This window comes from Cuculus canorus, chromosome 9, assembly GCF_017976375.1.
Source record: "Cuculus canorus isolate bCucCan1 chromosome 9, bCucCan1.pri, whole genome shotgun sequence".
NCBI classification, from domain to species: domain Eukaryota; kingdom Metazoa; phylum Chordata; class Aves; order Cuculiformes; family Cuculidae; genus Cuculus; species Cuculus canorus.
In genome coordinates this window covers 24,734,756-24,859,075 of record NC_071409.1, presented here as the reverse complement: position 1 = coordinate 24,859,075, position 124,320 = coordinate 24,734,756, and the positions used below count along the sequence as shown (strand labels likewise).

The window sequence follows — 124,320 nt, the reverse complement described above, 5'->3', positions numbered from 1 at the left end:
AAGGAAAGGTCACTGAGAACAGTTTCACCCCATGCATGTTGATTACTGAACCTCAAAATTTTCAAAGAGTTTGTCTGGATTCAGTCAGTAATTCTGCTGATTATTTAAAGTCAGTGCAAGTTATGCACACATATGGGAGCTGAAAAATAATGCCAGAGTCAATCTACATCTCTTGTGACATGTCTGATATTTTCTGTGTTCAGTTTTGGAACAGGGAAAGAAAAATGTTCTCCTTTTTTTACCCCTGATATGAATATTGCATGTCAGCAGGGAGGGAAAAAAATTAAATCTTCATGAACCTCAAAATAATTTCAACGAAATTATGACCAATTTAACACAATACTGACAATAGATGGATAGAGACTCAGGTCCTTTATACAGTCAGCTTTCTGCAGGGCTATAAAGCAAAATCCAGCAATTACAATGGACCTTGAAGACTTTCAATCTCATGGTTTTGATGGGCAACCTTCCACCCCACTGTGGGAGCTGCTCAACTGTATCAACAAATCCTACTGGTGGGTGCTGAAAAGGCATCACGTTACGGAGCTGAATTCACGCCTGCTGTTAAAAGCTCTGGCATGGTATCTCCCCACGGATCTCCAGCAAATGCACTGTGAATTCTATAAAATGAACCAGACCGGTGCAATGGAACTGGAGTTGCTGAAGTAATGCCCACTGTCACTCAGGGAAGGCAGCTCTAAGAAAAGCAAAGAGTCACAGCACAAGAAGAGGAGCTGTAAAACAGGCAGCAGAACCCTTGCACATACAATGTCTCTGCACATATTGTGCTCTATAGAATATAGATCAATGTTGGTCTTACAAACTGAGCAGACCCTGGCGGTCAAGTCTTCTCAGAGGCACAGTGCTGCTAACTCACGGATTGCCTCAGCCCTAGGAACCACAGAGAGATGTTTTCACTTGCATGAACAAAGCCTAAAGGGTTGTACTTTAACAGCAACCCTCACAAGAAGTATTTTATTCTCTTTGATCAATCTGTCATGCTGTGCTCTTCACCCTCCCAACATGAAAAGCTGCTTGATGTAGACTCTCCTAACATTCGATGAGAGAAAAGTGCACTATTGAAAAGTCATAACCTGACATGGCACAAAATGGAACAGTTAAAACAATTGGAATTATTTTTTCCAATTCTGGATGCAAACTAGACGGGTGAGTCAATATATCGTTGTCTTCCCAGTCTTGCTTCAAGGAGAAAAAGGTTTTTTACTGTGAGGGTGGACAATTAGTGCTCTAGGTTGCCCAGAAAGGCTGTGGATCTCCATCCTTGGAGAGACACACCTCCCAAGGAGACAGGGACCCGGGCAGCCTGCGGTTGCTGATTCTGCTTGAGCAGGGGTGGGATGGGGGAGCTCCGAAGCTGCCTGTCAGCCTCAAGTCTCCTGGGATTCTGTGCCTTAATAAAACACCTTGGTACAGCCAGTGTCACCACTCTCCACAGTGAAGTCTAACTCCCATGTGTTGTCTGAGGAAGAGATCCTCATGGTGTGAAACAACACAATAGGTTCTTTGAAGGTTTTCTGATTTACAAACATAAGACAGAACTCTGTCCTGGTGTGCTGTACCGCATGAAGCTGAACTCTAAGTCACCTAGCTGTTTGCTCAGCCTTGTAAATACCTATTCTGGCTGAGGCTGTGATTTAGGTAGAAGCAGTCCCAGAGTACTTCCATACTTTTTTTGACAAAGAAATTAATCTTTCATTTTAAAAGCAGTGACACTGAACAATTTATGGGTATAAACTGGAGAGGGGCAGATTTAGACTAGGCATAAGGAGGAATTTCTTCACCATGAGAGTGGTGAGGCCCTGGCCCAGGTTGCCCAGGGAAGCTGTGGCTGCCCCATCCCTGGAGGTGTTCCAGGCCAGGTTGGATGGGCCTTGGGCAGCCTGAGCCAGTGGGAGGTGTCCCCGCCCATGGAAGGGGGTGGAACTGGATGGGCTTTAAGGTCCCTTCAAACTCAAACTATTCTATGATTTTATGATAATTTAAATCAACTGATTGTCATCAAAGAAACTAAACGTATTATGCATTATGCAAACCAGACGGGACTGTCTAAACAAGAGAATTCTCAGTGTGGATTCCTATATGATCTGGGCAGGTTCCAGTGGCACAAAACACTTATAGTGGTGAGTCTGCAGCAGACCTGACCTCATGCAAATGTTTAACCGGCCTGACAGGAGTTGCAGGTGATAAGCGGAGGTGGGCTGAAGGCTTGTTCTTGCCCCACTAGAACCAGTGCAAGTTATGCATGTCCTTGTTCTCGGACATTACTTCTCTTCATTGAGAACTCATCACAGGTTCCACCTAAATTTCCATTGCTATGGATAAAACTTGTGTTTCTTCCTTTTTACTGTTTGGGAGTTTATATTTTGTAGCATGATTTAAAAGTCCTAGCTCAATACATCACAAATATTTCTATTTCTTTTCTTGCTTGGAAAATGTTTTAACCACCAACACTAAAATAAACACTTAAATAGTTACCTATGATACCTCCAGTGAAGTTTCTAAAGTCAAGCCAGAACTGAATTTAGAGTCATGTACCACTTCATATGTGAGGGAGAGTGTGGCCAACACCTGTTGGATTCAGTAATCTTTGGATGAAGGTCTGTCAGGCATTTGCCAGCAGCTGGAGTTTGTAGAAAGAGAGAACTTTCTCTCATATCACATTTTTCAGAGCACTTGAATCACAGAGTCACAGAATCATTTTGGTTGGAAAAGATTTTTAAGATCATCAAGTCCAACCGTAAACCTCACATTGCCAAGCCTACCACCAAACCACGTCCCTAAGCACCACATCTCCACGCCTTTTAAATCCCTCCAGGGATGGGGAATCCACCACTTCCCTAAGCAGCCGGTTCCTATGCTTTACAACCCTTTCTTTCTGTGAAGTAAAATTCCATAATAACCAGTCTAAACCTCCCATGGCGCAGCTTGAGGCCATTTCCTCTCATCCTGGCACTAAAAGCATTACGTTGCTTTTTATAGTCTATTTGACAATTTGTTCTCTCAGCTTTAACAATGCTGTCCACTCCTCAAGCCAGCCCTCCTACAAAATTTTCAACAACGGATGCGCTTATGAAAAAATAAGTTTGTAGGGATGTCTAAAAAAGCAAAATACCCCGACTGAGAAAACTCTACGTAAAGTGTGAGCGTCAGGGAGCTCTCTTACTTTGGAGAGCTATGTAGAGGGGAAAGTAGTTACAATGGATGAATGCAGCCTCCATTAAAGTATCTGTGGATGCAAGGAATTGAGGTTTTTTTCTATTGGCATCATCAACAAAGCAGCTCAAGGTTAGTCTCTTGATGTTGGGAAAACACTGAGTCATGAAATTACCAGCCTTTTCTCTTTTCCAGCCTTGCCCTTGCAGCTGTATGATAGACACTTTAAAGGCCCAATGTTTCCCTCAGAATTAAATCTTCAAAAAAATCACATCATCCCAGATTTTCACCTACATCATCTCCTTTACCACTTAACAGCACAATTTAAGTCCTTTCAGCTTGCATAAACTTGCTAGTGTATGTTTTTCTTTAAGGAGAGATATAAGGAAAAGAGACTGAGGATAAGAAGCTTTAATATCTTTACTCAGCAAGGTAAAATACCATGATTAACAGCAAACTTAAATACTCACCTGTCCTTTCCAACTGGATAAACTATAGCAGTTGTTGGCAAATTCATAGTGGAGGTTCAGAACAGCATTCTGGGAAAGTGACTTTTACATTAATTGTATTAATTTAATGGTGTCTAAATGGCAAGCACTTACTGTTAACATGTACAAAGCAATCCAAGCCAGTGAAACAGCCCTCGAGACAGGCCACGATATCTCGATATCTCAGCTACTCAACCTGCTTCAGTAAGAAAACTAACAAACAAGACCCTACCTTGCTTATACACTTTTGAAAATAGGAACCTTATATCGGAATCCCCAGCACAGCAATAAGCCCAAGTAATGAATGGTTGTACTGTAAATAACCCACAAATCTGGATGTAACCACTGAACAATAGGTACAAGATAAAGAATACTGAAGGAGCTTCAGAGGCTTTGAAATAGTCTGACTAAACTAACAGGATACTTTTAGTCCAAGTTCACAAAACCAGAGGTTAAATGGGTGTTTTAATTCAGCATTGAAATCTATTTTAATATTTAAAATTTTCAGTAATTGAAACAAATCTTAGCAGTCCGTGTAGAAGTCAACAAGATACCGTATAGGCAATAAAACCATACCCTAAATCCATATCCTTATTAAATGAGCTCTTTCGCATTATCAAAGGAGGAGCAGGTATTGCCAAATGTATGTTCCAAGTTATAGGCTGATTCATGCTGCAGAATTCCTGCACACAAACCCTGGGAGGTTCATTGTGCAGATTTTCAGTACCTGTTACAGTAAGAAATCACCTCCTCACTTGAATGTTTGCAATTTACTCGCGTAGCTAAAACCACAGAGAGCAGAATGTGAACCAGCATCTTTCCATGGTGTCCTCCAGGAGATGGCACTAGAGAGGAGCCGCTTTTAGGGCTCTGTCTTGCTTAAAAGTGAAATACTTTTGTTCTATATACTAAAGAGCTAACAAATAAAAAGCAATTAATCTTAGGTTTGGAAAGTCCATCTTTTTTGTCGTAATTCCTTTTTTGGCTCGATTCTGCACACGCTGAAGCAGGGAGGATTTTTTCTTATTGGCTTTGGGGAAATATGAGCCAGGAAAGCCCAGCAGGCTTTTAAGGCTTCATGTTTACTACCAAATTATAGATGTAGTTCCAAGAAAAATTAAAACAAAGGTATAAATATTTCCTAGAATTTTCAGCACATTTAAAACGCAGCTTTCTTCTTTGACAGTGCAGTTTCATCTTTCCCAGGAATGGCATTTAAAACTGTTGATTTACAGAAATAAAAAATTATTACATTAGGAAAATGTAGACTAATAAAAGATCCAGGAAGGAGGGGAGCGGCTATGCCACTGGGCATCAAGCATTTTATTAATGAATCTTTTCAAGAGAAAGAACTCATGACTATTTTAATGAGATTGCAAATGAAAACCTCCCAAACAGATAAAATCATATTTAGAAAACAGTCTTTCAAACACTGAAACAGGTCCAGCCTCTCTGATCCACAACTTCCAAGCCTCAAATTGTGATAAAGAGCCTGCAGAATCCAGGCTTTACTCCAACATAAACTGGACACTTTTGTGTCAGCAAGATACTAAGACGCCAGAGAAAGCCCTGCCATAAACCTTTTACTTTATCAGGCTAGATGGAAACCATGTGTCACTCCTCTACGAGATTAAGGTTTTGGAGAAAGAGAAAAGCAAGAATGCTTGGGAAGAACATTAGATTATGTTCAAACACTGGATCTTTTCAATTCATATACCTGTAGGGCTGATGAGAAATTTAGATATGCATTTACAAGGCATGGCTGAGGGTTCATTGATGTTAGCAACAGCCATGTATAACAATCCTAACCGGGAACCCGACGCTCTCGGGGTCAGCACAGCGTACTTCAGTGTGGCCAGTCGGAAGGAAAGACACTACAGTAGGCTGACCTGAGGAGGACAGGCATAAACCAAGCCGAGAGGTCCCAGCTGGGCGATTCTGAACTGCATCAGAAGTCTGCAATCACAGAATCACAGAATCACAGAATCACAGAATCACCAGGTTGGAAAGGACCCACTGGATCATCGAGTCCAACCATTCCTAACACTCCCTAAACCATGTCCCTCAGCACTTCATCCACCCGTTCCTTAAACCCCTCCAGGGAAGGCGACTCGACCCCCTCCCTGGGCAGCTGTTCCAGTGCCCAATGACTCTTCTGTGAAGAATTTTTTTCTGATATCCAACCTGAACCTCCCCTGGCGGAGCTTCAGGCCATTCCCTCTTGTCCTGTCCCCTGTCACTGGGGAGAAGAGCCCAGCTCCCTCCTCTCCACAACCTCCTTTCAGGTAGCTGTAGAGAGCAATAAGGTCTCAATATCACCCACTAAGTGACTGCCGAGCCTGGGCAGGGTGTTCTGCTAGGCTGGCTCCTGGGGAAGCCTCAGGCACGAGGGGTTGACAAACCCAAAGGCTGCATTTGTACACCAGAAGTGACCAAATTCTTTCTTCTTGGCACCTTATCTGGCAACTGGCCACCACAGGAACTTAAATGCAGGCCTCCCATGCAGATGCTCCAATCCCCTTGCCGAGGTGCCAGGGCACAGCAGGAGCACGCAGATCCCATTTGCAGCTTTATGCTATTGTCAATATTTTTTCTACCATATGACACTCACAGAGCCAGGAAACAAACACTGATCACGCACGGAAAGCCATGTGTTTTTCTAGTGAACACATTTGCGAGTAGCTTGAAAAATCAAATTTCAGTATAAATGAGTCATCCTCTGAAAACCTCATGAAACAGGGGTGCTTCAGTAACCGCACCTTGTCACACTGTGTGGCGGATTAATAAGGTGCAAAGTGAGCAGATTTCTGCTTGACTTATTTAATAATAACAGAGGAATAAATTATCTTGATTCCCTCCACACTACACCTTGCATTCCCAGCAGTTTTTAAACTATCAGTGGGTAATTTTAATGGAAAAATTAATCACATTCTTGATTGCAATCACAAGCTGATATATTTCCCTCTGCTAAAATACTTCCCTCTGCTATGCTCTACATTCCTGTGTGTGTTTCAGAGGTACAGATGAACAGGAATGTTGCACATCCCAGTGACACACATGGGGGATTTGCTCAGTGAAGCCAATAAAATAACTGACTTTATTTATCATTATCTAGTAAAACACAGATCACAGAAAGCATGGATCAGGTTCTTAGGTTCTGGTAACTCCATCAAATCCAATTTCTGCGAGAATGTCTACCTGTGTTCTGAGGAGAAAAAGCACTACAACCCTTCCTATTAGTATGAAAGGAAATAGGAAATAAATAGGAAAGCAATGCCTTTCAAGGTGTGCAGTAGACCTTTTCCCTGCTTTCCACCTCAGAAGTATTCATGACTTGCGTCCATTCCTGGCACCTTACAGAAAACAATATCTCCCTCCTGAGGCACGGGAGAAGCTGCTATTTTGTTGAGCACCTACACGATGCTGAGGGTGTGCAATCACTAAAAATCAGAGCAGACTCATTAGCGCATGAGCAGTTATCCATCAGGGAGCAACCCTCATTCACAGCCCAGCTGCCACTGGGCTCCATCTTTCCAAAGTACTTGAGCCTAAGGTTCCTCTGCTTTTAAGCCATCATTGTGATCCCAAGGATACCAGACTGGCTCTTCTGGCCATAGGCATTTTTGGCATTCCGAGTGCATCGCAGAGTGGTGGCAGCCCACAATAACAGCACGGGAGTTTCTGTAGTTCATGACAGACAATTACTGTGCTATGGAAACCATTGTAATTTGCTACTCTTCCAAAGGCAGAAGAAAGCTCAACTTTTACTTTCCTGACCCTACACAGCGATGGAAGATCTCATTTCTGATGCGATAAGGAGAGGGCCCTGGTGGAGGGTCAGTCGTTAGCATTTACCTGTGGTTTTTCTCACGAAGCCACCATCATTACTGACAGTGCTTTTCAGCACAGCAATATCGAGCTATCTTCCAGGTGTTAAACTAAGTCATTTCCCACTAAATTGTATAGAGGTAACGAACCATGCACCAGAAGATAATGGTGTGTCTGTATCATCAGGACGAGTCAGTATCACTTTCAACCTAAGAGACCTTCAAACCGTCGAGACTCAGAAGACTGATTTTCACTTAACCACGCCATACATTACCTGATATTACAGAAAAAGGGTTTTTAATGCATTCAGCAACCTAAACTGTTGCACTGCCTCATTTCTTCCTTTGTATTAAACAATCATCAAGAGTTTTTGGGTGCCAAATCTAATCCCTGGCGAATCATCTATTTCTTATTAAAGTGGTTTTAGTCCCTTGTTTGCTCATGTAGTGCGATTCCTGTCAAGAATTCTCAGATTAACATCCTGTTCTATGGCAGATGTCTTGAATTCAGTATGCTTCTGGAATGTATCTGTCACATATCCATCTAAAGGTCCTGTTGCTCCCTTTCGTATCTGACACAAAGTGCGGTAAGTTTCTTACATATTATTTCTAGGTGCAAGAGAGAGAACATTTAATCCTCCAAGCAAGCTCACTGCCCAGCATCGTCTCATGTGATCATCGTCTGGTTGACAGCTCTGTAAACACCAGAAAAGCACCACCCAGCAGCCACTCTCTGAAGGGAATGGTTCTTTATTTCTCACTACTGGATGTTTGCTATGTTTTTACCTAAGAATATCAAGTAAAGAAATGCTTCCCAGACCATCAGTGAGCCTCCACGTGGCACATGTAGCACGCTCACTGCTTAAAAGTGCTTTAACCACCATGGAAACAAAAACTGATTAAACTCTCAATCCACACATGCATAATCTTGAACTATTTGACTACCACATTCTGATTAGAAGAAGGAAGCACAATTTTGATGACAGATATTCAGATGACTGCTGAAAGCCCAGTGTCATTCAGTAAACTCTAAGTAGTCACATTCTCATGGTGTGTAGCCCACGGCTTTGTAGCAGTTACCTTACTTTATAATTTTTGAGAACTCCAATTTTTGAGATGAGAGAAATCAAAGAGTGCAATTTTTCCCCCCCTTTTGTAAATATACAGCACAGCATCAAACCATCAGGGATTCAGCACAGCATTATTGTAACATTGCAGTGCTGACGAATACAAAGAATTCTCTCAAGAGTTAATTCCATAAATAATTTTATTTCTCTAAAATGATTTAGTGAAATCATTTACCAGAAGCCTAAGAGTTAGATCAGCACAAATATGTAGAAACTGGAATAATAGGGGAAAAAGTCTGTTTGTTCAAAACCATAGGCATTGCTATGCAATTATTTATTCAGAACACATTATATTTATGTTACCCAAATTAATTTCTCTTAAGTAAGAAAAGATTCAAGATAAAATCATAATGTTTACTATAAGGCGGTAGCAACCTGCAATACCTCTCCTATGAATACCTGGAATTTAAAAGGCATATGTCCATCTAAAATGTCCCTTGGGCCATGCAGTTTCCCACAGATTGATTTCCAGTCAATTATGCCTTAAATGTTGAGGTTTGGTTGATATAAATATCCAGACAGAGGGGTAGTGCTGTGCAAGAAATTGCTTAATGACTCCTCTTACATATTGACAGCAGTTTGCTTTCCCCATATGCATTTTACTGTTCATTTCTGTTTGCTAAAATAATTCTGCAGGAATAATGAAAAATTCCTCCAATTCAGCCTTCCGTCTGCAAACACCCATTCAGATCTAATGAGGAAAAACAGTGACTTTCGCTGTCTTTTCATTGTGTGCCTCTTCAGAGAGTACCCAACAGGGTTTTTTGGATTGAAACAGGAACAAAATGTGCTGTAATTAACATATGAACTGACTCAAGGTCAGGCTCATCATCTGTTTCTTAATTAAGTTTTAATCTGGATAATGAGTAAAATATTTAACACCGTAAAGCCACAGCAGATGACACCTTCATCCCCAGCAATCACAAACAGGTTGAGGTTGGAAGAGACCTCTGGGGTCCATCTGGTCCAACCCAGAGCTGGATGCCCAGGGCCACATCCTGATGGCTTCTGAAAATCTCCAAGAATGGAGACTCTGCCACCTCCCTGGGCAGCCTATGCCAGTGTTTGATCACCACCACAGTGACAGGTGTTTCCTGACATGCAGAAGGATGCTCTTGAGCGTCAGTGTGTCCATCACCTTTTGTCCTGTCATTGAGCACCCCTGGAAAGACCCTCACTCCATCTTCTTGGAACCTTCCCTGCAAGTGTTTACACACATGGTAGGATCTCCCCGAGCCCACTCTGCTCCACTCTGACCAGTCCCAGCCCTCTGCTGGACTCTCCCCAGTATGTCCATGTCCCTCTTGTACTGGGGAGCCCAGCACTGGACACAGAGCTCCAGGCACAGCCTCAGCCGTACTGAGCAGAGGAGCAGGGTCAATTCCCTCAAGGGGTGTGACTCTCCTCACCCATGCCAGGGAAAGTGGGATGGTTGGGAAACACAGTTGCCTTTTCCAGGGTGTTTTTAGCTGTTTGGCTTTTTTTGTTTTTTCTTTCAAGCCTTAAAACTAGAGCATTCTCAAAATTTCACAAAGCCTTTCAGAAGTCGGATAGCACATTCCCTACTACCATGTAATTCTTCTAGTCTAGAAGGCAGTAGATCAGGTCTCGCTGGTAAAGTAACACTTGTAACATCATACCGATAGTCACTGGGATTAGTAAGAACCTAAAGCAAGCACTACGTTTCCCAAGGAAGCCAGCCAGGCCATATCAATTCCTCTTAATTTTTGATTAAAAACTTCTGTTTTAAGTCAAAGCATGCAACACAAAGAGTAAAATGCACATTAATATTTTTCCAGTGAAAAAAACCCTAAGGATTCTATTGCTTCATGATTTGACTGACAGCCAACATGAGCTGCTCCTACTTCTGTTAGGAATGGAAACAGTCTTCGAACTGCAATAAAAAAGATTAAAAAATCAGCTGTTTTCCCAACTCAAGTGTGCAGTGCAAAAGCTGCTACCAGCTACCCCCCTTGTTCAAACACAGCTTTGAGCGCTCTTTGAAGACAGCATAGAAGGAGGATAGAGAGAAAGGAAGCAGAAGGCATCATAATAGAGTAGAGGAACCTTTAGAAGATAGGGATGAAAACAGGAAAGGAAGCAGAAAGAAGAAGATATCGTGTTCTCAGTCACATATTAACAGATTTTTTTTCCTTCCACTTTCTCAGTTTCATGTTTTCACAGAACCACAGGAATGTCATTTAATTCATTGGAGTCAAAATGTGCAGTCAGGTATTGTGAGAGCTGGTCAATGCTAGCCCAAGGGTTTGGCTGGTGCGTGACTGCCAGCCGCATATTTTACACTGCTTCTCTCGATCTCATCTTCTCTGCTCTGCAATAAATATGGAAGACAAAGCTTATTCTTGTACCTTGGTAGAAAAGCAAGGTTTGCTCTAATCTAAAGAACTGTGGGATTTGGCCTTCTGTCAATTCAATTACAGAAGGTATTTGATTTGCCTTATTTCAAGTCGCCCTCATTGATCACACACTATTTCAGATGCCATAGTGTATAGGAGGCTCATCAGTCTATCAGACACTTATTAGAACCTACTAAAGTAAATTAGGAAAGAGGCAACAACTGCAAGTTTGACCTTGTTCTTACTGTGTTTTGTAGCCCACTCTGCTAGTCTTACCGAGTATTTGGGAAATGGGCATCTTCTTCTCTCTGATGGCTAATTTAGCAAGAAATAATGTTCCAAGGAAACTGAACTTGTAACTGTGCATTTCAGGACACCAAGAACAGAACACAGTGCTGCCTTTTGTAGGTGGCAAAATATTATCAGACATGCAGTGAAAAAGAAATTTTTAAAATAACTTCCTTGGGAAAATAACAACTAAATCAGAATCAGCTCAAATTTTTCAGCTACTCTGTTCGTTTGGTGAAGTTTTCCCATATAGTTATTATAATTTAAAGGACAAAATTCAGCTATATAGGGTAGCATGGGCTTTGTTCTTTTACCAGACAATAATTGTTGCACCAAAAGGGATTTAGGTAAATAAATATGCATTTTCTACAGGTATCATTAATAACTCTTTGCTTCTCTTTTCCATTTTTAAGTCCGTCATGACTCTTGCAGTGCTGATGCAATAGGCTGGTACCTTGCAGGGGTCCTGGCAGCAAAGCCACAGCACAGATTATAATGGGGGACCACAAATTCCCCCCAAGTTGATTTTACAAGAGCCCCTATCCTCAAGTACTAAATGGTGTTTTAGAGAGCGGTAGAATAGAGGTGCCCACTTTCCCAGGTGAGTGCCTGAATCACGAGGGTGTAAAGCTAATAGACAGAGGAAAAATAATTAATTTCTCTTCTTTTCAACACTAAATAAGCACCTACTCATAGCAAACTTTTTAAGAAGGTTTCAGGCAGGAAAAAAAGTACCTATGGCTAAGTTTTAGTTGGAAAGAGCAGACAAATAACAGATGTTAAGAGATTGGTAGAAAGCGCATCCATTTCTTAGAAAATTGGTTGCTGCCTGTAAGATGTTACTTAGAAGGAAAGTCACTGGAGGTGTGTGTATTTCAAACATGCCTGTGCCGGGGGGAGCCGGATTTTCTCCAAGACATATCTTAGAACCAGGCATTCCAGCCTATCCCCATTTCCTTATAGGAAGCAAGGAAAATGTGAAAGAGCAGATGGTAAGACTGACACCTGCCTGTAAAGGATCAGAAGCTGTGGGAGGTCATGCATGGGCTACCTGCAGTTGGTCAGCAGACAGGGTAAGGCAAGACAGACCGTATCACATAGTTTGAGTGCATTCACTGGCCAGGATTTTCCAGAGTGTTTTGGAATGTCTCTGACAATTGTTCCTTTCTGCCTGTTAAGGTTTCCCACTATAGCCTGTCAAATGTTAGCTTCAGATCAGTCCTGCCCTCAGCACATGTGCAGCTACCGCGTAGTTCAGTGGAGAGTCTATGTCAAAGCAAGACTTGTCTTCTCTAATTATCATGTGTAACACGAGAGATGCAAAGCTTTGTTTTCTCTCATTTCTCCTTTTATTTATTGCATAGTGCAACATCCTGAGAAATCAGTGTGTCTTTAGTAACTCAAAGTACAAATGAGGACTGGCTTCAAAGGGACAGCACTAAACTGAACAGAAAAGAATCGATCCATCTGTTGAAAAATGGCAAGGGAAAATAATACCAAAACCACAAAATAGTTTATTTTACTAGACTATTTTTCACATAAATTAAAAGCTATGGATCACACTGTCATCAGTGTAGGCAGTGAGAGCCTGATTTGCCATGAAAAAGCAAGGGAGATCAGAACCAATGGAACAGCAATGTCTTACACCGGGTGCGCTTTGCAGAAAATGTACTTATGAAATATGCATGTGGTGAGATGTGATTAGGATGCAGTTCTTCGTTTTGATTAACATGCTGCTTCCTTTATTTTTACTGAGCTTCAAAATAACCCTGATTTGTATGCTTATATAGCATTTTCTGTCTTTTTTATTTAAAGCAGGACTAAATTTAACTTCACTGCCATACATGCAAAAATGCATGCAAGTATGAAACTTAAGCTTACAATTGTTAATGTGAGAGATAGGCTAGAACTATCAGCTCAAAGACCAAGATGATGACCACTTCTAATATCAATAACTCCAGTAGCCTGAAATGGGGTGTGGGATCCACTGCAGGGAGCACTGGGCAAATCACAAGAGACACATCACTTCCCCAGAGAGCACGAAGCTAAAGAGGCCTGATGAAGAATGAGAAACTGAAACACGGACCCCGAAGAGCTTCACTTTTCTGTCAGCAGAAAAGCATTTTCTCTCTTGTATTTACTTATTTGCGAGAGTTGTTTAGCACTTTTTGCTCATTTTACCTCATGCTGTGGGCAGTTTCCCCGTTTGATATCCAGAATGTCTATTCAAAATATGAGTCCTGTTCTTTATCATCAAGGATTCTCAGTCTTTATCATCAAGTTATTCTCAGTCAAAGATTCTCAGTCTCAGTCTCCAATGATGCACTGTGTGACATTATTTCAATTCCCATACCGAATGACTGCAGCTCCATGAATCAATAATGCTTTGTTTCTGTACTATGGAAACAGAACTTGACTTTTTTGGGGAGTGGTGGTGTTATTTCTAATGACTTGGAACATTTTTTGCCCAGAACAACATGCACAGATGCTGCCAGATGCACTGGTCCTGGAAAATTAGGTTACTGTCAGACATACTTGCTGGATGTAGAGTCTTCATCTTCGGTTCATCTTACTGCATTCTTACCAAGTGATTCTGCGGGTGTGCAGCGTGCTGCGAAGGAAAGGAAAGGCAATGGAAAACAGGGGCCAAAGGGCACAGCAGACAGGATATCCTTGAGCTGTATTTGTAGATCTACCAGGGCTACAGCAGGCTGAGCCCGAGAGAGCAGTCCTGCTGTCCAGTCAAGATGAAGCACAAGCTTCATCACTGCTTGGAAAAACAAGGAAAAACTTATCACCATGGCTGTTTTGCGGCCTTTCATTAGATAACACTATATCCTGTCAAAAGCCTTTTCTCCTAGAATTTCTGAAGTTGTCAGGATCTGTAAAAAAATATAAAATTCATAGTCTAGCGAAAATGAAACCTTATTTGGTGCAAGCTGCATCAGGTGGCAAAGTGGGCCTTTCTTTCTCATAAATGACATGAAACAAGCCTTAGAGGACAGAAAAGAGATTTTTTTTTCTAGGGAAAGGAGTAATGATTTTGTTTTCCTGGCAGTTTTATGAGTACTGTTATTACAGCTTGTGTATTATTCAATTCTGTGACTGCACTCAACCAGGCGACTGACAAACACTCAGTCAGCTCAGTGTTCTGAAACTGAGCTGCCTTCTGCGAGCTCTGCCACCAGCCTTTTGAACAGCAAAGATATCGCTTGTCTTAGAGCCCCAAGCAGTGACTATCTGCTTTCACAAGTACTTCAAAGAGACAGCATCCAAACTCATACTTCTTCCACAATGCTTAGTTTCCCTTCTGTCTTCCACTTTAATTAAAACAGAACACAAAACAAAAGGCAGCAGTTTGGTACTGCTCACTGTCCTTCAGGAACGGGCACCCGGGGAAACTGGTAGCTGCTCAAATTTGGCACATTTCCTCCTTCAATTAAAACAAGTCTCGTTTTAAAAAAAGCTGTTCAAACAGAAGTTATTATCTAATCCTTTCTTACAATCCTTTTCCCTGGTCAGCCTCAGGATCCATCCCAAACTCCCATTTTTCTCAATCATTCACTTTTCAGGTGACCTAGAGGAAAGCTTTGTCAGATCTGGGACAAACCTCTGCCCGTCACCTCTAGTCCTACCACTGGACACCACTGACAAGGGCCGGGGTCCTGCTTTGTTCCTTCTCACCAGGCATTTATACGTACTGACAAGATTCAGCTGAGCTTTTCTTACACTGAATAGTACCTCCCCAAAGCCCTTCTTTCTTTAGCTTTAGTGAATCTTCCTGCTATTTCTGTCACCAGCACAAAATCTTCAGACGAGGACGCCAATCAAACTGCTGCAGCAACGTGCCGGCAGCAGGAGGGAGCACCACGCGCCTGTGTTTGGAGATGGGGCCGCTGGGTCTCCAGCTACATGGTAAAATTTAAAGCTCCTTCAAACTTTTTCAAATAAGTGCAAAGTCAGTTATTGTAGTTTTTAATAATATTATAAGAATTCTGCTTTACTGTTAACTTCAGGATCATACAGACTCTGTAGCAAAGCTCTGCTGCTGATTACTTTAAGTTTTGCTTCCGCTGGGACCAGGCTTTTAATGCCCCTCTCTAATTGTGCATATAAAGTAAAATGACTGCAGTTTCTACATTATTAAAATGAACCAGTGCAGTAATTTTTATGGCACAAGCAATGAAAAGATGAACATGCTCCTCTAAGAATTCAGTGGTGCCTGACACATTTTGAATACTGATAAGAGAATTCATGAGAGTAACCATGGGATTTCATTTCACCACTCTTCACTTTTTTGTATTCTCAGATTCTTAGAATGGTTACACCCTCCATCTACCTCTGGATTTGAATAAGGAAGGCAGTAAAGGTCAACATGACAATGGTAACTGCAAACTATTATTCACAGAATATATTTTAGCACTGAGCATTGAGAAGCTCACTCTCAGATGCGGTATGAATTCTAAACACCTCTTTGTTTATCTGCCATTTAAAATAAAGATGACACTAAATATATATAATTTCTAGAATGTGGATTTTAATAAAAACCCTGCAGATCTCACTAGCACACAAATTATACTTCATCTTGCATAAAGTATTTGCACACAAATGTGAAGTGGCTCCATATGTCCTAAAAATACCCAACAAATATACACAAACAAACTAATATGCTATACACAAAAATACTTGTTGTGGGGCACTGTCAACCACATCCTCCTGAGTTAGCACACTTCTGCTCCATACAATGCATAGGTAACAATAAATAGCTAAAGCTTTCACCTCAGGAAGTTAGTTGCTTACCATCCAGCAGGTAAAAAACACATTTGTTTACTAAGTACTCATAATATCGTCACTAGATCAGCCTGATGTACCATTTAATCACAGCCCAGCAAAGGGACACAAAATGCCCGGGTAGATGCAGCAAACAGTAAGTATGGAGATAAGCAAGTCAGTGCTAGAGAAAGGCTAAAGGATGCCAATCTCTTCCACGGGGAAGGAGAAATCTGAAGAGAGCGCTGCAACATTTAAAAGACTAATACTGAAGCACCAAAGGTTAGTTGGCTCTTTAAAATACAGCATGCAAGTCAATAACCCCCCCCATCATTTTTCTCATGCAGCCGTGGTTATTCCCTTATCCATTAACTTCATATCTGGATCCAAGAACATCAGCATCAGGAATGCTGGTAAATGAAATAAAACCCAATACAAAAGAAAAAAAAAACTGTGTAAATTAACATAACTGAAATTATGAGTTTTGTGTCAGGTTCATGTGTGTCAGCGGAGAGGGAGCGATACAAGACTTCTCCCATTTACCTTGACAGAAAGGATCAGAAGTGAACTGTGAATCTTAGGTAAGGTCTGATGCAGGATACACTTGGCACAGGGTTCTCTCCATTTGTCCCTGCATGGACATGATAGAAAAGTCACAGAAGAAAATGAGAAGACGCTTTGTATCAAAAAAGGCTTTATACTTTTCACTTCAATATCAGCTCCAGTTATTGTCCATCAACCTTGGGAATCTAGTGAGGAGGGGTAATGTTTAACTTTATTTTCACGCTTTGTTAGATGGAGTTTCCCAAATACTCCTACTCCATCTGAAAACACTTCACTTTCAGCTCAGTAAAACAGAGCATTTCGTTATAGTGCTTTGCAAAGCACTGAAGGGTTGAAGCCAAATTTGCCGCTGGGAGTTTAATTTGCAGGGAAAATGCATTAAAGAATAAATCAAGAGTCTTTCTTATGGGATAGCTGCAGTACAAAATATTTTACATTATGTCCTGGAGGTAAACAAATTCCAGTTAAAATTTTCTACCCTCTAACATAAAGACCATCACTTGTTTCATCTTCATCCTCCCTGCAAAGTGACAATAATCACCAAACAACAATGAAGATCAACCTCCTTTGTGACACGCAGGTATAGCTGCCAATACAAAAGTCTAGTGATGTCTCTAATGAATGATGAAGACAAGACAGTTTGCATGTTATTTTTTCTTAAGAAAATTAACACAATGTCAGCCGGTAACGTTAACACGTAATGTAGCACAGCACTGACATCATCATCAAAGTGGAAATCCCTTCTGTTAAAATATAAATGCCAGAGGCAGGTGTGTTGAGTTCGGGCTGCATTGTGTGGAGAGGAGAAGAGAGGAGAGATCCATAAATTATAATTATCTTGGATATCTGACTGAGTACTGAGAAAGCTTTTCCAAAGCGACAGATATTTAAGTGAATATTAAAGCAACAGCTTTGCTCCACTGGCCAGCGTGATCCTTGGGGATGCATGGAGCTCCTACTAAGACAATGCGAAACCAACTAACGATAACTCAGGAGTGGAGAAGCATATGAGTTTGCTACTGAATATGGCCTGGTGGCTGCTTTATCAATTCGCTGTTTCAGTCTGAGGGGCAAATGTTATGGAAAAGCCTGTACATGTACAGTCGATGCATTAGCCTACAGGTCTGGCACCAACCAGTATAAAACCCCTCTCCTCTTCTACCTGCACCTCTCCTGCTCAAATAGTGCACTGTGCTGCCCCAGAGAGTCACGACACCCGATTGGCAATGACAGGGGCAAGTTAGCTGCTTGTGGTCACAGACTCAGTCTGTATGCATACATTCACACTCACATGATGAGAGACCACAGATTCACCCCAGCACATTATTTTCTGTGTAGCGGTCAGCACCAAAACACGTCAGCAAATGCCACACACCTGTGTAAAACTGCACATGTACTTTGTGACTCAGCGGCTCTGAGTTCAGTTCAGGTAGGGACAACGACTGTTGGAAGACAATCAAGCCAAGAAATCATGCCAAGAAATCTTTATATTGCCAAACGCAATTGAACTCCATAACCAAAACCGAAGTCAAGCTCCTCACAGGCTCTTGGCAGAGAAGGATGTGCTCCCCACCTGTTGTGAGACTCCAGCTCGAGCCAACTGCAGCACAAGGGAGCAGCAGCGCTCCTGGGGGGGCACAGGAGGGGTGCAGCAGGCAGCAGGATGAGCCTCAAGCCAAGCTGTTCATGTTGCGCTGCTCTGTGGACCGCAGCCGTTAACGAAGCAGCCTATGTGCCAAACATTTACAGCTATACCTGTGAATTTTGGCAGGAATACATATGAGGACAGCGAGTTCTCAGCATAATTATCTCTGCAAGGTCCCAGAGCTCCTCTGTTAGTCATACACCGAGGATGACAACGTGCTCCAAATGCCTGTCGGAGCATACAAAGACTCATATCTAGCAAATCACAGTCACTACAGAGGGTACTTCTTCCACAGAACTGGAGCAAAATACACATTCCCAATTTTACCACACGTTATTTAGAAACATTGCTCTTGCAGAGCCTCACTCCTCATTTCAATAATCATAATTAAATGACACAAGCAGCGTGCCAGCACGCCAGGGGAGAGCTGACAGGTATGAGGAGAGAGGAAAGCCTTACTGACAGCTGTGGGACTCGTCTGCTCCAGGATGCCATTATGTATTCCAGCCTAAGTGCATAGTGAAGACCCATGGATAAGGTTATGGGTTAAGATCACTGTGATGCGTAAACGAAATTTCTGCTGGGAATTGATTATTTATTTCCAGTGCAATGCACTTCGCCAGCAGGGAATGTGCCCATTGTGAATCCATTGAATACACTGCTTTATCAAAGTAATTCATACATTTGCCTAGGAAACTTGTATTCGTGCTCCTCACAAAACACTCTTTCTATGGAAACAGTGGGCTCAGAAGTCTTTTGTGATTCATATGCAGATTTTCACCATGAAACAAAAATGATAATGGATTCAATTCTATTACCACTACCCTGCATGGTTTGTGCCAGGAAAGTCAAATTGGCATAAATATTCTGACAAAAAATCACAAAGTCATTGGTACATTTAATCTCACATAAATATGCAGAGACTAATAAAACGGTAGTAAGGATGTACTACCAAATAGCAGTTTTTAAAACCAATTTGAGATAATTTGTAATGCTGATTTCTGTAAATTAATTCCACAAAAATGTGGCATTAAAGAAAAAAGAATTAAAAGTTAGACCTTGAGCTGACTATAGTGGAGCCACCGTGACACATCATTGCTGTGTGCTACAGGCAAGATTACGTTAATATTCAGCAGAAGGCAATATAATTTCATACACAGTATTGCAGTAGTTGCTGAATTGATTTTGGCGAGGTTTCCATCAATGTGGAATGTTAACTGCAAAGTGGAGAAGCTGCATTTTGTAAAACTTCGGCTAAAGAGAGATGGGCCTCAAAAAGAACCTCGTGTGTCTTGGGAGGAATGAAATGGTGCTAGAGCTACGGCATTAGCAGTACGTGCCAATGACATGGGGTGGAAATGAGGAAGAGTCTGAAATGCCCCTTGTATCAGGCTTCAAATAAGCACTTTCCACCCTTAATCTGAAAAATGCTGCCATTTTCATAGAATTTGCCCAAATTTACCTCATCTAATGAACAGAAAACCAAGGTACGGCTGAGCACGTTCATCAGAGGCAGTAGTTTAGGTGGCAGGCAATTCAGGCTCAGCACTGGTAAATGCTTCTAAATTTCAATTGAACTATTGTGTGATCGGGACTGGTAGTGACAGCAAAGCATCTGGCTCGGTACGCTACATTATTCTTAAAGCTGATGGCACAAGTTCTGGACAAAGCCCTTGAAGTTAGATTTATAACAGGTTATAGCCTACTACCAAAAGGGTCCTCACCAATGCTGTATCACTAAATTTCATTCCTTTTCTACCGTTCTCCTGTCCCTACATTCAGCCTTACTGAAAGCATTCAGTGAGTGGCCTCCAGTATCTGCTGGGGCTGTGGCCTCACTTATTCCACCATACTCTTTCCATTTACATGACCATAGACTCCCATAGAAATCACAGAATCATTAAGGTCGGAAAAGTCCTCTAAGCTCATCACATTTATCCAACACTTGCATAGACGGTGCCACTTCCCCGTTCCAGTGCTTCACCACTCTTTCAGAAAAGTTTTTCCTAATATCCAATCTAAACTTCCCCTGGCACAACTTGAGGCCATTTCTCTCATGCAGTTCTCTTAATTTCCTTTGCCAGCTCCAACCCAGTTTGAGTTTTGCAATTATCTTCCATCCCTACCTTCCTGGATTCCAGAATCTAGTTCTTTCTTGTAATTAATCCCTTTTCCCATTCCTCCTAAACTCTTTGTTTACTCCTAAGATCCTTTCATCTTGAAATGGACTGACAAAAGTCAAAGCCCACGAGTGATTAGTAGGACATGAGGTGATGCAGTTACAAGCACTGTAAAGGAACATCAAATCCATCTTCATGCTGAAAGTATCAGCATTCACACAGGGGAAAAGCACTTAGAAAAATGTGCCCTTAAGCACAAAAAGATAATGGATGATAATAGCCTTTTCATTCCCTTGGATCAAGTACTGTGCTGTCCAGAATTTCTGTCAAAAGTAAATGCATTTACTTTGTACTTTTTTGTGTAGGCACAGTTTTAAGGATCCAATTATTTTTCTTGGAGTGTGTTGCCTTATCCTGAATATAAAATTTACAGCAAGTGCAAAACATAGTGGCAAGAGCTGCTGCATGAGGCACAGAATTATTTTATGTCTCAATTTCTTACAGTAAAAGAGAAGCTAATTATACTGCAACAAGGATGAGACCTGGCCCGAAACAAAAATAAAGATGTCCCATTTATTGATCTACAACAACCTTCTCAGAGACTTCAGGCAATCTGCTTCTCCTTCCATATCTACTGTAATTTGCCACCAGTCTCTGAAGCTTTACAGTGATTTGTGGAATAGTGTTCTCATCACCGAGGGATTTACTGAATTCGTTGCGAACATTCACGTCTTTCATTTCTCGCTGTGGCAACACAGAGGGAGTCTTCAGAGAAATCGACGCCTTGACTTCCCTTTGAGGATCAGTGTTAGGAAGTGGTGGGGCAGCACCCCAGCTGCTCCGAGATCTCCAGATAAGCCATGCATGCTTTGGGGAAAGCTCCCCTTGTGCTGTTCTCATGGTTCCAAGTGCAGGGCTGGGGCGGCCAAGCACTCCCTGCCTACACCTGCCAGCTTTGAGTGATCAACTCATCGTTCCGATACCACCCCACTCTCCAATGCTGACAGAAGTCACATGCATAGAATTTCTAAATGGTTGTTACAGGTTTTCACAAAGCCTAAGATTTCAGGAGTAGCATCCTGGACAACACTCGTTAACCTGAAGATAAGAGTGGATATGAGCCACGGCCGCTTCTGGTCCCGTCATACCAGAGAAGAGGCTAAGCCATTTGATCCGAATGAAATGTTGCTTCCATGAGTAACTAACAATCTCAATCACATCATTCAAGCTTCACTAGGACTTCATGGAGTGAGGACAGAGTAGCTGTATTAACAACACAGCTTTCTTGGAGCTCTGCTATCCAAAGCAATAGATCACACTGCTTTTTCACTTGTTTTGGTTCACTTTATGAATTTTTAATCTTTCCAAACCACTTGAAAATGCAGAGAGAAAATGTTCAAATTCAACATTTAGCAATTAGTCTTCCTTGCAAATTGCTGCTTTTAAATATTTTAGATCATTCGTATCCAATTATTATTATGGAAGAAAAAGAACCCCACAAAACAACCACTCTGAGATCTATAAAGAGGGAATGCATCTGTTAGGAGTTTCTGTTGCTGTGTAGCAAACATAATCTTCCTTATCATCAGAGAAGGCAATATTGAGTCTTGTCCTTCACCTCAGCCCCTTGGAAGGTGACAGATAAAATCTTCCTAAAAAACATTTTGAAACAGGACAAGAAGGTGACTGGGAGGAGGCTCCATGGATTTCCAAAGGGGAAAATCTGACCAACCTGCTCACCCTCTACTGTGAGGTGACTGGTGTGGAAGATAAGGGAAGAGTGATGGGTGTTGCTTGCCTGTTTAAGAGACACTCCGCTAATCACACATTGGAATGGGGATTTTGTCGGGCATTTTCAAGGCATTCTTGAATTTCACATTTAATAAAAAACGTAAAACTTTCCAATTATCTCTGTCACTGTAAACCCTTATCTATAGCCCCGCGTAACACAGCCATCACTGAGCTATTTTAACTGATATCAAAACAGGAGATGTTCTTATTTTAAGGTCTAAGACCGGTAACAGTGAAAGTTCTGTTGATGGCTACGAAGTTTACCCTCACACCCTCAGCACCAGAGCTGTCTCCTCTGGAAGCGTCTTGCGTGCGCAGTGGTTTTGATTACAGCTGCATTATAACAGGAAGAGGATTTCATGAAGGATTTTAAAATTTCCCAAGTCTGCATTTTTAATTCAGATAGGACAGAAGTATTCTGAAATTCTTCACAAAATAAGAGCGCTTGTGCTCTTGTCGGGGAAACTTGAAACTTGCTGCTCTGCCCAGCATGAGCAAGACACAAGTGCTGAGGAAATGCCGCTGCCAGATCCCCTCAATTTTGGTTCTTCATCAGCCAGCTGGACAGGATGCTAAGGGAAAGTATCATACCAGGAAATAACAGGTTTCAATGCAAGTATGCCTGAAACACAGGCTTTCAGTGAAATCTTGTTGCAGGCAAGTGATCTTTCACAATAATTTGTACAGTTCCATCAAATGTTTAAATTTTGGTGAACTGCCAAATTTCAGTTATAAACGATTTGACTGATGTTTTTCCAAACAGCTAATGCAACCAAACTGCTTATTCTTGGGGATGCACACAGCGCATACAGGCTTGAAAAGTCTGTAAATGAGAGAGAGAGAAGGGGGCATACATCTATATAGACAGGAACATATAGCGATGCAAATCTTGGCTGTTCTTTCTACATAAAAGGTCTCTTCAGACAGCCAAACCAGTTGGCAAAGTGCCCCATGAAGTGTTGTAAGCGGCAAGAGTAGGCAAGGAATGCAGCCAGTTTCCTCCACACAGCAGATGCTGAGCAGGATTTGCACAGCTGCCTTCGAGTTATTCTTCAGAGCATGCTGCAAAGTCACTAAAGATTCAAGAGGATGAGGAAGTAAAGCCAACTTCTGATACCACACTGCCAACTGATGCCCGCCAAAACCAGAGCACAAGATCTGTAGAAAAATCTGCAGCCTCATCATGTTCTGTGAGTAACAGTGTTAGTGCTGCTGGAATATTTTAAACTTAACTCTGGACAAGCTTCAGCTACAGCAATAATCCCATCCACACCAATAACCTGCCCATGGAGTACAATCACATCAGCAAATGTAATTCACCTGTGCTAAAATGTGCATGCAATTAAAAACATCACTCATGATGTCTCCAAGATCACAGAATCACAGAATCACACAGAATCACAAGGTTGGAAAGGACCCATTGGATCATCGAGTCCAACCATTCCTAACACTCCCTAAACCATGTCCCTAAGCACTTCATCCACCCGTTCTTTAAACCCCTCCAGGGAAGGCGACTCGACCCCCTCCCTGGGCAGCTGTTCCAGTACCCAATGACTCTTACTGTGAAGAATTTTTTTCTGATATCCAACCTGAACCTCCCCTGACGGAGCTTCAGGCCATTCCCCCTTGTCCTGTCCCCTGTCACTTGGGAGAAGAGCCCAGCTCCCTCCTCTCCACAACCTCCTTTCAGGCAGTTGTAGAGAGTAATAAGGTCTCCCCTCAGCCTCCTCTTCTCCAGGCTGTCCACATTAGGCACACTTAGATATCTTTGGAGCAAAAAAGCAGCAAGAACCCATTCCTATTTGGTGGTGGCAGGTTGGTAAAGCAAACCTTTAAGCACTGCAATCATCCAATCTGTGAACAGAATTTTGCACATGCATGAGCCGATAGCTGAGCCCATAACTGACCGCAGCTGTTCATCAAATTCTGCCCATCCTGCTCCTCAGCTTAGTAAGAAGAAACCACAAAGCATTTAACTTAGTGTAAACGTAATTCCCCAAAGCATTTCTAGTTCAACACAAGTAAACTTACACCCATCAACATGTGATCTAAAAAACAGAAGCAAGGAATGATACATAAGTCACCAGGGAGGTGACCTCTCAGTCAGAAGCACTTTGGCAATTTGCATACACATGAAATCATCAACCGATAACCCGACAGCTGAGAACGAGCTTTCCTTTGAAAAGGGAAATTAGGAAAGCCCACTTTCAGAACATTTGTTAGAAGCAATTCAATTCTATTTGCTTTAGTATTCTGTTTCTTTTTTTGATTGAGGCATTATCACAATACTGCTAATTCTTAAAAAGGGATGGTACTAACTGTACTATACAGGACTTTCTGCAATTTGAGAGGCTGTTCTAGGATCTCACAAATGACCTGAATTATTCAGGAAAATATCACACTTTGAATATTTGGGGAATTGTGGAGATACTATTTAAAAGACTGTTTTAAATTCGTTCAAATTTATTATTAAATTGATATTAAACAAACAATAGTTTATTGTCTAGAATGAGCAGTGAAGCCTTTTAATTAAATTCCGAGATTTACAAGGATAAGCTTGAGATGTATAAGAACAAGGTTATTACTGACAAAACCAGATAGCTGCTAATTTTGCAATTCTTTCACCGTGGCACTGTATACTCACATTAACATGCCCTATTTGTCAGCAGACTCGAATCTCATTAGGAAGGGAGTCTAATTAATGCTTCATAAATAAAACATATTCTGTCAGATGAGCAGAGATCATCGTGAGACAAAAACTCCCAAGAAAAAGGGGTCTGCCCCAGCTGTCATTGGTTGAGTTTCAAAAAGAAAACACTTTTGGCCTCCAGTATTCTAAAAAGTCTTCTGTGTTCACTTTTCTGTGCTCACTTTTCATGGGAACTGCCCCACTCACTGACTGGGGTGCTGCAGCTCAGCACGTGCTTCCGACACTGGTGGGGACATCCTATGAGCAATTTAGCAACACCTTGCTCTAGAGACTCAATCTGGAACAAACATCACTTTGAGACTACGGAGAATTCTGACCAAATAACAATTCTGTGATTCAGCTCTGAGAATGTGCAAAAATGTTGACGGAATTCCTCTGCTGGGAATGCAAAACCATATCTAGCCAGGCACTCAATAGCCAGAGGACACGAGCGATGACAAGGAGAGTGCTAAGAACTGAATAAATGAAAACTGGATTTGTGCTAAATTCTGAAACCAATACTGCAGGGAGTGCAGCAACAGTGTGAACTACTGAGGCAATGCAGCAGACACAAAGGGATGTGAATCCTTTGGAAGAGACAAAGAGAAGTGGGAGGTGACAGGTTTACTCTCCATTTTAATGATGAGATCTACTGTCAAGAAATGGCACATGATTTCCAGAGTCAGGTTAAATCCAAGTAACTTAGAGGGTGGATGGGAAAAGAGGTTTTGCTGCAATGTGGCAACTGTCTCTCTGCAGTGCTCAGATCACCCACATTCAAGAACTGCTGACTCCATGGGAACACACGCAGGGGAGCCGACAGGATGGCCAGGTGAATGGAAAACCTGCTTTATGAATGATGGCTGGAGAAGCTTGACTTACTAACCCTACCAAGACTAAGGACGAAAGGAGGAATGACAGCTAAAATGCACATTAGAGAAAGATGGTGCAGAATACTTCTCTAGAAGAGAAAAAAGATGGAAGCACATTGACAGAGTGAAGGAAACTGTGTATAAATTTATGTCAGAAAGAAGAAGGATTGTAACTATTAAAGCAACTGGACAGCCTCTGGTTCTTGGAAGCTCTGCAACAGTCTTCCATTTACCATTAGAAAGTATAGGAATCAAAAAAAAAGCATTACAGGTTTTAGAGAAGGCTGGGTATTTTATGAAAGATGTGACAGGGTGCCATAAAAGTAGAGCACTGACCCCTGTTTGCACTTCTATAACCTGTAGAACCTGGATGGTTTTGATTTATTTCGATACCCAGGACTGGATGGTCTTAATTCCACCAGAACCCTATGAAAAAGGTGTTAAGGAAACATAACATACTCTGCACATAAGCAGACAGTGGAAAAGCAGGACTGTGCTTTGTATGCTAAAGCCATCAGTTGGCCTGATCTCACATCTTTTATTCATCTAAGGGGCTTCAAGGCAGTTCCACTTCTCTTACCTGGCAGAATACCAAGTCCTCAGTCAGATTTCCAATGTCCTAAAAAAAACCCTGTGATGGAAAAATCCTGATTTAATTCAGGAAAAGTGACTTTTCTTCCGTCTGATCACAAACGAGATTATTTTGAAAGCCTAGTGCTTTGCTAGCACCGTATTCACTGTTCACTTTTTTACTGATTTCAGAGGCAGAAGTACGAGGTGGTTGTTTTTCACTTTGTTTTTATTCATGCTTCACTATTAAGCATAAAGTCCTCTTTTATAAAAGCACGAATTTCACGACAACAAAACCCAGAAAATCTTATTATTATAATTATATAATTATTAAATATATAATTATTAAAATATTATTGCTCTTCTGCCTTATGGAAAAGAACAGTTTAGAGAATGCACATCTGCCTGGAAGTTCAGTAAGCAGTAGATAATGCAGATACATCTGTGTGAATGGCAGGTCCAGTAGGGCAACATTAGATATAATCTTAAAAAGTTTATTAAAACTTTAAAGTTTTAATAAACTTTAAGTTTTAAAAACTTAAAGTTTATTAAAAATCCTATTCTCTGGGCAGCTCTGGTTGGTTACATTTATTCATTAAAAGCTCTACAGCCTTCAGAGGATCCCCTGTGAGAAGCCTCTTCAGGCTCAAGCAGAAAAGCAGGGATAGATTCTACCTCAAGCACATCCCCAGAGTAACCTGTTGGAGGGGTTTCAGAATAACGCCACAGCAAAGCCCAACTACATTCTGTCTGATCTGCAGCGCAATGGGGTATAAATACAGCATCCGGCCCTCTTTGTAAAATATCTGGTTCCTTCCAGACAGAACAATCTAATGGAGCACAAAATTAATGGATGGCAGTAGCTCGAGTCCAGCCACTGCAGTTTGTGCTGCCCACAGATTATTCAACATAATTACACCTTCAAGAATCAGTTTATTTTCTGCTGTAAAAAATTTGCAGTAAACATATCCGTAAGGGAGCGAAGCAGTCCTGAAGTAGACGCTGATAACATCTGACAGGGTGATGAAGCGCCTTTTCCAACCCAAATTAATTGGCATTCTTTTATCTGTTATTTCTTTTTGATCTCAGTGCTGAGAAACTGTCTGCTATCCAAGCCAGAGCACAGCACAGCTTAATTCCCTGGCGCACTTTATTTTCTCACTCAAATATCACTGAAATTGTTCCGATCATCAAACACATTCCTGGTATCAAAATAATACATTTTGCTTTAACGAGTACTCTGCTTTTATGATTTAATACTTGTATTTAGGCAACAATTCAAGGCCAAACCGTCAATAAAAAGTTGTGCTTTGTGCTGCACTAACACAGTCAGGGGATGGGCTGGGCTGCAGTCTGGACTCCAACATCATGGACAAAAAACTTTATCACTAGCTTTAGGTGACTGTAGTGCTATCCCTGGGAATTAGCTGCACCTTCCTCTTGCATCCCTGTGTCTAGGTATACGGCTGCTAAATTCAGTTATTCCAATAGTGTTTCCTACAGGAAGCTAAGTGCCGGCTTCTCATCAGCATCACTGCAACATTATTTAATGTGAGCCACTAATTTTCTTAAGAACAATAAACTAAAATCATATTGTGCAGAACTCTATCTCCTTTTAATTCACTTTTAGAAGTTGTAGAGGAATAAAAACTGAATTCAGGTCTGAATTCATCTGGAGGAATAAAACATGAATTCAGGTCCTTGAGTTTAAGCGAAACAATATGCCTAGTGTGTTTAATAGCGTAGCTAGAGAGAGGCAAGCGAGCAGTGTCCCCCAGTGTTCAGGAATGCAAAAACAAGGTGCAGAACAGCCACGGCTGCTCAAGCAACAGTCTCAAAGTGAGGATACTCCATTCTTACAGTCTTGTTACAGCAGAGGGGAAACAAGGCTTGGGATGGCAAGGACAGTACATGGCACATTCCAGAGCCACTTGGAATGGATAAGATAAATGGTAGAGCTGTCATGGGCTCATGTAGGACTGCTGCCAGGGAAGACAGACACAGAAGAATATACTGTGTGTGAGAGGAGGTTCTGGTATGACAAAAAGAAGAAAATAAAAGCTTTACAGTGTCTCTTATGATGCCATTTAAGAATTGTAACTTCATTTCTCGACATATGCACCTCATTTGTTGCTTTTTATAAGGGGTTCATAGCCCTCTTCTTGGTTTACCTTGCATAAAATTTCACTGACTTTACACAGCAAGGTCGGTTTCATGTACTGAAAAAGGCCCAGTGTGTTTGTAAGTAAAGGTTAAAACAGAGCAATTGAAGAGACATTAATCTTCATTGCATACATTTACCTCCCTGCCAAAAAGCAGTCGCTCATGTCCGGGTTAGTGAGACATAAGCATATTTTACTGCTGCTCTGTTCAGTCATGATACATTGAGTTCGGTTTTTCTTGAAAATACTGAGCAGGTTTTTTCTATTTTTATCTTCTCAAGCACAGGATAATGTCCCTAAAAGCTGAGTGGGAACCAACTTTTGTAGCCAAAGTTCAGCCATTAGAATCAAGGAACCCAATCTTTGTAAAAAGCTCCTCACTACACACAGTAATGCCATAAAATGGCTTTCAGACCTGCTATCTTGCAGTACTAAAGCACGACACAATCAATTAGGAACCTGCATCCTGTCAAGAGATATAATGCTGTTAAAAGAGTTCAGAGAAGTGGAGCCAAGATGCCTGAAGCCAAAGCAAGGTTTCCTCTCAGGAAACAGTTTGAGGTAGTCTTGCAGTTATTATAAAAGAGTTTGGAAGAGGCAATGACATTTTTTAAAATAGGGAATTCCTTTCTCCTTAAATTAACTTTATTTATTTAGGAAATAAAAAAAAAAGAGGCAAAAATTAAGGTTGAAGGGAAGCATTTGGTAATTTTTATTGGGAATACTAAAGGATTTTCCTTTACAAAGTGTAACCTCGAAGTACTCTGGACTTGCTATTAAGCTATCGCTTGTCTACAAGTTTTGGCACTACCAAGCTCTCTCTTTTCCAGCACAAAGAGAAGGGGTATAGATGAATGCTGCATATCCAGAACGGTGGTTAAGGGGTGAGAAGATGAACAACAGGCCATTTTTCTGTTTCTTTTAACTTCTTTCTTAGTTTGGTAGCTGATGAGCATCAGGTGATTGCAACGTTTGTCCTTTCTTTCCTCATTGCCAGGACTACTTGCACAGAATACGAGCTCATTTTCTAACTTTTCTGGTTTTATTTCATCTCTCTTACTCACCTATAAATTTATACTGTTGATATAACTTTTCCACTCTAAATGTCTCTGAGTTCTGACTTAGCTGCTTTCAGCTGAAAGCCTGGCACCAGAAGTTATGTTCGATAACTGCATGTACACAGAAAAATAAATAGATATGACTCACAAAACAAAACAGACCTGCACTAAAAAAGCCAAGTTCTGCTCTTAGTCACCCCTTCACAGGGGTGACAGAAACCTCAACCAAGGTCTTATACCACCACTGGTTTCAATGGAGTTCACGTTCATCTTCATGATTAAACAGTAACATTGAGCTGAGCTGATCTGGCTGGGTCGAGAAGAGAAGAAGAGAAGAGAAGAGAAGAGAAGAGAAGAGAAGAGAAGAGAAGAGAAGAGAAGAGAAGAGAAGAGAAGAGAAAGTTGGGTGTATTTCTTCACTAGAGACAACTTTTTCTTAAACGAAATCCTCAGTCATGACTAAGGTCTGAAGCAGATAACAACCCTGGAAAACAAACACTGCTAATAGTCGCGTTAACAGAACGTTCCTAATTGAGATATATTAATTTTCTAAGTGCAGACTTCCAGTCGACCATGGTCATCTGGCATCCTGAACGTGATTTAACCTCTTCAGCTAGAAAATCCTTTCACATGATGCAGCCAAGACAAATGGAACAACTGTCTGTGAAGTCATGTGAATGCCATAGAGCCAAGATGTACATTCAAAGAAGACGCTTTACTTCAAAGGGCTGGAAAGTAGGAAAGACTTTGAAAAATGACAAGTGGCAATTAAGCCAAAAAAGTTGCTCAGCTCAGCTGGTTGGCCTAAACGCAGTGCTATTTCCACACAATCAAATAAAGGGACATGAATACAAGTGATTTCTACATAGCACCATCTAAGTTGTCGATGGGAAAATATAGAAAATACTCTCTCAACAGCAGTGTAAAAAACAGCATGTGTGATGGATTAGTACAAGCTGGATGGAGAAATGGTGGAAGTGATGTCAGTAGAGCCATAGGTACAATCTCTCTCCAGCTTAGTTCAGTAACTAATTATCTAATACACTCATTAGACAGACATAGCAACTAGATTTTTCCAGTTGTTGCTTAACAAATCATGTTCCTGTAATGAATCAGGCATGTTCATTTTGAGACTAAGCTACAGTCACTGTTAATTTTCATCCTGTTAAATTAAATGGAATTACCGAAGTTCTTCTGAAATTAGGACTCGTTATCAGTATAGCTAACATCAAGTGGTTTGAGTGATTTTACCACAGGCTTTATACGTTTGGCTTTATATAATGGAATAAAATTGACATTTTGACACTGCATGAAGCAAAATACCTTCCTTCTCAGTTTCCACTCAGTTTAAGTATTTCCTCTCTGTATTTTCCAGAGCTGGTATTTGATCGTGTTTTTCCTGCAGATTTTCCTGCTGTTTAACAGTGAATAATCAACTGGCATGCCATAGAAGTGAAGCAGCAACCACAGCAAAGACTAACGATGCTTTAAAAGACTGCTAATAAAGACATTCAGTATGAAAAATCTGCTTTGAATTGGAAGAAACTGTGCTAAGTACCAATCAGCTCCTGTAGATCTCAGGCAGCTTTTTTTTTTAGATATAAGGGCACCAGAATTCATGACAGGACTCAGAGAAAGGGCCTGACAGCAGGATATTTTTTCTTGTGTACCACCAGCAGCCATAATTCTTGTTATGCTGGTGATAAAAACAAGATAAAAAGCATTATCTTCATGATACAGAACAAGTATACAAGTATGTCTCACAAAATCATACCAGCATATGAATCTATGCACGTGAAAGAGAAGATATTTAAAAGTTAATGTAGACAGAGTATAACTTCTATGAAAAAACAAGTTCATACTCTCACTTAGAGCAGAAAAACATAAGCAAATAGGAAAAAAAAGCTACAATAAACCAAAAAATGTTTCAGGCATAAACTTAGATATTCCTTACAAGTGGTATTGACTTGAGCTTAAAAAGTTCAAGGTTGAAACTTATCGGGTATATTGTTTTTGAAGCCTCAGAGAGGTTTAAATGAATGCCCCTCATCAATGCTAAGGGGCATTTTAAGAATAACTAGGATTTTCTGCCTAACGGGAAAATGATCCCAGAAAAAAAGATCCCCACTCTGTCCATGATTACTATTATTAATCACATCCAGATTCGTTATGTGCTTAAAGACAAGCACAGGATAAAATCAAGCAGCCTCAAGCTGCTTTGTTGGAACCAAACAAAATGTCCAACACCTTTCAGCATGAAGTCCTCAAAGGTTTTACGGCTCTCCTAAGGGCACAGATTAAGCTTCCTGCTCTGTGAAAAAGGAGGAATGATAATTACAGGCAATTTTAACCTCAGCAACACACTGAGTGACTGAAGGGGCAAAACTTCACTGGGTTAATTCTGCAGTATGAGGGAGTAAAATGAGGGAAGTGACTGCACGCAAACACAAGAAAATAGAAAATATTAAAAGTGTTAAAAGTTTCTTGTCTTAATACAATTAAAATCCCATTTTAGGTTATTTTTTAAATTCCATTAGCACTGTAGTAATTAACAGCAAGTCATGTAAACAACCTTATGAAAGCAACCTACATAACTCATTGGATCTTGGAACAACCTATATGTGAAACCAATGTCTCAGCTTCCAAGCTTTGTTATTCAACAGCCTCTGCGTTGGGTAGATGGGAATTGCGGATGTTTCTTATCGCTAGAGGGAGCTATGTTCCCATATTAGTACACTAATAGCCAAATGCAAACACCTGATAGAAGAAATTGGGTGAAGTTTGCTCAAGCTGCAAGTTGCACTGTCTGGTTCACACAGCCCTCCAGAGCTGGAGTTAACTCGCAAGTCCGGGTGTAAAGTTCATGTTCACTGACTTCGAAAAGAAGCTTTAGGAAGGTATAAGCTGTGGGATTTTTTCCATCTCTCACGTCTTTCCTGTTTGGTTTAGTTTAGCAATGAGCAATGTGCCATGTCTGTCTGTCCTTACGTGTTACAGATCATCATGCCCTGTGCCTGGGTATCACAGGGAACAGCATAAAATGACAGAACATACAGAAACCAGGCAGTTATTTATTCCTGAACGTATAAACCGGTATCTTCCTAAGTATTCTCTTTTTTTTTTGTAGCTTACTTTGGGGTCCAATCTCTCCTTTCCTTCTTGCACACAAAAAATATACTTAAACCCTCTCCATCTCTATTGCAGCAAGAAGTCAAAGCAGCTAAGGGTGAATCATTGTTTTTCTGCAGGAAACAATGAAATACATTGGGGTTTCCATCACAGCAAACAGGGCAAGAAGTAAAACAAACAAACAAGTTAAATTCAGCAAGACTGCCAGCTGCTGCTTTATTAAAGAAGCTTTAACAGGGTGTAATTTCTTCGCCCAGTAAGATGCTTCTGTGACCTCCAAACGTATAATTAAAAGGAGTGGCAATAGAAAGAACTTCTATACTTATTTCTCAACCTGCAGCCTAAGGCCTGACTCCAGCTGCTCTGATGTGGGTTTTCCCTGAAGTCGGAATCAGTTTGTCATCACCATATGGGTTTTACTCCACATTGTGTGCACACAGTAACTTCAGTGAATGTCAATGACATTAAGACAGGCTGAACTTTACCCCCAACTCTCACTTCTGCACTTCGATTTTCAAAGCAACAAAAATCAAGCTTATGCAAGGTTGGTATGGAATGAACAACTGATCTAATACCCCAGGGCCTCTTTGTACCATGTTAGGTAGCAGGCGAAACCACTCAACATGGCATGGGAAGATTAGGGATGACATATAATGCTTTTTTTGCATGCCGAGGAGTCTAACCCCAGCCGTCTTGTTATCTCATTGTAACAAGGATAACTAACTGGAAGATGCAACTTCTATACATTCCCTTTTGGTCACTTTGTTGGTAAAAATATGACAGTCGACATGTTTCCTGTATCCCCAGAGAAGCAGATCATTTATACACATTCCAACACACCCAAGGAAGCTGAGAGGAAAAGATGAGCTACTTCCTATCCTCTGCATCTCATGGGTGATATTATGGTATACTTATTGCAATATATTTACTGAGATGGCAAGTTACCCATTGAGAAATGGATCTCATGATGTTATTTTTCACCTTCCTTATGAACCAGACCAGCAGCCCTGTCTGTGGTTGCATGACACCGCGGTGAACTGCTGGGGAACCTCCTGACCCAGGGTGTGTTGGCATTGCAGCATGTAACTTCTAGAACTGCAGCAAGACTAGGTCTGGCACTTGGCCCCTATAAGCCTACTGAAATAAGGCCACCAAGAGACACACCAAGAGAAACAAACAAAAAATACACAGAAAATGCTGATTTTTCAATAAATTTCTTGTAATATCGAGACTTATTTCAGTGAACCACTTTCTGTCTCCCTAATCCTGCCAGCAGTACAGATATATACACTTCAGGGATCCACAGAGTTAAAATGATTGTTTTTTTCTCAGCTCTGCTGCTGGTACTGAGCTGGCTTCAGTGCGTTTGCAGGGCTGAGAGAGAAGAATTTGGCTGAAGGCATATTTTCTTTTGTGTCATTGTGGTATTCATGCTGCTCACCCCATAGCAAGAGCAAAACAAAACCAGTTTGTGAAGTCAATTCTTAAAAAATCATCTCTGCCAAATCGGAGAAGCCTGCATTGTGCAAGTTCTGAAAGCAGTTGAGGGAGTTTAGAGTCATAAAAAAGTATTTGTTTTAAATGCCCTCCCCTTTGTTTCAAGAGAACAATTTCAATAAGGACCTCTTTCCCCAAAGGCTCTGACAAGGGAAAGGAGCTTCTCATCCCTTTGGAGCTCAGCAGGAGACCAGAGATGCCCAGGGGTTGTAATTCTCAAAGCAAGGTGTCCCAGAGATGTCTGAGACCTCTTACATCTTTCAGTTCCTAAAGTACAGCCACCAGAACTCCTAAATGGACTCCCTGCTCTTGGGAACCCAGAACAGAGGTGTTTTGTGGCAAAATAAAGTATAAACAAAAACTGAAATAAGTCTAGATAGTACAAGAAATTCATTGAAAAATCAGCATTTTCTGTGTAATTTTTGTTTGTTTCTCTTGGTGTGTTTTCTTTTGTCTGGATAAGCAGATGGGAAGGGTCTCTTTCATGTTATGGCACGATATCCACTATTCACTACTATGGATTTTTCTCATCTTTTTAAGAGAAGCTTCACATACTACAGGCATAAAGCTTAAGCCTGAGCTGAACCTCTCCTGTGAATGGGAAGGAGAATGGAGAACGATAGCTTTTAAACCTGGATTTGTGTATTTCCTGGCATCTCACAGAGCTTTCTCTTGCTGCTTTTGTGCTCTTCTGAGTGCGGAGGAGGAAGAAACACAACACCCTGGACATACCTCCTCCCATCTCCTGTCATGGCACTATAAAGAAACCTCTCTATATAGTGGGATTAACACATGGGATACATAAAATGCTTGGATTCAGGCTGGATGTGGGGTTTCAAATCTTATTCTTAGAAGCCTAAATTTTTTTAGCTAAGTGAGTTGTTGATGGCAGCAGATAATGAGTGTTAAGTATAAAATCATAACAGCAAGGAAACGGTGCCTAAAAGCAGAAGGTTTTTGACTTGCATGCCCTCAGGCTTTCATCCAGAGATTTAGTCTTGTCTGACAGGTTAAATCTACTGACGTGATCTCTATGAAAATATTTTCAGCAGCTGTTCATCTCACATCAGCTTTCCCTCACCAAAAGAGGGCACGCTGCCACATTAACGTTCTCCTAAACCAAAACATCAGTTGCAAATTGCAGAAGTTATAAGGCACATCTGCAGCACAAAAGTTAAAGGCAGATCAAATATCTGGCCTCTCACCACCACCGTGGATACAGCAGAGAGTTCCTGCCTCTTCTTTGATTACACAGCTAATTACTGATAATCCTGCGCATGTCTTCATGTTCATTACTGAGCATCAGCTGCAATTAATGCTATAAGTCTGCAGGACAGGCTGGTGTCTCTGCACCCATGGAGTTTTCCATGTGACCACCAGCACTGACTTTTTCTTATAAGAAGTGAACTTTGTGAATTTAGCAGTGTTAGGTTAAGGGTTAGACTTGATGGTCTTAAAGACCTTTCCCAACCTCAGTGATTCTGTGAAATCTGGGTGTTCTTACGCTTTACCAGTCATGCAGGTAAAGACTGATAACCTCTATGAGGCCTCACATTCCAAATCATACAGTAGTTTCTTATTGCATGAAAGGAACTGAATGCTGTCAGAAAGGACTCAGTATAAGCAGCAACACAGAGACAATGGTCTTATTAAGGAGGAAAATACATTCTTTTTAAAATATTCCCTCGCCTTTGGAGAAATAATGTACTTGCCACTGCGATTCAGTCAGCATTTTTCTTGTCTAATCTCAACATTATGAGCTTACAAAGGCTTTCATAATGATTCAGTGTGTTTATTATTTTTAACAAGGAATTTTATGGTCTCTCATCTACATTTAGGCTACTGTGCTACTTATTTTACAGTTCGCTGTGGAAATAGACAATTGTTTCTGATAAAACCCTGGAAATATCTGCATGTGCTCTAACCTAGAGATTCAAAAGGATGATAAAAGAGTCAAAGGCTCTGTACCTTTGATCTCAGTTTACATTCTAAGCCACGTTATTAAATTAAGTCTAACTTAAATGGCAAATATATGAAATGCTTTTATTGGATCAAATTTAATAAATGTGAAAAACGCCGCCTAGAATCTTTTTTTTTAAACTGTGTGTTCTATCAGATATAAACACAGACTCTAACTTAATAATTCCTCCTTGTCTGCAGTAATCAATAAACACTCATTAAAGTGAACAAAATTCTTTATAGACCATCAGTACTTCACAGGCAATTCCAGATGGTCTGTGAAGTCGTTCTTGTAAAGTATTTGTCAGCCTTCAGCTGGTGTTTGCTGTAAAAAGGGCAATCTCTAGAAGCTTTCAGGAGCTTTTTGGAACACTCAAGATCTCCTGGATCGTTTGCTCGGAGTCTTTCTCTCTTGTGCATTTCTCACCTGGGAATTTAATTACAGTAAAATCTGCTGTTGCAGAAGAAGTTACACCGCACAGAACGGGATCACTGTGTACAGGTGCGAGCAGCTGGAGCTGAGAACAGCATCCCCAGGACTCGGGGCTAATAAGCATAAATTCTGAAAGAAGAAGAAATAAATAGCACAGACAGAATGTGTGGGAGAGAATGCTGCATGCTTATAATTTCAGGCAGGAGCCAACTTATTTTACTCCTCCTTAAGGTCATGATCCATTGCAACTTAATACTGTATTGTCACCAGAAAGAGGAAGAGGTAAAAAGCAGGCAAGTGCCACCTGAAAAGAGAAATACATATCCCAAACCCTCTCCCACTCTTGTCAGAATAGGAGGGACTGGAGTACAAAGGTTGCAGATAGCATATGATCAGCATGATCATAGCATTTCAGTGACTTTTCCCTGGAGGGGCAGCCTTGCACAAAGAAATCTTGGATGGATTTTTATGTGGAAATTGATTCAGACATAAGGAGGTATGCAGAAGAGTGGCTGCTCCCCACTTCCCTCTTCACCTCACAATGTGCAATAAATATATCCTTGCTCTTTCCTGCATGCTCCTCAGTTATGTGCACACTCACCTCTGCTGAATACAGCCAAAAGCAAAAATGCAAGCAGTTTTCAAAGCTGCTAAACTGAACTACGTTATCGTGAAATCTAAACATAAAGCAAATCCAGTAAGAATGAGTTTTCACTATAATGCTAGTTCAGTGATAGCCCTCATATGTTTTCCAGTACTTCATCCACACACAGGTCACTGCCACCAGCTGCCTCGGGAAAGAAGAAAATACTGTTAGCCTGTCAGAGGGATAAGGACCAGCCCCTCAGGCTCTCCAACAGCCCCAGTTACTCCCGGACTGCACAATCATATCCTTCAAATTAACCACACCTTTCCTAATGGGAAGTGAGATAAAACAAGCAGAGAGAAAGAGTAATCAGGTTTATACGCTGTTGGAAGTGTATTCACCTCTGTATTTACACAGAGATCTGCAATGGCATGTAAAGGCAGAACGTAAATGGAAAGGAGAACGGAGCAAGAAGGACCAAGCATGTGGGAGTCAGGAAGTGGGAGAAAGATGAACACAGATGAGTGACACTGCTGGAGAGGCTGCCCTGGGAAATGGAGAAGGAAAACAGACCAATGGCAGGACAGGAGGTCAGCGATGACTGTGGTAACTAGTGAAGGGACAATAGCAACATCCCATCCCAAACATCCTAAGTTAGAACAGACACCTTGTGTTATGATCTGTGGAACCCTCCAGGATGAAATCCTACCTTTGTTGAGAGATGAGATAGGAAGCAGAGAAGGCTGCTGATCGATGCATCTCTGCTACTGAGCGGTAATGTGTCTGCCGCTGGGGGATCTTTGATGCTCCAGCTGGATGGTTTCATTCACTTCTTGCATTAATTATTGCAACCTTTACAGGCACCTACAGGAGGTCCCAATGACTCAGTGACACAATTATAATCCCTCTCTTCTACAGACATTCTCTGTACCAGCCAGAAAGTAAGATTTAGTTCTGGTTTTGACCTCTCCAAAGCCAGATTGTACCATCTTTTATCTGAGTTTCAAGCCTTATTGTGTGAGGAATAAAAGTAATATTATCTGAGCAGTCTGTATTCCCTGAAATACCTTCTTACTGTTTCACAATGTCTCAAGAGTTAAACAGACTTGAGTAGTTTGGTTTAAACAGAATATATCTTTAACTGTGGTCCATGTGCACATTGTATCCTGAGGAATTTTTATGACAGATTATCACTCATTTTTTCTCACTGAACACTGTGGGCATCTGACTGAATCAGACATGAATAAGGACTGAATCAAAACCTCAGGACCTGGTTCACTGGGGACTTTAAATGCAGAAGTAGCATCCCTGAGTCCACTTCTGGAGTTGAAAAAAAGCCTAAAATTACATATTAATTGTTTCAGTGGAAGCTCACACAACTGCCTCACTCGAATAGGGCTTCTCATCTTCCAGTATCCAGACTAGAAAAGCTGTGGTGACTACAGCCTGAAGAGAGGCTCTTCCCCAGAATTTGAATCAGCACTATTAGCCTGGTAAGTACAGCATCTTCAAATTCAGTGTGAATTGCAAAATCACTGGAGTCCCCAGACAGTTCCCCAATTTCACTGCAATTATTTCTACCAGCCATACCACAGTCCAACTGTATCCACATATGTTTAAATTAGTTGGAATCACATGAATATTCTCAATTACCTGACTTTAAATCTCACATTTGATAGCTGTGGAAAATCTGTTTGAAAACAAAAGCCCTGGCAGCACGCTACAAAGAAACTCTGGATTTCTATAGCTCTGACTTTCAAGACTGTATGTAATACCAGCATTTCTGAGCAAGTGTCCTCAGGTGCCAGTCATCCTTCATAGAAGAGAATTCATTCTGACTGCCACTTCCCTGGAACTCTGCAGGCATACCAATTAGTATTTTACAAGTTCAAATATGCAACTCCATTTGCAGCAACATTAACTAATATCTATGGTTCTGTATCTTTCCCATCACTGGATACCAAAACTTGCACACCTTAGTTCGTTAAGTAATGAATTAAGTAATGCCCCACTGCGGTTATCACACAAACTTTCTATACAGGTGATAGAGAAGACAAGAATATCTGTTGGAAACCTCTTTTATCTTTACCCACCCATGAACATTTTGGCTGCACAAGATTATTTTCCCATAAGGAATAAGAGCAGTGCTAGTCAACATTGCTGCATTTTGAGTCATTAATCTATAACAATATAAAACCCGTTGATGACAACTGTGTGTTTGGGTTTTTTTCTTACATTCTGATCACCTTCAAACAGGGACAGACATGAGTTCAGATGACCTTAGCTGCACCCTAGACTAAACCACAGAGAGATGTATCTCACAGCTATTTTTTTTTGTGGGATTCCAGCTAAGTACACAAGGTCTAACCCACCTACAAATATACACAAACTTACACTCTAGCATGCCCTTCTGATTCCCTTTCCATGCAGACAGTGACTTAAAAGGAAACCCTCTGGCTCACTGCGACATAGACAAGGTCAGAGTTACACCATGTACTTCTTTCTGCACCTGGCAGCTTTGCAGGAATGAGAGCCAAGGAACTAGTGCAGACAGCTCCAGCGGCAGCTTTTCATACCATGAATGTCTCTGCACAAGGGTCGGAGACAGAAGAAGGCACCTCAAGCTGCTACTTGACCCATTTATGCGTGGCCTGGGTGAGTACTGACTTTGATTCTATGGTGCTGCAAACTATTTCTACTTCAAATAGAGAATGTGTGCAAATGTGGGAGTTCGAGTGTAGAAGAACGCACATGGATTTGAATACAGGATGACTCGACTTTGCTTTTAATTCCAGCTCATCACAACTTGCCAGAAATCACTGCCCCCTAACAGCTGTTTTAGAGCCCAGATAAAGAAGGGCAATTTCAAGCCAGCCAACACTGGCAATGTTAACTGACAATGTTATGGACGTGACCTTCCCTGGCAGCTGGAGTGGATCCTCAAAAACCTTGTGTGTGGGAACAGAGGCTACTAAAATATTCACTCGAATATTAAACGAAATTATTTCAGCTGATTTTGATCTTAGCCTGTTTGAGGAAGTTTTGAGCAAAAGTTAAATAACGACTTAAGGGCTGTGATCAGAGATTCCGCACAGACTCACAATTCAAACACAGGCGTGGTGACTGAATTGGAAGAGAGATACTCACCAAAGCTGTTCACCGTGTAAACAGAATTCTAGTCTCCAGTGCTGTGAAATCAGCCTTTCATTAACATCAAATTCTCCCCACTGTATTCTAGAAGGGCAAAGAAAAGTATAAGTTTGAGAAGATTAAATTTGCAGTGAGCTCCCCTACTGCAAGTGTTTCTCCATCGACCCTTCATTTAAATATTTCTAATAGTGTTCTAGAACTACTCACATCTGTTAAGTTACAGAGGTAATTTGCACCCACTTAGAGAGGCATAAAAATAGCCTGCTAATAGGAATCTGGCCCATTCCTTAAAATTATTATTAGAAACTTAAATAGAATAATTATTTTAGTTTCACTAATAACATGAAAATCAGGCAGAAATGAACATTCTGAGACAATCTCTTTTGCTATTAGACTTATGAACACGGCTCCTGCAAAAGTTCTGTCCACTCTTTCATACTACTCCTGCCCTCTTCACCTGGCCCTTTCTAAAGAATGGAATGATTTTGGAAGAAAGGAAGATCTCCCAAGATAGTTTGAAGACATTTTGACATTGGAGTTCATTGAACTGTCCATTTCAATTATGCGCTCGATGACAGCATCTGCATCTCTGCTATTGTTACCTCACAAGGATGTCAACATGCACTCATTTTTTCTTCTGTCTTGTGTATACTGATCCACAAACACAGAATGTCATGGATGCAGTAATACAGCATTCAAAAGAAAGGCAACCGAGTAATCGTCTTCAGCACAAATAGGTTATTTGTATACGTCAATCCTAGTGGGATTATTGGATCAGAGAAATTAGAGAGTGTTGTAAAACTCTGTTGCACCATACAGTAGCTTTTTAGCATTTGCAAATATTCGCTTGAACACTTTTCTAGGGAAAGTTAAAAAAAAATCATGTTATGTTAAAACACATATCAAGCAATAATTTTTCATTTTTTCACATTTTCAGAAAGATTTAGCAGAATGCTATGCAGGAAGAAAATATCTTTGCAAAACTGACAGCAACACCTGCTTATGGCTACCAATGGATCACCATGACGTTTTGCTTGCAAAGCAAGCACTTTGTAAGCACATAAATGCTTGCTTCATTTCTGATACAAATGCTGCAAAAATAAACAGCTTCATCAACATCTTATAAATGAACAAGTTCTAATGTTTCAGAAAGAAACGCCCACGGGACAAAAAATCTTTTCTCCAAGGATTTCTCCCCCCCACATCCCTTTTGCAACACTCTGGAACAACACTAGAATATTCTGGCAGTGGGAATGTGGTTCCCTCTGTAGAATTCATTCCAAAATTTCTGTGACATCTAATTGTGGAAGGTAAGCAGAGAGGGTGACCTTAGGTTGTCTGAATAGATTCAAGGGGGCAGGAAAAGGAAAGGGTTTGAATCCAAGCCATTTGGATCATCCCTCTCTGCAGTTATAGCTGTCATAGTGCACATGGCAGCTACAACTTAAATTTCTTTCAGCTTGATTTGATCCTTGCGTGACAATCTATCAAATTCAAGAGTCAGTACAATAATCATACCATGATTTCCCCTAAAATCCATGGAAATCACATAGTCTCAAAATCTTTGAAAAGAAACAACATGAAATCAATTTTTTTTCACAATATTTGTTTATTATTTTCAGTAAGAACGAAACACCTCACTCAGCAAACCTGTGCACTGGGGAAATAACATTCATACAAGCCGAGTTACAGCACTGTAGTTTTACTCACATCTTTTTCCGTGCCCTGAAATTTCCTTTTTTGCTCTCCTTCTTTATCACTTCTTTCAGACATGCCTGTATTTTCTGACGTCTCTCTGAAAGAAGTCCTCTCCTCAGGGTGCATCTGCAAAACAGTTAACAAATAAAAGTGAAAATGGTGAGTGATTACTGTGCTTCAGAGAAAGATAATTTGCTTCTCTCTGCCAAAGTGTCTGTACTTCAAGAGTGTCACCAATGTAACCTACAAGAATAGGAAGTCAGCAAAGAAAACCCATCAGGAGAAAGGAAGGTCGGAAATAAGTGGTTGTATATAGGTTGCTGTTTGTCTAGAAAACAGAAATGCAGACTGTCCTCTACAGAAAGCAGTGCTTAAAAACATGATAATGCAAGTGCAAGGCCTCACAGGAGTCCAACACTAAATAAGTTAACACCCAAAATAAAAGATTTAAGCAACATCTGCGCTGCAAAAGATACAGATGGCAGTTAACCACAATTCTGGGCTAACTGGCACAGCAATTATGTCACAGACGACCCTTGAGCCCACTGTACTGTTCGCTGAACCTGCAGTCCCTGGCAGAGACATCAGTACTCAGAGTAAGGAGCATTTCTAAGCACTTTTGACCACAAGCCTGTTGCTGATGGGCACTCACAAGGAACACAGTTCACCTTCACTGTTTTGTGAACATGCCTCTGATTTTAAAATGTACTGTTGTGCAGAGGGTTGTTTTAATGGTTCTATCACAATCTCGCATCAGGAAAGTGGTACACATTCACAGAGGGGCCACACAACGTCCAGTCTGATCCTACTGTCACCGCTACCCAAACTAGCTTGGTTCCACCCACAGCTCATGAAGTCACACAACAGATAACTCCAGGGCAGATGCAGATGCACAAGAGGGGGAAAACCGAGAGAACTTGTCCCTCGGCACACCTTGTCAAGAACCTCAGCCCCAAGGGTCCATGGTTTTAGTCTGGGGCAGCTTGCATAAACTGGGAGAAGATCAAACACCCTCCTGGGAAGAGCTACTAGCTCAGCCAGTTTCTTGTGGGAAGTATTTGAACTTCCCCATACTTCACTATTGAAGTTATCCTAAGAAACTTCCTTTGCTTACAATGAACATATCTTTACTCCTCCTCAACAAAAGGGCTGCAGGCGTTTGGGCAGGAGGTTCCCCTGACAGTGTTCCAGCCCCGGCACCTCTGCCCGGTGTGATGGGGCTCACACCAAACGAAGCTGCTGGAACAGGGCAGGACAGCGGCTGTGCTGTCAAGTGCCAACAGCTCAGATGAACGCGTCACTGAGGTCAAAGTCAGGAGAGAAGGCACACATTTCTCCTTCGTATTATGCATACTTTTGTGAATCAATCATTCCCATGTACTTTCTTCAGGTTCAGGCTGTCAGTCACCATACAATAGCAGTGCCTCAAATTAATCACAACCTTTCTTATCAACTGCTTCTTTTGGGGCTTCCACAATCACCATCCCTTTTCTTTTTGTTCCATTCTCAGCCCTCCTAGGAATTCTGGCGTCACATGTTTACAGCTGATATTACATTCTGAAATTTCAGTGATTTAATCAAGAATCAAGCCTGTGTGGAAAAAATAAAATTAAACAAAAGCTTTGCTTCAACTCCAAATCTACCCAATATACAGAATATATATAGCAGAAGTGCCTACCTCTCTCCTTGACCTAAAATTAGAAGCAAACCCACTCACGTTGGCAGATGCTGCTAAGTATAATAAAGGTAGTAAGGGAATCCATTTTAGCCCATGAAAACAAATCTAAATTAATAAATTTGATTATTGAAAATCATATACAGCTATATACTTACAGGTATATTCAGTTAATTCACCAATCTGAAAATCACATTTCTGCGAAAAATCTCAGCTTGGTTGCCCAGTAACACTGATACATAGAACCCTTCATGGGAGCCCATGTAGGACTGAGCTCAAAACCAGAAAAGATTCACAGAACTTTTATCAAGTGTGAGCTAAATACTCTGTTTTGATAAAGTCTGAGAACAATTCAGTGGAATACAACTTCAAGTCCTAATACGTGCACTCCTGAAAGTCTGAGCTATTATTCCACAGGATTTAGAAAGTCTGAGCTATTATTCCACAGGATTTAGAAAGTCAGATGTTACTTAGATCTCCAGGATTTAAATGCATTAACAGAATTTTCTGAGAAAGCTTTTACAGAGCTCTCCATATCGCAATTAGCTCTTTCCATTAGTCTGCTATTTCTATAGAGGCCAAGCACATCCCGTTAAAAGAAAAACAACAAAGAAAGTAAAAACCATTGCTGAACCATTCTCGTTTTCAGTAATGGTGTAATAAGAATTCTTCAATATTCAGTTTGTGGAGGACATTTAACACAGGGCTGCACTCAGCGTTAGGGCCTGAACCCCCAACACAAGTGAAGTTTGGGTGTGAACTGATTGGCTAAACAATGCAAATGCACAGAGGAAGTAAGGACATTATATGTTAGTCTCTCCATAAAAGATTTCCTTTCTACACTTGTAAGTCATCTTGATATTCTATAAAGGGAATTCGTGTCACCTGATCCTTTTCCAGACCTAAAAGTTAACCTTTATAAAACTAACCTTACTGTAAAATATATATTTATGATGGAGATTTTATGTGAAAAACTGAAAGCTGGTTCCATACTTATAGATGCAAGGCATAAAAAAACATGATGAAAGCGAGGGACAGGACAGAGAATCTTCCTCCCACATCTATTCATCCTAACCCCAAAAGGCAGTGAAGTTAGCAGCATGGTTATGAAGAACCAAACAGAAAGCTCTTTTCTCTCCCCATTCTATTTAGGAGGTCAAATGGAGTGAAATACCAAGAAAGATCAAAAGGGTCTTCTTAGGTCACCGTGGCTGGGTACCAATTATAGACCCAAAAATGTTTTGCGGGACAATAGAGGGAGGACTGTCAGACATTCAGACTTCTGAGGCAATTTTATTTTGGGATTTTTTTTCTTCAAGAAACTTCAGGATATGATGTTTCACCTTTTCCAAGTTCAAATCCACTACTGATTTCAGGAGAAGAGGGCCAGTGATGGCCCAAAGCCAGAATTTAGAAAAAGAGGGGGAAAAGATAGAAGCAGCTTTGGAGTAACTTTAAGAAGAAGGACAATGAAATACACGCTGAGCAATCTTCTTCAGCTTCTGGAAAAACTTCTGCAATAGGTACAGGCATCCATGAGGACAAACACACGGCTTATGATAGACTTGAGTGGCAAAGCAGAGCTGCAAACCTCTTATTTAATGGCAGTGAAGGGGAGCATTTCACTCATAAGGGCTCAGGTTCTCTATTTATAGTTCAAATAAAGTAGAAGCAAGCATAACTTGATGCCTCCTGAGCTGCCTGCCAATGACATCAACGAGCACCCAGAACGGCCGGGTCGAGCGTCAGTCAGTCCGCACTGTAGTTCTTCTTCACACTCCAAAAACACTCAAGAGAAGATTTCTTTGTATCCGAAGGGAAGAACTAAAGCAGAAGTGTAACAAACTGTTGGTCAAAATAAACCAGCCCACGGCACACACATAAAGTCCAACTTTTTGAAGTAGTTCTTGCATGCCAGCTGGCAGAAATGGCAAACACACCATCTGTTTCCCACAAAATTTCCCATTGTCTCTTCAGCTTAACACCTGGTACCTTTTCCTGTAAGGTGTGCAGCTATGTACAGAAACACATCCACGTGAAGAAATGAAGGAAAACAATATTCTAAGACAATTGTGCTCACCTCTGCAATGTTTTTTAAGCACAGCTACCACTTCTGCTCTTTGAAAATGTCAGAGACTATAAGCTTTTTCCTTGCCTTGCCTTGCCTTCCCTTTCCTTATCCCTTCCCTCCCCTTTTCCCTTCCCTTCCCTTTTCCCTTCCCTCCCCTTTTCTCTTCCCTCCCCTTTTCCCTTCCCTTCCTTCGTGTATGTTTTTGGTAAAATTATCCTTAAAACTCACAGTGAAACATTGTTATTAGCCAAATTTCAAACACGTATGTGGAAATTTCTTAACTATCCAGTTCACACAAATGCATATATTCCCTCTAAGTCCCTGGATATAAAAATAATTTTGCTTTGCTAGTATAGGAAACATTTATTTAAGCATTTTAAAATAGACTTCGGTGGTAACAAAATTATGGTCTTTGTCTCGCTTCATTTTCAAGAGTCTATAAGAGCTTTCCCTCTGCAAAACAAAAAAGCTGATGCTCCTTTGTAAGCTGACAATTCCATAAAATCTGTAACTACCAGAGGACTAGGAACAAAATTTAACACTTCATACACACTGCCCTTATCGAAGATGTGATTCAAAGTTGCCTGAAACTCTCTTTCCAGTCTTCAATGGAGGTCAGATCAAATACCAAAAAAAGCCCACAAGCATACAACAAAAGAATAAGGCAGGCACAGATGCTACAAATACTTTCTGCCCTGGGTATCCCTGTGCAGGTAACAGCATTTGCAGGATTCCATCCAAACCTGCCTGCCTGTGACGAAAACGACACAAGCCGGCAAAACGCTCTGCACTTCAGCTGTCAGAGTGCTACTGCTTTGTAAGGTGTCTTCTGAGTCAACACGTGTGTCACACGGTGCATTATGCAACAGAACAATTAAACATTCAAAGGCTCCCTTTCTGGACTGGCTGTGTCTCTTGATTCATTTAGCAGCAATGATCTCCCAGGATTCTCTCAGAAAAGTAAATGGGTTAAACCGATGAAGTATTTTTAATGTGTGTTGACAAAGGTCCAGAATGAATGTACAGTTACATTAGTTACGTTGGCGACTACTCTGCTCACATCCAGAAGAAATGCCTTTCTCTTTTATTATTTAGAGCTTCTATTTTTTTAACATTTTATTATGTAGGAGGAAGGAGTACATCAAAGGCCAATTCACTGGGAAAACACTTGTACATTTTCTGTAAAAACACATTGGAGGAGCAATGGAAAATGTGTTTGTTTCATTTTCACTCTCCATTTAAAATTAGTTTGTACACAATCTTTTTCCTTTTCTTTTTCTATTTTCATTGTAGGGTGCAAAGGAAGAGAAAAGAAAAAAAACCAAACTTTCTGTCCTCCCAATTAATGAAAGCATTAGAAGAGGACCCTGACTAAGGATGCAGCCTAAGACATATAAGTCACTACCTCTTTATCCTTCTTTCTACTCAGCTATAAACTTGAACTGAAAGACCTCCCTCAGGTACCCGTGTGCTGCATAGGAGATGAGCATTATACCAGGAAACCGGCACTCTGCTCCGTTATTTCCTGATGCCCTGAAAACACCTCCGCCTTGTTGGACACTGACACAAGATTTCTGGTTTTCTGCTGTGTGTGTGGCCCTCAAAGGGGAGTTTATCCCAGCCGCACCTATTAGCTGCAAAGGAAGAGCTTCTAATTCTTCACTGGAGCAAATGAAAACTGGTTTCCACCTTGTGCTTCTCTGAGCTATAGAGAGAAAGCAACATTGCTTTTTCTGCCTCCTGCTAATAAAAATGACAATGCTTTTCCAGCTTTTTATTAGCCTTTGCCTTATGTCAGAGGTGATGGTATTTTGACACTTCTTGCGAGGCTGTGCCCTCTGAGGCTCACCAAGAGCAGTGCAACTCCACAGACCAACGGGAACGAGGCGAGTGGGGCACTCTGCTTATGGCAACAGGACAAGTAGCTCCACAACAAGCTGGGCTGTAGTCTTCTTAGCTTAAGTTAAATGTTTTAGTTCATGCTAAACTAAATGGGACTAATTTAGCTGTGTTGCAGTAACCTTTCATTTAAATCTTAGTCAGCCAGTTCTGAGTTTATTTTTAACTACAGCTCATGGAGACAGTAAATTGTGACTCCTATCCAGAGTGTCAGAATATGTGTAAGCCTATGCACAAGGCCTTTATTTTCAATATGCACTGCCAATATATTCAAGCAGGTATTGTTAGAGATGACCTTGCTTTTGAAATACCACTTCCTAATGACTGAAGTCATGGAAGTGCAGATAACAATCTCACCAGTGAAGTGGCAAGGTTTTGTTAAAGAAATCAATACCATCTTGAAAAGCAGTTTGGATAGAGTATTTGTTTATGTCAATGATAAAAATCAGCGGCATCACTTTCAATCCCTGTGTTTTCATCCTCCAGAGTGACAAGCTGAGAAGTACAACCTAGGAGAAAAAGTCAGATTTGATCTTCTTTAATGATAAATTGCCTATCTTCACCTAAGAGGACAATGTCACACGGATTTTGTATCTGGTACAGGAAGATAACAAAAAAATGGTTTACCAGTCCCACTGAGGAACTCAAGTATTTTTTTCAAGGTCAAAAGGTGATTAAAGGATCATGTAATATTTTCAGACGTCTAACGAATCCCAGTTCCTTTTCAAAAATGTCTGAAAATGATATTTCATGTCCCACTCTGGTGTAGTTCTTTGGCCGTGCTACTCTTTCACTACAGATCTGTCTTCTTTAACCACTCTGTCTCTCCCTCCATCTCACAAGGATAGAAGCTGCAGTTGCCTAGCTTTTTAACCTCTTCAGAGGATTTCTCTCTGAGTCCTGCCTTCCTTCACACACTCAGAACACACACACATGCTTGTACCAGGGAGGAAAAATAGTCAGTACACAGCTAAAACTCATACTTGGAACTGAATGATACAGTGTGCAGTGTAGTAAATCTGGTAGTTCTCCTTCTGAAGTACAAAATCAATGCGAACTACAGCTGTAATAGTACCAGAACAGGGAGCGTGATGATTCAAAGGACAATTGCTGCACTCAGCTTTGAAGAAACCATTTCAGTTTCTGAATATCTGAATTTGAACACTGCTGTGGGCGCTTGCCTGACAACTTCCACAATGCTCTCATGTAAACAGGAGCCAAATTCTGTTTTCATTTGCTGTTATTCTATTAATTTGTCATCTGGCCATTTCTATTGCTGTCTTATGTAGTACTGTGAATGCTAAGAAGTGAGAAAAACCGTTACAGTACACTCTTACATTTTTGGGGTGGGTGGGTTAATTTTTTTTTGCATGAAAGGTTACCTTTCTACATCCATTGTTTCCTGCCACAGGCGGTCATGACTTGGAACAGCCACATCCCCACAGTCTTTTGACACTTCAGAGTTGTGAAGCCTGTAAAGTCTCTTCTCCTCTAGAACAGGTCTCCTATGGTACCTACATTACTTTGGATGCCAACAGGATACTTCACTAGGCAAGGGAAGATTACAACCCCAAACTCTCCTTGCCATCAAGTCTTCCTGCATTGTCCACTCTTGAACTCTTCTTAACAGGGAATTTCCTTTAACTAATTGAAGGCAGAATTCAGATTTGACTATTTTTGATCAGATGAGAATTAAGATTTGACTGTGCCAAGAAGTGTGGCTTTACTATCTTTCTTTATTTTATTCCTTTTAGAAGCAGAAATAGCACATAAAGCAGAAAACCCCACTGTGTGAGCGTTGTGCTCTAGATTAGAGCACAGCCCTCATTCCTGACACAGGAATGTGAGCAGTGAAAGCACAACTAAAAAGGTTACGTTTGTATAAGCTGTTTGTCCAGCAATACTCCCTTCACACTTCTTCTGGGGAATCAGCAGAAATTGCTCAACCAGCTGGGGAGGAGAAGAACCAAACAGTAAAAATATATGTTGATACTTACCTTCTGTCAAGTATCATTCATTCTCCTAATCCTTTTCCATTTCGGCAAGAAACGGAAAAGAAAAGTAGAAGAGATGTCTCTTTTTCCAAAGTTACAAAAAATGGAACAGAACTTCATGACCTTTGAGAAAGACTTTCCCCTTTGATAGTAACATAAAAGCTAAAATCAGTACTACTGGGTTAGACACTGATGTCTCAGACAAGACTACACTTGAGGCTGAAGGCTGACCTGCCTTAGATTCTGGGATGATGCTAAAAACTGTCAGAAAGATGCGATAAAGATACATCTTTGTTATATGAAATATATTACACGCTTGCAGTAACTGATAGCAAATAGAAGAGTTAGATGGCTGCTGAAATTGTTAAAAGACTCGAAGAGGTGGAATACTTTTACTTTATTTATCATCAATCCTATCTAGAATTTATATTTTCTGGTCATTTCAAGCTGTTGTTATATTCTGAGGTTCCTTAGTGCATTCTTTGCTTGTTTCAATGCAGACCTACAATGTTTGTGAAGACAGAAGTGTTTCCTCTTAAGAGCACCCATTGCCATTTCCTGTATTGATGAATTGAAGCTCAGGTTAGTATGTATTTTTATGACAAAAAACAGCATTCCAAGATAACAAGCTAGGCCACGACTGCTGCCGAAAACACGCGGAACTGCCAGGTTCCCATTACAAATAATACACTGGAAATTAATATTGTATCAGTTTGCCCTGTGTCCACACCGTTTTGTTGCTATTCCTAGAAAAAATCTGGCAGAAAGGACAGCAGCAGTGCAACATTGTGAGGCCTGTTTTACCCTGAATTCGCCCCATCTACATATATTAAAACACAAAGCTACAGACTTAATTATGATCAGAATATCAGTTCTTCTAGCGAGACATTTCCTGGTGAAAGAATGAATCAGTCTTGTACTACAAATACCTTGACCATAAAGAGGTTTTACAGTTATTGCTTTCAATAAAATCTTCCTCCCCTTCCAAGGGTTTATATCATTTCACACTTAGAGGAAAAAAATCCCAAAAGTTTTTCAGATGGGACTCGGCCCCAGCTGCTCCATCATAAATCTACAAAATTAAAAAGTGCAGTGAGACAGTTTGGCTAAACAACATCCTGATTGCCTTCACGTGAACCAGCTTGTGTAAACATTGACAACAGCAGAGTTAGGGAACTTTTTCTGAATATGTAAATGGAGAGAAAGAGAGAGCAAAGGCAAGAGAAAACGTAGGAATAAAGGAGGCTAAAAAAGAAAGGCTGCAGGAATACCCTGGAGAGACAATAATGATCGTTAACAGACAAATTCTGTGAAGCCAGAGAGCACCGAAGGGAGGGAGTACATTCGCCTCAGCCAGACGAAGTAAGATCACCAGTTGACAATACTGAGAAAAAGCCACTGGAGCCACTGTGGATAATGATGGGAGTGGGAAGAAAGAGAGGTGCAGAATCTGTGCACCGTCTGTGCAAGAGTGGAACTTAAATTTTCCAATTCAAGAAAAAAGTTATAGTGATTACCTTGGGGTCTCCTCAAATCAGTTATTACATTATTTAAACACAATTCTCTCTCTCAAAGGGCCATTCTGAATCTTCTATTTCTGACTATATACTTTTTCTGTAACATACATAGAGGCATCACACAGATCAGTGGTGGATACTGGGTGCAAATGACTTTTCAGTGGTCGCAGACTTTAGCAGGCAAGTTGATGTACTTTCTACAAACAGCAGATTCTGGATTAATGCCAAACCCAAATGTAACATATATAAATTACGGCATGCAAACTATTTCTTACTCCTGTACAACTCCCTAAACTAACACCGGCCATTCCTAATAAAAGTATCTAATACAAGAAAAAGAACCAAGAATCCTACAGGCCTTACCTCTCACTCAATTAATCAGAGGCACATAATGAAGATACTGTGGTTCATTACAGGAAAAAAAAGTTACTCCTGATGGAAAACATGTTTTCTCCTGATACCAGCAACCAGATGGCAACTAAAAGATGAAAAAGGATGTGAAAGGAAACTGGCAAGAGTTTTCCTTCCTCCAGCTGATGTGGATATTAGGTCTACATTGGCAATCACACCCACTAATCAAGGTAACGAGATCCAGGCAAGGAATAAACATAAAACTGAAGTAATCAGTGACATGGAGTCCCTGTGCAGATGGTGTTATGTGCTGTTCTGAGGAGCACCACTGAGGCAGGTACCACTCTCTCCACCTACATGAGGAGTGCAGAAAATCCAGGGATGGAAATCCTTTAACCCAAGTACAAAGACTAGTTTCCAGTGGTGTCAATCACCCACAACTACTCCCAACTGTCCAGTGCACCTTGAAAAATCAGATCCAAATTCCGTATTAAGAGCTGTTCAATACTTAGCACAAACTGAATCTTTTCTCTCTGCAGTTTTGCAACACATTAAGTATTGTTTCCTAAACAACACTGTTATTGTGACACACAGCCAACATATCTCTGCATCAGGTGTTGCAGTGTAACCACAAGAATACCCATCCTTCATGTTACACTGCCTCACAAGGCACAGCGCTTCAGAGCTGGAAGGAAGGAAAGAGCACTGTTCTTTGCAGAATATGATTTATAAGAGCAATAGTTCCCTCTGTAATCTCCTGACCAAATAGATTGAAACTATTGCATAGCTACCCAAACTGGAAGGCTTTCAGACTCAGAACTTTCCAGCTGCAAACACTTTGAAGGAACAGTTTCTTGGAGCTTTAGAAGAGTCCATTTTATTTTAGCAATCTGCTCAAAATTCTTTCCTGTCAGATTAAATACACTGATTATATCAGCTTAACAAGGCATAATTTCAGGATTGATCTTATCCTTGACTTTATATCTAGCATTTACATTCAAGTATTGCCATAATCGGTGCATGTGGCTGGAAGCTTAGATGCCAGTTGTGTGTGTTTTCGTTCTGCAACACGTCTCAAAAACTTGGGAACTGAATATCTCTCTCTAAGGGTGCCTGCTGAAACACAATCCACATGTCAGCATTATTTTATAGGCCTCTACCTTCCTCTAGTTATTCACAAAATTGCCTGCCAAGTCCAACTTTCAGGATATAACTAAGAACACAACACTCAGATAGATGATACGCTCTGCTTTCTATGACGCAGAACTCAGACCACGCTCACCTACTGGCAAGGCACAGCAGTGGCCTGTCTGCATTAAATTACAAATGCTATGCCCCACACATGAGCCACCTTTGTCTGAAACACACTGCTTCACTGAGAACAAGGGTGATTAAATATGGACAATCTCTACAGTCAGTTTGGCCATGTCATCATCTCTCCATGGCACATACTATCAGGAAAAATAGGAGATGTAGGTTTCCAGCAATAACTTTCTTCTTGAAACTCCTGTTATTCAGCAGCCAAATCCCACCAGAGTAATTTTCACGCGGGTCAAGAGCAGCAGAAAGAGGCCAAAGTGCAGATACCTTGAGTATGAGCTATGATTCACCTGATGGGTGAGTAGAAACAAGTCCAAACACACTGAATCCTGTAACTGAGAATGCTGCAGTGTATCTTGGCAAAGTGCATTGGATGATGGTAACTATAATAGTAATAACAATAATAAACAAAGCTGAGAACAAAGAAGTATCCTAGTTTCAATCACATAATTGCAGCATAGGACGTGCCCAGAGATAACGCGACCCCCAACCCAGTCAGATCGGTGTCTCTTTGGCTTGCCTTGTCTCCCAGGTAAGTCTCACTGGGAAGTGTCTGCAGTTTATGTTCTTTTTTTCTCACATCGCTCTTTCAAAATTTACTGCCTCAACCAAGAACACTTGTATTAGCCTTTCCAGTCACACTTTGAGATACGAGTTAGGACAGACTGCACCTATATTGTAAGAAACGCCAAGACACCACACATTCACCTACACAAGTTTGGAGACTGACTGCCCGCCAACCACCAAAGGGAAAATCCCCAGGACCATTCCGTATGTTAGAAATGTTTGGGTATATTCTCAGATGAAATGTGCTTACTTAGAGGAAGAGCATCACTGTTTCTATGCATCTCATCTGCCCTTGCAGCAGCTTTCTCTTCCTGTTTTCCCTCGGAAGAGGTCCAAGATGATCTAGCAGGGGTTGTTTACAGTTTGGGTTCAGTCTGGCTATAAAGGCACTGTAGACTTGTGGAACCAAGTCAGTCTCAAACCTTTGGGCTTTGTTACGATCGCAGAGCATAAATACAGTCTAATTCCTGACTTCCCACTGTCTCTATTACCCACTGCAAACATGAGCTGCAGAGAGTCAGACTGGTCTGTAGGCATTCCTAAGAAAGGCTCTTTTAAGACAAAACACAATAAAAGACTCATTCCTTTTAAACCAGAAGCACAAAGCAAAAGCACAAAGCACCCCAAGCAAAAACATGCACACAATTGAGTTGCTTTGCACATGGAAATGTGGTGAACACATGAAAATCCAGCATATTTCTGTGTAGCCTTGATCTTCTGACTTTACTGAAATCCATCACAATACACTAAAATCTAGTTTTACTTTGAAAACCAAAAAAATCCACCATCAAATAAATTGCACAAATTTAATAAATTTGACTGTCCCATACTAGCTGAAAAAAATGATTACCTATGTTTTAAAAAACTGAGGTGTTCATATCCATAACTGTCTGTTCTTCAGAAAAAAAAAAAAGAAAAAAGACAATGGATAAAATCTCTTATGTCAAAGTAAAATTAATTACCAAGTCACCAAGCAAAAGTTAATAATCCAAACAGGGTCCTACTTTTCAGACTAAAATGAGTAGGAATATCAATCCATATTCAGTGAGAAAACATCATTCCTGGGCTGAATTCAATGTGAAAGACTCATTAGTAGTTTGGTACATTAAATGAACGGAACAAACTCTCTGATGTAACAAGGATTCTAATAAGTACCTATGAAAGTCTTTTTCCTTAGAGATGAGTCTCCATAACTTCCCACAGTGGTGCCTGAGGGCCTTATTTTGTGGGAATACTGGTTCTGTCAAATGAGCAATTGCTCTGTTGTAAAAAGCAGGATAAAACTTCCTAAACTGCAGGAGAGGGAGGAGTGATTAGGGCAAACAAATATAAAGTATGTGTGCTGTATGAACTCAATGCTCTCTGTCTCGCCTCTGGAGCTCTGCATGCATGGTCTGAAGCACCTGGAAAGGCAGCAAAGCATTTGCTCCCTTTGTCTGAATGACCACCCTGGTTCACCACCAGCTGCAGCTGCTCTATCTGATGCAAATGGAAGGAATAAGATTTCCCTTATTGCTCAACAAAAGATGTTCTGTTGTGAGTTTACGTTTGGGCTCTGTGGCACTCCTGCTGCCAAACACCTGCATGTCTTCAAACACATGTGCAAAAGAATCGTGTTCCATGCTTCATGTTTATGTTGTCAGATGCCAACCACAACTAGGTAAGTAGTGAAAGTTTACAGGGAATTCTGCTTCAACATTGCATTTTAGCACTCTTCGCACATCCCATAGCAAGTCTGAATAACTGAATAACAAAAAGTAATCCATTTAGCTTACTATTAGAACAATTCCGCAATACCAAATATATTGTAGAATACATTGGGGAGAATTCAGACATCTTATTCAGTTTCGCTTTTTCTTTCATATTTTTCATGCCAGTTCTGATTCATTCCTTTTAAAAGACTAGTGACATTTGCTCTTGATCCTATTTGAAGTGCTATATTTTATTTATTTATGAACTGAGATAACATAGTCTATGCATGTATTTTAAGAAGAAAGACTTCATCTGACTCGTTCTGTTCAGATTAAAGCTGAAAAACTAACAGATGAATTTCCAAAGAGCAGGGTGGTGCCCTATAGCTGGAAGAGCAGCCAGGTGTAATTACCAGTTTACTTGTGATGCCACTAGCTCTAAAGATAAAAAATAGGCATTGCCTTCTCACGGTGTTGTATACTAAAACATTTTCTTCACTTATGGCAATTGAGATTAAGGACAGAAGTGAATCTATACCTTAAGCTATTCTTTCCTGTAAAGCTGTTGGAATACCAGTTATGCAGCAGGTCCTCATGGCCTGAAATTCTAGTTGAATTTTGAATTCTAGTTGGCTTTTGAAATTCTAGTTGAGCTCTTCCATGCCAGTGACACCAAACACATCTCTCTGTAGCAATCATAGAATCACAGAATGGTCTGGGATAGAAGGGAACCTAAAGAATATCCAGTTCCACGGCTCCTGCCATGAGCAGGGACACCTCCCACTATACCAGGTTGCTGAAAATCCTATCCAACCTGGCCTTGAACACCTCCAGGGATACGGCAGCCACAACTCATCCGGGCAACTTGGGCCAGCATCTCACCAACCTCACGGGAAAACATTTCTTCCTAATATCTAATCTAAATCACACCTCTTTCAGCTTAAAACTGTTCCCCCTCATCCTATCCCCGTGCTCCCTGACAAATAGCCCCTCCCTAGATTTCCTGTAAGTCCCTTTAAGTACTGGAAGGCTGCAAAGCTTGGGTAGAAGAGCTCCTGCAATGAACAATCCTTCCAACCGCTCTCAGTGCAGCCTTGGATCCACGGTCATAGCTGTAGCATGGTAGCCTACACAGGTGTAGCGGCATCAGCCAGCTGTATCAAAACTGAGAGGCTGAGATTTGCATCACAGCAAGAAGCTACAGCCAGAGTAGTACCACCAAGATTTGTCAAGAGCTACTCCAACTCAATCACTCTTTTCCTATTGCATATGAAATTAGAAAGTATTTCAGAAGTCCACCTGGCTGAAAACAAGAAACGTTTGAAGAACTTTGGCAGTTTCAGGACTAGCTTCACACTTAATTAAACTCAGTTGATGTTCAAGGACAGTGAAGTCATATTGCATCATTTCTGACATTTACACTTTCCTCTTGTTTTGTTCCTTGTGTATAGTAAATTACTTCCATATGTATTTTGAATTTAATGAATGCATCAGAGACTTTATAATCCATAGTAATTACTCTGCAATTCAAAAAAAACAATGCAATTCTTGTTTTCCATCTTTAAAACAGAGTATAGAGAAGTTTACTCTGGGCATCAGCTCCTGCTGTGTATGGTCACTTGTTTTATTCAAGAGCTTTTCTTAGAAAAGAACATGAGAATTAGTGCTCTGGCTCTGATTCGGGGTAGAACTGACTCCTTTGCTTTCTTTAGAAATGCTCACTATGCTGCGCAAACTGGAGAAAAACACTAAAAAACAAGTATATATTAAGTGTAGAAGGCAGAAATTTTTTTGACTCCTCACAACCACAGTTTACAATAAAAATCCTGAAAACTCATATTTTCTATTTTAGTCTTTCTGAAGTGATTGTAAAGCTTCTCATTAATAAACACAAACCTTTGTTTCAATTATGATTTTATGACTATGTTTTAGTAAGTTCTCTTGTCAAGGAATACAATGGATGCACTACGTTGAAAAAAAAAGATTAAAACCTCATCACGAGAAGGCTTTTGAATTTTGGGTAATATTTGCCTTCATTGTTTTTGATTGTGTTGCCTTTCAGAGTCCTCTTCAAGTATCAGAAATTTACCCCAGCCTACATGTAAAGGAAAAGGAATACAAAAAGTCAAAGGTGGTCTCTGAAGTCAGAATAATGTAAGAGATTACGACAAAAAATAGGTACAAAGATAAAAGGGAGGGAAATTACAAATTCCATTGCTAGAGCACTGTTAGAAACCAAAACCAGTTCTCACCTAGTACTGCTCTTCCAACATTTACTTCATTGTTGGGGATAATGATCCCAGATAAAAAAGGTTTCCAAATATTTTACTAAAAGCCTAGTACTTCAGTTACCATTCACTTTAGTGATATAGCAGTTCAATGATCAGGCATCTCCTTTCCATCCTGTATTTCCTAGGAAAAGGGCCACGACCGCTTATGTTTTAGTGTGGAAGTTATTTTTTAAACAGCTGCTGAGGTTCTAGAGGCCAATTCTTTCTTACAGGCACACCACCGCTCGTACCTACCCATATGCTATTGATGTTCACACTTATTACATACATCTCCATTCCCGACTTACGTAAGGAGAGATACCACACTGATGCAACAGTTATCTCTTTGAAGGTCACAAAGCTGCCAGAGTTTTCCAGACAAAACAGTCCAATAACAATTCCCAGAAAGAAGAAAACTTCAAGTCTTGTCGTGTTTCAGAGCACGTTCTTTGAAACTGAATCTAGTGCTGACTAAGTGAAGCACTGTACAGAGAATGCACATGGTCTGATATAGCATGCTCAATTATTAATCACACCAGGCATTTTATATCTATATTTAATTAGGCAGCCTAAGAGAAACCCAAGCAATATGTTATTTTGGCAGAAGATTCAGCGTACTATCAGGATTTATGGCGTCTTTCCACTCTTAAACATATTGATTTATATTTAACAAGACCTTTGAGTTCACTTGTGTCACTTGAATAGCATTTCCATGGCAATGCTGCAGGTTCCAGGAGCGCAGCTGAAGCTCACCGAGCAGTTTTTACAGCACTAGTGTGGGAAAGGCTGTCAAAACAAGTTCTCTGGTAGCACATGAAAACTTTCCCCCCATCTTCCTCAGGGCCATGCTCTGCACCTTCTAAGAATCACTTGGAGTGGAGACACAACCCATGGAGAATATTTAACACTTGTTTCACAAACATTCGCTCTCTTTTTTGCATTTACCCTTTCCAAATACCCACGGAGCACATGTACAGGGACTGGCCTTTAACTATCAAATCCATCAGTTGACTGGATCAAGTATAAAAAGATGCAGAAAGAAATATTTGTTTAGACTTCATTAAGAAGGAGTAACTTTTATATAGGATTTTGGCATCCAAGGGATACAGGGCTTCACATGGAAGCTTCATGTGTGAAGTGCAAATATTCAGCCCAGGAGCATCAGCTACTTAATACAAGAAAACTGACAGTAATTTTTTATTTACTTAGCCTTTCCTCTTACCGCTAGGCATGCCAGCAAGACTGCCAGTTACGGGGTTAGGTTTTGACAAGCAATACCCGGCTACGGGGAATTAACCTAGTTTAGGTTAGCTCTAAAAAGAATTCTCTTCCAAAGGCATTGGCAGCACAATTTCATCACTGCCATAAACCAAATTTGTACAAGCAACACCAGGGCTCTTAATCTCGATTTATGACTTATTGTTGCCAACTCCGTAAAACATCTACAATCATTTGAGTGGCTGGATTAAAGTCAATTGTGTGGGAATGAATGCAAGTCTGTCAGCTGCAATGAATGCATGTCCACCTTGCACTAATCCTGAATTGGACTCAAAATAAATCATTAGAACTGGAGTCAGGATACATAGCATATGGTACAGTTCCAGCTGCGTTTTGGAAAACTGAGTGACTCAGTTATATTCTTATCTGATTTCCTTCGGTTCTTGAAATTTTTCTTCATTTTGCTCACAGGAGTTGAATGTACACATCCTTTCCACAGGACACACAGGCTGATGGCCATCTCAACTTTACACAGTCGCTTTATTTAGAAGGCAGTGTCCACCACCCAGTAACTTCCCAACAAGATCCGGCCATGTGGCATCTGCTGCCCAAGCTGTATCACAGAAGATTTCATCAGTCTACATCTCTCTCTATTCTGTTGCAACAGCTGTTCATGCTGAGATTCTTCTTCTGAAAATGGTTTTATTCTCCACAGTAATCTAAATCCCTGGACCAGCTAGAAAATGAAAGTGGCATACAATGGAATAGGCTAGGTTTTTAAGCCAAGGACATATAAAAAGGAACATTCCTTGCAAAGAGCAATGACTGACAGGATCCAATTCAAGACACTTTCACCATCAGTGCCATAAGGAGCCAAGGTGACAAATGTGGGAGCATTTAGCTTCCCAAACAACATCACTGTGTACACAATCAGAGGCAACTAGAGGGAAACTTTTTCACAGTGTATGCTCTACCACGTACATCAGGCACACGATTCCCAGTCTTCCGGCGAGCCAATCTGCTAACATTCCCAGTAAACTGAACAGCCCAGACACTTACAAGAAGGACAGATGAAAGACTAAAGAAATTATCTTAATCCATTTCCTGGCTAACTGGCTGTTGTAACGATTGAAGGGTGTTCAATACTAAAGCTGATAACACTTAACACGATTGTGACAACTATGCGAGAGCTATGATTGTATCTTGTACAGTTGAGCTCTGCAAACAGTTACAACCATGTTACATTTGAATTTTTAGAGTTCTAAGGATCACTGATAAGCAGAAAAAGAAAGACCTTAAAATAACATCATTAGAAGTATCATGTTTCCCAGCTTGAAGATCAGACAATATGTCACCAAAACATAGAAGTGGTCCAGCACTTAACATTGCCTCCATGAGGCTTCTAATATATAGAGAATGTGGAGAGAAAATCCACATGTATTAGGAAAAAAGGAACATTACATCTTCAAAAAATATTACCAGCTGCCTAAAGGCTTTAGTATTAATTTTGCATGCACACTGATCTGTGATCTGTATGTGACAGATTTAATTCATTACCTTATACAACCTGCCACAAAAGTACTGCTACCTATTATGCATACACTGAAATCACAAATACTCTTAATGATGTGTAACTTCAGGTAGAAGTTTATTCACAGGGTTTTGTGAGCAATGTGCAAATGTCTTCCTTGTCTAAGCATTGGGAAAATGGCTAACGCATTAGTACAATACAGTACATGGGGCAGGTGGGCCATTTCTGAAGACTCCAGCATGAAAATCAAGGAAGATTTACTAGAAAAAAGAAATGACAAGGATATGTGAAGAACAGCTCTTTTGGCAAGGTTGTTGACGTGAGATAACAACCAATCTTCAAGAAAAGGTAAGAAGAAAAGAAGTTTATTGCTGAAGACGACAACTGTATGCAGTGTCACCATAAAAAAACACACAACTGACACCAGTTCAAAGCCTGTCCTTTCTGACCATACACTGAACTGGCAACCAGACAGAACTGCTCACTAACAGAAAGGACGGTTGGGCTTTTGCTTTTAAAAATCACACATGCTAACTGGCCTTCAGCTTTTACAATAGACTCTCCAGCTGAACTTCTGAAATGGCTTGTTGAATTGAGGTGTCGGTTCACATCCCAAGGTCATCATCTCACAGACTGAGCACATAACTAAAACCAGTCTCACACATGGGTGAAATGGGGCTATCTGAACAGATTATGGCTTGTAAGACTGACACACAGCAGTCGTGCATACCAAGACTCTCAATGCAGTCTGGTCACTAAACCACAAGAGTTGATGCACGGTAGTTTAGTACTGACCAGAGAAATAAGCCCCAGCTGAAACAGTGCAAATGTGGTCTGCAGTTGCATAGCTCAGACGTTATAATCTCACTGAGATAAACCCCTGGCTAGTAAGAGTCATATACTCACGCAGCTGGAATTCTGGTCCATGCTATAAATGTCACAAGACATGGGCTGAAGTGCTAAACCTCCAGCAATGAAAGCCTGAGTTATTACAGTGCAAGTCAAGTGGCTAAGAACCACTAACCAGAGTTGTCAGAACAGCAGGAGGAACAGCACTGTTCTGAGGACACAGATGGAGCACACACAGCCTCCCAGCTTTGGTGAGGAGGAGAAGATATTTTCATTTGTAAACACAAGTAATTCTTCAGCTCCATTTAGCACTCACCTTGTTTGCAAACAGCATATCTGAGGGAGTATTTAGTAGTTAGAATTGACAATAAAAAACAAAGCTACTTCTGCAAGCTTTCAGATGACCTTGTCACCACTCAAAATATGTCTAAGTATAATACAGACTAGTAAAGGAACAGAACCATCTTCCCTGTTGCAGGGACACAACAGAAACCAAGTTATATTTCTTCTCAGAGAGCTGTTTCAGACACTCTCATTTCAGTTTTGCTCAAGATCCCCCTTATGTTGCATCTCAAGCACTGACAAATTCAAACTATTCTGACCAAAACTGAGAGATGAATGTTAAAGCCTACAGACCTTTCTGGTTCAGGTTTCAAAGGGTTCAACCTTAAGAGCTTCCAGCGATCATATGTGGGAGAGTTGGAACAGAGAACAATAGCCTCTATGAAACAGCTTTAAGGGACAAATGCATTCATTTCCATTCAGAAATCAGTAGGGATTAAGTCTTCCATCTGCTTTGCCAATGAAGTCCTAACTCATTCTCCGAGTAAGGAAGGGTGACAACACAGCTTGCCTTACTGCAGTCCAGGTGAGGAGGGAGAAAGCTGTGATTGTGACAGGAAGGACAAGCCTCATCTCTGCCACAGCCTCCAACGTGCATCCAGAAATTGTATCCGTCACAGACTTCAGTTACAAAACCTTTTGTGAACTTCACACCAATGGATGAACAATTTACAGCTGTCTAAATTGTCAGTAGCTACTGACTTAAAATCAACAGCCTTTCAAAGCAGTCAACAGTCCCATCTCCTCAAACGGGTTGGCAATTTCTACCATCAAAGCACTCCATTTCTTACTACATTACAAATCACAGTTCTCTCAAGTGCCCAGAAAGGAAAGAGCTTTCATTCACTCCATGTACTGCCCAGCTTCCTCTGTCACACAGTTTGCCTGAAACTAACGTGCTATTTACAGAATAATCATTAAGACGTGAACTCATCTCAACGGTTAAGATCATTAACTGGGGCACCTACTTCTAATGACACAAATACTGATCCAAATATCACTGACACAAGAGTGGGAGAAGCAGAGGATTAATAATTGCAACTAAATCCTGGCCTCTGTGGTAGGGAGATCACTGAGCGTATGGCAGCCAAAAATTGTGGTCTGGGACTTTCTTCTAGGAAATACAGAATGCTACAGGAATATCCACCTCAGAAATGAAGTTGCTCTGTCTTTTTCGTCTGGCTTTCACATTACAAAGTCATAGTGGTAATACCAGGTCTGACCATCAGATATTGAGGAAAAGGGGGCTGCCATTTACTTGAGCTGTGTATAATATGCAGGACAATTATGATCAAGCTGCTGTGGTATCTTCAGTATAAAGGCCAAATGAACAAAATAAACGCCACAAAACTGTAGTAGCAAGGAGGAAAAGAGCTACCCAAAACCACCTGAGGCACAGAAGGGCTAAGGAGGTCATATTCCTTACACCGGAATGTGCACTGTGGAGAGAGGTCAGAAGAGGAGCAAGCCTGAACAAATTAGAAATGCTCATGTGTGGCTGAATGAACACTTACACACAAGCCGTCCCAGTAGAGAAGCTCCACAGAAACTTTAGCACTGACTTCTTTCTCAGCCTTATGAAGTTAGGACATTACATAGTGACAAGAACCATTTGAGAACTTCAGTGCTGTCTCAACACTATCCTTTGGGTTTTTTAAGAGTTATTCCTTGTACAAAGAACAGTTTAAAATTGTTTGGCACCTCTCCCTGGTTTTACGGAATTCAAGCATCTGCAAAACAATTTTCTGCAGTCCTAGACCCAATGTCATTCAGTTTTATGTACTGCAACTTGTCAGAAGGAAACACAATACTGCAGAAAAACATAATACAGCTATGTAGCAGAATGAATAAAGCTCCTAAAGATGGAGTTCTCTGAAAGAAAAGAATTCTGTATTTGGCCTGTCTGGAGCCATAATGACCTGCTCTTGCCATCTCAAGGGTAAACTGTCTGCCAAGCTGAAAAGTAATCTGAAAAATGATGGAAGGGCATTAGAAGAAATTGTGAGTTTCTGTAACAGCATCAAGTATATCTTATCTGGTTTAAGACTTCAGACTGTTTTTGAAGCCTGACAGTGATTTTCCTGAAATCTTTGCATTCCACACCAGTAGCAGACAGTATCTGCACGGCTGTGGTTTTCACTCCGTGGCTTCCTTGGGTTTCTCAACTCTGATGCTCAATAGTTCCTTAAGATTTTCACACACTTGCCATATGAAGCCATTGTGACAATGACAAAGATCAATGCTTGGATCATTCATTAAGATTGACACGAAAAAGCCTCAAATCCACTTTGAGGAGCTCGTAAGAATCACTTTGGGTTAGTAATGGCCAGTAGATCTCATTATTTCTGACTTACTTGCTATTATTTACTCTGCTGTCAACACAGACTGTATTAATACTCCGTTTCAATACGATTTGAAACTTACATTTTTATACACATCTTGCCCCTGACATGAATTTGAGATTCCTTGTTTGTATTCCTACAGATACTGAACCTAATACATACGCTGCAACAAAGGTGACTGGGAACATACCACGGGAAGACAGCAGCATTTTGTTTTCTTCAGGAGATGTTTGCCTGTGTGCTGCGGATGACTGACAGCTTTTTATTTTCTGTGTGGCTTGAGGCCTGTTATCAGAGCAAACACAGTCCTGCTCATTTGTAAAGGGAGTTTGGAATTCTTTAATGGGTGCCAATATTGGCTATCACACTTCGAATTTGGATTCTGTGTGTGTTGTAATGCACTAGTATTTTGCTTAACTTCTGTATAATTCAGTATTTCTTTCTTTCCCCCACTGTGTCCTAAAGTAACACTTTTTATTCCAAATCTCTAACTGTCATTCTGGGGAAAAATGTGTACAGAAAATTATTATGTTGAGAAGACGTATTTAAATGGTTGCCAAAAATACACAATTTTAAAATAGTAGGAGCAAAAGCAAAGTACTGTGGCTTATGGCCTAAAGAAATTTTCACTCCAAAAATCTTATTTCATATACAATAATTTCCCCGAAGAATAATGCTGTTCTTGTTTTTAGATGGGTCTCTCTGAACACTGGCACAAAATTTAAGATTAACTGACATGAAGCATAATTTAGCCTGAGTTCTCTTGATTAGGCATCCATTGGCAGCTTCTCCTGAACTACGAGGAATAACAATTAACTTTAGATGGAAATATGAAATCTAAATTACAGTTGCTAAACCTAAGAACAGCAAAGAGAAGATTCTATTAAAAGACGACATATTCAAATTACATACACAGCACCTTTCATTTACAAGAATGGGTTCATTAGGAATGGCAAATGTGTGGATAGATTATGAAGTTTAGTATTTCTTTATATTCCTCAAACTTGATCATGAGCAACACAAGATTGTACCTTGTTTTCTGTCAAAGTTTATATGCAGAAAATCTTAACTAGCTTCTCAACTGTATATAGATACAACTCACCTCACATTCCATTGAGCCTATTTTCCATCCTAGATCTTCCAAAAATCACTCACACCTCTCCTGGAACTGTGCTTAGAACTTCAACAGGGTAACACCTGATAATACAAGCAGATTGGCAGTGGGCTTATAGCTATGGGATAGCGAGTAGCACTTGATTTGCAGTCTGGATAATGCAATTCACTACAGAGTACAGATCAATGACAGATGCCAATATCCCAATACACTGATACAAAATACTTCACACAAAGCAGTCAGTCTGTTAAGTAAAACTACTTGCAAAACATCTTTTCATTAGGAAACTCTTACTTCATTCTTAACCTGACTGTAAATACTACTTGACGCATTGCTTCCCCAAAGCTGTTTAGTTTCCCACCCACCTGCCCTAACGTGGTCAAGCTGGAACTGAAAGTGCTAAAAAAAACCATGTTGAGCACAGCTTTGCTAGATTTTCCTGGTTTAAAGGTCATACTCAACTGACAGAACCCAAAGGGAAAGTTTCCTAGGCATATTACCCCCATGGAGTCTCTGTAAACTCCCCCAAAAACTGAGACCAAAGCAAATCACATTTGACTGGACTGATATTATCTTCCAGCATACCCTGACCTTATTCATCAAACTACTCAACTCTCCCCCTTATAAGCACAGCATCTTTCTCTCTTTTATAAAGCCTGAAGTTTAAGTACATTCAGATGTACCTGTTTCATCTCAGGAGGCATAGCTGACATTCTCAACTCTCCCAAACCTCCTGCTGCTGTGCTGCACAGTGGGATTACTTCTACCGTCATCACCAAGACAGCCCAGCTGAGAAAACTTCCCTTACTTTAATCAAGTGACCTACCCTCCATCACATTTCTTCCTTACTTTAATCGAGTGGCCTACCCTCCATCACATTTCTTCTTTGTAGGAGGCAGTAACCAGTGAACTACCTTGAAAAGTTATTAATGTAGCTACATGGGGACACCACAAGTCTACATTTGCTGCTTTATCTGCCTGGTAGTGTCCAGCTGCAGCCTTCACTTCTACAAAAGCAGTTCCAAAAGTATATTGTTTCCTTTGCTAAGTACACCAAAAGTACAAAATGGTTAAGTGGTTACTGCAGAGAATGAGATCTGAGTTATTTTATCTATTAAAAATCTCAATTTATTGATACTCTTAAAGTGGTCCATATTATGCCCATAGCAAAAGTAAAGAGAAAGAGTTACTTATCGCCTATATGAGACAGTAGTGAAACACTGGACAGTACTCAAACACGTGTAAGTATAACCTTAGAAGGAGAAAGAATGGAAACACTCAAGTTAGATTTCCAAATGAGCCATTGTTTTGCTTTAGTTTCTTAGCATTCCATCTCTATGATGAGCAACTTCGCTCTATTTAGTAACAGCAATAAAGAGTTTTGAAAAGTGTTCTCTTCATTTGGTGGAAGCTGAAACATTTATTTTAAAATAAAATAAAAATAAAATAAAATAAAAACCGAAGAGCCATTCCCAGGATTCCCTCCATCTTACTGAGTAAGGCTGTGCCCTGCCAGACTACAGTTGTGCTTTCTCATCTTTTTCCTCGTGTAAGCCTTGCTTTTCTCTTTCTTAAACGACAGTACAGCTTGTTTCCTGAACAAAGTGAAATGTGTGTAGGAAAACATGCATCAATGAACATCAGTTAAGAAGTGATTAAACAGATCCACAGCCCAGAATCAGAAGAGAAAGGTAGGAGTCATCCTGTGCACGTAGGATCTCTGACCAAGCATGAGTATGGAACTGAGAAAGCCACTCTGGTTTTCAGAAGAGAAAGCACCTTGCCTTCTGTGCAGCTCAGTGAGAGCTGCAGACACCATAATCTTTTTCAGATCGATCTAAACAATAGTGCGGAATACTGGAGAGAAGGAAGACTAGTACGTTTGTGTGCTGGTACTGCTCTATGAGGGTTCTGCTTTTTTTGCAGGAAACAGAACAAATCTACTTCATCATCATACTGAATGGAAAGACTGGAGACAGTAAGTACCTTACCAGTCACGTCTAGAGCGCACAGAAAAATCACTAGGACTCCATCTCATTAATTCATCTGTGGATCTCATGTAAATCACAGCTAACTCCTCAGTTTGTATGAGTTGATTTAAGACTCTGCTTTTAAGTCTTGGACTTTTTGGCTGGGAAGTTGCACAACAGACCCCCCTGTCTCAAACCACTCTTCCTGCTTAAAAACTTACTAGAATTCTATTCTGAGATCAAGTTCTCGCATTTTGAATCCAACTGTGCTAGACACGCTTTGAAGATACGCCTTTAATGGGCTTTATCCCAGACATGCTTTGAAGATACGCCTTTAATGGTCTTGGGGCTGCTTCCCAGTCTTCATTTTACTAATATTAAGTGACTTAGAATTTTACCACACAAGGAGGTCCTCATAACAAACACTCATATTATTGTGGCAGTGCTTCATGTTTCAGATCATCCATTTAATCACAGGCATTGCTCTTGGACAGTTTCAAATGTCTTCCACGTGTATTCAGACAATGGTACTTCACTGTTCCCCTATATATGGCCAACAGACATTCAGTTATAATATATCATTTCCATAGGGCACAGGGGAAGTAGAGTAAACATAATAAAAATCCATAGGAAGAATGGTGGTTAATTGATAAAGAATAAGTATATTCATAGGGCCCTAATTAAATCTGTTTTCTGGTGCATTAAGGGGGAGGGAAGAACTTACTAGACTAGATTTTTTTCCAAAAGCACATAAATAACTTATGAATTCAAGTTCCAATGGAATGCAGGTGGGACTTGTACTACAAAAGGCTCCAGCTCTAGAAAGTAGAAATATTCATTGAACACACCCTGTCGGGTAACCTTAGAAAAGTTTTCTTTAGAAAATACAAAATCCAGAACTATTGATTTTTTTTTGGCAGAGGATAACACTAAAGTGTTAAATTGCATCACCTTACATAGTACCCAGAAACAAAAGGTAGAAGTATACGCTGTGTTAGAAACTTCTGTGAGATTTCAAACATTCTTGCACTGCTTCTTTTTACCATAAAAAAACAAACAGCCCAAGTGAGAATAACTTGCAGTATTGCAGAAACCCTCGTGTGCAGCGATAGAACCAAAGGCAAGTTTTCAGATGTGTGTCATGCTAAAAAGGAAGGAAATGAACAATATTTTCAAATTTAGAAATTCTGTTTTCAGTGGGCACTCAGCCTCCAGTGACTTCAAGGACACCTCTGCCCGCCTACTACCGACATGTTTGGCAACTTAACTTTTTCTTCCTGTGTCCTGCGTTTATCATACAGTGCCCATGTGGAATTTCACAAAAGCTAGAATGGAGAAAGGCTTTTTCTGGCAAGAGAAAACATTAGCATTTCAAAACAAAGGATAACAGTGACTGTATTTCCAAAAATGTACAAGCTTTCCATTTGCTTCCGTCTTATATCTTACTTTGGCTATCACTGGGGAGGGCTATTAATATTTAAGAGGGAAATGTGCCAGGATCTCCTTTTAACACAGTATTTTTAAGTTATTCCTGAGAGATCATCCGATTAGCCCCAGGGAAGCCATGGTTTCACAGCAGGGTATTAATGCAGTTTTCCATTAAAGCAGATACATACAAACAAAGCAGGTTGCAGCTTAAAATGAACAGTACAATCACATTTGTAACTAAAAAAAAATATTATGACTGACCTTTTCAACGTGATTTTTTTCAGGTACAATAAATGCAAAGAACATATTCATCAACTTTCTTTTAGCAAAACATATTCATGGAAAGATAGTGGTGTCATCTGCTCAGGTCTTTCCTTATTTAATTAAGCTGTTCTTCTTACACCAGCACCTGAATGTTTTAGTTTTAGCAAATGGCCCAGCAAGGTAAACTTCAGAACTTGCTCAGAACTTTTGGAATTTCAGACCTTCTAAATCTTTTGAGTTTCAGCTGTGATTGTGAGTGGGACAAACACAACTCAAAGAGGAATAACAACACCGAACTACACCATTCCTGAGCCTTACCAACATTAGAGAACTATTAATACTATATGTCGACATACCTATATCCCCTTCTGTATTGATTACTAAGCTTTTTGTGTATCTCAGCTCAGACAAATGAACTTCAGATGTGTTCTTACCTTATTAGAGCCTGACAGAGAAGATTTATTATTTTTATGCTGGAAACCTTACTGTGCTTCTCCACCACAAGATGAGAAGAAAATTACAAACAAATTATCACTTGTCAATATCCTTAAAATAACTAAAGCTTCAAACTCAGAATTCATCTTGAAAAAGCTATGAAAATCTTAACTGGATAGTAGCTGATTCAAATTTCTAATCTCCTAAAATGCTGCAAGCAGAAATGGTTAATTTTTAAATCCCAAACAAATTTGGATTATTCCCTCTAATCCCCATTAAATCATATGAAAGATAATGAAAAACTATTTTGTGTTAATCTTTACTAGCAAAAACATCTGAGAAATCTTATCCTTTAATCTCCACATAACTGAAATACTAAGATGACTCTGTCAGCGATGATTTTGCTACACCTGTCAAAACCAGTGAGCCTTCCCAACTCTAAACACGCTGGCAACAGGGAAGCTGTACCAAATGTCACCACTCTTAAGAACGTTTCAATGTTTATCTGAATGCTAGCAAGGTTTTCCCAGTAAGTATAAGCTCATCAGAAAATACGAAACAAAACCCAAACCCAAAATAAATCACATTAGCATACATCCAAGTCTTACACACACTTCAAATTTTAATCTCATTCTGCCTAGCTGATCTTATAGAACGTGCAGTGCATTTTCATTTATCATCCCAGCAGAATTGCCTGTCTTTAACAGTTTGCTTCTTAAATTACCAATACCCACAAAAGACGAAGTCTAAAACAAAAAAGCCCAAACCCACCTATTAAGGTAAAATACCTTTTCTTTATCACTACCATCCCTTATCAGCTAAGATCATTATCCAAGACATCTAATGTTAAGCTATCCAAGATACAGCCGGGTGCTCCAGTAGTGTTTCAAAGCATACGATATATAAAACCTGAGAAAAGGTGGGGATAAATATTTACAAACATTGCTGAGAATTTTATTCTGGCTCAGCCATCTTTATCAGAGCAGAATATTATTTACATAGTAAAAGCAAATTTCTATTTGTAAACAAAAACTAACAATCAGGGCAATAGTTCTTGCTGAGGGCAAATAATTTTTGTTTCAGGTAGAAACAAATTTGACTCATGAGCATTAGAGCATCCAGTCAGTGAAAATCGCTGATAATGTCAAATGGCATATCACATAGTTTGAACTGATCCTCCCAAACATAAAGTAACAGCTGTAAATAATGCATAAGCAAATACAATATTTACCTAAAACTGTCAAGAGAGCTTGAATAAACTACAAGGTAAAAGAAACCTCTCTATGAAGAAATTACAAACGGTAAAAAGAAACAGCTGAAATCTCACAATGCAAGGAGAAGCTTATTCATGTTACACGTGAAATTTAAAAATGCAAAGGACAAGGTTAGTTCAGTGTAAATTATTTTACACTGAATGCACAGCAGGCAAACACCACTCTAGATTCTTAAGATGTTCAAGATCAGATGGACACAGAGATGCTCTGACTTCATTTTTGTTCTCTCACTAAGCTAAACACACCTTACTACAATACACAGCCTGTCAAATTGAAGCCAGTAACGGGAGAGCCACAACTCGGAGGTACTGTTCTGTAGAACAAGAGGTCTGAACTATGGCATTCAAATGAAAGATGCATTTTACACTGCTGGGTACCAAAACCACCAAACAAGCCCCCAGCGAGCGTACTGCCTATGCTGAAAGATGAAAGGGGCTCTTATCCCCCATGGTCTCCTTGCTGGTTTTACTACCACGAGCAATGCTTCGAGTTCCATTGGCACTCGAAATTCACAAATCATCTGTCCTTCCTTTACTGCCTGGGAGAGGTTCCACAGGACGAATGTGGATTTCTACTAGCAGAATCTTTCAGCGTTCCTGTTTGTCTGGGATCATGGATAGAAGGAATGGACTGCTGGAGAGATACACCATCCCTGTGTCAAATAAAAGGCAAGAAAACTATTTTTGAAAGTACTATAAAACCACATACACAGAACAGGCAGAAACAAAGCAAAACAAGTTAGCTACACACTTAGTGAGGACTTGCATTATTTTATAGGCATTACTTTGCACTATTCACTCGGCTTTGACAGAAATATTTTTTTTAAATATGAACATAAGGAAAATAATTGCATTTGTTCTGAGCATTCCTGAGTATTTTTCAGATGAAATCTTGCTGGAGTGAAGGTCAAACTAATTGTAACATTATTCTAAACCAAGAAAAACTTAAAGGCCTACGAAAACATGCAGAAATTACATGAACACATTGTTGTGTATAAATACTACAATTTCCAGTCCTTAGAAATGAAGAACGGATGTCACAATTTTCACACAAAGAAGTTCAAACAAGTGTATTTTCTGGATCTTCACACCTGGTGAGAAGGAAGCAAGAACCACCACATGCCCAAAACACATAAGTACAACTATCCCCTAAAAAATTAATGGTAGTTTTCTCCGTTCACAGAACCTCTGCTTGGCAAAGGTGGATACAGTGTCTACCATCATCACCACCATCAGTGAAGAAACAGACCTAAGCCTGTTAAGCTATTTCCCCCTGTCTGCACTGTAAGCCTGCGGCAGCCGCCAAAATAATGCAAAGGCACTTGCACAGCTTCGTATGTGTGTGCATCCACCAGCTTGGAGTGATTCCAGCTGCCAACCTTGCACGGCAAAGCAGGGGCTGTGGCAGAACTGGACTGCAGGCTTCCCCTGAACTGTTTCAATAGTGGCAGGTCTCCTTGGGGTTACAAGTGCCTTGTCACGGTGCAGCACTGAGAACCACACTTCCATTATCAACTCAATGGTTTCCTTCGCTCACGCTATACCAGACACGCTTCATCATCAGATGCAGCGCTTCACTGTTGCCGTTTGCTGTTTCCTTTTGGGTAGGAAAGGACTATATTGAACTGGTCAACAAACCAGAAGTCTTTTCTAATTTTAACATGGCATTCCCTGGGGTTATCTCACTGAGTGAGAGAAAATAACAACCCTTCTGGGACAGGCTCGGTGCTTCAGCCAGATTCTCTTTTCTCACTTCCGCCTGAGTCACTCCCTGATCCCTTAGGCTTCCCTGCAGCTGGGTGTCAGATTATTTTGGCTGGGAGTTGTACTTGCACAGTTGGTACCACCTGCTGTAAATTCTTCAGTCCTTGTTATCTCTGCAGCAGTTCTTGGCCTTTCAAAAGCTAATTCAGTGAAGAAAGAGGAAGGGACAGTTTGTGCTTGAAGTTTAAACTGCAAATTTGTTTTCCTGAGGCTCTCCAGATTGATAGGTTTTGATTATATTTGAAGAACTCACAGCGTGACACAATGAACTATCAACTCCCGCTGCTGCTATCGTTTAAAGAAAGCCAAACTCTCTGCTGTTAAGTTGGATGATCAGTGGTAAAAATACATTGTAATGCCAAAGACCACAATGGAATTACTTTACCCACAGGTGACAGAGCTACTCTGAAGTTGTGTAAATAAGAGAATAAAAGTTCGCCGTACCTCTTTGTATAGATAAGAACCAAGCTGCTGGGCACAAGGGAGGCTCTAGTATTTTTGTGTTTGTCCCACTATACACAACAGTCAGCGTTTTAGAAACACGTGTTTTCAGTACTTGGGATGCCATCAGTCAAGTAACGGGGGAGGTAACAGAGATAGCAGTGGTAGTGGTTACAGAAACAGCTGAATTTACATTCTTGTATCTAAACAAGACGTAAACTCACTGTAGCTTCCAGACTTGAACATTCCACAGGAACAAATTGATTTAACATCAACAAGTGCATTTGGATTGCTGCAGTCAGGAGATACGAGTATGGATCCAAACTAGTCTGAGAGATGCTGATAAGCACTACAGTTAAAAGAAAATCTGAATTTGAGCCCAGAGCCAAATTTCAGCAGTCAAACTCAAGGCTAATCCAAAAATAGATCTGAACAGCCCAAATTTAAGAATGTTCTACACTTACTTTGCTGTACAGGTAAGCGGACTAATTTTTATTGCTGTGTGGTCTTTTTACAGGGTAGTCATTGAACAAAGAGAAGAAAGCTAATTATGTTTTGGGTAAACCTGGAAGATAAAAGGGCAGGTTTGTACTACTATGAGAAAACCAATCATTTGTTTTCTGCCTCTCCTTTCCCTTACCCTCCACCCTGTCCAAGGTAAAACCTTAATCCAAAGAACTGAGATGTGAAGTAGGAGGAGGAAAGGATTTTTAGGTTTTATGTATTTTGAACATCCTCTTGGAGAAAATAAGCAACAACAGAGGTTGATACTTGTTCGCAGTTATGAGTAAGATTAAACTAGAATTTCATAATAAAAATAACCTGGCATTTAACAATACTATTTGATCTACCCAAAAGATATAGAAAAAAAGTAGTGCTGCAGAAGCTTATAAATGGCAAACAGGTAGGATTCAGAAAATACTTCATGATGGTTTTTTAAACACAATTATGTATTCAAACATCAAACAGCAACAGTAGTCACATATACTTACATTATGCTGCATACGTGGTGCCTATTTAATGTGTATTTTACTATTCATCTCTGATCAAATATAAAACATACAATATAAATTCTCAGATAAAACACACATCCTAGGTTTTAAGCCATAACCAAGACAATTCTGAGAATCTATTTCCGCACTTTAAGTTAAAAAAACTTTGAATTTTTTCCTTGTTCTCTGCAAAATAAACATTTTCCTACTTCTCATGTCACTGTTTTATGCGTGTTTAGAGATGCCCTAGTTCAAAATCTTTCCCTGTATAAATCGGCGGCGTCTTTAAAACTTCTTAAGGAATTTAATAGGTCTGGAAACTCTTAGTAGGCTACTAAATCCCCCTATAAATCCTGGCAAATTCTCAAGACTGCCCATTCTCACAGGGATACATGGCCTAATTACAAATCCATTAAACACTGTGAGTTCAAGGGTCTGCTTTAACCCTGAAATTATTTGATCCGCCTTACACTAATAGCTTCAGTGAAACAGAGAAGAGTAATAAAGGACAAAGCCAACAGGAAAATAAAGTGAAAAGAGGGTCAGAGAGTAGACAAACTGAAAACATGAAGAAAGTAAATGGCAATTGAAAAAGGCTAAGTAGTAAGGCAGAGAACACTGAGATAAATGAGATGACTTTCAGCTCAAGGGGAAAATAAAAATACTGCTTGCATTGTATAAGCTCTTTCTTAGCCAAGTGTAAGTACACTAAGAGAAGACGTGAAGATGTTGATGTCATGCCACCTCTCTCGGTGATAAAGGTACAGGACCAGCCTGGACTCTGCTGTTCAGCAGGGGCCACAGCCATCCACTGCACATGAACAGGTATCACTGCAGAACTCCCCCCCGGCAGGGGCATGGTGGAACTTTTTAAACTCCATGTAGAGCAGATATTTGCTTTTATTATATGTGCTTAATTTTTCAGGCATCTGCAACTGTGCTTTATGCACCTCAATACCACGCACAAGCCCCTAACTAAATGGCCTGATTTCTCAGGGCAGAAAAGTGTCCTACATCTCAATCTCATTGATAAAGTTCCAAGAAGCCTTGCCACGGGATCCAGTGAAGGCAGAACAAGTCCTCACTGAGACAATCAGTAGAGATTTATTTCCTATTACAGATTCACACCTAAGGGGCTTTGCCCTTTTGTATTTTAAGGTAGAAAACTGAATGTAAACCATTAGAGAAAACTATTAAGTTTTCTCTCCCTGATCTACTGTTCAATGTGACCTGAGAAGGATCATCTGGAACAGGAAAACCCTCACTGTGTTCTGGCAGTCCAGAACCAGGGTTTTTTTTTTTTCTCCCCATTTTCTATAAGGTACTCATGTTACACAAGTGTTGTGCTTTGTCATCCAGAATTAAGAAAAGACCAAAATGAGACATCTAAGTCATGGACTTTGTTCAAATTATCTCATTGTCCAAGGACGTGGAGCCAGCTAATCTATGACACTGAATCAGAACTTATTTTTCTTGCAGACTATTTGCTTATATCATTTGGATGGTGAAAAGCAACTCTAATCTAGGGTGCAAGCAGCAAGGAAAAACAGAAAAATGTGAGTACTGATTTGCCACTGTGCCAGCCCAAGGTGGCATTCCTTCCTGTCTTATTAAGTTGTGGCTGACTGTTCCCCAGTAACCTAGACATTACTTCTGAATATTGTCAATGTCATCCTCAATGTAGACATTTCTTTCCTCTCATTTTGAATATCTTCCAGCCTTAATAATGATCTCAATTGCAACTGTACTCAACACTCACAGCAAATGTGGCCTTTAGTGTTCAGCATGTTTATTAGGCTTGCAGTACATCAATGGCTTGTTGTTTTAACAGAATCTGACAATGAAAGGAATCACACCCTTCGGCACAGCATAACCTGATTAGTGGCTGTACCAGTCTTGACATTTTTGCATCCTACTGAGAAAACACATACTTTAGGATCTGTTCTTCAAAGAGTTTGTCTCTCCTGATAAAGGCCTCCTCATCTGTCAACAATCTAATGTAGTCAACACACAACACAGGCGTGCAGTACTGCGGCAGAACACTATCTTAGGTGTAACTCCCACGCAGCACTGCTATGCCTTACTATTTATATTAGGTTAATCAAACATCTGTTTCATATTCTGAACAATAATTCAAAGTGTTGTTGGACAGGATGCTTAGATTTGTGCATGGGAGTTAAAGGCACAGAAGGCTGGCATATAAATTCAAAACAAATCTAGTCACTTTAATACACTGAAATAATATCTTTCCCCTCACTTCTTTTGCTGTACTTCTAATTTTCACACTAAGATACCTAGGAGGAGATGCTCGCTGTATCTGTGGTTAAGTACTGATGACATTCATTATGAGCCTCTAGAGAAGGCAACGAGGCCTGTGTTTTGTCAAAAGTGCTGTAGTTCTACGAACTCAGCAACAGCTGTGAAGGCTACTGAAATATCTGGCCTCCAAACACATCCAGATGAATGTCATACTAGAAGAAAAGTGGACCTTGAAGAGGCAGCTCATGTGAGAGCTCTTCTGAGTGCAGGTTGGCACACTCAGTTCTGGGAGAGCATTTACGCTGTACAGCACAGCAGCCATCAGCTTCTCAGGCGTTCTATACTCAAGCACCCAAATTAGAAGAGCACACATAAGGCTTCACACAGTGTAACACAAAATTTCTAACACCCAGTGCAAAACTCATTATTGCCCGGTAACTTCAGACCACTCTCAGAACTTGTTTTGTTACTCTGGAAACCATCAGCCCATCTTTCTTGGGTACCATGGCTAAGTTTTCCTCACCCACCAGCACATGTAGCTACAGCTTTGCAACTTGGTTCTGAAACAGAACAGTTTCAGCCAGCACCGAGCCAGTATTTGGTACAGGGCAACCACAGTTATCACAAGAGGGGATATTTCAGCAGGCACACACCTTTGTGCAGCCATGCAGGGCCTGGAGAGAGGACTTGGGACAGAGAGCAGTACTTCCACAACTTCCATGCAAGTCATACCCACTCCCTGAAGCTTGTCTCGCTGCTCAGAGACAGTGAGGGGTATTTTTCCTAGAACGAGTTGCCTTGTGCCATCCGGAGGCTGCTCCAGGAGGCTGGGGGGCGTGGCATTTGACAAGCCTGGTGACAGTGCATAGCTGCTTCACTTCTGTCATCTCTTTCTCCATTCCATTCCTAAGTGTCTGGGTCCTCTTTAACGAAATGGATCATTTCATAGACTCCTTTTTTTGCCACAGAAATTCAGCAAAACATGTTTTTTAATCTACACTTGATTAATGCTACCATTAACTCCAGAAAACACCTAGCATCTATTTAAAATTTCTGAATCATTAATACTAAGAACTGAAATTTGCAAGGACTGGTTCTTATGTTACCACGATACCTGTTGTACCCTTGCTCACATGACAGAGAAGTCAGAAACACAACATATAAGAGAGACTGGACAAGCACTCTGACAGACAGAGCCAGTTCTACTCCTTGCATTAGCATTTATCCCAACACCGGTGCCTCTGGGGACTATGCAACACACTCAGTTTGAACCTTGGAGGAATCCAAAAGAGCCCTCTGTTTTGTATTTCACTAGAAGTAATTCTTTCCAGAAACCTGCTCAAATTCATGTCCCTTCTGTCAACAACAGGACAGGCCCTTTCATACGCTCACTCCATGGCTTCCAACTTTATGTCCTCCGCGGAGCTGAGTGAGGCTGGCCAAATAACATTTCCTGGATGGCAGAGTCATCTGTAAACTATCAAGTGGATCCAAAAACCTATGTTCCTTTATGTCTTGGTAGCTTTAATTATCTTGTACAGACACACCAGGCATTATAATACAGCTTCAAACAGTGCCGCAGTCCAACGTATCCTTAGCCTTAATCTCATTATTTAGTAGGATCTAGCTGCTATCATTCAGCCTGCAGAAATGCAGAGCAAGCACACGCTTTAATAATCCAAAATATTTCCACGTTGTGATCCCCACACCTCCCAGCCCACGGTCCACTCTTTGGTCAGCAATGCTCCTGACTCTCTTGCATTCCCTGTAAAGGAGCAACCCTAAAGCACACCCTGCATTATCATCTGGCTGCTCCACTTCCCAACCACAGGCTCTTTGGCAACATCAAGCTCTGCAGTAAAGGCAAATAGGAAATCACTAGCCCCAAGGGCTAAGAATAATAAGGATGATGACAATGCTAACCTAGCACAAGCAACGTTCAGGCTTTCAGGATGACATTGAGAGCAGCCCTGGAGAGAAGGACTTCTGAGGGGCCACCATTCAGAGCCACACAGAAGCTCACACGAGGCGTCCAGGGCTCCCCATCCTGCTGACGCGCTGGCTGCAGGCATGGCGCCCTGCCCGGAGTGCCAGGCACACCAGGACAGGGCTCTCTGCAATGGAGGGGTCACCATGGGTGCAGTAATTGCTGTGCCCTGACTGTGCAAAGAGCCTCAGCCGTGGCACGCGCCTCAGCCCCAGCTCCCACTTCAGCTCCCGCCCCATTTCCCACCTCAGTTCTGCCTCAGTGCACACCTCAGTTCACACCTCTGTTCTCACCTCAGCTCCTCCTTCATTTCCCAGGTCATTTCCCACATTTGCCACATCATTTCACACCACATTTCCCACCTCATTTCCCAAATCATTCCCCACCTCAATTCCCACCTCAGTTCCGACACTTCCCGCCTCAGTTCCCACCTCAGTTCCCATATCATTTTCCCACATCATTTTCCACCTCAATACCAGCCTCAGTTCCCGCCTCATTTCCTGCCTCAGTTCCCGCCTCATTTCCCGCCTCATTTCCCACATTTCCTTCCTCAGTTCCTTCCTCATTTCCCACCCCATTTTCCACATTTCCCACCCCATTTCCCAAATCATTTCCTTCTTCATCTCCTCCCTCATTTCCCGCCTCATTTCGCACCTCAGTTCCCACCTTATTTCCCATATTTCCCATATCATTTCCCACCTCATTTCCTGCCTCAGTTCCCACCTCATCTCCCAAATCATGTTCCGCCCCGATTCCCACCTCAGTTCCCACATTTCCCACCTCAGTTCCTGCCTCAGTTCCTGCCTCATTTCCCACCTCATATCCTTCCTCGGTTCCCGCCTGTTCCCATATCATATCCCACCTCAATTTCCACCTAATTTCCCACATTTCCCACCTCAGTTCCTGCCTCATTTCCCACCTCAGTTCCCTCCTTACATTTTCCACATGGCGGGGTGTTCATTCCTTACATTTTGCACCTGGTGGGGTGGGGACTCCTTACACCCTGCGCCTTTCCAGCCAGCACATCCACAGCAGCTTCTTCTCCCGTTGTTGCCGCACTAAAGGCCTCCCTGTGCTCGTGCTCTTTTTTTTTGCAAGGCTGTGGTTTTAAAGTGAACCGGAAAAGTGTGACTAAGCTTTGCAGGGGCACAGTTCCACTGTGCAGGAAACCTTGTACTTAATTCATCTCCATTTTGTCTCTTACCTTTTGCTTCTGCGTTTACATTATCACCAACTTTTATACCCTCTGCAGACGTCACCTGCAGCTTTACCTCCCTATAGTTTTTACTTGTTTCTTGCTCACACCTATCACTGTCAGAATGGCTGTAGAGAAAATTGGGACCTCAAAAAGCCGTTTAGCCCGTGTTGACTGAAGCTTTGTGTGTGGCTTTTAGGCAAGCTCAAAAACAACCAAAAAAAAAAAAGCAGCTTTTCAGCCAAGCATTTTATCAGGCTCACAAACACCTGCAAATCAGTTACACCACGAAGCCTGTCGACTGACAAAGACAAAGCTTTGTAATACAACACAATTAGACCTGAATAATTAAAGCACTGAAGCAAATATTTTGAGACCTACGCTGTTTAGTTCCCTGAATAAGAAATTGGATTCATTGTAAACCTACTGAGAGAAAAAAAAAAACAAACCAAAAAACAAACAAAAAAACCCCCAAAACAAAACAAATGAGTAGACACTCATTAGAGTTAGACTTAAGCATCTAAAGTCTCTCAGAGTCCAACTGCACTGGACACACACAGGGCCAAGGAGGGAAGGCACGAGGTTTTCCATTTTCTTCTCCTTCCTGTGACACAGGACTTCACAGGGAGAGGAGATCAGCAGGATTAAGATGGGTGGTCAAAATCACACAAGCAGCATTAATGTTGGCAGCTGTTTGTTTCTTGAATGTTGACTTTGTTACTTTGGGAAAGAGCTTTCCCAAAGGGAAATACAACAAGTATCATCAGCGTTGTTTCACAGTAATGTAAATGAGTCCTGATTTCCTAAATGTCATCCAGAGGTCATGCTGGGAATAAGGTCTTACTGTTGTCAGTTCGGACTGACTGGAGAAAACAATATTGAATGAGTTATTGGCTTTCCTTCACTTGATGAAGAATTCAGGTGGAGCTACTGTGACGCAGCTTGTTTTTCTAGAAGGCTGGACAGTGCAATCATTTTTGTATGCAGTTCTGAACTTCTTGTGGGCACAGTTTTTGCAAGAGCACACTCCCCTAGCCACTGATTTTCAAAAGATAGTACTGCTATGTCCTCTTGAATTAGTATTGAGCAGAAACCTCTGCTTTTCAAGGATATTGATATAATGACAGTGTGCTTTTTCATTAACTCTTCTCTTTTTCATTATTTAATTCTCTAAATCTTATACTGAGATTTACTTGGCTCTGTAAATTTACCACGTATTTGTTTCAGCCTGGTGGTTGTCCACCAGAAGACCCGAGAGCTGTCAGCAGTAGTGCCAGATCCCATTAAACTTACCCCTAAAGGATGAACCTGCAAACTCATAATCTTACTGTCTTTCTCACAGAAAGCCTTAGAAAACTCAGGAAGGTCACAAGGACAAACTATTCTAATCTGTCTGTGTGAGGGTTTCATCATTTTTTTTTTTCTCAGTTCCGGGGTGAACTTTCTGTTGTTGGTTTGCGTTTTTTGTTTCTTATCTCATCTTTGTGAAATTACAGGACTAGAAAGAGGAAGGCGAGTAAAAGGAAAGCAAGCACTTGGCTTTGACTGGAATCAATACGAGGTGTAATCTGCGCTTTGGTTCATCCTGGCACTGTTTGTACACCCCAGCAATTTGTAGGGCATTTCCATTAATAGAGTAAAGCTATCTGTTTCTTACTATCCCTCAAATTATAAGGCATAAAAACGACTAAATAAACTATTGGTTATATCTAGGAATTTGTGTAAGTTGTTCATATGTGGAGCTTGAAGGCCAGTGAAAGAATGCAGCAGGAGAGCCGTCCCGTGGCCACGGCAGGGCTGTGCTGACCAAAGAGCGTTTCATAGGCCTAATACAAGGTATCATCTCCTACTGCAAACCTTGCTTCTCCAGTTGTCAACGAGAGCATAGATGATAAGTCTTTGCTTATTCTTAGGCAGGATCTTACACTGTTGACTCGACAGGAGTTTTCCCTAAGTAAGACTCAAACAGGAATCTCAGCATGTGACTCCCAGGTCACCTCCTGTAGCCTGCGTACATGCAAAGGTCTAATCCCTCTTTCCAAGCACAAGATCCTACAAGAGTGGAAACTCACACCACCTGCCTGTCAGGCAAGTAAGTCCCCTTTGAACTATTTACGGATTTCCAGTTAAGTTTCTCTCTTTTTTTCTCTCTCGGTGGTGAATTCGGCAGTTATGCTTTTTTTGTTCACCTGAAATTTTTGAAACAAGTCTTTTCTTTGCCATTTTATTTTAGTCTGCTCACACACATCTCCCTCTGCTTTTCAAGCTTTATTGTAGTTAAGGCCGTGCAACAGACATCTCTCACAAAATCACACACATTGATAATGAACTCCTATAAACTCAAGAGTGGCAGATTTAGACTGGACATAAGGAGAAATTTCTTCACCATGAGAGTGGTGAGGCCCTGGCCCAGGTTGCCCAGGGAAGCTGTGGCTGCCCCATCCTTGGAGGGGTTCCGGGCCAGGTTGGATGTCCCTTGGGCAGCTGAGCCAGGGGGAGATGTCCCTACTCGTGGCAGGAGGTGGAACTGGATGGGCTTTAAGGTCCCTTCAAGCCCAAGCTATTCTATGACTCCTTAAGGAACTCCTCTACTCTTGTGGTGCTGGGTGAGATTTTCCATTGTTTGTGTCAGGCTGAGTTTAAGACACCAGGTAGTGTCAGGGCTGATCTGCAGGACGGCTTGTTGTAGTCACCGGAATCAAACTCCTCAAGAATTAATGCAGGGAAGGTTGACAGGGAGATATTTATATTAATTTGAACACTGATTCTGCGGAGGATATAATCAGCATTTCCCCCACTTCTGGCTGTATGAAAATGCAGTACTTTTGTTCTCTTGACTTTGAAATGTTTTTTGCTGCCTAGGTTGGGTACTTCTATTGCCTTTTCTCTTTCGTGAGTAAAACCTTAACTTGTTCCTGTTCCTTCTTCAGATGTTCACTGTGCAAAGTGCTTCATTTTCACAGCCAATGCTCAGTTAATACCTTACCGGCCTCCCTTCTTCATTGCATCTGCTCTGCAGATCAATGCTGTGCAGTTCCGTAAAGAAGTCAGTGTTCCGTTTCCACCTCCTTTGAGAGGAGCGAGGTTGCCCCTCTCAAGCAGCATTTCAGTGAGTGTAACTGGGAACAAAAGATTTCAGAAATTTCAGCTGCCTCAGAGGTAAAAAGGGTGATGCGAGGAAGGCAGCGGAAGAGAGGGTGAAACCTGCTTTGAGTGAAAGGAATGAGCGCAACTGATATTGCTTCTTCTGGGGTTTGGAACTAGGTGGTCTGTGGGTTGGAACTAGATGACCTTAAAGGTCCGTTCCAACCCCAACTATTCTATGATTCTGGTGTTTCCTGACTTATTAGCAAAAAAATGAAACAATAAAAATGAAACTGAGTAAGAAAGAAAGAAATATCTTTCAGTATCTGTTTGGCTGGGAAATCTTAGAGCTTGGAGCGTGCAAGGAGTCAAAGCTGCCTCCCTCCCGAGAAGAAATCGCTCGGGGAACGATGTCAGACCCTGCAGAGGGAATGTGACTGCGTTCATTTGGCGAGGGGGATGAGTCTGCATGGAAACGGGCGGCAGGCATCGCTCCGCGAACCTTCCCGGCGCATCACCTCCTTCTCTTGAACTGACGGGGAAGAACTGAGAAGCGGGAGAGGGGAGGGAGGCGCCGGCAGCTCCCTCGCGGCGCCCTGCGCCTCCTCCGCGGCAGAGGGAGCCGGGAACGGGGCAGCTCCCCCGGGAACGGCGCTCCGGAGCGCTCGGGAGGGGGGGAACCGTTTGTTTGTTTCCTGCCCCGTCCCATTTTTATGCTCGCCGAGAGGAAGAAGCCTTCGGGTCACCGGCACAACCGCTGCTCCTGCCGCTCCTCTCGCTGCTCCGGGGCTTGGATGTCCCGGCGATGCGGGCGCCCCCCGCAGCCTGAGCCCCGCCGCCCGGCACCCGCTGAGCCCCGCGCTCCCGGGGATGCGCGTGGCGGCGCCGGAACTCTGCGAGCGCCGGACGGTGAGTAGTAACGCAAGCGGACGGACCGACGGGAGCCTCCGCGCATCCTCCAGCGGCGCCCCGAGACCGCGGGACGCCCCGGCACGGCGGCACCGGACCCCGCGTCCTCCCCGCCCGGACCGCGGCGCCACCCGGCGGCGCTACAGCCCGCGCTGCTGCCAGCGCAGCCTGCGCCGACGGGCGGCTCCGCGACCGGCAGCTTCGTACCGGGGCAGCCTCCGCGCCTTGGGGCTCTGCGCCCTGGAGCTCCGCGCCTGGGCAGCCTCCGCGCCTCGGAGCTCTGTGCCGGGACAGCCTCCGCGCTGTGAAGCTCCACACGGGGATAGCTCCGTGCCCGCCCCTCCGCGCCCCGGCGGCTCCGCGCCAGCCGCTCCACGCTGCGGGAGCTCCGCGCCAGAGCAGCCTCCGCGCCTCGGAGCTCCGCGCCAGCCCCTCCACGCCCGGGCAGCTCCGCGCCTCGGAGCTCCGCGCTGGGGCCGCTGTCGCGATGCCCCGTGGCCCTCGGTCGCCCTTCGCGGTTGTCCCCCGCTCTCCCCGTGCCTGGGGCAGCGCATCCCCGCAGCGTACGCTAACGGGACAACTGAAAAAGAAGCGTTCTTGTGATGTGCTGCCCGTTCCGTGGGGACCGCGCTGAGAACCCAGTGAGATACAACTCGATTTTTATCAACACGTACGTCCCAAAATGAGAGGGGATGCGTTAACTCCGTGTGGCACTGAGACCAGGATCAGCCAAAATAACTCCCAACTCTTTGTTACGCTTGAGTGTTGTGGGCAGAGGGAATCACAGAAAAGCTAAAACGTCAGAAAACCGTAATACCTTCACTTGTATCTACTTAAATTATTCTCACACTTTGGCTGTGTTTGCAATTAGCACATAAAGCAGCTTTTACCTGGTGTTCGTTAATGCAGGTGGGATAAGTTCTCTAAATGACTACAAGGATAAATTAGTCAGTGGATGCCTTTAAGCACGAGGAAAGCTGCAGAACAGAAAGATTAGCTCACTGGGAAGAACTTAGAGCTGACTGCAAGGAACGTTTGGATGTGAAAGGTGTGCTGTTTCTTGCTGCTCTGATGAACGGTGTTTTCAGTGCTGTAAAGACCCCCTCAGAGTCTGAAGATAAGCATAAATTCATAATTTAGGCTCCTAGTGTTCAGGGGACCTGTCAGTCCCCTGAACAATATAATATTTAGCAATATAAATAAGATTATTTTTTTTTTTGCTGTTTAATATGGCTGGAAGTGAAGAGGTTATATTGCTTAATTTGCTTTTTCTGTGATTATGGATTTGTAGCTAGCAGTTAATGCAGGGCAAATTTCTCTACATAGCGTGCTTTTGTATGGTGCTGTGGGATTTCAGTTCTGTCTCTCAGAAACCACTTGCTTACTTGATCAAAAATTACTCTTCAGAGGAAAACAGCAGCTTATGAGGAGAATGAAAGTGTTTGCAATAGTCCCTGTGGGTGTGGAAAGACAGAGGCTGGGCACACCTTGCAGGATTCCACCCTCCTGAGCCACAGGGGACCTGTGACTCTGGCATCTTGATGTCCAGGGAGTAGTGAAAATAAGGGGAAATGAGACACTGAAGTCAAGTGTTCTCTCATTCATTTAGAGAAACAGCGTTAGTGTGATCGTGTCCGAGGATCCGCTGAGACGGGTATTGACTAAACAGGTGGAACAGAAAATCTCTGTTTACTTAGGTCCATAACACCGAGTTAATTGCTATCTTTGTATGACTGATGAACATATACAAGTCAGTGACATGCTTTTGGAGGGGCTGGCATTCTAGGTGAGGCGGGCATCAACGAGTGGAAGACAGGTACTGTCTAAGGAACTAAGCGAACTAGGGAACACCAGGCAGGCAGAAACAGAAGGTCCAGAGGAAAAGTAAAGACTGGATACCTGAAAGATTGTAGCAACTTGGGACAGGTGAGTATAGGCCAGCAATGCAGTTAAACCAGTTTAAAATAATTATGTTCAAGTCTTAGACTTGGATGGATGCAGAAACGGAGAAAGGGTCCCTAACTGCTGTTGGAGGGAGTGGAAAAAGGAGTGTGATGAATATAAGAGGACTTGAATGCCCTGAGGGTGTGGAAAAGGGGGTGTGGTGAATACAAGAGGACTTGAATGCCTGACCTGCACCACCCGTTGACCTTCTTGTGCAGGATCTCGTGAACATAGGTGTTTCCATTATTTATCCCAGTGGAACTTTCCTAATCTTCCTCGTTGAATGGAAAGGGAAAAAGGGGTGCGCTCTGTCTGTGTATTTAAAGATCCCCGGAAATGCTGTGCTTAGAAACCGTTGAGTTTTCATTTTGAAATGCTGAGAAATACATCGCTGTGTGTTCAGGAATTTGGATCTCTGCCAGCAGAGGAAGGTCTGGCCCTAAATAAGTGGGAGCAGGTGAAGAGAGAGCAATGAATTGTACCCCAGCAGCACTGCAAAGGGGGCCAGGTTCTCTCTAAAGAGCCACAGAAATACCATCTTAAAATCTACTATTGCGTACACATTCCACAAGCAAGCATGAGTCCATTCAGAATTCCTTTAGCTTAGCACAGAGGTGTTGTAGTTACTTCTAATTTACACTGTTCAAACCTCAAAAGAGGTGACTTCGCCACGCTGCTTTAAAAATTACTGTGAAGACTCGCTGTCTTCAGTGTGAATCTGACAGGCTCCCAGCAGAGCCTGAATTCTTTTTTTTTCTATTTTTAGAGACAGCTGTGAAGCTGCAGTCAAGAATTGCTTACATAATATTTTAAGAAATGGCAGCGAAGCACAATGGTGCATTTTGACCTTTGGTGTTAGATAAGTAATGGTCAGATTAAGTTAATTTTTATTCAAGCAGAGAGACTTGCTTTTTGCTTGCTTGCAGACTCCTGTACCATCATACGAGGTTGAACCACACGGGTATGTTTAAACAATAGGTTTGGGCTTGTTGGCCTCCCTTTTCTATTTGGAGGCCACTTCACGTGAAGGAAGACCACTCTTCTGTTTTCTGTAGATGACAAGTAGCGCATGGTATGTGTGTGTTTGTGTGTATGTGCGTGTGTGAGAATTTTTAATTACAGGACTGGCATTCTAGTAGTGTTGGGGGTAGTTTGAAAACTCACCCAGAAAACATCTTTGTTTCTGTGCAGTGGAGGAGCCAGTTTCAAGACCTATGGCTCAGTGTAAGTCCTCCAGTGATTTTTTCCCTTTTTCTTTTCAGAGGCTGGGTTATGGGCAAGTCAGAAAGCCAGATGGATATAACTGAAATGAACACTCCAAAACCAAAGAAAAAACTGCGATGGAGTGCCCTGGAGATAGGGCTGGCTGTTGTGGTGGTCCTGCTGGCCATTGCCACCATCACCATGAGTGTTCTGTATGCAACATATGATGGTGAGTACATGTAAGCTTTCTTTGAATGTACAGATATATATGAATATGAAAGTATTTAAAGAAATTGAGAGAATGCTTTAGTAAATTCTCTGCCCCATCCCTGGAGGTGTTCAAGGCCAGGTTGGATGGGGCTTGGGCAGCCTGAGCCAGTGGGAGATGTCCCTACTCGTGGCAGGAGGTGGAACTGGATGGGCTTTAAGGTCCCTTCCAACCCAAACTATTCTATGATTCTATATTACAAAGTTGTGTTAGAATAGACTGGTTCATGTGTATGGAGCTGTGCTACAGAAAATATTAACTAAGTAAAATAATGAAGGCTGCTCAGAATTATTTTCTGAATAATATGAAATTGTACTTTTCTCAGTATATAACATGAGATGATTAATAGCTGCTGCACTGTAACTGTATTTCATATGCATGTCACTAGGCAGCATGACACAATTACCTGAAATGTAAAGCTGCATCTACACTCCTTATTGCTGGACATGACACAAAACTGCTTTTTTCCACAAGGACTCCATAAATTCATTAGTTGTTTATTAGTAAACACAAAACATCTGCTTGTTCTGACTTAGCAATACTTCTGTTTGTAATTAATGCTTCAGTAAGCTAAAACCAACAAAATACAACACTGCTGAAGGAAACCAAACTCAGTGCTTCTTCCCTATTCCTGAATATGTATGAAAATCCTGTTTTTTCCCCTTTACAGGCTATTGCAGTGAGGGCTCTTAGTGAGTGTAGTCATACTAAGACATTTTGTGACTCAGCAGCCATACCAAAATAATTGAAAATAATTCAGTTCAGGAGTAAATAACCTGATAATTTTTGGACAATATAATACAGAGAAGCTAAAATTTCCATTTGGGATCGAATTAGAATTTTTCCTTACATTGGAAATGAAATGCTTTGTTTCATTTTGAAGTACATTAATAACTTTGTTTAAACTTTTCATTATCGTCTAGTTCAGTCGTGGAATGGAAAAATGCCGTTCTGAAGTGAAAAATAAAAGATGTTTTATTTCTGAAGTCTCAGAAAGGGAACGCTTTCATGTTCCTGGACCTTGTGCTTTGTTTAGAAGACTTCAGAGTGAATGTCTCAGAATTTTTAATTAATTCCTCCCAAACCTTTTTGTTGTTGAAGGGCTTTGCTAAATTCACACTGACTTTGCAACTGTCTGCAGGCCATCTGCTATTTTTCTCTAGATTTCTAGTTATAAAAATAATATTTTTGCCCACCTGTAATTGATTGAAAGAACATTTCACTTTGACTGTGAAAATTCCACATTATGAGTGACCAGTGCTGAATGACCCCAGGGGGATGAAGATACCTTTTTTAGAGCCTGGTCCAATAAATATTCACTTACTTAGTGTCCCTTCGTCTGCACACCACAATGAAATGCATTTCTAAAGTGACTGTCAATGAAAATAATGTTGACAGTAGGTTTTATTATATTGACATCCATAAAAGAATTAAAAATGTGATTGTATTCTCTTTTAGATGGGGTTTGCAAGACATCAGACTGTATAAAATCAGGTAAGAATGAAAATAATTACCTTTAAACTTAATGTATATATTTTTAAACAAAATGACTGCCACGTAACATTCCCACCTAATATCAGACAAATATGGCACATGGAGGCATGGGATCTGCTTATCAAAATATTTTTTGTAGTGTATTTTTCTTAGCTTATTTCTTATAAAATCTGGTGATGTGATACTGGCAGACCTTACAAAGTCATCAGGGTCCTGCTACTTCGGGACTTAGACTCTTCAAAGAATGCCTCCAGCTTCATAAAATGCTTTAAGTCAGTCAGAAGATGTCTCTTTCTCCCTCCACCCATCTCCAAGCCAGAAGTCAAGCAGAAGCCGTGTCTCTGATGAAGGTACATTAGAAAGAAAGTCGTGACCGTTGATAGCCATTAAGGATGCCTTTAATGGCTTTAAACTGGAAGGGGCAAGATTTAGATTAAACATTAGGAAGAATTCCTCATGTTGAGGGCGGTGAGGCACTGAAATGGTTTTCTTAGGGAAGTTAATCACCTAGAAGGCTCGTTTGATTAGGTGGCCACTGGAGCAAGTGAGTTCTCAGCTCCAGGAGCAGACCACTGTCAGTCAGGGTCCCAGAATGGTTACCTGGTGCCTGCTCAGGCCTTTGGTGTGCCACAAGCTTCAGAACAGTTCAAAGAGTTTGTCAGAATTATATAATTTAGTAACAAAATCAATTAATATTTAAGGAATGCAATGTAAAGTGCTTAAGCCACAGAAATAGACTGTATTATTGCTGTTTAATAACAATTTTACTGGGATTAATCTACAAGTTTAATATTACTTTAAATCAGGGTTTCTTGGCAGTTCCATCTTCAATGGGCTCCTTCTTCCAGACCACTAGGGTAACCTACAGGAAGAGTTAGACAGGTAGATACAGATAGAAAGCAACAAGTATTAACTTTGTAAAACTTACTGTGGTCTTTGAAGAAATATAATTAGGAATAGCTCTTCTGAAATGCCACTGAAATGGCAATGCCTTCCACCAGAACCGACCAATACTGTTACAGCTTTTTGCAATGAATTTCAAAATCTTACGATACAAGCCATTGATAAAGAATAAAGTGAAGATAGTGACAGAATTTAGAGTGCAGTTAATAGAAGAGCTTCAAATAAATGACCAGAAGGAAAACTGTAATGAAAATGGATTGGGTTGCATGGAGATTAAAATATCAGTAAGTGCCTGAGAACGTTATCAAGGTTTGTGAACTCCCTTGCAGTGGAGCACATGAAGATACCACATTGTACATGTGAACAGTACTCTCTGCTGATTTTCCCCAGCTCAGGCAGCACAGATTGATGACAATAGGGAATTTTGATCTCTCTCATATCAGTTTCACCTAGGTAAGCAGGGAGTGTTTCTCCTATATGCTCCTCAGGTCACTGGGTGTTATGTCAGTTTATAACTTTATTTGTAAGCTATTAAAGCAACAACTAGCAATCGGGAGTACTACAATAAAATTAATAGTTAAAAGTAATTGAGATAAGGCTCTACATTCTTCAGTGAGAGGAAATTGAATAAACAAGTGAGAATAAGAACAATCCAAAGCACCCGTTCATCAGAACAGTACTGTGGAGTAATGAGAAATACACCATGTGTTGTCTGTATTTGTATACGCGTAAACTAACCTATTAGAATTTAAATAACTGCTACTTAAGCAGTCTAAAATAGAAAATGTGTGTGTTTGTGGCTCTTTCCATCTTTCAAGCACTGGAACACTATAAAACCATCAGATGTTGACCTAAAATATAACACTCTTAAGCCAACTGAGGATCCTAAGAAAAACGAGGCGGGGGTGGGAAAGGCAAGTCAATATAAATACTATAGCCTATCTGTCCCCCTCTCATTTCCACCAGCGTAACAGACATGGAAAATACTGAAAGTACTGGAGAAATAACTATAAATATTTGACTCACCCATGTGGGAGGAATGAGCACTTGAAATCACAAGCCTCACCATTTACTAAAAATAATGTCTGAAAAATGGGAAGGCTATTCAGTGTCCTGGGAAATTCAGAGGTATCAGTAGCTCCTGCTTGACTCCTAGCATCTCTCCTTTCTGTGAGAGACCTTGTGGTAGCGTACAAGTGGAGAAAGCAGTCTTAAGTGGAAGAGGAATGCAAACAAGAAAACGGACCGGAGGCTTATGAGCAGCAGCTGGGAAACCCTTCAAGGAATCAGATTGCACTGGAGAATCCCGTGTCACGATTAGTCAGTGACCCATTAGTCTTTGATGAACCGCCTCAGGAGGGTCAATAGGGATAGCAAGAGGCAGTATCAGTTCTAGAATAAAATGTGGAATAGGGCTAAAAAAATCAGCGCAGGTTCAGGAAAGTACTAATAGGAAAAAATTCTTGACAAGGAGTTAAACGGTACCACAAAGTCATTATTTTATCGAAATAGATTGGATTCAGCTGAGCCTACGTCATACTTGATTGCTGAAATTACTTTACAGCGGATACTTAACCTCTCATATGTCGTATGATTTTAAGTTCACTTTTCACCACATTTCAATACCAAGAAATGTAAGTTAGTAGATGAAATATGCTATGTTTTATTTAAAACTGTGCAGGGAGTAGGAACACTATAATCAGTTTACCCATCAGCAAACACAGGCGGCAGCACAGTGTATGCGTATGGGCAGTAAAGGAATAGTAATTTGTTGCTCACTAATGAGTGCTCTGTTTGGTTTAGAACATTCAAGTAGGCTTGAGTCTATTCTAAACTAAAAGAAATATTTATTATTATTATTTATTACTCCCCTCTTCAGAGCAAACAAATGTATTCATGTATTTTCTGTGTGCCTCGATTTGTCTTGTACTACAGCAGCCAGAATCCTTGAGAACATGGACACCACCGCAGAGCCTTGTAATGATTTTTACCAATATGCCTGTGGAGGATGGCTTAAGAGGAACGTCATTCCAGAAACCAGCTCCCGTTATAGTAACTTTGACATTTTAAGAGACGAACTAGAAGTTGTTTTAAAAGGTCAGTGAGGTTTGTGTTTGTGGACTATATAAAGTTTCTTCTTTGGCCTACATGTTATCCTAATAAGATGTGGTTGTCTAGCAAAGCTTAAAATACTAGCAAATATTTCAGTTTCTTTGTGTCCGGTTCAGGACAAATCTACTGCAAAATGTTTGTTTGGAGAATGCTGTGGAAGTTATGCTGTTGTGTCTGACATTGGGGTGGAGTTGACCAGACCTGACCTTTCTGGTATCTGGACTCATAACACCTGAGATCCATGTGATTGCCCTCATGCACTAACAACAGCAGCCAAGCTAGGTGAAGAAGAAAGAGATCTACCAGTGTCCAACTCAGCTGCAATGCTGGAAGTTGCTCTTTGGCAGCCTCATGTCCTGCATATCTGCATTCCATCAGCTAAATCTCAAAGAGCAGGCAAGCAATTTTCTAGCTAGTCACATCATAAACTTACAAATATTCCTTTTTCCACAAAATGTAGTAGTGTCAAATGGTTCGTATTCACCCCATTCCAAAGCAAATAACAGTCAAAGAAGTCAGTTTATACTCATGAAACATTCTCCAAACCACTCTCTCCAGACTGAGTGTCCTTTTTCCACTTTGTGTATCTTCTGGTTTTGCCAGGTTTGCAGTTTGTGGATGCCACAGCGTTCCTTAATGCTGTGGTTTCTGTGGAGCTGAGCAATTGTAAAGTGGTAATCGGAGTAACTGAAAAGTAGCAGCAAAAGTGGGCTTCCCTCCAAGGAAGGCAAGAGGGGAGCCGAGGTCGGACGTAACTGTGACTCGGGGCAGATGGGGACAGAGGCCTCACAGACAAGGGGATCAGTCCCACAGGACCCAAACTTGAAGAGCAGAGCAGCTGTGGTGACAGTGACCAGGTTCAGCCAGCAGCCCTGTGATCTCCAGGCAGGTCCGTAGTCCTGCAGCAGGTCTGCAGGTGAGCTGGCCGGACAAGGTCGGGCTCAGCAAGGCGCAGGGCCAGGGCCAGCCTACCCACAAGGGCGTGGGCAAGGGTCATGGGCAAGGCCCTGGCCTGAACTGCTGCTCCTGAGCCAACGGACACACGGTGCACAAGTGGAGGCACCAGATGAGGCTTCTTACAGCTCTTTCTTACAACTTAGGTGTTCTCACAGATGTGTGATCCACAGTCACATAGCTGCAGCATATCAAAGCAGACCTCGAACACAAACAGCAAAACTCCTGGCTGCAGTGAAGAGGTTGCAGATTAGAATTGTGGTGAAAGGTGGTCACGGGCTGGGCAGTGCAGCCAGAGCCTGCCGGTGCACTTAGGTCTAGCAATTCTCTTCACGCAATGGCTCCGTCGCCTAATAGCTGTCCCTGAGAAGTCAGAGCATTTGTGTTTCACTGAGGATGACCCACAATGTATCTACTTGACTCCTTCAGGCTCAGCACATTAACACAGACTGATGCTATTGCAAGCCGTATCGTCTCCAGAGCTTTTTTTCTCCTCAGCTTTTAAAAGGCAAAGCTTCACCGGAGTTTGAGATGGAATTGGAGTACTTATCATCTACCCTCTGGTCCTCAGGGTGGTATCCTCTGATTCCTTAAGTATCCTTCCAATAAAGATCAGCTGTTAAGATATATTTACTGTTTGTGCGTTTCAGATGTCCTCGACACACCGAGCACTAATGACATAACAGCAGTGCAGAAGGCAAAAACTCTGTACAGATCATGCATAAATGAAAGTAAGTGTCTCCTGAATTTATTGCATATGGCACATACAAGTATCATCCAAAGAATTCCATCTTTGCAGTCAGCCGCACCTATATCCTAGTTCCTAGCATAATTTGTCAGAAATCCTTTGTGTCTGCTCTGTAGAGTCAAATAAGACCGTCAGTAGTAAAATCAGGATTGTATCTCTTGTTTTACTAGCTTTGATATTATATGTGAGATTACATTACTCTTCAGTTACGCTTTGCTCAGATATTCAAATTCAATTCCTTTCAGCTGAATGGGAGCTAATTTACTTTTGGAAAGTAGCAGGGATGAGGTGGAAAACAACTGGCACACCAGGCTTCAAGAAAGACATTTTTCATTTATTTCAAGAATTTGAGCTAGATGCTGCCACAGGGATGAGAATAAATAAAAGAGTGAGCAGTGCTTCCTAAATCATGTTTTTGTAGTTTCTCTAATGTTATTAATACTTCTCAAAGCTGTTATTTCTATCTATCTGCTGAGTGAAAATACAACAGTTCTTCAGTGTCAGTCACAAGGATTTACAGATGCTGTTTGCAGTCGTGACTGAAACATGGTTTTAAAATTAAGCGTTAAAGCACAGTTGTACATCAGAGCATACTCCTGTCATGGTGATGGTGAAAACATGTTTCTCACCGTCATTACTCTGAACTCTTAATATTAGTGTGTTTTAAAATGTCACAGTAACTCGTTATATTTTTTCCAAAAGCTGCCATCGACAGCAGAGGTGGAATGCCTTTAATCAGTTTATTGCCAAATGTATCTGACTGGCCTGTAGCAACAAGTAACTGGGAAGCTTCCTATGGTAAGAGAATCTGGGTTTATTTCCTTGCCAGTTAAAATTTCTAAATTATTGTATTTTTCATTGTTTACCAGCATTGGAGACTGAGTATACCTGTCATTTGCTTAGGTACTGCTTGGACAGCTGAGAGAGCTATTGCACAGCTGAACTCCAGATATGGGAAAAAAGTCCTTATTAATTTTTTTGTTGGCACGGACGATAAAAATTCCTCAGCATACATCATTCATGTAAGTCTCCCTGGGTGCCATTGTCTTGATCATAAAGGTGCAGCAAAGTAACTAGAGGCATCCACACAAATGTTAACCAGGAGAAACGTTAATGATTTGAATTTTACCACAGTAAGTTGTGGTGAGTTTGTGAAGTAGTTTTCAAAACTAAATTATCAGTTTCGCAGTGTCCTGTTGATTCTCAGAGTTAGCATCTTTATCTCATACGCTGTGAATTTGAGTGAGACGAGAGTAACAGATATTTATAGACATACAGACACAATTGATGTGTATGCTGGACAGAAGACAAACGCAATCTACTTACATATGCATGCAAGCAAATAAGTAAGCACGATTTCTCTACCATGCGCTTCAGGCAGAAAGCTTTGTCACTGAAAACCTGGCTACGGTCCCAATGGCAGAAAGCCTACAACGGGGAATGTGTTTTTACAAGGCATTCAGGTACCAGAGTGCTAACAGGACCTGCAGTCAGCTATGCAGCTAGGAAGGTAGCTGAGGACATTTGCATAAGGGGTACCATTAGAGTGCCCTGCCTGTAAATGTACGAGGATCTCCAACAATGGCAAATCCGGAGGAAGACAGTGTTATGTATGGTGAATCTTCACCAGCCGCTACTGAGACGCAGCAATTAAAAGAGCAAAGGTCTGATCTTTCTTGTCAATGGGCAGATAGATCCTTGAGTACGTTGCGTGTAGGAATTTCAAAGATGCAGTAACTGCTTGGCTTGTCTGAGGACTGTTCTGTCTTCTGTGCATCCACTGCTGTCACACTGGTTACGCGTAGCATGCATTGTTCAGCAGCAGAATAAAGAAGACAGAAAAGAAGGACAGAAATATAAGGAGAGTCAAAAGAATTAAAGGAGGGGAACAGGATGGCAGAGAAACTCCCCTTTGGCCAGAAGATAATTGGCAAGAGTGGAGCATCAGCAGCCTATAATTGACCAAAGAACAGTACAGTGCTTTGCCATGTTGTCCTGAAGCACTTTTTCATTTTTATTTGAATTTATAGATTGATCAGCCCGGGCTTGGCCTGCCTTCTCGTGACTACTACGAGTGCACTGGTGCATACAGAGAGGTAAGGTGAAGCTGACAGATCAGTGACTGCATTGAAGTTTTTAGCCTATATTTTTAAGGCAGACATAGCTTTAAGAGTGGGGATAGGCAAAGGGCAGGAACAGTCCTTCCCAGAGAGATTCCAGTCCTGCCTCTGGGAAACCGTGGGAGAACTGGTGAATAATGACAATTATTTAAACAAGGTTGATCTGCATGTGAGAATAGCACGTGTGACAGACTGGAGAATGACATTCTAACACGGGTGAGTGTGCAAGAATGCAAGAGAGCCAAAAGGGAAATGAAGAGGGTACAGAGAAATGAAATTAAGGGCAGGGAGAAATAAGCTGGCTAAGAACAGAAGGGAGTGTAACAAGTGTCCTGAAGATGAGGCATTAGAATATTATGCCGTAAATGTTAGTGGCTTAGTTTGATGTTCCTGTAAGCACCAGGAGTCAAGGGGTTTTGTTCTGGCTCCAGTTGGATTCCATTGCTCCAATGTCCCTGCACTGGATGAGAAGACTGCACATTCCTCTGGCATCACTACACTCTAGTTATCCCGTCCTGTCTCCCTTCCTGTTTACCCATCCTTTCTCTTCCATTTTTCTTGTAATCACTGAACATATATGTGGCGGGAAAGAAAAGTATTAGCTTTTCCACACAAGTCCTTTATGATTATGCGAGTCAGAAGAGGAACAGCTACTTGGCTTTTTAGGCCCTCTTGGAAGGAAATTAACATGAAACAACTCAGGTTTGTTATACAGCTTCTGCCAGGCTTCAGAGGTGAACCAAGAGGTACCTCGTAGCTGCCAAAGTTAGTATTTTGAGATAGAATATCAGTGCCAGTGGATCATCCCTGTTCTGTCACTACTAAAAGGATGCCGTTTCTGAACCATGATTGACTGGTATCGATTGGCAAGTGCTGCAGGTGTCAGTGGAATCCAGGTGGAATAATCACATTTGTAATAGGCTTAGAAAGAAAAAAAAGAACCGTTCAGAACCAGACACTTTTCTGCATGAAAGATCCGAGAAGATCACAGTCCTCTAAGTCAACTACTGAATGAAAACGCAGCAGGTAAAGTACAGGATAGAGTCAAAATTGCTGCAGATACCTAAAATCTTGTATGGTCATCTTTAATTCATGTTTAGTTATTATTTGTACGTGTTTTCATCAACCTGTTAGCCCTGGCACTGTGTATCCCTCGTTGCTAATCCTGGATGTGCTTAAGTCCTTGAGGGCTGGAGTGTATGTATTTACTGAAGTCATGTGGTAGCTGAAACTGCTACCACAGTAACCTTATAATAAGACAGATTTCTTCTGCGTAATTAAATGCAGGAGCAATGAGAAAGCTTACAAAACATTTTGGGCTTGTCAGTATTTTGCTGACATGCTAACAGCTAATACTCTCATACTGATTACATTTAATTACAGATCGTATGCTAGTAAAGACAATCATTACCATATTAACTGCTCAGTTACATTATCATCACGTGTGTTGTGGCCTCTTGGACTTGGCTCGTGTATCGCAATATGCTCCCTTCCTTATATTGCATTGACTGCAGCACTAAAAGACAATTCCTGTTCCAATCTCTGACCAACCAGAAAGTATCACAGGACTTTCCACTGCTGGAAAGTGGAGGAGGAAGTATTCTAAAAAAAAGACCCAGAAATTTATCACTGAGAGGCAGATTCATAATATTCTCACAAGCTCCAAGCGGGAGACGTTCCTCCTTCCCCTCACTGCACTCTGATAGCAGCCTTTCTTGGCTCTGTTTCCCTGCTGTGTCATTCGCCTCTGAGCTGTGTGCAGCAAACGAGCTGTCTGCCTCCTGCACCTCTGGCTTTGTCAGGGCTTCCCCCCACAGGACACCACAAGTGGAATCGGAGAACAAGATACTTTAAAAATCTTTTTCTCTTTTAATATCGATGACTCCTCTGCTCATACTGGAGTCACTCTGACATCTAGGTTTCCACTGAATACAGTCCATCTGAAATTAGCTGACTTAGATCTTTGCTACTTGATCGGATAATGATCTGCACTTTAGGCCAAAAGAAGTCCATCAATTGTTACCTGAAGGTCTCTGATGCATCACTGGTTTGGGGTTGTTTTTATAAATTGTAGTTGGATCTCTTAAAATGGTATTTACAGGTTTGACATGCGCTGCCAGTAGCTGTCAGTGGTTTCGTGGGCTTTTCTCTTTCTGCTAAAGTAATGTATCTTGATTAAAAATAACTGAGAGTTCAGTCCTTCAAGATGCTATGAGCATCTTCTTTTTGAAGTCTGCTGTCAGTTCTTTTCATGAGCAGCTCCGAGCTTTCCAGCGCACACAGCCACGTACAGCAGAGCATTGTTGGCAGGTAGGGGAGGCTGACAGGAGCTGGGTGGCAAGGAAGGCAGTCAGCAGAATGCTGTATAAAAGTAGCATTCCTTAAAGGGATGCATCCTGCTGCCTTAGGAACTGAGCAGACCAAAATATTTCCATTGATAAAGCTGATGGCGTGCACATCTTATTATTCCTAGGTTTTTATCGCTGTTCTAGTAGAATATGCTATTTTGCATAAAATAGATTTATTATTAGATAGATAATCTAATACTGTGTACTTTTATTTGCAATTTAAAAGTATATGGAAAACAGCATTTCTGTTGATAGCAAAACGTATGTGGAATATCAAAGAGGAATTAGAATAATATTAAGTTCCATAAAATATAATGAGATCTGGAGATATTCGGCAGTGTAGTATTTAAGAGAGTACACTTCCATATTTCCACTCTTGCCCTTGGTGAATTCTGCGATGTTAAATTTAATATATTGAGCTATAGTATATTGAGCTATTCTGCATTTAGATGTGGCAGCGTGATTTCTGACTATTCTAAGAAGCAAGAGAGGAGGCACACTGCCCCTGGGAGTAATCTTCTCACCATGCTAATTCAACACAGTCCATCAGCATTTCTCTTGGTTTTATGTTTCTGGGAACATTGCTCTTTGGAAGCAATATTTTTGGAAGTTGTAATTAAAGTGAGCTAGGAAAAATATGGGTGATGGTTTAAATATGGATGTACAAATGTCTCATTTTAAATAATGGAAACACCGTGCAGGAGTTGAGACTGTTTAGCTTTGAACAGTGCTACGAATTTTACAGCAATTTTCCATGAGGGAATTTTCATAACTAACTTCTATTTGTGATCCACCAGTATTTCAGAATATATTACTGTAAAACTGTTTAAGGAAGCGATGAAGAACTGAAGTTCATAGAAATGAAGATGAAATCTTAAAGATAATCAAGGAATGCTACACTTTGAAGAGATTTTTCTTTAAAATGTGTGTGTTTTTTCCTGCAGGCGTGTTCTGCCTATGTTGATTTCATGATTTCTGTAGCTAAACTAATCCTACAAGAAAGAAACATTTCTGTCAATGAGAATGAGATTTCTGAACAAATGGGAAGAGTTATGGAGCTGGAGAAAGAGATTGCCAATGTAAGAAAAACATTTTCAAAATATTCTTTGATTTTTTTTTTCATAACATCTAAGAAAGCACACTGTAAACTGAGTTAATTTCCTTGCTAATGTTATTTGGTGGGACCAAAAACATGTGTGACTTGGAACACCCAAGAGAAAGACAGAAGAAGACAGACATGCCTTCTAAGGAGCAAGGGGAAGTATTTGAGTTAGCTGTTTTCCAAACAGCAAAATGTTTTATCCTAATCTGCACAGAAGCCCTTTAAAAGAAGGAAGAGAGAGACACACACTCCATTTCTGTTTAGTCTGGTTTGGAAAGGGAGTTTTGGGAGATGCTTTTGGACCTCGTCTCCCTTTGTCCTTTTTCCCCTTGGGCTGTTTGGTTATCAGAGCAGGAGATTTCCAATCCTTGGCCTGCCATGCAACACAAAGTAATGTTTGTCCTGCACAAGCTGCTCCACAATGCTGATTGTTCCGAGTGCATTTTTAATCACACGCTGTTCTCCATGAAAGTATGCCTTGGAGAAATAGCTAGAATTTGAACTCGCGTGGAGGAAAACAAATGGAAATTCAAGCATTCATGAGCAAAAACATGTCTTATGATTATTAAACATTTCAGAACAACCTGAAGCTGAGGGTGGCTGTAAATAAGCCAAGTACAAATTTCCTAGCTTCAGCTATTTTACTGATAGTAAGGGTGCGTGTTTGGCAGAGGAAGACCGTTCTCCCTCATTTGTACAAACGAAACCCATCTGATTTTGATTTTCTTCCCTGAGAAATACACCTCTGGGCTTAGATCAGAGATGGGAAGTTATTACAAGAAAAGGAATTCATTGGAGAAAGATTTGAAGGGGAGTATGAAAGGAAACCACAGCTGAAATGTGTCTGCAGCAGCTGCTGCTGGCAGAGGGTGCAGTTGGTGGTGGGTAAGCTGCTAGTGCCTCGGTTTTTAGCCTCTCTCATCAAAAACCCAGCACCAGCCGGAATGTCACTGGAAGAGAGCTGGCATTGTGCTCTTGGGAATTTGTTAAAGAACACACAGAAAAAAAATAATGAATGCACAATAGATTAGGAAAGAGGAAGCGGAAGAGAAATCTTTTTAAAGAAAAGATATAGAGACATAAAATCAGACTCGGCATGGCTGATTTTTTCAAAACAGTTCAAATGGATAAAATCTACTATTCTTACTCCTGCCTGAGTCAGTTAACAATACTCGAGGCAGTAGTAGTGTCGGTTCTCCCATGAATTACTCTTATGGATCACAGGATCACTCTTTTGCTCTAGTTGGTTGTGTACCAGCATTTTCTCTCTTTGCCATCAAAAAAAAGTGGAAGTTAAGAGGGGATGGAGTGTGAGGGGAGTTAGTGCTGATGCTGTCAGAGGGTGCTTCTGTGTGAGAACAAAGGTGTGACAGAGGATATCAGAATGCACTTCAGAAACCTGCAGAAGCATCCTAACAAGGGACACAGTAGCATTTGAGGAAAAGAGAAGAAAGGTTATTCAACAGTATCCAGAGACCAAGGTGTTAATATATGCATATTCTTAATGCTCTGCTGCAAGAACACCTTGCCTAAGCTAACACAGAGCTTACTTGAGTTAGGAGTTATGACTCCATTTCTATACAGTGGTTCCAGAAAGAAGCATCAGGTAGCCCATGCGTCCTGATCAGAGTGGTCACACTGCATTCCTACCACAACACATTGGTTGCCTTCCTTTATTCCCTTCTCCCATGATTTTGCACCTTGCATCGTCCCGTGAATATCATGAGCGCACTGGTGTGTTGAGTGTATCTGTCAGTAAGTGCTTTGAGTGATATGGGTCTGTGTTCCAGCAGTGTTTCAGCACAGCCGGAGCTGTTGATGCTCTAACGCAAAAGAAATCCAAAAAGTAAAGCTCCATTTTACTGTCAGAAATGCAATTCATTTAATCTATCATTTTATATACTTTTTATCTATAAAATGCTGTCCATATTTACATGTAAGGTACTTTACAGTTGATGTATTAAGCCAGAAATACTCATTTTCTTTTGTTTTACTTCTGCTCACCAAAATTCCTATGCACTGACTCGATGTACTTAGTAATTTTCCCAATATTAACTTTGATAGGCAACGACAAAATCTGAAGACAGAAATGATCCCCTTTTGCAATACAATAAAATGACCCTGGCACAACTCCAAAGCAACTTCTCATTGGAAATTGATAAAAAGGTGAGTGATCAATAATCTGATATTTTAACCTTTATTTTATTACTGATGAGATTAAACAATGAAGCCTGACAATTTTTTCTTTTAAAGGCATTTGTTTCTTAAGCTTAGACGTGTTTTAAATTGAATAAGATACCTGATGTGCACACCATGTTACCTAAACATCTGGTGACATTGAACTATGTGTAAGAGACTGTGGGTTTGTACCCCCTGTTTCTCCCAGTTTGAAGGCAGATCATGCCCCTCTGCTTCGACAGAAAGAGATGGAAACTGACATAGGAAAAAGGGGAATGGCCTCAAGCTCTGCCAGGAGAGGTTCAGGCTTGACATCAGGAAAAACATTTTCACGGAAGGGATCATTGGGCACTGGAATAGGCTGCCCAGGGAGGGGGTTGAGTCACCTTTCCTGGAGGTGTTTAAGGGATGGATGGACGAGGTGCTGAGGGGCATAGTTTAGGGAGTGTTAGGAATGGTTGGACTCCATGATCCAGTGGGTCCCTTCTAACCCAGTGATTCTATGATTCTGTGGTTCAATGGAAAGCTTGCACGTACATAACCCGTGCTGGAAGTCAGGACAGCATCCTTTACACAGTACAAAGAAATTATCAGTGCAGTATAATTACCAGAGCAGTTCCAGAGGCCCCAGGACAAAAGTTAAGATTGCAGGCACCAATCGATTCAGATTTGCTCAAGTGTGACTATTCAGGCCCTCTCTGTTTATCCAGAGCTGCAGATTCAGAACAAAAAGTTCTGGTTTTCCAACATTCCCTCCATAATGTGGGCTCCTGCTGTAGCTCCCCCAGGATGTTTTGGCTCTCCCTTTTCTCTTATCCTGAGTCACGTGCCGTTTGCGCAGTATAACCTTTAATTCATGGCACCATCAAGTCTGGCTAAAGAACAGCCGAAGACTTGATAACATAGGTGTGCCTCAGCGGTGACATCATGTCTTGTGAGCCATGGATATTTTTTATCATAAATGAGTTCTGCTTCAGTACTTTGCACAACAGGCGAGCAGGTTAACTAACGTGTCGTATGGGAAGCGCTGTGGCCTGACTGCCAGGAGTGCATTACTGAGTCTTTTGAGGCTAGTAAGGTACTATGTAATACAATTATTCCTACCATGGTTTCATAATCACTGCTATTTTTATTGACTTTAAATTCTTCAACTTTGAATTATGACAGTTCACTTCTGCTGAGCTTAATTTGTTTCATAATTTACCTTCTCCCTCAGGTCTTAGTTGAACAGCTTCCATTACAGTCATAATGTCAGAAACTAATTCTCTTGTCACAGGGTGGTATTGCCCAGGTTATTTTTAGTTCCTGGGGAGTGCTGCAGATCAGCAATCATCATCTGCTCTAAATTTATCCAAAAATGCTCAAAAGGCACTTGATGGGAGTTGGTAGCATTGTTGTATTGGTGTAAGCATAGAACAGCAATTATTCCAAGATTAGCTTGAAGTTTTCTGCTTCTCTTTCAAACTTGAAGTGATTCTGTTGCTGAAAGTGTATCTGCTTTCTTCAGCTACAGTAGTTTGTCTGATGAAAGACGTTACCTCTTCCAATAAAGCTTTCCTCTCAAAAGACACGTTTGGGAAAAATAAGCATACTTTTCTGAGTAATAGGCAGAACAAAAATATTATAAAAAACAGCAAAAAAAAATTGAGAAGAAAGCGCAAAGATTATTTGTTTTTCTTAAGTGTAACGCTTTCCTTTTTGTTACCAATTGAGTTCCTACCCAGGGAGCTAAAAGTGCTGAGCAGCTCTAGAGTTTTGATGAAGATTTTCAGCTTCTGCTTGGATTGGAACCATTTTCTCAGTCCAAGGATGGTGCTCAGAAGCTGTGGATTAGGAAACCTTGGCCAGCAGGGAGAATTTGAAGCCGTGTCTATAGAGTTAGCTGTAACATCAGTGTCATTTACTGAAATAGGGAATGGAGAGATGGGAGGAACGCGTAACACTGTGCAATCTGCAGTATTCCAAGCTGAAGGATCTGCCTCTCCCTGCCGGTACCATACAGAGGGAGACCAGTAACGCACTGAATACTTGTGATAGTGCTTTGCTTGACAGCAGCTGCAGGGGTGAGCTTCCTCGGCAGGGCAATACGGAGGTTATACCTGCCCGTTCGTCTGCTCTCTTGCTTTGGGTTATGGGATGGAGGAACAGAACTGTGCTGTAGGCAAGTGGGCTTCTTTGCTCACTTACAGCATGGTTGCGTAGGTCAGATCCCAGTGCCGTGCAGCTGAGTGATGACCACACTCTACGTTCTCTTAGCAGGCAAGAGAATAGCCCTGCATTCGCCAGCCAGCCCTTTGACCTGTCTGCTGCTTGAGGCACATGGAATTGCTAACCAAAAACTAGCCAAGGGGAATCAGCAGACTAGTAAGATTTTTCCAGCTGTGAGTGCCCACACACTAAAAATGACACTCTGTTCAGGCTGGATGGGAACCGCAGGATGAAAACTTAACAGAAAATTATTTACATAGGTACTGCTTGATGTAATCACAGAGGTGAATGCCGGTGTAAAGGCAATGGGGGTTTCAGACCAGAGGCAGGAAGAACAAGAACTGCGACGCTGCTCTGTCACAGCACGCTGCAGCCCGACCTGCATTGCATCTGTTGCTTCTCCAAATCTAGCAGCAGCAGCACTTGCAGAGGAAAGTTCATGCTAGAGGATGGATTCAGTGAGTCTGGCTTAAAGCCTGTTAAAATCAATCCTGTTGGGGACTCCAGTATACTTCAGAACAAGCCCTTACCATATGTTCCAGAACAGGTTGTCAAGTATACCACAAATCTTATTGCCCCATAGATACAGAGGCGTGCTGTACTGAAAATTGTGCTTTGAGTCATGCTTTGATTTAAAACTTCTTGGCCATAGCAAAAAGGCAACTGCAAATGTTACTTAAAATCCTATTTCTGCTTTTCCAGAGTAAAAGGAAAGGGTCATGACGTTTATAATTGTGTTGGTTTGAAATCAAGACACTGTTTCAACCCTTTCTGTTAAACACCACTCTGTTTTAGTAGGATTTTAGAACACGGAGGCTATAAGGTATCTCAGATCAGGGATTATTATGATGACTGTATTTACAAGCACTGCAAATATTCGGAAAACTAAAGGCAGAGCGTTTGTGCTAATGCAAACATATTTAAACTTGAAAAAACAGCCAAGTACTGTTCCTTTATGATTTAACCTTATAATAATGCATATTCATTTTCCAGGTATTCGACTGGTCAAAATTCATAAATGATATAATGTCAACTGTACAAATTAACATTGAGAACACTGAATATGTCATTGTTTATGATCCAGACTACCTTATCAAGCTGAAGTCTATTCTTAATAAATACAGTCCCAGGTAGGTATGTTAGGTATTTTTGTAATTTATATTTTATTTCCAGTAAGCTTAAAAAGCCTAAAAACATTACCAGATTATTCTTGTTGTTTTGTTTAACAGAGACCTTCAAAATTACATGGTCTGGCGATTCATAATGGATCTTGTCAACAGTCTAAGCCGTAATTACAAGGACACAAGGAATGCGTTTCGCAAGGTGCAGAAATTAATCTCTTTTGAAGTGGTAAAGATGACTTCTGTGAACCGCAACAGATAATTTTTTATACAGTTGTAGTATATAAAAATTTAATATATTTTGAATTTTGCACACGAAAGCTAGATGTGTTTGCTGAAGCTTCTGCTGGAGTGTACACATAATTTATATGATATGTGCTTGATAGCTGGAGTGGATTTGAAAAGCACTGTTCTGGTACTTGGTGTCACGCATCCACCAGTCTCTCACCATTCTGCTTCACCTTATGTGGGCCAAGATGTCCCATTTTACATAATGCTTATATTTCACAGGCACTTTATGGCACGACATCAGAAACTGCTGTGTGGCGGCGTTGCGCAAACTATGTCAATGGCAACATGGAGAACGCGGTGGGACGATTATATGTGAAGGAAGCATTTGCAGGAGACAATAAACATGTGGTAAAGCTTTTAGCAAACTTATCCTTTGTGCCATCTAAGTGTCATGTAATTGTCACCTTGCAGTTCTTCTTTAATTATGCTTTTTATTGACCTTTTCTATGGAGCAGATTGACTTTCTAATAACTCTAACCTTCAGATTTGCTTCTCTCTGTGTACCACTGAGGGGCAACAAGAACGTGCTAGGAGAGTCATTCCTTTGCACTAAGTACTTCTGCACTGCTTGGCTTGAGCTGGCCTGCTTTCCCAGTAAATGACCACAGTGTGAAGTAATGTATGAAATATGACGATTACATGTGTGCACTTGGAAGGAGAGAGAGGCTTCTGCCTGCTCCACTTGTCTTGGGAGCTGGGCTTGAGCCCAAAGCACCCCTGGCACATCGGCGGTGGAGCGTGTGCAAGCCAACAGGCACACCCAAGGAACAGCAGCTACGGGAACGAACAGTCGCTGCTTGTTCTTTGAGACTGATGCTAGCTCGCATCCTGCCAACCTGGGGCAGGGACGACTGGTTATTTCCGTTTGTCTGCAGTCACACAGAAAATTGCTGAAAATTAACCTAGAGTTAAACCTTAGTTTCCTCCCATCGCTCCCACTGTAATCCAGGCTTAAGATAAATAATTTTTTGTGGATGACAGATACAACATAATTTGATCAGATGCACAACATCTCATGGATGGATATCCGTGATGAGTATCCAGGGTTTTTGTAACCTGAATAACTAAATTGCATTGCCTCGTGAGCTCATACCCATTCCCTTTCCTCCCACAGAACAGGCTAAAAGTCCTCCTTAACCTGAGCTCCACATTTTGAGTGTGGCCCATAAACAGCATACACTCAAGCAACTAGTGCAGGAAAAACAAATCCATAATAAACTATGCCTGTGGAAAAACAACTGGACCATTTTTTGTGGCTTTATAATGTACTTATGTTTTTTCCAAGGTCGAGGAAATGATTGCAGATATACGCGATGTTTTTATAAAAACCTTAGATGAGCTTACCTGGATGGATGCAGAAACCAAAAAGAAAGCAGAACAAAAAGTAAGTTAAATGTTGGTAATGTTGCACACTTCTATAAAAATCAGCCTTCCGATTGTTTTTCCTAAAAAAAAAAAAGAAATAAGCAGTAATATTTGTCACTATTTTGTATGGAAATGGCAGAAAGAATTGCTAAAAAATTGTTTATTCTTTGGGTTTTTTTTAATAACTCCTGGCATTGCCATCAAATATAAACCAATAATTGGCCACCAAAAGAAACTGAGTGAGGTTTGGGTTAAAAAACTTTGTTCAGGGCTTCAGATTGACAAAATTTGAGGACATTCAAGTTGTTTCACTCCAACTTAGGTGCAGGAGTGAGATAAGAAACTGGGATGCAAACCCAAACTGAGTCAAACTGTACGTAGTGTGCTTTCCCACAATGACTGAAGTTAAAACCCCTCCAGTTATTAATTTTATTGTTATTTTAGATGCTAAAATATAGCAGTTTTTTCAGGAGATCTTCTATTTGTAAACCAGACTTAAAAGCACAGCTGAAGTATGTTTGGTTCTTGTGCACATTTCTGTAAATTTACTTATGAAAGGGACAGAACACACTTTCTGAAATTTTCTATTGCTGTAATTAACCATAAACTTTCAATGAATGAAAAAATGTAAACCAAATCTATATGTAATTAATATTCTGGGGTTTCTGCAGTTGCTTTCATATTGCATTTATTATGCTGTTTATGATTGATTTAAAAACATGCCTGGATTTGCTATGGATATCAAATTGTCTTGTCCGTAGGCCACAGCCATTAGAGAGAGGATCGGTTATCCGGATGAGATCGTGACTGATGACAATAAGCTGAACAGTGAGTACCAGGAGGTAAGGATCAACAACAGGCAGTGCAAGTAGAAAAGGGTTGTAGGAAAGAAAGTGGTGAATTTGCCTTCAATGCTAAGCCAAAGCATAGGCATCTGCACAGAATAATTCAAGCTCGTGCTCAGCTGCACAGGGGGAGATCGGAATGTATTAAAACCCAGTGCATACGGTTAATCTAGTGCGTCTGGTGATGAGCATTTCATGGCATTTCAAGGGAAGGTATAAATTCTAGAGGTGTTGTGCTAGAACAGAACATGGAGCCAGTGGGGTTGAGTCCGTATTTCAAAATCTGTCACGTATTGATGTAATGCTCATTGAAGTGGATGCAAGAACACATAACTTAGTAGCTACACTTGTTTATCCGTGGATTGGCACTGGTCCGTGAAGTGTGACATTGGATTGCCCTTATAATTTAAACTGCATCTGAGCTTTTTTGCATCGCAAAGTGTGACCTCAGTGTTCTTTTCCCTTGTAGTTCCATTTGTAAGAGGAACTTCATTGATGTATTTAGTACACGTGTATGTTCAGGCAGAATATGGGTTAAAGTCAAAGTATTAATTTTGAAAAAAAATAAGACATATAATCAAAGAATGCTTTTTAAAACACTGTTTGAGTCTTATTCACACGTTCTTTCTAAGGAGGAATTGCAGCTTACCAGGCTGGTAGCGACTGGTTTCAAGTGGGCAATTCCTAGAGGTTAGGGTCAAAACCAGCAAACGGTATACTCCACTCAGAAGATATATTTGTGTATAAGAATATATATACACACACACAGAGAGGAATAAAGATCTCTGCAAAAAAAATTATACAGCTGGTAACATGTATCTAGCAGCAAAATCAACTCGGTGATGTAGCAGAGCACTTCAAACCAAGTTCTAACCATAGGTCAAACAATATTCTTAAAGATGTATTGCTTAGCTCATCATGCTTAAGACTAGATTTTCCAGATCCACCTCTCTTTTTTTGCAAATCAATAACACCACCATTTTTTCCCTCCTTCTTTTTAGCTGAACTACAAAGAAGAAGAATACTTTGAAAACATGATTCAAAATTTAGTATTTACCCAGAAGAAGACGTTGAAAAAGCTTAGAGAAAAGGTGGACAAAGAGGAGTAAGTGTTTAAAAATACTGTGTATAGTCTTTCATCCAGTTTCCAGAGGAGGACGTGCTTGGCTGGAGGATAATCCATGATGATTTAATGATTTAATGACCTTCCTTCTGTGCTTTTTTCCTCCACGAAGTGGGCATTTCTTCTTTCTCAGAGGCTGGACCTACAATAGCAAGTAAGGCAAATAAACTGGGAGATGGCGTAGAAGGTTAAGTATTCTCGAGTAGGTTGAATCTGGTCCCTTGGCTCTACGAGTGGATTAAGTGGACTCCTGGAGAGCAGCTTTTTAATTAAGTTCATCTGAAAGATGAATTTCGTCCCTGAGAATTTTCCTTCTTTTGCTAAGAGACTGCTGAGCCAAAGAAAGCATGATTAAATGAGCATGAGAAGGAATTTACTTCAGAAATATGCTACTGCTCTGAATTAAAACATTAACATATATATATATATAGTTATTATATATAATATTATATATATATAGTTATTATATATAACTATTGTTGTTAATCAGTTTAGATAACAAAGGGAAAGGGCTGATAAAATTATTGGAGTGTCTGACGTATGACGAGAAGCTGAGCACACAGGGTCTTTGGACTTGGCCATGTCCAGAAGTGCCTTCCAAGCTCAATTCTGTTATTCAGTTTCTAGATTTGTTTCAGTAATCATTAACTCTGCCATTAAGAACCTGAATTCTAACATTTGTTCTTCTGTTTTCACTAGGTGGATAAGTGGAGCTGCTGTGGTCAATGCTTTTTATTCATCGAGCAGAAATCAGATAGGTAAGGTTTACCAACTTATTAACTGGGTACAGGTTTAACGGCCAAATTATTTTTATGCATGTGCATATGTATTTTTAAAATCAAGAAGTGAAACAATCTTAATACTATGGGGGTTGCAGAAGGTCCTCGGTGCAGCAAAATCAGAGGTGTCATTCATAGCGTTTTCATCTCCTCTTGTTTTGAATTGCCTTTGTGCAGAACAAGGGCAGAGCCTTGGGGTTTAGCCATGAAAGCAATAGCATGTGGAGTGGCTAGAAGTTTAAAGACCAAGTAAATTTGGAAGCCCCAGGCTTTTTTTTTTTAAGGGATGAACATGGATACAGTGCCACTGTTACCTGAAGGAAACGTTGACTAAAAGTAACTCGTGGGTCTTCTGGCCATAGAGTACATGTAGCTTTCATCCCTTATAGCCTCTTCTCAATCCCTTTGTGCAAACCTATTTGACAAGGCTTTGGGAAGAACGTTGAATTTTGTCCGTCTGGTTAATGAACGCATCACTTCATTGACTGAACTGCTCAGAATTCATATAATCACAGAGCCCCGTGCTTGTTCTCATGAAGCAGTATGCTTTGCTTTCCTTAGGGGTAATTACAGAGAATGAGACCAGGGTAAAACAAATGTTATATTACCAAGGCAACAAATGTTACTGGATAATACTGAAATACTAGTAAAAAAACCCACACTTATTCTTAGTGTCTGTAGCACTTAGATTCTATAGCACTTGTAAGTGCTCAGAAGGCAGACTACAGCGACCAACTTCACGTAAGCTGTGCTGAGCTAACGGTCCCGTGCTGCGTGGAGCCAGGAGCTTAGAGGGACACTGCTTCTGGAGCATTTGGTCACTGTTGCAGAGCTGCTTCAAGTCTCAAGCAGGCAGAAGTCTTACATGACACCATCACCACCTTCTCTATGGAAAAAATAATCATGACAGTTGGAACAAAACATTTGGGGCTCAAAGAAACCAGCGTTTCCCAAAAGACAAAGTTTACTTAGAAAATCACTCAATGCTATCTTATCTGTAGGACCTCAAGATCTAATTAGGAACCACAGCATGTAAGCGCTCGATAATAGTATTACTTTTAAGTAGTCCCATTTAAATCACAAGTCTTAACTGTTCACTAATTTAAATGTAAAATTCTAACATATGTTCTTTTACGTATGGCTTAAGAAAAGTTTAAGGAATCTTGAGGCATCCTTAATTGCTGTTCTCAAGATCTGAAGTCTGGCAGATGGCTTCAAGTTCACTGTCTAATGTGTCATTTAATTTTGCTTCTTTTATGTTGGAAAAATGAAAACGTAAACCTGGTAGATTAAACAAGTAAAAAAAATCAAATCTAAAAAGAGAAAAGTTCAGTTAAGTTAAATAGTTTTTGTAATGCTTTTGAGTATAAACATTGCTAATGTCAGCCTACCCCTATCCATTCTGCAAACATTGTTATTATCCACACTTCCTAACTTGCAGTGTCCTTTCTAAGCCATTAGTGAGGTACTATGACCTGTGTGTAACTCCTGAAAACAAGTCTTTCAGAAATGAGCAAACCTTGTCCTGCAGGGCTCAGCACAGAAAGAAACAATACTATTTCTTGTTTATTTATGAAGGCTTCCAAAGAAAGTATTTGGTGGAGACGCCACTTTCATTGCCAGGGATGAAATTACCACTTCTTTTCAGTGTTCAGTAATAGCTTTTGATGTAGTTCCACTTCTTTTGTCAAAGGAGCCATTAAATCGAGGTGAAAAATGTCAAGTAATCTCTTCCACTGGGCTCTGATAGCGCTAGTGTCAAAAATCAAGCCATGAATCTGCAAGGCTACCACAATGGGGAGGACTTCCAGTAGCACCAGAGGTAATCAGAAGCTTTATTTTGGGACTGAGTATTATAGCTTATTACTTGGCAAAAAGCCCTCCCTGCTGCTCAGACTGCAAGTGTAACTGCACTAATCCAAATGGCTGCAGTTTTCTTCCAGTTTTCACAGGGTATCTTTAATACAGCATGCAAATGTTTTCATAGTCGGTGTTTTCTCTGCAAAAGAGTAACGTTCATTTAGCGTCTGTGATCACATATGGATCAATTCTGCAAGGGCAGATTTAAGGGAATACCATCAGGTTCATAATCAAAGAAATCAACAAACTAAATCAAGCTTTCCAAAAGGACTTTTTCCTTTTTATTTTTCTACCCCCACTGAAGAGTTGAAGAAGATAAGACCTCCTGCAGTCCTAGATTTTCAGGTTTTACCAAGTCAGGTGATCTGTTAAGCAGACTTCTGCAAATATGAGCCTGGCTTCTGCTACTGTCCTGTGATTTTGTACCAGTTTACACTTTGAGAATCACAGAGACTTCTGTTTTGGGCGAAGTGGAACAGGAGGACTGTCAGCCTCAACATCATGCAGGCGAGGATGAGGAGGCATGGAGAAAACTCCTTGTACTGATGCAGTCATAAAAGGGACAAGAGACTACAGCCCACTACAAGCAGTGCTGTTTGCATAGGAATTCAGTAGCTACAATACTCACCTATTTTTAGATTTCATATCCTAGTCAAAACTTTGATGATATTTGCCAAGGTTCGTGAACTTCTCCAGTTCACCCAAACTGTTCTGGCTTTGCAATGGGTTCTAAAGGTAAAACACAAAATAAGCATTGTGAATTCTAGGACAGACCTCATAGACTTAACTGACCAGCACTGCTTGGTTAAGGATGGTGAGATAATGCAGTTGTTTTAGTGGGTGGAAGAGCTAAATTAGTGTTTAGCTCATTGCTGAACATTTAGCACAGAAATCGGCTCAAAAGGCTTTGTTTAAAATAGCTTTGTGCAGTAATTCTTAGGAAAGGAATCATGACTTGAAAGACTGAAACTGGTGATTGACAGTTAATGTGAGCCATAAATTCTTACTTCATCCTTTAGCTATGGCATGCCATGGGATAATTAAAGCAGTCTGATCTTTAGAGTGATGGCTGAATTAGCTTAGTATCATGCTTTTAAAAATCAAATCCCTTTAAAGAGGGGTTCTGTGCATGGTGTGTAGGAAATTCAGATCTCTGTTTTTACATTCTGATAGGATATGATCTTCAGTGTTCTATCAGCAGCATTGATCAAAAGGAAGCCACTCAACCTCAACAAAAATCAACCGAGCTGCTGCTAGGAAGGTCACCCACCATACGTTCCTTTAGTTCTCAGCCACCTCCGCCCCACAGGCAGGGCTGTAAACTTGAACTGACCCACGCTTCTGGTTGTAGGGCGGATACTGTGCAGCGCAGCTAGTCCTGGCGAGGCATCACTGTTCTCAAACACACTCAAGAAGTAAAGCAGCATGCTCTCTTTCTCATCCAGGGCTGCACAGATTCTGAGGGAAATATTTAAGGCTTTTCCTGCCTTGGATATTCACAAAGCTGAGAAGTACAATCTGCCCTTTAGATCCCAAAGGAGTTGCACTTCTCTCTTCTTTAAATCACTGCTTGAAATGTGTCCCCCTGTGGAAAGAATGCCTGGCCACTTCAGACCTGTATTACGTAACAAAAGTCATGGACTAAGTAGTTTTCAGAGGGATGGAGCTAATGAAATCTATGAATTTTTACCTTTAACTCTAAAAATGGATGAGGTCACAGACAGGGTGTTAATTAAACTGAACAGAAAGTCCCAGAGAACCGTCTGCCTCCGTGGGGGGAAGATGGTCCTAAGGTTTTAAGCAAGGGAGGAGCTGAGCTCCAAACAAGTGACAGTTGTAGTATTGCAGCCACCAAGACCAATGCCTATGACTGAGTAAACATCTCGCGAGCAGTAACCTCCAGAAGGAGTAACATCCTGATGCTGTGCACTCGGGTATCACTCTGATTTGCCAGTCAGCAAAATAGCCCATCACACAGAATGACGTTTACACTCTTTTCTTTACTATCAATGTTCTCTGACAATAACATCAAATTATTGGGACATTTAATTCAATGTTCAGCTAACAGTGTAATAGAATTACTGTGACAGTTGGCAGGAGTTCGCACAGGACAGGAGAAATAGGTTTTTCTCCAACGTGTTTATTATTTTTCAATTTCACCATGGTTTTCCCTCTTAAAGAAACTGCTAGAACGGTACTGGATTTATGCTGAAATGCAAGAAGTATGTGTTGTGTGAAAATTGTCATCCGATTCCTCTCTTTTGTCCAAGTTGTAGAGTTGCATACATCTCAAATCACAGTGAGAATTGGCACCTCACATTGCTGCAGCCCGCTGAAGCTCAGGGAAAAGGCCCGCAGGAGATATAAAGTGGAACTGAATATTCTACAGATCATAATTGCAGCATGATTTCTTTTTACTGATTTGTTTCTTAGAAGCCTAGAAAAACAAGCACAGAAGTGGGCGAAAAGAACTGCTTTGTTCCAGTTCATTTATTGCCAGCTTGGCCTGTTTTTATTGATTCTTGTGGGAGTTGCTCATATTTGCAGGGGAAGAATAAATTCCTCTCTCTGGGATTGACTTGTGGTGGGGGGTAATGATCAAATAATATATTCTTTGAGGTGAACACCTTCCTACTTTTTGTGATGTTTTGAGGTTTATTTACTAATGACACAGGAGTCTGAGAACGCCAAGTGCTGTACATTGAAAAGTAAACTGCTTTTTTGCAAAGTGAAATAGTAACAAAGGAAAAGCTGATCATGATTTTGGAAGTGTCTGAAGATGGGAGTGGTCCTGCTGATCTGTTCTGACTATCCTACAGCCACTACCATGTCTCAGTTTGCTTATTGTTGCTGGTAACAACATGAAGGAACAGCATGATTTCGGCTGAAGCCCATAAAAATGAAATGTTTACAAGGTGCACATGGGATAATGAGGCAATGCCTTAATTGTGTTGTGGGTTTTTTTGCAGTCTTCCCTGCTGGCATTTTGCAGCCCCCTTTCTTCAGTTCATCCCAGCCCAAATCTCTGAATTATGGTGGCATTGGCATGGTCATCGGTCATGAAATCACACATGGTTTTGATGACAATGGTAAGGCACAAAGTTACAAAACTTAATAATGCACTTTACATGCTTTAGTGTTTAATTATTCCAGAGAGCAGATAAAATGAAGTTTCTGTATCTAAGGCCAAATCAAGATTTCTGAGGTTTTATAGTATTGTTGCTCACGATGATTCCCAAACACACAATCCCAAGAATCCCACAGACACTCCTGTAGCTGCTGTGCTGCGACAACAGCCCAGAGCGTGGGTGTGCGGCACATAAGGGCTTTTGTTATAATTGCTGGTCGCTTGCTTTTCCCAAAGGCTACCTCAGAAACCGTGATAAGCTACACATAACTGCGAACAGAGTGGCATAGGTGTGAACTCAACGGTCAAGATATCGGACCTGTGGCCCAGCCACATCATTCGTTTCTAGACCCGCACCATAATCAATCCAGTGCTGAGTCATGGGGCAGAACCATACCAGGCTTCCTAAGAGAGCATTAATCCCATCTTCTGACTCAGTCTGAATTTGTTTTTCTCCTCCACTGAAATATAGCCCTCTTAGGGGGGAAAAAAAAGAGCATCATCTGTATGACTGCCTCATTAAGTGATTTTTTTTTTGCATGAGCGACTATATACTTACACCCTTTTTTCCTCTATACGTGATTCTGTTAACGTATTATTACAGGCAGAAATTTTAATGAGAATGGAGACCTTGTCGACTGGTGGACTGAAGAATCAGCACGCAAATTTAAGGAGCTATCCCAGTGTATGGTGTACCAGTATGGAAACTTTTCCTGGGATCTAGCAGGTGGACAGCACGTATGTCATACTTCTTTGTAACTACCAGGTTTATTTCTAATGAGAAAGCACAAAATCTTATGTCCTAACGATGCAAACTCTTATTTATGTGAATGCTCTCTTGGCTTATGACTAACACTGCCACCGCTACAATAGGGGAAAAGAAGAAGACAAAAGAAATTCTTAACATTGAAGATAGTGGTAAAAAGTTCACATGTGCACTGAGTGCTTTGCAAGAGACAGGATTTATCTTCTGAATGAGTGGCATTCCTGGAAGCTTTTACCCTAGAAGCCTGGAGCCCTCAAAGGCTCTTTTTTAATTCCACAAAGCAACAGTAAAAAGAAATTGGAAACTTGAATGTCATTTCCATAGAGCTTGATGCACAAATAATATATATCCCCATCAAAACAAATCCCCTCTGCTGCTTTCCTTCACTCAAAACTTTCTTGCTGTTTCCTTAGAGAAACATCAGGACTACAGAGCTAAAAGGTCTGAGAAGAATCAAGGTACAGTAGGAGAGGAAAAGATGATGCGCAGATTTAGGAGAGGCAGGCATCAGAAAATATGGGTAAAAAAGACATGGGAGCCTATAAAGTTGCCTGTAGGGGAAGGAAGATGATTAGGGAAAATAATAGTATCCACAAGTGTTTAAACAAGGGAGGCAAAGGCTTTTCAGAGATGTCACAATAATCTTCTGCTAAGACTTAGGCTTTTAAGAGAATTCTTGCCTTTAAAAAGTAAGAAAAACAAAGTTTGGCATTATAGGTCCTGGTTAAACTCTTCTTTTCAGAAAACAATACTTCTGCTTTCTATTTTTACAGCTGAGTGGAATCAACACACTAGGAGAAAACATTGCTGATAATGGGGGTGTTAGACAAGCATATAAGGTAAGAAGCATTCATTTTTCTATTTTAGCCGAAATTATCGTGGGTTAAGAAAATTAATTTAAGATCCTTTGAATAAGAAACATTATTTTTGTGTTAGGGACGGGGCTGTACCTACTGCATCACTGAGGCATGGTTTAAAACTATTGAGCAGTTATATTTCTTTGATCTTGTTGATTATTTCAGGATATTTGTTACCTGTTCCTCTTTTTTCAGCTGACTTCTTTCTATTTTTTTTTCCTTTGTGAATAAGGAATGCGTAGATCGAAAACATTTGATGAATAACACTGAGAATGATGAAAGTGGTGATACTGAGCAGCTGTCTGCATCGGGCTATGTGTCTTTATCAGCTTTTTTGTGCTAGGAAGGACAGAATGACTTTCTTCTGACCTATAGTCTCTGCCTACGTGAAATACTGTTCACTGTTCAAAAAATGATTCAAAATATCACTTTGTACAAGTGATACAGTGTACAGTATCTTGTACAAGTACCTGTACAGGTACCCAAAGATGTCATTGACACTTGAACGCCTTGGGCTAAGCCTAAGCTAAGCTTGTATGCTTTTGAGCTTGCCTTTAATTCTCTTCCTCAAATAGATACCTCACTCCTTATATTGGCCAACTTTGAGCCTCAAAGTAAAAGAAGCAAAGGTCTTCTCTTTGGGAATGTGGGCTGGGAGGCGAGAAGCAAGTCAGCTTCTCTATGAACTTTTCTTCTTACTTGCAAAGCTGATGGTTGCAGATCTTAATAACAGGATTCTCCCTCTCCTTCCCTGAATGCCTGGTTCTATGGCAAAACATTCAACGCTTGACAGCTGGAGTGCTGTCATTCCCCACCAAAATGCTCTCTGGGATGCATGGGCCAACTCACACTTCTCAACGCTATCATCACAGCTTCTGCGAGACTGTCAGTGGCACTCGCTTTACTGGAAGATTGCACATTTGAGGGCAAATGCAGTTGTTAGTGGGAGTTTAAAGAATTATTTAGTAGCTTAAAAGAAGCATCGCTATGGCAGATTAGATTAGTCTGAGCTTCAGTTACTGGAACATTTATGCATTTTTTAAAAATGAACCATACAAGCCCGTGGAAGGGGGTACACATTCTGAAAGGAATGGGAGGAGCCAAAGAAAAAGTAGGTCAAGAAGTTTTACCAAAAAAAAGAATTAGATAGTTGTAATTATTATGACATCATATAAGTAGTGAAAAAAAGTCCAAAAGGAATCTTGACAGGTCATCTGATCCATCCCCCCTCCTCCTAGCAGGTAGAATCAACCATTTAGGTATCGTTCAAACATACCTTAAGAGAAGTTCTGCCACCTCCTTGCTGCAGTTTGAGTGCCATCATGTCTTTGCTTTCAACAGCAGAAACAGAGAGCAATCTGTTCCTTTCTTTTCTGCGACCTTTTATGCATTTGAAGACTTTTAAATACTTGAAGGCCCAGACTTCTGTTCTTTAGACTAAACAAACCCAATTCTTTCAGTCTTTCCTCATAGGTCATGTTTGCTAGACCTCTGCTCATTCTTGCTGCTTTCTTCTGGACTCTATCCAGTTTGTCCACATCTTTCTTGACGTGCTGTGCCCAAAACTGGACAGAGTGCTCCAGCTGAGACTTAGCCAGTGCCAAGCAGCGTAGAAGGATTACTTCATGTATCTTACTTAAGACAGTCCTGTTTATACATCCCAGTGTGACACTTGCCTTTTTTTTTACAGCACTGTGGCACTCTTGGCTCTTGTTCAGCTTGCTATCCACTGAAACCTCCAGAAGCTTTTCAGTAGACCTGTTAACTGCACTTGTGCAGCTGATTGGCTTTACTCATGTGGTAGCATGGCACTGACTTTAGGCAGAACATTTCTCCAGCCTGCCAGCATCTTTTTGTCAGTAATGAGATACTGACACCACATTGTTTGACATATGTTCTTCATAAGAAACAAGAAAGCAACTGTTCTTACAATGAATGATGTCAGCTGATGTCAGAGAATCTCACAGTCATTGCCATTACTGAATGTATTCTGCTTATTTAACACAGAACCACCTTGCTATATGCAGTCATTAATTAACCCTGTGAAAGGATTGTCCTGTCCCCTCTTTGCATTCCAAATTTCTTCCCCTGTAAAATGATGCAGTTAGGCAAAAATTTTCTTATCTGGCTGTAACCGTCTTACTGAAATTATTCCATTAGTCTTGCCTTCTTTTTGCTCCATTAAATTGCCTTTATTAAACCTGTTTCTCTTACCTTTTATTCCAACATAAGTCAGGCACCTTCGCTAAACCTGATGTAAAACACTACTGTAAAGCCCATTCAGTGAGAAAACTGCCTTGATTCAGTCAGGCCACAGTGTCACAGTACTGAGAAACTGCCTTATCGTATTCTGCGTACCTATGGCATGTAGTATGGTAGTCCATGATCACGTTATGTCAAAGAACTCATGTGCCTCCGTGTCATCATTTCATTTTAACTCTCTGGGCTGGAATTTGTAACACTTATACTCAATTCATTCTACAGGCCTATGAAAATTTTGTGAAAAAGCATGGAACAGAAAAACTTCTTCCTGGTCTTGAAATGAACCATAAGCAGCTGTTTTTTCTGAACTTCGCACAGGTATTCTGAACTTCTTGTCTGAATTCTTTCAAAACCACTTGAAGTTACAGTTTAACAGTGAGGCAGAAAGGGCAGGCTGACTTTTGTGGTTTTGCTGAGAGCTGGCAGAGTTGCTAAGCTGAGCAATGTTCGCTTCACAGTAGTGAAAATAAAGTCTAGTTAAGTAATTTTTGCCTTCTCTAAATAAATTAATTCGTCCATGACTAAGTCCGGTATACAGTTACTTGTGCCCAAGTGCCTTTGTCTGAGGACAACAGTGGCATTTTATTTGACTTTTTAAGATGCTTATAAATATTTTCCTTAATTCTTCCTAAATTTCTTAGAAATTTATTCTCACTACATTAAGTATTTCATACTGAAATGGCAGCAGGTCTCTTCCTGGACAATCTTAGGGCTAACAAATGTTTTTCTTATTTCCCTGTGTAGGTATGGTGTGGAACATACAGACCAGAATATGCTGTGAACTCCATTAAAACTGACTTGCACAGCCCAGGCAAATTCAGGTCAGCATGTACAATGATCTTCAGTGCGATTCCAGGGAACAGCACAGCTTTTAGCTATAGAATTTAAAAAACTCTGCACAAAAAGCTAGGCTGCACTTACGGGGGTGAGTTTAGGCATATAGGCATAGCACACTGAAAATGGGTGAGAGGGGGAAAACCAGGTGGTCCCTTTAGACCTTCCAGCCCTAGTGTAGCTCTGTGCTGACAGAACCAGGCACAGTCCTTACCAGGAAGCTCCACAGGCAGAATAAGGCTGTGGAGGAATTGTCCTCACCCTGAAGATGATACAACCTAATTCTGATCACGCTGTTGAGGAGCTTTGAAAAGTCTTCATCACAGGACACAAACGCCATCACCTGGCTGTTACGAAGTGTACATGTCTGTTACAGCAGAGTCCCAGTGACTGTGTCAGGAATCCAGTGCTCTTTCACAAGTCCGCTGGCTCCCGCAGTAGCTCCTCACAGGATTCTCTTAAATGCCAAAGGCTATGGATGGACTTCTGTCCTCCAGTAAAGTCACAGGTAAAATCTCTGGTTAACCTGCGGAGTTAGGATTTTACTCTTCCAAGCATGGCAAAGAGCTCATCTTCTTTTAAACAGTAATGCCGACGTGAGAGAGAAATGACCTTGTCCATAGTCTTTGCTTTCGTTAGGATGAGGAACTCCTTTGCCATCTAGACCTGGAAAGACATTCTTCTGTTCCAGCGAAGTGGATGGGCCCTTCTTCGCTGCTGTGTTAACAGCAGAACTTGTAGTGTCTGCAGTGCAGAACTGGGGCTCTGCTGTGCGCCGGGCATTGTACAAGATCACTATATGTTCTCAAGAGTAAGAGAAGTGAGGTTTAAGTGGAAGATCACTGCCCCACAGTCAGCAACAAACCCCTATGCTGTGGTGCAATAGGCACATTTGTATTTCCTGCCTTGTGTAGCCAGCCTTTCCCAGAACCGGTGGGCTTGGATTCAGTAGAATCAGGCAGGCAACGGTGGAAGTCTTTGGGCCAGACCAGGTCCTTTTCTTTTGAACTTAAGTCAGAGCAACTTATTGACCGCTAGTGCAACAATGGTTTTTCTCTAATAAATCTGTTTGGTCAAATGCCACAAGATTAGGTAGTAACGTAGACATCATAACATCTCTGTTTGCTTTGAAAGGCTGTGTCATCTCCAGGATTCACATGCACAATAGCTGATTTTTTTCCTGATACAATTCAGTACATTAATTCCAGTATCTTTCTTTCAATGGCTTTTCACCAAAGAATTATTTTGTTTATCTCACATACTCAAATATTTAGTGAAAGCAGTCACTGTTCCTTCAATTGCTGCTTGACTGGCATTTCACTGTGGGTGGTTTTTCTACTATCTGCAGCTCTTTCCCAGAGGCAGTTTATGCATAAAGTCCTACAATCAGCCGAATTTGGTCACAGTGTTAATGAGGGTCTGCAGCAGTTCTGAAGAACTGTGCCTCTTCTTTGCATATCTAATTTGTGTGAGTCACGAGTCCTTTGAAGTCCACTAGTTCTGCATCTTTGTGTAATTCTATTTTGTGTATCTTGGATATATTACATTGTGTATTGTGCTGGTTTTGCATCAGTATGAAAGGGTATAAACATTATATGGAATTACACAAGTATTAATGAGAAACCACACAGGCATTTTTAGAACGTGAGGTAATTTTCAGGATGAGCCCCCTCCTAAGAGCTCTAAAATAGAAAGCATTTCAGTACGCGAGACAGACCCACAAAATTACTGTCTAATGACATGCTATTAAAATGTCACAATGGCTCCCAAGGTGCCTTTTTTTATCAATTATCTGGGGATCAGGGGTGGGGGAGTTGTTTAACACCTGCTACACTGACTGCAGGCTATTCAGCCTTACAGTTAGGGCAGGCAGCTCTTCATAAAAATTAATTGCCTAGTACCATTTTAGTTTAAGGGCTAACAACTCAGTACTGGACAGGTGGAGTAATCTGTCCTCTAGAAAGAAAAAAAAAAAAGAAGTTAACAGAAAGTTGCCTTAGATCAAGTAATCATCAAAGGCAGGTGAAAGAGAATCTGTATCTGTTAACATGCAAAATTAAAACATAGCAAGTTCAAAAACAGATACAGGTACAGGTCAAGCCCTGTTTATGTACCAAATCCCTGTATTTTGGGGGATATTAGTAAATGAAGCAGGATTCTTATTCCACTGCTGCTTTAATAGTTAGTAGCAAATGTCAGTAGAGTTTTATTACACCTAAAATACTTTTTGCTCTGTTTCTGGCAAAATCTCATTTTAGCAGCTCTAGTCCTTAGGAGCAATGAGGCATAGCTGGGTCACTTAAATACTTGATGGTTTTTATAGTCATGTCTCTGAGCTCCCTCCTGTGCTGCTGCTGGCTCCCACGACCAGTCAGCAAGAAGTCTCGCTTTTGATCTGTAGAGGCAGTCCAAGGGGTGCAGGTGTCAGTGGTGCAGCTGTGTCAGCTGCTGGACTTCACCTCACTTCTGCGCACACCTTCTGCTTCTGTTGAATCTCACGATTAAGATCATTCACAGAATAATCACTAATTACTCAAAGACACAGTTCTTCAAATAATTCCTGGTCCACAATCAACGTGCATCAATATCTATACTTGATGTTTGAAGATGAAGTTGGTATCCAGCATAGGTATATGCGTGCTCTATTTCCATCCCTGAAGGAATGAGCAGCTCCTAGCAGATATATTCACATATGTTCACAATTACACATGCAAAAACTGCTTTAGCTAGAATGTCCTTGTGCTCCCTTGAAAGCTGTTTTTTGTATGAGTCGTTTTTCCAGGAAACTCATTCAGTGGAACATTTGTGGAGACTGCCCAGAGACATAGTATGATCTCATAACTTGATTGGTGTAAAAATGTAAATGAACATTCGCTGAGAAGTTAACACCGCAGTCTTCTACCTCGGGGTCTTTCCCTTTACCGAGAAAATTGTCAGCAAAATGTAGCTGAAAAAATTCTCTGTGAAAACTAATGACAAGCAATAAACCTGTGCATAGTGAAATAAAAGGGAGCTTTGTGAGAGCCAGTAAGGAAGAAGGGACAGGTCCTGCACCCCCGGGGGGTTTGCAATGGGAACCTTACAAACAGAAAAGAGAAAATACAGCCACTACTTAAGATGAAATGGAAGCAATAGTCAGAGTTCAGAAATATGGGCGTTTCCTGCAGTATTTCGAGTTCACTGATGCAAAAAGAAAGAAGTTACAACATGTGGGTCATTTTGTTTGTTTTAAACAAAGGCAAGCAACAGTGATGAGGTGTTGTTTTGTTTCAAAGGGTCATAGGATCATTGCAAAACTCTGTGGAGTTTGCTGAAGCGTTTTCATGCACCAAGACAAACTACATGGATCCTGCGAAAAAGTGCCGAGTTTGGTGACGGAGCTGTAAGCGCTGCATCACGAGAAGCCTTCTGGGAAAAGAGAAATTTTGAACTTTATTCTGAGGAGGAGGGAAGAAAACCAAGGAGAATACGCTAGAGTAGTCACTGTAATTCTTAGCAAACGGGCAAAACCAAAAAATCACACATTAAAACGTCACATGAAGGACTAACGCCAATCTGCTGCTCTAGCTAATTGCCTGCTTTTCCAATCGCTGACCAATGTAGAATCTAAATCACCTGGCAGCATACAGTAACATTTCACTGGTAGTTAATCCTTTTCCCTATTGGCCAGTGGCTTTTTGGATTTATTTTCAAACATCCGAGTGTAACACATTAACTTCCACCATTTGGTGAATGCCTGTTTCTCTTCTGGTAGTGGAAAGAAATATCAAGTAACACAGTTTTAAACAACATAACATGATAATGAGACAACAGTTTATATCCTAAGCGTCAGACTTTGTACCCTCTGCTGTTATGATAAATCTGTTCTACCAAATGTTTTCATTTTTACTTGAAACCGTTTATACAAGAGGAATCCAAAGACCTGCTGTAATTAAGTAACTTCTCACTAATTATTCCAGTGTGTGTTATCTGAAGTCACTATGTACAACAGTTTATTTACTGCTTTCCAGCGAAACCGAAATTGTAGGTAATTTATTAATTTTTGAACATATAATCTGTAAGACGGTGATCAAAGACCCTTTCACAGTTTTCTAAGCTTTTTCTTGCTTTCTCTAAAGTTGTTCTTTTTTAAAGTTTCTAGTAATGTATAAAATCATAGTTTTTATATTTAAATCTGAGCTACACTTTTGACTTGAAGTATTGTAATATATTTTATCAGTTGCTGCATAGAACTGGGAGATTTGTGTAAAGCGTGGTATTAGGCAATAAGTCTACAAAACTGAGCTTACCAGCAGAGTACACCAATATTCAAGTTTTCCGGGATGAGTTTCTCAGTGTTCAGGGTCTGATCCTGCACATAATTTGTACACGTTCTGATCAATGTTGGCCCTCACATCAGTAAAGCAGCACAGCTGATTGCAAGAACAGAGCTTTAAGTAAGATGGTAAAAGGCTTTAAATCTGCAGTGATATGTATTAAACATCCTCATGCAGATTGCAAAGGAACTTACTGCTTTGTATATCAAAGCAAACAGATTTCCAAAACCAAGTACCAGATACCTCAGATGACTACTACAATAGGTATATTTAAAAACCTATGTTCCTTTTAGCTTTCCAAGTTTGTCATCTGATAAAAGCATTTTGATAATAAACTGAAATTATGAACAAAATGTAATGTGTGTTCTTTATATGAAATACAGAGTACAAACAAAAATCTTCTCTGCAGATAAATTTCTGTATTCGGCCCAAGCGCCACACCTCAACATCTGTAACAAGTGGCAAAAGGAGAATTCCAGTCATTTGGTTGTAGTTTAAAAGCGGATCTCCGTAGGTTATTTAGGATCCAAGGAAATCACACCAAAAATGCCTGCAGAAAACTTCCTCTTCAGGACTTTTCCCTGAGCATGTGATAATGAGAGCAGAAAATAGAACCCTTTTCATGAATTCCCAGCTGGAAGAGCCATGCTGGATGGTAGAGCAATAGCAAAGGCGTCCAGCAGAAGGAAGCCCAGCTCCGCAGCTGCCGGAGGTTCTGCAGCTGTCTCTGTAGTGTCTGAGAAGCAATAAGACGACCTCTGCTTGTGGTGCACCCAACGGATCACGTGGCCAAAGGCAGCCACAAAGCAAGTTCCCGCAGACCCTTCTGAAGGCACCACTGCCTTTAAGTCACTCCTGACCACAAAAGGGAAGCCAAGAGTGAAAACAGTTGAAGTTAGAGAAAAGCTCTCAAAAAAAACCCCATGAAGTTGTGTTAACATGGTTTTACCTCTCTGCTGGGACCCTTCCTTCACTCATCTCCATGTATTTGTCATAGAACTTTCTGTACCCTTCATCGTTAACCTAATGCATCAAAATGAAACTCGATCTGTTACAAATTCAGGCTCATAAAGCTATGAAATGGGAAGTACCGTTATGCCTATGTTAGAGCTAGACATGGTATCACTCACCAAGGATGGAAAAGAAATAAAGAAAGTAACTAAATAAATCAAGGGTTCACTAAATACGGAATAAATATTAAACATAACAAATAATAAATACAATTAGTGACTAGAACACAAAAAAAACCAGGTTAGTAAGTCAGTATAGGTAGATCAATTGAAATGTCTCTTCAATAGTGTGTCAGCAAGCCTTTCTAAAATACCCCTCATGTTTCATTTGCCTGCCAGGCAGACAAAAACCTAGAAGAGCATATCTGTTATTGGAGATACAGATTCTCTCTAAATTTCAGCAGCAGGTATACTACACGGTGAAGGATTTTTTCACTTCTGAGTGACCTATACACACATAAAAATAGTTGCGTCCGTATTCATGACAACTCCTGATGGAGCAGGGAAGGTGAATTCTGATATGCTACTAAGAGTATGGAAATAAAGCTATCCTTGTGGAAAGTATCCAGCAACGCTCTGGCCAGAGCAGCAGCAGATACTCTTTAAGGAAATAAAACATATACAAGTTTGACAGCTTTAGACATGTCATGGAACTCAGCTTTTACATTCCTGATTATAAGACACTTCCCAAACCCCTCATTTCATCACTGCTTCCCCCTGCTGCATCTATTTACTAGAGACAATCCGTCTGTAACTATGAGCTAGGAGTTGGGAAAGAAGTGTGTGGAATATAAAGCAAACATAATGCATCTGCCCAGAAGAAATGGCAAAGATTTTCTAGTCATTGTTGGGTACCCAAAGGGCCAGAAATGTTCTTTCATTACATGAAATCAAGTGAATGAACATCTAGAAAACAACTTCCAAACAGTCCATAACTTGATATGAGTGAGAATGAAAAAGGACCTGTCAACGTAGAAACCTAAATAGTCAAACCGCTTGTAAAAATCGTGTTTACATACACCGATCGCTTCCCCAAACATCTCCCTGAGAGATCCCTCCCTTCCTTCGCCTACACAACTATAAAGGCTGCACTAACGACAGGCTGAAGCCTGTAGGTGCCAATGAGGCTGCTCATTTCCTTATTCCCCCTTTGGAGTATGTGGGAAAACAAATGAAGGGCCAGCTTTAGCGCAGGGAAGCCTCATATAGGCATTTATCAGAAAATGGGAGTGTGACATACACTTCTTGGAAACCAAACTTTAACCAGGGGCAGTTATAATTTCCCTCACTCATGCAAAAGTGAAATTCAGGTCTTCATAACAGAATCATTCAGAGGTGAGATACCTGGCATTAAGCAAGCGGGGACAATCAGAGTATGTCTTTCATCACAGCTTGCAAACTAATTAGTGCCAGCGAGGATTTTCCTTCAAAGAGTGTTAATATGTCAGGAAAGTATTTACAGACACACCATGAGAA

The 124,320-nt window shown here is 41.0% G+C and overlaps 1 protein-coding gene across 5 annotated transcripts; it reads left to right on the top strand.

Annotated features, from left to right (window-relative positions):
- The first annotated feature begins 72,521 nt into the window (after positions 1-72,521).
- MME (membrane metalloendopeptidase) lies at positions 72,522-122,187 on the top strand. 5 transcript variants are annotated; one of them, XM_054074342.1, is made up of 24 exons: positions 72,522-72,756; positions 74,752-74,828; positions 85,913-86,082; positions 87,580-87,615; positions 90,454-90,615; positions 92,235-92,315; positions 93,035-93,130; positions 93,236-93,354; positions 94,363-94,428; positions 97,745-97,879; positions 99,967-100,068; positions 103,282-103,418; positions 103,518-103,611; positions 103,920-104,048; positions 104,986-105,084; positions 105,827-105,907; positions 106,912-107,015; positions 107,733-107,791; positions 112,642-112,761; positions 113,404-113,537; positions 114,339-114,404; positions 116,907-117,002; positions 117,429-117,505; positions 120,794-122,187. In XM_054074342.1, exons 3-24 carry the CDS (start codon positions 85,923-85,925, stop codon positions 120,891-120,893), a joined length of 2,253 nt encoding a protein of 750 aa, XP_053930317.1. In that variant the 5' UTR covers positions 72,522-72,756; positions 74,752-74,828; positions 85,913-85,922; the 3' UTR covers positions 120,894-122,187. The 5 variants fall into 5 exon arrangements, with proteins under 5 accessions (XP_053930317.1, XP_053930320.1, XP_053930316.1 ...); XM_054074345.1 differs by lacking the exons at positions 72,522-72,756; positions 74,752-74,828 and adding an exon at positions 81,742-81,822; XM_054074341.1 differs by lacking the exons at positions 72,522-72,756; positions 74,752-74,828 and adding an exon at positions 82,500-82,706.
- Positions 122,188-124,320: the final 2,133 nt, after the last annotated feature.

Coding starts and splice junctions, on each gene's coding strand:
- MME (XM_054074342.1), top strand. CDS start 85,923: ATGGGCAAGTCAGAAAGCCAGATGGATATAACTGAAATGAACACTCCA. Junction 87,616..90,453: donor ATCAGACTGTATAAAATCAG/GTAAGAATGAAA, acceptor CTTGTACTACAG/CAGCCAGAATCCTTGAGAAC. Junction 117,506..120,793: donor CACAGCCCAGGCAAATTCAG/GTCAGCATGTAC, acceptor TTTGTTTCAAAG/GGTCATAGGATCATTGCAAA.